Here is a 144179-nt window from a genome sequence, read left to right on the forward strand (position 1 = left end):
AGTGATGGTGCCTAGTGTCATCCTTAGATCAGACTCCCTGGGTTTGTAGTCCAACTCTGCCACCCACTGGCTGTGTGACTCTGGGCAAGTTATACAACCTCTCTGTGTCTCATTTTTCTCAACTGTAAAATGGAGATAGTACCAAGTCTGGTCTCATCAAGTTGTTGGGAGGATTAAATTGAAATAAAGTACATAAAGCACTGGCACACAGTAAGCCCACAAATAATACTGTGTCACTTCTGCTATTGTTTCCTTTTTTGTGGCACCAAAATTGGAGGTAGATGAAACTTCTTCAGCAAGACAGGTACAGGAAAACTGAGTTTTGGAGAGGAATCACTAGTACCATCTTTACCCAGTGTCTTTCCAGACACACAGAACTACAGGTCCAAGAAGAAAGAAAAAAACTCCTCACCTCCTTACTGCTGTGCATGCAAAATAAATAAATATCTAGGGTACCTAGGTGTATCTCCTAAATTAGACATACTATTTCACCACACAGTTCTGACCTCATTGCCAAAAATGTCTCTTCGGTCATGGATGAGGATCCAGCCCAACCTCCAGCCCGGAACCAGCCAGCGCTTGGCCAGCCCTCCACAGGACAGGATGGGGACGTTGCTACTCAGGGTGGCAAGAGGCTCAAATTTGGAATTCGAAAACACCTAAGGAGAGGGGGTGCTTGTTAGTGTTGTCTTCTGGCTTACTTTCCTCCAAATCCTATGCCTCCCCAAATCTTCCTTAGATCACTAGGGACAGGGCCTCAGCTTTTCAGGCTCATCCCTACCCTGAAACACGATTGGGACCCCCAAGAGGCTTCCAAGGTGACTATCCAGAAACATTTAAGCTGATGTCCAGTCTGGATTAAAGGAAGCCTAAAATGAGGACACTGACCCCAGCCCAGTAATAGGTACAACACCAGGAAGCCAGCTCTAGGAAATGGATGATGGGTGGAGTTACAGATTTCACAGTAGAATATGAGTCCATAACCCCTTATATGAAATTCCTGGGCTCAAGTATGTTGCAAAATGTAGAATGGTGTGGATTTTAGAAAGGCCATGTAGCACTTATGCTATATATTATGCAACAGCCCCGCAGAAATCTGGGACAGCACTCCGTGTTGAGCATAGTAACTGCTCCACCCTTTCCCTCCAGCCTTCTATAGATCTATTAGTGAGATAAATGAAGCCCCACAAATATCTTTATATGAGGCCAAGTCAGATTTTGCCACCAAGTGAATTCCAAAAATCTTCAGATTTTCATAGTTTTTCGGAGAAAAATTGGCTAAGGGATGGTAGATCTATGGATTTAAGAGTGCAGGGATACTGATTCCTGCTGTACTGAAATGATTAGGAGTTGCTTCTGATTACTCTGGATGCCACCTCTAAAGGTCTCATGAGATAATTTGGAGTTGAAAATACGGAAGTGATGCATCCTGCCCAAGACTCACCATGTCTCCATAGATCTCATCTGCTAAGATGGGGACACACTGCCTTGCGGCCACTGAAAATAAGAGAAACACGCTGAAATCATTTTCAATGTGAATTACCTTAGCACTTAGTATTCACCTGGGCTTACTGCACTTCACGCTTCACATTTCTGTGTTTCATCTTTCTCTTTAAGAACTATAGACCTTTCTTAAACTCTTCCAGGGTACAGAGCCTGAATTTCCTATTTAATTAACTAGATATCTCAAACCCTCTCTTCCACATGATGGGAGTGGTGAAGAGGCAAGTATTTCCTCTTTTTCTCCTTTTTCAGGCAAGTCCTACCTTTCCAGTAGCACACCATTCACTGGGGTCCCCAGTGGAGCCCTCTCACATCCATCCTAGGCTTGGAACTTAGTGAAGGACTTCATTTCTCATCCCAGGAAACACCTAAAGGATTCCATCCCCATCTTCTTCCCTGTCAAGTGAAGTCTGCTGGACTTACCTGCCAAAATTTTCCGAAGATGACTTCTACTGAACACTGACCCACAAGGATTTGATGGATTATTGACAACAAGACAAGCTGTCTTTTCATCAATCAGAGATTCCAGTTGTTTCAGGTCAATTTCCCAAGACTTCTCTGGCTGGGGAGGAAAAAAGGGTGAGACTAATATGATTCTGAAAACTTTAGGAGGAATCTTCACTCAAAAGTGTAATGTAAATAACAAAACGTGTCTGTGGCCTCGACCACCCACTTCCAGATCTTTCTCTCCTAAGATAATGGTCATATATTTTTATAACATAGTAATTGAGCACTTGGGTCTAAAATTTAAAAGTTATTTACCAATAAATTGTAGAGTTTGACCTCGATTCCCATAGATTCAGCCAGGGTCCTATAGAGAGAGAAACCAGGTCTCGGAACTAAGATGTTTTGCCCTGGGTTGGCCAACACAGCTAAACAAAGTTCAATAGCCTGACTGCAGCCACTTGTCAGAATGACATCCTATGAAGAAAATAAAAGTTTCATTTTGTTAGAGGTTCCACCAGTAACAGGAGAAAAGAAATTATCAGAAATGAGTGGAGGGCAAAAATAAACCTTTACAAATTCTACGTAAAGTAGTGGGGACTGTACTAAGTCAAAATGGAAAGAAATGAATATGTTTATATATATATATATATATTCATATCTAAAGGTTGTTGAAAATGTTGGGCACTTGAAAGAAATAAATCACTTAAAAAAGGACAGGTTGGCTGTGACTCAGCAGACCTTCATGAGAGATCATTATGACCTTGGACTTTTTCACCTGGTTATTTATTTACTTTTGACCAGAGATCTGAAGTCTGACTCTTTTCTGAAATACAGATGAAGGGCACCTCTTATGTTAAGAAATGTAGACAATAGAGCAGAGGGTGGCATTTAAACTTGGCACTGCCATCAATCCAATACACCAAGGTGCCTCTATTCTCCCATCTGAGCAACCTTAGGGTGAGTGAAGGAAGCTACAGATTAAGAAAAGATCCTGTTGGTAAAATTTAAAAATTCAATTATTTGGTGTTTATGGATTATTGTTTTTCAATTATATTTTACAGAGAATCAAATATAGGGTAACCTCTAAGTCCCCTGAGCCTCCTTGAAGCAGACATCACATAAGTTGTATACAATGTTATTATCATACTGTAATGACATTAAATATAATCTTTGATTAGTGGCTTAACTGTATAAAAAGTCTTTGAACTGCCAACGGGAAATTATCCTTAGTTTTTGTTCCCTTTGAAACTCTTATTCCTCATGGAACTGAAATAAGGAAAAGGGTCGAGTTTCCCAGTATTGCTTCAGAGCTGGTACCTTGTCTGAGGCTCACCTTAGCTTCCAGGGGTGCCTTGGGGCAGTGATAATAAGAAGCAACCTCCTCCCGACTGGATAGGTAGCCTAGGAGAGAAGAGCAGAAGGAGGAAGCTGGAAGTTTTCATTCCACAACTGACAGCTATGCCCTTAAGTCAACAGGTCTTCAAGCTACCTTCTGTCCCAGCTCAGAGCACATACCATTCAGTTTAGCTCTCAGTCTCTGTAGGTAAAGGAGATTATCTTTATATCTTACAATTTTATAATGAGCACAAATGTATAAATAACCAGAAAGAGCCCCCTGGGGGGGAGGTATAGCTCGAGTGGTAAAGCACATACTTAGCATGCATGAGGTTCTGGGTTCAAGCCCCAGTACCTCCTCTAAAAATAAATAAACTTAATTACCTTCTCCACCCCCTGCCAAAATAAGATAATTAAATAATACAGTAATAAATAAATTTTTAAAATTTTTAAAAGAGTAACCCAAACTATGAAACACTGCAGCATCTTGGTTACTGTGATTATGTTTTATTTTATTTTAGATTTTTTAATCTAAAATACAGGATTTAGATTTTTCCTAAATCCCTTCTAGGGACTATATTTTTTGAAAACTTGTAATTAATGAGTTCATTACATTGGGTCCATTTTAACTTTTTCACATTATACTGTATACCTCTTAGTGTTTTTGTACAATTTTTTCCCTTTTAAATTATATTTTCATACAATATTCCCAAATGTTGGCTTACAAGCTTGAAGTATAGGCAGTTTCTACAAATTATTATGTTTTACAAAATTGACCTTCAAAAAGATGTCTTCAGTTATCAAGGCAAGAGGTAATATTTTGTAATGTTTGTTAAATTAATAGTAGAGATGGGTCTCTTGAAGTTATGTAAATTAGCACTTCCCTGATCATTAATAAAGAAGAACATTCTCTAGATATATAATCTGTGTTACATTTGGCATGAAATGTTCTATATCCTTTGAATATTTGTCAAATGGAGACTTGGTTCTGGTTTTTCAGCTTAAATTCGTTTCCTAATACTTTGGATATAAAATTCATTATAAACTTTTTTATAACCTAACTTTCGTTCTTATTTTATTTTGATTTTTCTTTATGAAATTTTATAACATGTAAATAACCAACCTAAAAACCATGTCCCTGATATCTCTTTAAAGTGTTTTAAAAATTCTATTTTAACATGAAACTGGCTTTTTATTCTGTATTAAGAATATGTTTCTATGTGCACATATACACAAGGGATGAGATGTGCAATACTGGAACAAAGTCAAGGAATCACTTATTTTACCAAAATGTTTAGGGTAGAAATGTTTAATAGATGGAGAAAGTTAAACCTAAATAAGAATAATTTCTTTCTCATAAACAGTCTTCTGCCTTCCAACTGGACAGCCCATTCTTTGCTGCTCTTGAGGGCTTTGCGGTTTTTTGTTTTTTGTTCTTTGTTTTGGCTTTGAAACAAACACAGTTACACTGGGAGTGTGATCAGGACTGTAGTTAAAATAAATCCTGAATACATAGAAAAGGAGGAATAAAGCCAAGAAGTTATTTACATGGGGCAATAAGTAAGTTAATTTAGGACCTAGAGGACTCTGTAAAGAAGCAGCTGCAGCAAGATTCAAAACCTTAGTTTAGAATGAACAATGATAGGCTAGGAGCACCAATGAGAAATAAGTTTGTAATGGGAGCCTCGAGAGGGGAGGTGCCATTATGCCAAAGGAAGTCAGGAAAGAAGCTGGACCCTCATGGCTTGAGGTTTAGCATTTTGAGACTTCTTATCTTAGCCTCTCCTTAGGAACTCTGCATCAGAAAAGCAAAGAAAACTTCTAGAAATGTATTACTACTAGAAAAGCACTAATGATTAGGAATCTCAGGAGGAACTTACCAACGGAAGGGGCATAGCCATTATACTTTCCGGAGTCGAGGGCATCTTTCATTGCTTGAGTAACTTCCGGGTCCGTTGGCAGGTTTCCGAACACAGTAGGATCCCCTTTTCATGGGAGAGAAAAAAAGAACCACTAAGAGGTCATTCTTCCAGGCCCAGTGCCCAGACACACCCTCCCCTTCATCCTCTCCAACCAGACTGTGAGGATGGGGCTAAGAGGAACAATGACTGACTCTTGGTCATGTCCCCAGCTCACCAATTGACAGAGCAATCGTGGTCTTGTTTGGGTTTGGCTGCACTTTCATGCTGTCCACAATGGCCCGAATAGGATTGAAAGTTTTGTTGGACATTTCCGAGGGTCTCACGGACCATCTGGCCTTCTTGCCTTTCATTTTTCCCAGCATGGAGCTTTTCCCAGCGACGTTGACATGCACATCCAGAACTGAGGGGAGGTTGCCCTTGCTGTGCATCTGAATCACGTATGGGTCCATCACTAGCAGAGACTATGGGGAAAAGAAAGAGGTCCCTGTGACACTAAAAACAGACACCATCCTAAGGGTGAGGGGTGGAGCTGCATTTGGACCTAAACATTGGGGTGATTTCACCAGACATCTCTTTCCAAATTCTTTTCTCATATAAAGTAGCTCTGTTATGAATGAAGGGAGTTTTAAGACTTTTCACTGAGATGGAAAATAAGCAAAAACTCATTCTACAATATTAGCAGAGAATGTTCCATTGAATACTTATCTACTATGAGATTTGCTATGTGCAACTGTAATCCCTGTGAAAACTTAACCATGTTCTCAGTGAAACCATAGTAAAATGACATGAAAATTGTTAAACAGTGAAAGCATATGTGTTCCCTCATTTCTATGCAAAGAAGAGTCTCCTTAATACTTCAACAGATTGTGTCTTGTCCCGTGCCAAGAAGAACCAGGAAGAATCACTCCATGTTGTTAGAAATTTAGTTAATATTATCATTAGTAAACATAAGCCCTATCCCATAAGCATCTTACTACCTTGTGGGAAAAGAAATCAATACACCACAAAGAGAAAAGCATGCACCCAAGTCACCACCATAAAATTAGATGGTGCTTGAGATTTTACCTTCCAAGTAAAAGAGAAGCAGCCTCCAAGCCACCAAACCAGGAAGTTGTCTCAGTTCTTTGACAAGTTACAGTGGATTCAGATGCAATTCCTGACTCCTGAAATAGTCCCACAAATGGGCGTTGGGCCTGAAAATTTCACGCTATTGGTTCGAGTGACAACTGAGCAGCCAGCCTTCCTTGTTCCTCCTCTCCCTACTTTTTTCTGCTTTTTCCCTCTAACCCTACCTCCACCCCCACCAACAAATCAGGAATTTGTCCTCACTTCAGACATCTGGAGTTCTCTGTGTTAACTCTTTCCAGGCAGTTTGTGAGATGTTTGAGAGGACTGTCAGAGGGGTAGTTGGGATTACAGCTGGGAATTTTTATGAAATCTTTGCTGTTACAAAACAACCTACTAACATTTTAACAGCACAGAAATGTGTAAAGTAAGAAGTGAGAATCCTTCCTTGCAACTTGTTGTCCGAACATTCCATTCTCATTCCCAGGGGCGGGGAGTGGTAATGATTTGGCCGTTTCTATCCATTTACTGAGAGAGACAGATGACAATAGATCAGTAGATCTAAGAATGATGGATAGACAGATGACAGATAGATAGTAGATAGATTCGATGGTAGGTAGGTAGATACACTGGTACAGAATTTTATACATTTTTCAAAACATTCATGGGCTCATGCTCCACAGCTTGCTGGGCAGCATGCTTATTTTCTTCCTACATCTTGAACGTCTTTCCTTGTCAGTCCACAAAGTTCTGCTCCAGCTGGAACAAACTGGGCAGTTAGAGTAAATTAAAGCCCCCTCAATAAATATCTTAAAAGCAGAGTCTCTAAGGCAACCCCAACCTGTGCAAGTTTATCCTTATACTGGGAACTCCCCTTCATTTACCTGCTACAGTGTTACCATGAAAAACAAGATGTCAGGTGAGATCTAAACAAAACCACTTGGCTAAGCAAACACAGCAGAAATCTCGGCCTCCCTGTGAGCCTATGGAAAGTACTACCCACTCAAGGGTTAAGAAAAGCGTCAGTGACCCCATGGTTCAGATCCTACCTGTTTATTTATTGGAAGACAGACGGTTGTTACATAAGCTCTCTCTTCTCCAACTACTTATCAGTGACTTAAGTCTCCAGTGGAGTTAAATAACCTTTTATTTTTCTGGTCCTTCCATATTTTAGAGCTTTGAAGAAAGAACTTACCTAATGCATTCTCTTTCCCACTCCAGTGAAGCAAGCATTTACCACTCCATCTCACCTGTGAAGAAGCAGAAGCACCGGGCAAGGGCAGGAAGCCAGCCAGATAAAAGAGAATTTAGGTTCTGAAGCTGGAAGCCCTGAGCCCTGGGATAGATAGCCCGGACTGCTCTGTTTCAAAAAGTTATGTCTAAATATGGAGATTCCTCAAAAAACTAAAAATAGACTTACCATATGATCCAGAAATCCCACTCCTGGGCATATATATGGAGTAAAACATAATTTGAAAAGACACATGTACCCCATGTACACAGCAGCACTATTCATGATAGCCAAGATATGGAAGCAACCCAAATGTCCATTGACAGATGACTGGATAAAGAAGATGTTATATATATATATATATATATATATATATATATATATATATATATATATATATATATATACACACACACACATATATATATACACATATATCACACACACACACACACACACACACACACAATGGAATACTATTCAGCCATAAAAAGAATAAAATAATGCCACTTGGAGCAATATGGATGGACCTGGAGATTATCATCCTAAGCGAAGTAAGTCAGAAAGAGAAAGAAAAATACCATATGATAATTGATTACATGTGGAATCTTAAAAAAAGGACAAAAAAAAAAAAAAAGCTATGCCGACAATGTCTAAAAAGACAGAAAAGGAATGGCTTGAATCAGCTCAGCTATTTGGCACCCTATAGCAGAAGGCAAATTTCTTGTTTGTGTTACTAAATGCAGTTAAACCTTGTATAGATAGGAGTATACTTCACAGGCTGGATGGACTGCCCTTGGTGAAGCTGCCAACAAGTGAGAACACGGTATTGTTTCCATAGATTTTGTTAAGAGGGAAGATAATTCTTTTCTAAACGCTTTAATTTCACCACCACTCCCTTTTAAAATATAACATATGTGTAATGGAGCAATATCAGAAAAAACTAAAAGCATTTATAATCTGCCACCACTTTTAATACATGAGTCTTATTTTTCCCCCACAAAGTTGGGATTCTGTTCTATATACAGATTTCCTAAATTGAGATAAAATTCACGTTACATAAAATTCACCATTTTGACCATTTCAAAGTGTAAGCTTCAGTGATTTTTTTAGTTCACTCACAATATCGTGCAACCATCACCACCATCTAATTCCAAAACATTTTCATTGCTCCAGAGAGAAACCCCACACCCATTAACTAGCCACTTCCATTTCCCTCCTCCTAGCTCCTGGCAACTAATCAACTTCCTCTCTCTATGGATTTGCCTATTCCTGACATTTCATGCAAATGGAATTACACAATACATGGTCTTTTGTGTCTGCTGTTTTTCACTTAGCAAATGTTTTTCAAGGTTCATCCATGTTGTAGCATGTATCAGGATTTCATTCCTTTTTAGGGCTGAATTGTATGGGAATCCATTGTATGGATATACATCATTTGTTCATCCATTCACCAGCTGTTGGATATTTGGCTTGTTTCTACTTTTTGGCTATTAGAAATAATGCTGCTATTAACTTTTGTATACAAGTTTTGTGTGAACATATGTTTTTAATTCTCTTGGGTATATAGCTTAGAGTAGAGCTGCTGGGTCATATTATGGATAGTTTTTGCATTGTGAATTTTTAAATTATATCATGAAATTTTCCCATGTTATGAAAAACATTCCATCATAGTGAAGTATCAGAATTTATTGAATAATTTTCTTATTGTTGGACATGATGTGGAGTCTAGTTTTTATCATTGAAAGTAATGCTGTCAAGGGCATCTTTGTACATAAAATATTTTATTATATCCTTAAGATAAATTTTACTATATACTGACTTACTGCATTGAAGAGAATAAACATTTTTCTTTCTCGTTTACTTTTTTTAGGAATTAAAGTATTATGTATCATCATATAATAAATTCAAATTTAATGTTTATGAACTAAACCCTGAACACCTTCTTTCCCCATAATTCCATTCCATAGAGATAGCCAGTTTAGCCACTTCTGGGTTTATCTTTCCAAGTGTTTTCTATGTCTACACAATATTTGTATAGCTAGTTTTGGAGTTGTTCAAAATGTGTATACTATGTGTTTTATTCTTCACTGTCTTTTATTGTAGCCACTAGACGTAAGAAGCTACTAAGCATTTGAAGTGTGCTTTGTCTGAATTGAGATGTGTTGTTGGTGTAAAATATATATATCAGGTTTTGAAGACACACAAAAATAATGTAAAATACCTTATCAATAATTTTATATTGATTATATGCTTAATAATATTTTAATATATTGGATGAGATAAAATATATTATTAAAATTAATTTCATGCATTTCTTTTTACACTTAAAATATTTCTATTAAAATTTTTGAAATTACTGTGCGTTTCTACTGAACAATGTTGTTCTATTGCTTTCTTTTTTTAAGAAATCTTAATGTGTTATGTGGGCATTCTTTCCACTTTCATACACAGAGATCAACTTAATTCTGTTTAATGGCTGTAGTGGTTTTTTTCATTTTTAATGGAGGTACCGGAGATTGAATCCAGGACCTCGTGTATGTTAGGCATGTGCTCTACCACTGAACTATCACCCCCTCCTACCCTTACAGTGTTCATTTAATCATTCTACTCTTGTTGGATATGGGGCTGCTTCCAATTTTTCTTTCTGTTACAAATAAATCATATTGAATACACTTATAATTTACGAATGGGAATTTTTAGGAGTGTCCTATAATTTGTGGGATAATTTCCTAGAGGTGGAATCACATTTCAGCTACTGATAGACCTGCCAAATTGATCAGCTGATGGACTACAGGGAGAAGAGACAACACAAATATGTCTTATTTTGACAACCTCTCAGAATTCAGACCATCTGTCGGCACAACATAGCCTGCTTAAGGGGTGACATAGGGAATCAACTGAGTGTTACAGCAGGGGTTCTCCAGGTGGACAGATCTTGGAGGTTAAAGCTCTTCCTCTTGATATTGACCTTTGTAAGAATTAAGTCAAACAAGGATGGGATTGTCCCAAAATTAGAAGCTATTGTGACTGATTTCTGCCACTCAAGGTTTAACCTCTCAAGGATCCCAGCTACACAGGAGACGCAGGTTCAACTCCCCCCACCACACAACACACAATACACAGCCTGTGGGCTTGGTGCCCTGTCCCCACCTGGTCATTAAACCAGGAGCCTTAGGTTATTCAGATTGATAATCCCCCCTGGGGCGGCAGCAGGATCAGCTCACCTACATCTCTGGTTTTCAGTCCTTTTCATTGGTTGGCCTCCAGGGTATTCCATTTTTATCTCTGCAGCTCACTTAGGCATTTTGTTATATTTTGCCCAACACGTCTAGATTTTTTTTTTCATAACTGGAGATCTTCCAGTTCTTCCTGACCTCAATATGGCCAGAAATGGAAGTCTCTCCTCGTTAATGTGAAATGCACCTTTACGTTATGCTAAATTCCTATATCTTCCTAACCTTTTATGGAATATTATATTCTAGAATGAAAAGTTTTACAGTTCTTGATACACATTGCCAGCTTCCTTTCAGAATGGCCAATTACCTTCCTATCAGTAATTGTTTGCCAACCCTGGGAGTTATTTTCTCGAAAAATTTTTGCCAAATTGGTTGACAGGAAAAAAAAAGGTATTAAAATGTTACTGTTATTTTTGTTCCTTTTCATTTTAATGAGGATAGTCATTTTCCATATATTTATTAGCTCTTTGCATTTTATGAATTACCTATTCACGTCCCTCACCTGTCTTGCAGGGGGACTCATCTTTTTCTTAGGCAAGACCTGGGCCTAGGAAGCCACTGCAAGGCAACAAAACAGCAGCTCTGGGATCCCTGGCCCAGCCTCTCCTGTCTCAACCCGACTTGGCTTGGACACAGGTTTACAGATCAAAGAACAGCCAGCAGCACGGGGCTTTGGCATGTGGTCCTGCAAATAGTGCAGCTGACGCAGAACCTGCAGAGCGGAGGGGGTGTGAAGGGGCCAGGGGCTGCTGTATCAGAGGTCATCCCCGTGGCACGCCCTCTTTCAGCAGGTGGCAAGTGAACCTAGATCAGAAAGAAAAATAGACAAAGCAAACAAGTTTTGGTAATACTTCCTCCTCTGTAGCTCATGTTTTCTCTGGATAGAAAGCTGAGGTGGGGAACCAAAGAGAAGACCCAACTCTACTTAGGAAACCTAATTGCCACCAAATGACCTTCACTGGGCAGTCAGCACCCAATAAACCTAGAAACACCTGCAAAAAGCTACACCAGCCAGCCAACAGTTAAGGCTTCCAGTTAAAAATCAAACAACTTCCACTGATTTTGTTCTCAAGTCTGAAACTACTGTGTTGGCATAGAAATTTTTTGCGCATGTGCAGTTAAAAAAACCACGTCACATTAAATTTGCGATCATCATCGGTTTGAAGTATACAGTTCAGCAGTGTTAACTACATTTGCATTGTTGCACAACAGATCTCCGAACTTTTTCATCTTGCAAATCTGAAATTCTATACCCATTAAACATAAATTCCCCCTCATCTCCTCCCCAGCCCTTGACAACCACCTCTCTACTTTCTATTTTCTGATAGAACAGTATTTTTAAATAGTTCCACCACCCGGAGATAACCATTGTTAATCATTTCATCCACAATTAACATTTTGAAATACATTTTTTTCTTAGGGCTACATCCGTAGGCTTTATATATCAGGATTTTGTATTCCATACAAATACATATTTTGTGATTTTCCTAAGACCATAAAAATTTTTGTGAATTTGCTTTTTAGGGATCACCTAAAATTGTGGACCCCCCCCCCCCCATTTTTATATATGTTTCCACACCCTTCTTTTCTCGATCAAGGCATAAGAGCTCACACTTACTGGGCATATGTCCCATACCAAGCACCGTATGATGCACTCTACCCAAATCAACTCATAATCCTCTAGGCCATCCTAGAAGGATGGAGCCTGTTACATCCCCACTTCACAGATGAAGACAAGTCCCACAGTAGTGAGTAATGAGTTGGAGTCCCAGTCTCACCATCTGGCTCCAGATCCTGCTACGCAGGTCCACCTCACTTTAGAGGACTAAGTGAATTGAGAAATACAGTCCTTTCTACCCTAAGTAGAAAAAAAATAAAAAGAAGAAAACACATGAAGAGAGAGTCAACTGGGGATACCTTTAAGAAAATAATGAATCCACTAGAAGAACTAAGCATGGAGTATTCACCTGCCTTATGTTGCTTATTATTCGTTATTTTGTATCTTTCCATCCTGAACCATCACTCATCTGCTGGGTACAAGGAATGCATGTTTTAACTCCCCTAGTGGTTTGCAAACTCCCTAAGGAAGTACAAGGTGGGGTGCATTCCCCATACTTCTCCACATCTTCCTTCAGGTCTGGCGTGGTAACTTATATTAGCCATATTCAGTACTTGCTCACCAGTTGTCAATGAAATGAACAGTACACAAACCAGAGGGAAAGGAATAGCAGAAGGAGTGGTCGATGAGGGGAAATCCAAGCCTTTGCATAGTTACAGAAGATGAGGTGAGGATTTGGGAGGAATTAGGAAGCTATGTTGGGCTTTGATAATTTATGGTCCATCTGACATTTAGAGACGGAGCTAATGGTTTGTTCCCATGTTCAATATCTCATGTAAAAAAAAAAAACCCATAAGCAAACTATAAAACTGTAGGCTAGACAAGGAAAAGGCTGTCAGAACAGAGAGGTCAACATTGTTGACCTTCTAAAATTTAAACTAAACTTTTTTTTAAGAATAGATTTAGATTTCTCAAAAAGTTGCAAAAATAGTTCCCACATACTCCTCATCCAGATTCTCCTTATTTTTAGCATCTTATATTACTGTGGCATATTCTTAGTCACAACTAAGAAATAAACACTGGTCTGTTCATATTCACCAAACTCTACATTTTATTTGGATTCCACCAGGTTTTCCCACTAACACCATTTTTCTGTTCCAGGATCCCACCCAGAGACCATATGGCATTTAATGGTCATGTCCTGTGAGTCTAATCTGATCCAAGACAGTTTCCTCTCATCTGGGACAGTTTCTCAGACTTTCTTGATTTTCATGACCTTGGCAGTTTTGATGTAGAATGTTCCTCAATTTGGGTTTGTCTGATGTCTTTCCCATGGTGAGAAGGGAAGACTAGTTGACCTTTCAATGCTAAGGCCGGTTACTTCACATCACGGCCTTAAAGGTTAAACAGGAAATAAAGCCTGTATCTGTTTGCTGATTGAACCACCTGCTGGCTACTTAGCTCATGGAGTTTAGCAAGTAATACCATCCTGTTTGTTTTGCACTTTGCATAGTCATTTCAACCATTCTCCCATTAACTCATCATTCCTCTTTAGTAAGAACTTGGTGTTCTTTCATTTGAGGATGGCTAGAACCTCAATGCCCCTCCAATTCTTAGCATTTATTAAGAAAGAGTGTAATTTGGATTTACAGAGGGAGTCACCAAGCAAATAAACTAAGATTCTTGGGGAAACATCCTGTGTTCTTGCCTTTCTGATGTATAGAATAATCTAGAGTCTAAAGTATGCTCCAATTCATCAGCCTGTCTCTAGACCACAATTTCTCATTATTTGTGTCATAATAAAAATATTATTTTTGGTTGTGTTTTTAAATTTTGAGATATAATTCATATTCCATAAAATTTATCATTTCCAAGTTTATAATTCACTGGTTTTTAGTATATACACGAGATTGTACAATCATAACTATCATCTAACTCCAGAACATTGTCATTACTCCAAAAAGAAATCCTGTACCTATTAGCAGTCACTTCCTACTTCCTCAATCCTACCTTGCCCCTGGTAGGTAATCTACTTTCTGTCTCTATGGACATTTTCTATAAATAGAATTGTGCAACACATAGTCTTTTTCACCTTACTTCTCTACTTAGCATAATGTCCTCAAGTTTCATCCATGTTGTAGAGTGTATCAGCACTTCATTCCTTGTATGGCTGAATATTTCATTGGATGGCTATAGTACATTTTGTTTATCCATTCATCAGCTGATGGGTATTGAGGTTGTTCCTTAATTGACTGTGTGTTGAAAGCTGCTCAATATTTACCAATTGACTCAGCTCCTGGCATCAGATCTTATTTTCCTATTCTTAATTCCCACTCAAGTCTTACTTCCAGCCCCCATGAAAATATAGCCAACCATGGCTATTGTTGAAAACAAACAAATAAAAACACCAAAATGTAGCATTATCTTCTTGCCAAAGGAAAAGGCTTAAGCTGTTGTTGTTGTTGTTGTTGTTGTTGTTGTTGTTGTTGTTGTTGTTGTTTCAACACATCAGGGCATTTAGAAATCCTTCAAGCTGCTCATAACTAGGCAGTTTTTCTTCCAGTCCTATAAAGAGCAATTCTGGTCCTGCATCTTGTTCTTGTCCATGGGTCACATATCCTAGACATTTTGTTACCCATTGGAATGCTGGATATCTTCCCTTTGCCTCTTCAGATCCACTCTTTGCCCTTCCCCCTACTCTGTGCCCCAGGAAGCTGACTTTCATGGACCCCATCAGTGGGACCCCTTGGCCACTGTGGGCCACTGGCAAGAGGTTCAAAGTGGGGTTGGGGGTGTACAAGGTTGGCTCCTTTCTGGTTGGGTTGCATCTTCTGAAGACCATAGCTACCATCAGGGGGCCATCTCCACATAGCTACCCTCTCCGGGTTCTTGTCACCACTTTTTCCCCTTGCCCATTCAGGTCTCAGTGGGGACAACTCCCCTGTTGGTTTCTCTAAACTCTATTTATACCTTTTATGGCAGATGTTGTCCCTCCAAATAGATGCAACAATACTCTTATTCTACACACTCTTCAGCCATGTGGCTTTGCCATTTCTCCATTGAGAGGTGGAATATATTTCTACACCCTCTTGACTCTGGACAAACCCTGTAACAGCTTTGACCAGGGGAAGTTGAAGGAAGTGCACTGTGCCAGTTCTGGGTATAGTCCTTAACTGGTTTACTAACTTCTGCTTCTTGATTTTGACAAGACCCTGAGCCTCCAAGTAAGAAATCCTGTTTACTTTGCTGGAGAGAGAGGACATATGGAGGTGCCAGGCAGGTAAGTGAGGAAGCCATTTGGATGTCCAGCCTATCTGAACCTTCAGATTACACCAGACCAAGATAATTACAACTGCATGAGAAATCCCAAAAGAGATTCACCCAACTATTCCAGTCAACCCTCAGAACCACAAGACATCCAAAATAAATTATTTTATGCCAGAACACCTTTGGATGTGGTTCCTTTATTAAACTCTGTCCAAATTGCCTAGATTGTGTGCACCATCTGTTTCCTGCTGGGAGACCACAGATGACAACCAAAAGTGTCTGAACAAAAATCCCACTGCAACTCTAACCTGGATCACATAACCCTATGAGTGATAGGTACTGGAATAATCATAGGCAGCCATCAGTTTGAAGTCATCCTGCATCTATGGGTCTCTATCGATTTTATTTTAAACACAAGACCACAGTCACCTGTTTCAGGATTTTCAGAAGCCACTTTCAATAACAAATGTAGCAGGACAAGTTATTCTGCTGCACATTGAATTATTTATACTCTCAAGAAAGTGTCAAAGTTTTCTTTTCCAGGTCAAACAAATTGGGTTTTCGTAGATTCTTCAAAGGCCCTATGGTTGGTTAACTCTTGCATTTTATTTCTTTTCCTTCCAGAAAGATGTCATGAGTGGCGGTATGCAAAATGGAGCTCAGCTCCTCTTGTAAATATCTACCTAGTTCTGTAAGTAAGATGAGGCTATATAGATATGTATATATAAAAGAGAAAGAAAGAAAGGGATTCTCTTTCCATGAAGCCTGAGCTCTGAGCAGACAACTAAAAGGGTAGTTTACAAATGACATAAAATACAAAACTTTCCTCTCTCTTGCTGACCTTTAATGGGATCCCTGAAGACTACAAGACCCATCCTTTAGCCTACATTACCTCCTGCTGTGTGAGATCTGAGCCACAAGACAGGACTTTCCATGAGGAAGACATCTCCTCGGAGCCCCGCACACACTTAAGCATCCTTTGCCCTGTGCCTTAGTGGGTAACGTAGGATCTTCTTCCCAGATAAGGCAGGTGCTGAGCCTGGCTTCTGCACTGCAGAAAGTCCTGAGTAGATTTCCATGGGTCTGCAGTTCTGAAAAAGTCTTTCAGCCAAGAAGCACAGAATATTCCAAAGGTTAAAGGGTTTGCTGCTGCCATCCCCCACTGAGGCGTCAAGGACACTCCTTCACACTTCTGCCTGGAAACAAGTGCCAGAGGTGATGCAACTCAGCAAACTTTATCCAGTTTCACTGCTAGGATCCAGGGAAGGGAGAAGACCATCGATGGGGGCCAAACCACAGTGAACACAGTCTGGGAACATCAAGTTCCCACAGACCCTGACGAAACAAAGAGACACAATGGGATCTCCAGTGTTTGAGAAGAGAGCCACTGGGTACGTAGCTCTCTCAGCAAAGGGACTGGGAGAGAAAAAATTCTAAAAGAAGGAAACTGAATAATAGGATTCAGGTTTGAACCAAGTCAGTATGGAGACTGGTGGGGCATTGTGCCTACTTGTCCCTTAAAGCTCTTCCACAGCCAGAGTTCATTAATAAACTCAGTCAACAAGTATTTATGAGCCAAGCACTTTTCTAAGCGCTGGGATACAGCAGTGAAGGAAACAAACCAAGCCCCTACATTCTTGGCACTGACATCCCTGTCTGGGCAGAGAAGCAATGAACAAAGAAACATATGTCAGGAGGCATCAATATCATAAAGAAAAATAAGGTAGGGGCTGGGATTCAAAGGAGTGGTATTTAGTGTATGATCATTAGAATAGCCCCCCACACCCTCCCTGAGGCAGTGACATTTAATGGGAATGAAGAGAAAGAATGAGTCCAGTGGACTATGGGGAGAACAAGTGTTCCAGGCAGAGGGAACAGCAAGACTGAAGCCTTGAGGAGGGACAGCACCTGATGTGTTCAGGGCATAGCCAGGTTGGTGGGCTGAGTGGCGGGGTGGCAGCAGATGGAGTAAGAGAGAAAGTGCCTTAGTCTTCCTCTCAAGAGGACTAACCAGGGCTTTCGGTTTAACACAGGAACATTTGTTTCACGGCCCCAACTGGCCATCTATAATGCCTTCGAACACAAGGGGATGGGAGTGTGTGCATCAGGGCCGACTCCACTCAAACCAAAACAAAACCTACAAAAGACATGTGCTGCTTCCATTAAAAAGCACAATACCCTTTGCAGCGACATGGATGGACCTGGAGATTGTCACTCTAAGTGAAGTGAGCCAGAAAGAGAAAAAAAATACCATATGATAATGCTTATATGTGGAAAAAAAAAAAAGGACACAAATGAACTTATCTATAAAACAGAAACAGACTCACAAATATAGAGAACAAACTATGGTTACCTGGGAGTAAAGGGGGTGGGAAGGGATAAATCAGGAGTTCGAAATTTGCACCTGCTGGGGAGTGATGGAAATGTTATTTAGCTATCTTGATTATGGTGATGGTTTCAGAAGTTTCTATCAAAATTCATCAAATTGTACATCTGAAATATGTGTAGTTTATTGTATAGGAATTATACCACAATAAAGGTGTTTTTTAAAAAAAAAAAATACATGCTGCTAGCAGTGGGTCAGTTGGGTCACTTCTGCCTGTAGCTGTTGGGCACAGACCAGAGGGAACCAGCAGATGAAAATTAAGGGGCTGTCCTTCTGATTGAGTCTGTACAGAACTGGGGCTCTGCTGGGGAAGTCCCTGCAGCTACTCCCAGGAAGCAATTCCACCCCACACGCTCGGTTCCGTGTCACCCAAGGGCGTTCAAGTCCAGCATTCCCTGGGCCCTCATCTGAGATCCCTGCACAGCAATGGTTTGAGGGAACAGTGATTCCATTGGTCAAGGCTGTAGGACTCTGACAAGTTTTATAAGAGGAATTGGAAAGCTATTAATGTATTAATTTATTTTTAAATATCTCACTCTCGTTCTAGAAATTATTAGGCAGTCATAGACTGTCACAGCGTGGAAGGACATCATCTGGGCCGCCTGGACTGCACCCTGCCACGTGCTGGGGCTGGGCTCCTCCCACCCAAGCTAAGGCAGACTTCCTCTTGCCTCCCATCTCCCTGCTCCATGTACTGGGCCCACCTTTTGCATCCAGGGCGTAGCGAGTGCTTCCAGCTATTGGAGGTCTGGTCCTCCAAGTTCAGTCTCCAGGTGGGAAGTCTTCTGCAGGGGGGTTAGGGAAAGACCACAGAGCTCTCTGTCCGGCTCCTGGCGCCCCTGCTCACGTCCCACTCTTCCCCACTCCTCAGGGCAAGGACGTTTGCTTTTTCCCTCTGGCCTCTCTTTCCAGCCCATTGCAAATAGATAAACTCTGCCCCTTCAATTGATTTGCCAGAAGCCTTTTCCATTCTCTCATAAAACAAAGACAACCAAAGGCTGTGGCTTTCACAGTTATTGTCTATAAAATGGACTTTGAGAGTCCTTCCTGGAAGCGGAGCATAGACTTCCTCTGTGTGAACAGTCCTGTTCCTTCCTGTGAAATGGGGATCTCTGAGTGAAAAACAGAGGGAGGCCACAGATTAAGGGAAAATAAAAGCACCTCGATGCCCCTTCAAGAGGATATTTAATGATCTATTAACACAAATTTTTTTATTACTGTGATACCAGTGGCCACTTCTTGAGAGCACCATGAAGATAACAGCTTTCTCCGGTGTTCTTTTTAACACGAGTCCTCTGGACTGAAAAACAATTTTCTCATAAAGTCACACACACTTAACCATACAACCCTAAGAAAAAACATCCCACTCTCAGGAAAAGAAAAAAAACTTAACATTCACACAAAAACCTGTACATGAATGTTTTTATGGCTCTATTTATAATTGTCAAAAAAAGGCAGACAGCCTAAATGTCCTTCAGCTAGTGAATGAATAAACAAATTGTAGTACATTCATATAATAGAATACTACTCAGCATATAAAGGAATGAAGTGTCAATACATACATCACCATGAATGACTCTCAAATGCATCAGGATAAATTAAAGAAGCCAGACTAAAAAGTCTACGTATAGCATGATTTCATTTACAGGATATTGTGGAAAAGGCAGAATTACAGAGATAGAAAACAGCTCAGCGGTTTCCTAGGGGCTAGGAGTTGGGGAAGGGATGGCTACATGAGGGAGTCTGGGGAGATGAGGGAACTGTTCTGATTGTGGTGCTCATGATATGACTGCAGGCATTTGACAAAGATGGCAGAACTGTATACCCAAGAGGGAATTTCACTGTTTGTAAATTCTACTTTAATTTTTTAAAAGGAAGAGCAACAGGTTACCTGCAAATAAGCAAACACATACCAAACTAAACCAAACCAAACCACTTGTGCTGAAAAGGGTGCCACTGAATCTCAGTTCTGGATCTCATCCACCAAAGTAATTTTGCAGAAACAGATGCGATGACTTCACGGGAAGAGTGGTTTGTTGATCCTCTCAGGAAGTATAAGTGTCCTTTGTAGACAAAGCATATCCAGTATCAGGATGACACAGGCTCAGAGTGGTTTTGACATTGAGTCTCGTACTTGGCATATGTTTGCAAGCAGCATGGAACAGAACCAAATCAGAGGACGTAAAATTCCTGTCCTCATGGCCATTGACTGTAACTAGCAAACATCAGCTGACTGCTTGCTTCTGGGGCCTATTCTCCTTGTCTTGCAGCCAGAAAGATCTCAAACTTCAAGCTTCTCCTCCAAACCTTCAGATGGTTTCCCGTCATACACACACAAAAAAACCCAGACTTTTCATAAGGCCCCCATGTGAACTGACCCCGTCAGCCCCTTACACATCATGTCCTACCATATGCCCCCCACTCTCAAGTTCGGCCACACTTACCTTCTGGCTTTCTTTTTTTCCCCTTAATGGAAGTATTGGGGATTGAACCCAGGACCTCGTACATGCCAAGAATGCACTCTACCACTGAGCTATACCCTCCCCCAACACACACTGGCCTTTTGGATCCTTGAACATGCCAAGCTCATCCTCACCTGAAGACCATCGCCCCAGCCGGGTTTGAATCACAGTTCCACCATTTCCAAAATGCCTCAGTTGGGCAACTTACTTAATCCTTATGCCTCATTGGTAAAAATGGGAACAGTAATAGTACCAACATCAAAAGGGCTCTGGTGAGATTTGGTAAATTAACACGTGTAAAGGCCTTAATGCTGGGACATAGTAAATGTTTGATAAATGTTAGCTCTTATTATTTCTAGTTCCCAAAGCTCTTGTCTTTTGCAACTTTTAAGTCTTGCAATCCAGAACTGTTTGCATGCATGAGTGTGCATACTGGGTAAAATATCTTACAGAGAAACTGTGTTCAAACAAATCAGTTATTTTTTGGTATACAGAGCAGATTCAAGTACACTAATAATATTTGTTAAATTTTTTATTTGGGAATAATAATAAATATACATAAAAGTTGCAAAGAAAGTATATTTTCTGCATACTCTCCACCCAGCTTTGGCTCATGCTAATATTTTACATAACCATAGTACAGTTATTAAAGCTAAGAAATGAACATTGGTTCAGCACTTAACTATACTTCAGATTTCATTCGGATTTCCTCCCTTTTCCCACTAATGTCCTACTTCTGTTCCAGGATCCTATTCAGGATACCACATTGCATTTAGCACTAATAATGTTTTAAAATTATTATTTTATTTAATAGTTGTTACCTTTGATTTCTAAAATATGTGAACATAAAAAGACACTGGAGTATATACCATATTCAAGTTGCAGACATCCCCAGTTCCCTACCCTTCTCCTTGCCTTATTATATCTCACATACTCTCACATCACATCAAATCTAAGACACCACTGCTTGAAACATCTATTACCACTTCTGCCTCAAAGCAACTAAAACATCTTGTTCTGTACTGATGGTACTTAAGTGATTTAAGAAATCACCAAAACAATAAAAATCATGAATCAGTTTGTGACCAAAGTGAACCCCTACCCTCTGTTTAATTAGACCTTTCAGGTTTCTGGCCAATGACTGTCAAGTGGCAAAAGGGAGACAGAGCCAACCTTCCCTGGTTGGTTTTTGTTCTATTGACATTTGTTGAGTGCCCTTGATGTCACAAGCCTGTCGTAGGTGATGGCGACAGATAAGACACAGGTTGGTGAACCAATGATCACCCCATGGAGGTCTGTAGGAGGTTCAGGATGAGCCCAGAGGAAGGGCAAGGATTTTGGACTCTTGAACTGAAACTTGAAGGATAAGTCAGTTAGCCAAGTAGAAGAGCCAAGAAAGGCTGGACCCACTGCTGTGCAAATCTCCTGACCTCCCGCCCAGAGGCTGGTGGACTCATTCCCTTCTCTTTACAAAATGGTTTTCACTGCCCTGGAACAAGAGATCTGGCTGCCTACCTCTGCCAGGGCAAATATTGAGAAATGGCAGACTCAGTGACTACAGTGTTGCATCTTATTGCATGTTCCACAGGACAGATCAGTCCTCCTGCTCTCCCAGCCCCAAAATGAGAATCTGGTAGTCAAGGCAGAGCTAAGTCCTAATAAATGACAGTGGGGTATATCTGGGGGGTGCCGAGGGACATAGGAAGTGAGGAAAGACCCAAAAGAGTGATTGAAGATTGATCCTGCAAATTTTCCCACCCAAAAGGGCCCTGGGCTTGTGGAATTGGTGATGGAATATTGCCTGACATCAGAGCAATAATGCCTAACTACAAGGCAAGGGAATGCTAGTTGTCCTGGGTTCTTCCAGGAACCCCTGTCTCCTTTCTTTAAAATAAACTTAAAAAATAAGACAATAGTTTTAAGTACACACACATATATATGCAGCAGTGTTTCTCAAGAGATTTTACATATGATTAATCTATCAAAGTGACCAAATAAAATTGCCTACAAAAGTTCCTGATTTTTACTGCTCTATTGATTTTTTAACCACCACAAAGTTCCCACTTAGATGTCAGTGAGCCCTAACATGAAAATTATTAACTGTAATGCTTTTGTGTCTTGTAAATATTTGATCAGTGTGTTCCTGGCTTGTGCTTTTGGTAAAGTGTGGGCTCTGGGAAAGGGTATGTATCTCTGTTTCTTTTCATGTTTGTGCACTTCTGAGGGTAGGGGCCATATCTATTTAACTTGTTTTATACTGTGTTAGTTCCACGCACAAGGGAGTACTTTAACAATCCAATTTAATCGAGAGTTAAATGTTTACTTCCAAGAGGAAGTAAGATATGAGCACATTCACACATCCTGATTTTTTTAAACTCATAAAACAAATATGATTTACCAGTGCCAAATAAATCAGACCAAAATATACATAATAACGAATAAAAATCCACTGGCCATGCTTCTCACTCTGCCATTCCAAAAGTCCTACTCCCCTTACTCACAAATGTAGTCAACCACTCAATCCTAGCAAGTCTACTTGCTCTGTATCTCTGGAATCCTTTCTTTTCTCTTTATCTCCACCACCTCCTCCTAGCCCCAGCTACCATCACCTCTTGACTGAACTATTTGGCATCATCTCTTTGGAAATCTACCCTCATTCTTATGTGTTCTCCTTATTGTCGAAAGGTATTTTCTGATCGTGTCACACTCTCCTTCTTTACCTTTGCTTACAATCTTGCACTGATTCCCCATTACTCTTAAGATAAAGAGAAAAAAAATTCCTTTCCGAGGGCCTGAGTTGTCTGACTCTCCACTGTAGAGCTTCATTTTCTAGACCCCCTGGTCTTCCCACCATTCTGGGATTGTCCCATTCTCCTTTCTACCTTCGGGCCTTTCCACATTCAATAAGGGCTGACTTGTGCGACCAATAGAATTCTGTGGAATTGATAACATATGACTTCCAAGGCAAACGTCAAAAAAGGCATTGCAGCTTGCACCTCTGTCTCTTGGATCTCTTGCTCTGGGAAAAGCCAGCTACCATGTCACAATGACACCTGAACAACCCTGTGGAGAGCCTCCCTTAAAGAGGAACTGAGGCCTCCTTACAGCGACAGAATCAACTTGCCCACTATGTATGTGAACAAACTTTGGAGCAGATGGATTAGAGGCTAACTGACTACAGCCCCAGCCAAACTCTTGGCTACAACCTCATGGAAGACCCATGAGCCATTCAGCGCCCCCACTCCCGAATTTCTGACCCACCGTGTGATAAACAGAATGATGGCCCTCCCCAAAAATGTCCACATCCTACTCCTATGTCATCTCATATGGCAAAAGTGACTTTGCAGATATGATTAGTAGTCTCAAAGTAAGGAAATGATGCTGGATTATATGTGTGGGCCCAGGTTTTGGGGCCTGAACTCTTTTTTAACCTGCCTGGGCTTAAAGCCCTTGCAACCTTTGGAAATGGTGGATACAGTAGGAGGAATAATTCTGAATTATGCAAGTGAACGGTTTACATCAAGAGGAGTCCTCCAGGCTCTGAGGACTGGGCTTGCCCTTGACAACTTTTTTTTCCCTCGAGAGAAATGGGTGCTTGTGGATGAAGTATAGAAACTGTTTCTTGTTTTATTTTTGTAGAGTGTTAAGAAAAAGTATTCACTACTTGGAAATAAGGCAAAACATAACTATACGTCTTCAATGCCCCATGGACCACTGTTTATTCTCTTCGGTAACTGTTGATTCTCCAGGGTAGTGTGCCTTTGTTTGACTTATGACTTACTCTTGATTCAGGCTCAGACTCTGCAGAGTTAGATGCCCTTTTATTTTATATATTTACCTTTGGATGCTCTTTTAGATTGGTCAATGACAAATGCTTTCTGGAAAGTAAAGATGCAAATGATTTCTTATATCTCACCTCTAAATTCTAACTTCTAACTTCAAAGTGTATAGCTTATTACCATGGAAGTGGGGGGCGACCAACTGTTGCCATGTGCCCAGGATTCCTGGGTTTCCTTGGATGTGTGTCTTCTACTGCCAGGCAAACTGTGGCAGCTGGTCACCCTACGTGCAAGATGTTAGCCAGTTTGGGGACTGATCTGGGCATCTTCTTTCAACATTCTGTCTTTCATTAACCAGAAATACTTTGGTCTCTCCCATATGCCTCTGAATCAGCTTTCTTGTACTGCTGTTCTGTCATTAATGAGCTAGATGAATCTTTGACAAATATAAAGACTCACTTCATATTTGTATAAGAGATAGGCTTTTCAATGGTTTTAAATGGGTTCTTTGGCAAGAGATGGGGTTTCTCTGGTGAAGGAGGAAGTGGGGAGGTGCTGCTGGGAGAAGAAGCCCCAAGGAATTTTACCAGAGACACCATTTCTATTTTTCATCCCTCTATTGATCCCCTCTCTCCTGAGCTTATAGAGATGAGTAAGTCTCTTCCTTCTAGAAAAATTACCTCCCTTCCTCCTGGCAATGGCCCTGTCTCCTACTCTTTTCATCCAAGACTACAGTCTGGTTCCTTCCTAGCAACCCTCTCAGGATCTAGCCAAACTCACCACACCATCCAAATATGCCGGACATGTTACAATCTTGAATTCACTTAGCTTTGCTGTAATAAAAAAATGTTTGTAGCTACGATGTTTATAGCTATGAACATCTGACATTCATCAAGCATCTAACGTTCTTTGAGTATTTCTCTTTCATTGAGCATTTAATGCTCAGTGATCACACTCTCGGCCTTTGCACTACTTAGCAATCACTTCTCCCCCTTTTTTACAGAATGATATGCTTCCTTAATTTTGCCTAATTCCCACTTCTTCTCCATCCTCCATGCCAAGGCATTGGCTCAGACATGCTCTCCCTCCCAAACATCCTGGAAGATTATTTCTATAAAAAAATTTGATTGAGGTACTTTCTGGATAAAGAGCCAACCCTGGGGGCTCCACACAGCCCATAGTCACAAACCTAGCTTGCGTGCCAATATACAAATATTTATTCGTAAATTATATCCATGTACCACTGGACTAAAATATTTCTTACATCATAAATCAGATACAGAAAAAGAAATTCACAAAGAGATGATATTTGCAGATAAAACAGTAATTATACCCTCTTCCTCTACCTTGCAGTGGAGGTTGGAGGCAGTTGCTCAGAAACCACACACACACAGCGGTTAAGGGCAAGTACACCCGGCTGACTTTCTAGGTTTCTCATGATCTGGCGCCTGCCTATCTCCCTGTCTCTTTTCCCTTTGCTTCCTCTCCTTATCCAAATGCTTTGGTCTGAATGGAAGGATTTGAACTTAAAGCTTCCCAAAACTGGCAGCTTTCTATTCACTGCCTTTTTTGTTTGAAATACTGTCCCCCAAGCCCCAAACCCCTCCACGTATTAATTCCTTTTTAGGAATTATGATTATTCCTCATGCACTCCTTCCACTGGGAAGCTGTTTTTTGGTTACTTCTGCCTTGTACCCCACCCACACCCCATGCACTTCTCTCCCTTTGCAGTTATACACAATGTTTATCTCTGTGCCTCTCAGTAAGCAGTGAGCTCTCTAACGAAATTTCTTGTTCATTCAGTATCTGATAAACAGTAACTGCTAATAGTTTCATGGTGTTAATATATGTCAGCTATGCGTCAAGTGTTTTACACACATTTGCTTTATTTAATCCTATGGGATGGGTACAATTATCCCTATTTGTGCACCTGAGGACACAGGCTCAGAGAGGGCAAGTAACTTCTAGAGGTAGTATGCAAAGTTCAGGAAGTACTAGGTAACCTGAACTGTGTCCTTTCTATTCACCTGTGATGAGAGCAGTAGGGTCACCCAGGCCCAGGTGGGGTGGGGGGGAATACTCAGGCTGAAGAAAGGGGGTGCCTAGTGTGGGCCGCCCCAGCCTTAGTCTCTGCTGCCCCCTGCTGGCTAGCTCTGCCCTCGTTGCTGTCTTAACAGGCTCAGAAGTACCTGCCCTGCCACCTGAGCTTGAGTCTGGGGTCTGACAAGCACAGCAGATTCCAAAGGGGAGAGGGAGCTGGAAGATCATGTGGAGAAAACACAGGGATTTCCCCTGATCCACACACCTGAAGGACCGTCTCCCTGGTAGGGATGCTGAATGAAACCTCTTAGAGTTAGAACAGAATTAAGAAAGTAAACTCTCTGCCACCGAATGCCATAGAATTTACCCCAAACCAATATAAATTTTTTAAAGAAAAAAGTAGGTAACTGTTTGGGTTATTCTTACAGTAGGTTCTGCCTTAGGACGGAAAATTGAACACTAACTTATATTAATAGATTGGTTCTCAAATGAGTTGCCTCACAGAACTGTTCAGAAATAAAAATGCCCAGGCTCCATTTCAACCCTGTTAATACAATTTCTCCTCATGCTACATTTTCCCAACTCCCTAAATCTCTAAGGCCATTTAACACCCTACTTGGCCAGTTTTAAGCAAAGGCAATGCCTTGCCATATGTGCTTCAGTAGAAAACTATGCTATTTTACAACTCTGTAAATTATAGGTCATTGAGAGTGATGAAAAAAAATTCTTGTATGGAGACATGCCACATCTATCCTGTCTGACAGAGGTTCAATTGATTTTTCTTTCCCGCTTTGGAAGAAATCAGTTTTGCCTCCTTTGTACATTCATTTCCTTGTTCCTGATCTCTGATGGGTCTGTTCTTCAGATTCTGTTTTGAACCTGTCATAACATCTGCCTGGTTTTCTCAATGGTTATTGAGTTAAATAAAATCTTTAGGATGTGTTCATTTTATATCCGAATGAGAGTTGTGATTTTATCTTTTTTTGGAAAATTATCTTTAATACATCAATTGTGACTACTTTCCTTTCTCTACTCTTCAGCCAGCTGCTACTTGTGCTCTTTGCTTTAGTTGAAAACTCAGGGGGTTTCCTCAGAAAAGGGCTCCTGCCCTTAAGACCTTCCACCATATGCATAATGTCTATCCAAGTGTTCCTGGAAGGATAGTGAAATGACCAAAAGATGTTATATTTTTTAAGGCAAAAAAAGAGGTCAGGGCATTGGTTCCTAACCTTCCACAAAAACTAAAAGGACATACACTTAAAATTAAATAAACACATCAGATTTTTATTGCACTCTAAGTCTCAAATACCTTAGTTTACTTGCTCCTTTCTCATTTGTGTCGTTGGTGGATTTATTAAAAATTATAATTTACAATAGCCAAGACATGGAAACAACCTAAATGTCCATCAGCAGATGACTGGATAAAGAAGTTGTGGGGTGTGTGTGTGTGTGTGTGTGTGTGTGTGTGTTTGTGTGTGATGGAATACTACTCAGGCATAAAAAAGAATAAAATAATGCCATTTGCAGCAACATGTATGGACCTAGAGATTGTCATACCAAGTGAAGTAAACCCAAAGAGAAATAAAAATTCCATATGATATCACTTATATGTGGAATCTTTTAAAAATGACACAAATAAACTTATTTATAAATCAGAGACAGATTCACAGACATAGAAGCCAAACTTATGGTTATCAGGGTGAGGGGGGAAGGTGTGGTGGAAGGATAAATTGGGAGTTCGGGATTTGTAGATACTAACTACTATATATAAACTAGATAAACAAGGTCCTATTGTATAGCACAAGGAACTATATTCAATATCTTATAATGGCCTATAATTAAAAAGAATATGAAAACAAATATATGTATGTATATGTATGACTGAAACACTATGCTATATACCAGAAATTGATACAACGTTGTAAACTGACTATACTTCAATAAAAAAATTACCTACATTAGGATTGTTTTACTTTTAATGCACTTCATGTCATTTTGCACTTTATTCAAGATGCTATGGAAAATATAAGGTCCATATCATCTTTCTGAGTACACAGATTTACCTATAAGAACTAATGTTATTTACACAACAATTACTTATTGAGCATCTACTATGTGCTATGCATAATGGCAAAGACATTGCCCCAGGGGGCTGCCAGGCTAGAAAGAGGAACAGACAGCACAAATAAATGTATAATTTCAAATTTTGAGGCCAATAGTTGAAATGCATGTTTTCCATTCTCCCCCTCACTCTCATAGCATAAAACCCCCAAATTTTTAGTTGGGTACATGGCTACACTTCCCAGCTTCCTTTGCAGTTACCTATGGTCATGTGACTATTTTCTGGCCAGAAAGAGGTGAGCAGAAGTGATGTCTGCAACTTGTGGGTCTCACTCTTAAAGAAATGAGGAGAACCCTTCCTGGTCCCCAATTTTCCTCCCTTCCTGTGGGCTGGAATGTCAACACAGTGTTGACATCTTGGACCTTGCAGGTGAGGGCAACCTCTGAAGGGTGACAGAACAATCACCTGGAAGGAGCCTGAACTTCCAAGAATTTCACAAAGCAGAGTCACCAAATGGGCCCAGACTCTTCCAAGAGAGAAATAACTTTCTATCTCATTTAAGATACTGTACTTGGGGTCTCTGCCCCAACCAGCCCATCTTATAACCTAACTCTGACAAGCTTCAAAGGCACAGGGGATACCCCGAATATGGAAGTTAACAGGAGGTTCCAATGTGTGGCACGGGAGCGAGCATTCTGCAAATGAGGGAGCAGCAAGGAAAGTGAGATCTTCGGGGATGAGGCAGGTCAGGCCAGGAAGCACAAGATGAAACCACAAATAGGTCAACATATCAGGCTCTTTCTTTTGATGTCAAAAGCACACCAGAGGCAGCTTGAAGGGACTCCCATCAGCCAAATTTGGACAATTTTAAGTGTTAGGTAGTTAGATAAGTGGAGGCACCTGACAGATAGGTGGAGGTGAGGGAGGATGGTCTGGAAGATGGTATTATGCCCGCTTCCAGCATAAAGGGGCTTTACTTCTAAATGAGTGCCTGCAAGAAACTGGTTAAAACCCAACAGCCACAACTGTGTGGTAGCAGAAAGGACTTAACCAGACACAACACAGTGCTCATTGTGTTATAATTAACATCGTGGTTTAGCCCACCCCCCCTCCACCTCCCATGGGTTTTTCTGTGTACACCATGGGTAAGGACATGTGCAAAGGGACTAAACATGATTAAGCATTCTAGGGACAAGAGCCATCAATCAATCAAGAGACCACCTCTAAGCGAGGGTACAAGAGAAAGGGGAGACAAAAACTGCCACTTTTCCTCCCGTGGATCAGCCTGCCTCCCATTCTTGGAGGTGTACTTTTCCTTTTTTTTTTAATTAATCTTTTAAAATCTTTCCCTACACAACGCATGTTCTCCTGACTGTAAACTTGTCTTTTGGGTATGACAAGAACCAGGGTCTTTACCTTTTGGGGTAACATAAGTATACAAAAAATTAATAGATTATAACACATCATTAGGGAAAAAATGATGAGTCAATCAAGTTAATATATATAGAGTCTGATTCCATTTTTGACATCTGACTGCTGATGTTTTTCAAGCCCCACGACTCCCCTCCCCTTCTTCCCCACATCTGTGCAGGCTAATGAGAAAGCCCAGGTACCCGCCTCTGACACCGACAGGAAGTTGGTACCAAGCAGGTCCCAGTTCACATATAAGAATCTTCACAGTAGTCTTAGTCCCTAATCACAATAAAACCCCAAGCCAGTAACCCTTTCTTGCTTTCTCAAGCCATTTTCAAACCTACTTAGGAATCTGTTCTGCCCTCCCCAGAAAGCATCACTATATGGGTAACAAACATACCCTGTTGGTGCATTTTTGGCATCATCAGTCTTGACATCAGAAGCAAATTTGGGGTAGGGGGGTCCAAACTGCTTCTGCAGGGTGATCACAATAGATGTAAGGGGAAGTTCTCATTATAAGAGAAGCCAGTAAGTCAATAAATATAGAAGGGTTGATAGAATCAGAAACCACAACTTTGCAACCACCATTGTAATAATTAATTCAAGTAAGGAAGGTTAAGGAGCTACATATAATCTCAAACTTATTAAATACAAATTGGTGTTTATGTTGGGAGGGGGCTTCCTTTAAAATGGAGAATCTAGTGGACACCACCTTATCCAATCGATCAAATGTAACATCACCAATGGTGGGAAAAACTGACCTCTTGTGCCTTCTAATAGGATGTATCTGGAAGGATCTAACATCATCTATTTTACTATTCATGCCAAAAAAGTTTAATTAGAATTTAATCATAAGGAAATGATCAAACATAAGTTGAGTTTAAGGATTTAGTGGGGAGCGGCAGGTGTCTGAAACTTACACTCAAATGTTGTTTTTTTAGTGGAAGTACTGGGAATTGAACCCAGGACCTAATGTGAAGGAAAAGCCGGGCTGGTCTAACAAGATAACTCACAAGTCTAGGAATGTGAAGGAGAGGCTGGGCTGGGCTAACAAGATAACTCACAAATCTAAGTATTGGAATACTGATCTGAGTTCTGCTAGACTAACTTGTAAATCTAAGTTAATTAGTGTTGGTTTGCTTTTCATGTTTTTTGCTAGCCAGCTGGGTTTTCAAAGATACATATCTGGCTTTGGAATGTTGGTTTGCTGCCTCCCTGCCTCCACTTTTGTGATGATAATGCTGCTAAAGCTGTTCCATGCCTATTGGCTGAATACCCCAAGCTTGTACTTTACCCTATAAAACCTCATGCGCACATCTTGAAGGTGCTCAGAGCTTCGGAGCAGAAGCCCCTCTGAGCCTGCCGGTGTAATACATCTTAGTACTCCAACCCTCCTAGTGGTGCTTGTTTCTTGACTGGCCTGTCGTTTCCGTAACACTAATGCATGCTAAGCCTGTGCTCTACCACTGAGCAATACCCTCCCCTACACTCAAATGTTTTATCAAAAAAAGCTTATATATATAGAGAGAGAGAGAGAGAAAACAAACATGGCAAAATGGTAGCAATTGATCAAGGTAAAGATACAAAACCAAACCAAAACAAATGAAACAAAAAGGTAAGCTGGTACAGGGGTTTGTTTATTCAAAAAATAAGTTTCCAGAGGCCCAGAGGAAGGTCTGAGAGAGAAAGGACTTTGCCACTTCACAAACCATCCTGTGTCTGCTTGTTCAGCGGCTTCCTCTATACCCACACTTGTCCCAGGCCAGGAACAGGGCTTTGTTCAAAGAATTATTTGCAGAAAATCCTAGGATTTGGCCCCATCCTCTCCACTCTGGGAAGAAAGGCTGGTGGAGCTCACAGTAGTGCTTCTGTGGGATGGGGGCTGAAGTCTGGGCAGATAGGCCTGGTGACCCCACCCTCCTGGGTTTCCTCCTACATCACTCCTCACTTCTTAACCCTCTTGCTTTTTAGCTCTAAATGTGAGATTTCCGTGGGGCTCTGTCCAAGGCCTTCTCTATTCTAACTCCCTCCCTCCATCGGAGAGTTCTTTTACTCCAATGAAATATCATGAAGTGTTCCCAGAGCCATCCCCGTCCCCAACCTCAAATTCATTCATATATCCAATTGCAACTGCACAGCCACACTTGGATGAATCATACCCATCTCAAGTTTAATATGTCCAAAATGGAATGCTCCAATTTTCCCCAAAACTGGTTCTATCCACTCTGCCCATCTCAGTAAACTGTACCTCCATCTACCCATCCTATAAGTTCTTCAAACTACAACCTAGATCTGTCCACTTCGCACCATCAACTCAGCCATCATCACCCCGCACCTGGATTGCTTCAGTAGCTTTCTAACTCATCTTTCACTTCTACTCTTGGGCCCCTGTAGTCCATCTTCCTCACGGAAGGCCGAGCAATCTTTATTTTATTTTTTATTTTGGGGGGAGAAGGAAGGATTTATTACTTACAGCAAGGAGAACACCAGGGATCTTTCTCAAAGCAGTGTCTCTGTGTAATCTTTATTTTAAAAACATAAATCAGAGCAAGTCACTCTCCTGGCTCAAATCACGTCAATGTTTTCCCATTGCTCTTAGAATGAAAATGCAGATGCTTCCCCGTGGAGACCCTATGCCATCTCCTGTTCCACCTCTCGGCCTCATCTCAGCCCCACTCACCTGCCTTACCGATCAAAATTTAGATGTCAGATTGTCTTCTTTCTTTGTTTATTGGCAGTTCTCCCCTTTCCACACACACTAGCATGGAAGCACCATACAAGTCGAGTTCGCCACTGGATCTCCCACACTTGCTATTGGTGCTCACACATATTTGTTGAAAGAATTTATTAATAGGCAGAGATTTTTTTCTGTTTTTAAATATCCTTACTTGGCAAAAAAAGAAAGAAAGAAAGAAAGAAAAAGTCTGTCAATTCTGTGTGGTTTGTCATGTTACATAAACGTTTATAAGTTGAGGACTATTGTAATAGATGAACTGGCCTCAATGGTCCCTACAACACAGTTAATTAAATGATAGCAGGAGAGGGAGGAAGAGAAGGACAGTGGCTGTGTGGCTGGATGGGCGGCTGGATGTGTGGATGGATGGGCAAATGGATGGGTGGATGGATGGGTGGATGGATAGGTGGATGGGTGGCTGGCTGCCTGCGTCGATTTTTGGATGAAGGAGTAGGTGGTTACAATCTGGGAAAGCAAACCCAAGGTGCTGAGACCTCGGTTCCGTAAGATGCCCATCTTGCGGGGTCATAGAGGGGTTACTTCAGGACCGATGGGGCACAGTGGGCAGGCGGTAGTCAGCTGCCCTGTCTGTAAAGCAGCACGACCCTCTAGGCCCCCACCCAACACACGCACACGCGCTCCAGGACTCGGGGTCGCGCTCAGCGGCGCCCCCTGCTGGGGTGCGGGCAGAAGGATTAGTGCGCATGCGCGCAGGTGAGCGTCCCGCCCTGCCCCCGGGCTTGGCCACCTGCCGGGGAAACTTGTGGATTGTTGCCCTCGGGTCGCTTCTGGGCGGGGACGCGGAACTGGGCTATGGAACGTCCGTCGGGGACTCGCGAGCCCCGGGCCCAGCCGAGAGAGCGGGACCCAGACAGGCACCTCCGCTCGGACCGAGACCGCCACCCCGAGCGAGAGCGGGACAGAGCCGGAGACCGGCGCAGGGAGAGAAACGGAGGCGGGCGGAGGGACGGGGACCGGGACAGGGAGAGGGACCGAGAACCCCGCCAGGACAGACACAGAGCCGGGGACCATCGCACTGGTGAACAAAGAGTTCGGGAAAAATCCCGCCAGAGGCAGACGCGGAACGGACCCCAGCGGCCGACCTGGGACGCTGCCCCGCCCCCCTGGCCCGCGCCCTGGGAAACCCCGGAGCCGCCGCCCCTGCGGAAGGAGGGCCTCGGACGCCGCGGAGCAGAAAGGTGAGGTGGGGTTGCGGGGGGCCCTCGACCTCCGCCCGGAGGAAGCCTGTGTCTGAGGCCCCTCTCCTCGGCTTTGCGCCCCCGGCTACTGGTCCTAGGAAGCGGGTTTAAAAGAGCCATTCCTCCCTTTTGAGCTCTTAGAGGAGATCTTGGAGGGAGGGAAAACCTTACAGTACCTGTCCCCCCGCCACTTCTTGACCTGAACCCGATTAACAAAGCAGAGACAACCCCCCACCCCCATACACACACCGTTAGCAGTGGCAGGGCCGGGGCCCAAGTGGAGGAAGAGAGGATTTCAGGACAAGAAAGGGAAGGAGTGGGAAGGAAACTGGGTAGGTGGGGTTAATCTGAGGCTCCTCCCTGACCCCCCCCCACGTGGTAACAGGGCTGCCCTTTGGCGCTTGAGACCCTTGTCAAACTAGCCCTCCCCAAGTCCCTTCTCCTGGAAGCCCGGGCCTAGTAAAGTCAGAGCAATGGAGAGTTAATAGTTTAATGTGTAAGCCCTTCCAGGGGCATATGCATTTTAAAAACAGACAGCTGAGAGAAGCTACAGTTTTAGCCAAAGAGCTCAAAGTACCTAAAACTTCACAGAAGGACAGAGATATTTCCCCCTTTGTCTGTGAGGTCTTTCTGGGCAGCCTCATTCAAATCCATGGTTATTTCAGACCCCATCCTCCTGAATGAACAAATTTTGCCATCCCTACTTCGTAGAACACAGTTCTCATAAGGCCTGTGAGGTGAAAGCGATGTGATGTTCCAGAAGACTTTGTGAGCTGGGAGAGGGTGAAGATGGAAGGGAGGCGAGGAGCAGGGCCTAGACCCCACTTCCCCTTTGGGAAGTTGGTCTTTTTTTCCATCACACATTCCATTTAACTCCACAAATATTACCAAATGCCCAGATTAGGTGCCAGGCCAAGAAGGAGACAGGCAGGTACTGGAGTGATGGCTGCCTTCTGGTTTTTGACACCTGCCCTCATCCCTCAGGGGAATCCAGGCTGTGGGTCTTGGATACCTATGTCCAGTCTCTCTCCCACTTGTGTCCACACAGCGAGAAATCTACTATCCTGATTTTATGTTACCTTATCTAGAACTAACTAGCCAAACTGTGACAAAGGGTGTGTGCAGATACAGTCACAGGCACTGGCTGTTGTTTCCCTGCTGAAAGCCACATTGCATTGCAACTGTCTGGCCTGGAAGAATCCAGAGCTTTGTTTTTAGGTTCCCTTCTAAACTGGTGTCCTGATCCCCCTGCCGCCTCAGCCCCAAAGTCAGTGAAGGGATTACTTCTGCTTCTTTTGCTCACCAACAGTTGGTGGTGTGAAACCAAGAGCAATTTATGTCTGTCTCTCTTCCAATGACAAGCATTTATATAATGGGTGGGATTTAGGGCCAGGGACTACAGGGACCTACTCATAGTGTCCACGGTTTGGTAGGAGACTGACAAAGAAATGGGCCAATTGCAGAACATGTGAAATGTGTTACTCCAAGGGAATAGATTCAGAGAGAACAAGGCTGGGCCCTGATTGAGCTCTGGAATGTTTCCTGGAGGAGATAACCTCAAAGCTGAGTTCTGGAGAAGGAGCAAGAGGGGAAACTGTACCTTCCACAGTGACGTAGAGGCATGCAAATGCAGGTCACCTTTTGGGGGGGAGGGGCAGTTCACTATGGGTGGGTCTGTGAACATGAGGTTGCAAGTAGAGAGAAGTGAGCAAGAGCCCTCCTGTGCCGTGCTCAAAGTGTGGGCTTTATCCAAGGCGATAAGTTTATGGATTTCAAAACCAAAAGATACATGATGAGATCTCTGTTTTAGAAGGATCCCTGGAGCCTAGCTAGTAGAATGCAGCCTCCACCCCTTCAGGGTGTGCTGGATAAAGCAGTAGGGAGGGGGTGGGGTGGGGGCAGGGGAGAAGAAGGAACAGAATAAATGAGCCAGGGCTGGCAGAGGAAGAGGGAGAGAGATGGAGATGTCCAAAGTTAACTGTACCACTCACAGCCTGGAGAATTATTGCTGATTCAGCTGTTTCCAAAGTAATAAGGAAGGATGAGAATGCCCGCCTGGGCATGAGAGTCTTGAGAATGCAGACTGGTCTGCGCTGAACTGAAACACTCCCCAACGTGGCTCCCAGCCACCTCCTTTGATGGCTCCTGCAGGCTGACAAAGCAGCATCAGGGGCAGGGCTCAGAGCTACAGGGATAAATGATGGGCTTAGTGGAACTGGACCAGTGTTTGGATGCCCTGGGCGGCCACTAAACCAGAAAATGCTCTAGAGGAGTATGAAATACTGTGGCAAATTTTGTTTCTGTTCTGCACACTCGAATGTCTGGGCCCAGCATGAGGTGTCCAGAGTTCTCTTATTGAACAGGCTGTTGAATTTGAAGCCCACTAACGGCTATGTATGTTTTTGTTTATAGTGAACCCACTTCAGGGAGATATCCACTCTCGAACCCCAGGCCTGAACTGGAGGAAGTGGAGTATTACCAGTCAGAGGCTGAAGGACTCCTGGAATGCCACAAGTGCAGATACCTGTGCACCGGAAGAGGTGAGCCATTATGAAGGCAGTTTGACCATTTACTCACCATTGCTGGTGGTTCTGCAAGGGGTCCAAGCTGGTGAAGCAAAAATTCAAGCAGACTTCCCTTTTGGCTTCCTAGTATCTTCGTTTCCATACCTGCACGAGGTTCATGCTATCTAAGAAAAAAAAAAAAAAAAAAAAGGAAGGAATGTCTGAAAGGGGCAGTGAGGTTTCCTGTGTTTGTGCTTGGGGTCTGGCCACCAGCAGTCATCTGGCAAGGCAGGCCAAAATAGAGAGGGAAGATCACCTGGAGATGGCAGCCAGATTGAGCTCATGCCACGGGACAGGAGATCTGATGCCCAAAAACACCATCATGGCTTTTAAGCGTTGTTAGCTGAGACCCACAGTAAGAAGTATATTGTACATTAAGAATAAGTTCGTGTGCATGTGCTTACACACACACCCCACATCATGAAATGATACCCTGTTACGTACCAAGTACACTGATCATTTCTATCCTATTCTGTTTCATTGAAACAAACAAAAGCAAAAAGCCACTTACTAGAATCCACAGTTTGAAGAACACTTAAATAATACCTGTGTCAGCTCCAAATGTGGTTTCCCAGAGTTCCCATCCTAGCACCAGACCTGGCCTTACCAGCAATGAAGAAAATCTGGTTTGTCAGGGTGAGGCCTAATGACTCACATGATTCCGTGAGAAACTTTCCTAGGCTGCCTGTGACTAATGAAGGGAAACTTCTCAGCCTAGGGTAGAGAAATCATGGGACTTAACACCTGAAAATGTCTCTTAGGATGATTACAATGATATATGTGATTATAGGATTATACAGAACTTTCACTGAAGAGCTCTAGGCAATGCAGGTACAAGAATCCTCACTCTAGTTTACATATGTTGGCACACTTCATTGCTTTTAATTCACTCCACAACCGCTGAATCTCAGAGAGGTACACACAGCTGTTAGGTGGAAGAGCTGGAATTGAAGCTTAGAGCCTGACTCTAAAGCCTGAAATGGTTTATGTGCTTGACCTTTCTTCTTTTCTTGATGATGTAAATAGTAGCAATAAGCCAGAGGCTGGTTAACAGGTTTCTCCACAGAGGTATTCTTCTGTGATTGACTTACCAAGAGGAATGAGCAGAGCTGAGGCTCTGGACCAAAACATTACTTGACTTAGCTTTGATTGCCTCAGGCTATTTGGCTTAGGGCCTAGAGGTTGGTTCTGAGTTAAGATAGTGAAAGGATGGATGGTTCAGCTGTCAGAAGCTAACAAATGAGTGCTTATAAAGATCTCTGGGTACGCAGAGACCCATATAAATACACAATGCTGTGCTCTGCTGAGAGAAACAGCCATTAAATGCTGGGAACTTGTCTCAAGCAGGAAATGCATGCCTGGGTAAAGGTCACCTGAAGATTTTCAGGCTCATCTTAGAGCAGATCTTTTGTGACTTCTTTTCCTCATTAATGAGATCATGTCCTCTTCCAGCAAACTGGCAAAAACGGGAGGCAGCGGTGGCTGTCTCTAACTTCCTGCAGAGACCCTGATGTTTGGGCTGAGTCATCCTTAGGAGTTTCAGTGGAACACTGACAAAAAGAGATAAGCCCCGAATTCACCTTTGTGGGCAAGAATCCACTCCTACTAAAATCTTTAAAGGCTGAGGTTAAAGATCAGATAAAAAGCAAGTACAAATGTCACTTGGGCATATCAGATAACCAGGAATCCCATAGGTGTATAGGTCGTGTGTGTGTGTGTGGGGGGGGGGGTGTATAGATATACTACTAAGAGGGGCGATGATGAGTTACACATTCCCTGGGAAGAAGGTCCACGTCCTGCTCCCTCCTGGCTCCCTCCAATTTGCATTCGGAGCAGCTTCTCTTTTCCCTTTTGTTCTTTTCCTCTCCCTTTAGATCCTTGGTGATCACATCATTATGGAGAAAATGATACAAGGAGAGTTAGGCCAGTGTAACAAGGAAATTGCAGGGGGGAAAAAGTTGCATTCAGCTTGTAGCGTTACTTGCAAAGCATCCTTAAAAAGTTAATTTCGTTCTCTCCCCAAGAGTTGTAATCTCTATAGTCAGTGGTGTTGTCTCTCACTCAGAGCCTGGAGGGCTGGGTTTTGGATGACTTCTTACTGCCAGTGGCATTGACCTGTGATGATGCTGAAAAGGTGCAGGGGGACAATTGTGGGGTTTTCCTCCCCAACTTCCATTCTCAGTCCCTCTTTTATGTGCTTATTTAATACTCTAACCCAGTGCTGAGCTCATGTCAAGATTTCAAATCACTGTTGACTTTAAGAGTGTTAACTCACTAACAGACAGATCTGAAGGATTCAGCCAGAGTCAGAAGAATAAATGACCTAAAATGCACTCCTTCTTAGGAGAGAGGGACGCTGACTCAGTGAGCCAGATGCCTTCAAGGGGCAGGTAAGGCCTGGAGAGGCTCTGGGCCTTTATTTTTAAAAACACATGTCACCAGACGTCTCCCCCAGCCCTGGTTCTTGTTTTCTGATTGGATCAAAGCTACAACAGAAATATGGGGCTTATGGGGGCTCTGTCCTCCCCAGACTCTATGAAGAAATACATGCTCCCAAAACATGGGGAAAAGCCTGAATGTCCTTTACATTGGGACTATTTAAATTCATTATGGCATTCTGTACATCCTTTAAAACTATGAAGTAGATTTATATTTGCTGAGGTCGAAAAAATGTTCGCACTGTATTAAGTGAGAAAAAATAGGTTATGTTCTTACCTAAAAGCAAATAAACAATAGCAAAAATTAGGCACACATGGCAGGAAAGTCCAGAAGGAAAAGTAATGGTAACAGTGGTTATTTTCATTGATTGGATTTTACATAATTTTTATATTACATGTTTTTGTTGAATCTAGATTTTCTTTTTTTTAACCATCAATGTATGCTACTTTTATAATTAAAGAAAACAATTCTGCCATTTGCATTGCGGGGGGAAATGCAGAGTATAAAGATCTTATCTGAGAGTGCCTGATTTCAGTTAGAGAATTTGCAGGCGTAAAACACCTTCATGCTTAGGCCACCTGGACGCAGACACAAAACCTAGTTCCCTAAAAGCCAGGGAGATGCAACGGCCTGATCCCACAGCCAGCTGACCCCTCAGAATTGTGCCAGCTTGGGCAGCTCCCAGCTCAGGAGCTTTATGTTATGCTGTATGTTACGCTGAGCAAAGAAGCCATAAACAGAAGAATATCTAAGTGTGTGATTGCATTTGCATGGAATTCTAGAAAGACAAACCTAATTGCTAATAATGGCAGAAAGAAGATCAGTGGTTGCCTGAGGAGGAATATGAGGGGCTGACCACAGAGGGCTACTGGGGAACTTTCTGGGGATGAAAATGGTCTGTATCTTGATTACGATTACACGGCCCATACCGTCAAAACTCATCAGGCTGTGTGCTTAATGCTGGTCACTTTGTTGTGTATACATTATCTCGCAGTAAAGCTGATTTTAAGGAAAGCGGCTAGCTTTGGTGGAAGAGCTGGAGCTCTTCCACTGTCCAAGTAAAGAAGCAAGGGTCCTGGAGGAATCCAGCCCTGGGAAAATATCACAGCCCGGATTTGCTCTTCAGGGAAACCAAAAGAAAACAAAATTAAACTTTAAAACATACTTATTGAGTTAAAGTCTAGGATCAGTAAAACCAATTATGTTTCTTAAATTCAGTTAGCCTTGTAGGTTTAATTAACTTAGTCTTTCTTATATCTAATGTATGTGAACCACAGTTTACATTTTGATGGATAACTTCCATGCTTTTTCTTAACTTCACTCTATTTTTTAAGCACTGTATTATCACTTCTTTCAAACTTGAAGTTTCTTCTTTCAAACTGAAGATAGCCACAGAACATATCTGAAGAGCAGATAACTATTTTTTAGTCTTTTTGGCAGGGAAAGGCCAAGGCGGAGAATGTTCTTGCCTTCCATATGGGATGCCTTTCTTTCTGCTAAATGACCTGATTACTCCACCACCACCAGCTGCCCTTCTGCCCCTCATTGTCCTGCAGTTCACCTGGGGCAGGTTGCTGTGCTCTTTTGAGAGTTACCCTTTTCAGTCCAAAGTCTTTCTGACATCATTTCTGGAGACCACAGTTCCCTGCTACTATCTAATGCTACTCAATGCAGCTTTGGCTGCTCAGGCCTCCCAGAGGGCAGAGTAAAGAGCTGGCTGTGGTGTGAGCCGCCAATTGGAAGATAAGCCTCAAGGTGAAAGTCTCCAAGTGCAAAGTGGCATGTCTCAAAATGGTACCACGCCCTTCTTTTGCAGCCTGCTGCCAAATGCTGGAGGTTCTCCTGAACTTGCTGATCCTGGCCTGCAGCTCTGTGTCTTACAATTCCACGGGGGGCTACACGGGCATCACCAGCCTTGGGGGCATTTACTACTACCAGTACGGAGGGGCTTACAGTGGTTTTGATGGTGCCGACGGGGAGAAAGCACAGCAGCTGGATGTCCAGTTCTACCAGCTAAAGCTGCCCACGGTCACTGCGGCCATGGCCTGCAGTGGAGCCCTCATGGCCTTCTGCTGCCTCCTCATTGCCATGGGTGTCCTGCGGGTCCCGTGGCATTGCCCCACGTGGCTGGTGGTCGAAGGCTTATTGGACGTGCTCATTGCCGGGGCGTACATCCCAGCTTTGTACTTCTACTTCCACAACCTCTCTGCGGCCTATGCCTCCCTCGTGTGTAAGGAGAGGGAGGCGCTGTACCAGAGCAAAGGGTACAGTGGCTTCAGCTGCAGTTTCCATGGGGGAGACATAGGAGCTGGAATCTTTGCTGCCCTGGGCATTGGGGTCTTTGCCCTGGGGGCCGTGCAGGCCATCAGGGATTACCAGAAGGTCAGGAAGCTGAAAGAGAAGCCCGCAGAAATGCTGGAGTTTTAGGCTTTTTAAAACATTCTGCTGAACTTGAGTGATGGAAGGTACTCTGAGCTGCTGTCTGTGATGGAATACTTGGCTGTAGAGCTTGTCAACCCTTGAAAAGTAACAGGCCATTTTGGCTTGCTGGACCCAGCTCCAGGTTCCCTGGTGCAGCACTCCGTGATGTAATATGTCCTGGTTCTGAAGTCCTGTGGTGAGAGACTAACCAAAATTACTTTAAAAAAACAAAAACAGAAACAACCAAAACTGGAGCCCAAGACCAACAAGGAAAAGGCATGTGCTGCAGGAAAATGCACTTCATGATTAAATAAAGGGAGACAACCAAGTGAATGTGAAGGCTTTTATCTTCAAAGTTCATGAAAAGCCACATAGACATGAAACAACATTTCAGCCTGAAGTTCTCCAAACATAGCTGTCTTAAGCAGATTAGCCCTGAATTTTTTCCACGCTGAACTCTCAGTCCTTCATTTCCTTAATGCTCTGGATAGGGGTGGGGGTGGGGCCCTGGGGAAACTAGTCCTGTAAGATTTAAGTTGGAGGGAGGCGTGGGCTGGGGAAAGAGGAATCAGATTAATTCACTGAGTTGTAAAGAAGCGATTCTAACAAGCCCCTTAACAATGGCCTTGAAAGCTCAGTAAGTGTTTTGTACCTCTTGTAAATGTGCCATTGTAGGAAGAATTCAACCCGACATCCAGAATTCAGGATCCATCCAAAATTAAAGAATATAAAATCTTTCCCAGCAGAAGAATGCTACTTTTGGCCAGACAACTTCCTGGGTTCCTATTGCTTGTTAAATGATGACTTATGGCACAGTCCCATATATTCTTGGTACAGGTGAATATGTTCTTTGCTTTATGTGGCTCCAATAAAACTCCAAAGAAAAATTTTAATTTGGAGGTGATGGTTCTCTTTACAATATGTTTATAATGTTATTTCCTTACTTATCACATTTAAAAAGTGAGTTCCATTTGGGTTTAGAAAAGGAAATACATATGTTTGCTTATATATGATTAGAAAACTAGAGGATAATGAGAAAGTATTACCAGTTTTTGCTCCTAGAGAGATTTAAACAATTTTTTTCATTTTATGTAGGACTTGACTGCACATGTATTAGTTTTACTTTAGAAAAATTAAAAATAAAAAATTTGATTTGCTCTCCTCAGTTCTTTTTTCACATTCACAGTGAAAAGGCAGATTGTAGATGTATAATGAAGCAGAGTATTAAATGATCAGCCACAAAAGGAGCCTCACCCAAGAAGATGCTAGTTTAAACCAAAAGTCTCCTGTCTTGTTTCAGTCTCCACTTCCCTCTACAGAACCTTCTGCTGTCTCCAGAGACTCGTCTCACCCACTATAGGAAGCTGCTCTCTTCTGATGTCTGTGAATCTTTCTGCACTAACCGCACGCTTGGAAATACTGGAGCCTTTTTGATATTTTTAGCTAGGCCAGGTCAGGCCTGGCTGGTACTCTGATAATATTCAGTGGCCACATTCCTTCATCACTGGACCCGGCAACAGACAGTTATTCCTCTTGATTGTCGCAGTTGATGGAATGAGTGACAAGATATGGATTTATTACATTTCGGCCTAGCAGACACGTGCTGCATGGTGCTGTTTGGTAGAATCTGTCCCAGAAGGAAACATTCCGGTTGTCCCCATCTTGTAGTAGCACAGAACCCTGCTTCCCTTTAGGGAGTGAGACATTAACCTGCACACAGAAGGAAAAGCGAGGCAGAGAAAGGTGTGGGGTGCCAGAGATAGCTACTCTCCGTGAGTCAGAATGATGTCTGGGTCAATTTGCTTGCTCTGCTGTCGGGAGAGAGTAGCCAGAAGCTTATGGTGCCTGGGTGGAGAGTGGGCAGTTCTGCTCTGATGTTATTTTCAGATTTACATTAGAGGAATGTAGCTTTTCAACTGTCAGAGCCCTTAACTGTTGGGCCCTTGGGGACCTCCCAGGAATTCGTGTGGGCCCAGCAGGAGATAGAATCAGCAAGCCCAGTAGCTGCTGCCTGAGTACGTTAGACACACTGATTGTGGTACCCCTTATGTCTAGGTTTTCCTGATTTCTGGGAAACCACGCTTTTCATTCTCCATTCACCTCTTGGCTTCCACTGCCTTCTGGCACGCAAGTGAACCCCCAAGTGAACAGGCCAAGTATCCAGCAGTAGGATCCTGGTTGAATAGACTGGTCCATCCACACAGTGGGGTTGGAGGCCACATAATTGAGCATGTGGACACTGTAGGAGCTGATCTGAAAACAACTCTAGGAAGAGTAAGTGGAAAAGTGCGATGCAGAGCCATGCGTGTAGCATGCTCCCTTGTGACAAAAGCCGGGAACGGGGGATGAAATTCGGATTTGAGTGCTTTTATTTGCATAAAGGAATGCTGGAAAGTTATATCAGAAAATGCTTGAAGTAGTTGGAGGTAAAGAACAGGGTGGACAGGGACATAGGTGATTTTTCTCAGTTTATATTATGTCATTTTGATTTTTAAAAAACTTTAAACTTTGAAATAATTATAGATTCACAAAACATTGCTAATATAGTACAGAGATCCTGTGTAACCTTAACCCAGTTTTCCCCAGTAGTGACCATAGTACAATATCGCAACCAGGAAGCTTGACAACCTCCAGGGCTTATTTAGATTTTACCACTTTCACATGTACTCCTGCTGTGGGAGTGTGGTTCCGTGTGGTTTTATCTCGTGTGACCATCACCACAATCAGCTACAGAATTGTTCCATCATCAGGCATCCCTAGTGCTCCCCTTTATAGTCATATCTACCCCAAACTCCTCCACCTCCCATACTCCCACTCATCCCCATCCCCCGACAGCCATGGATCTGTTCTGTAGCTATGTCATTTTGTCATTTTGAGACTTACATAAATGGAATCATACAGTATGTAACCTTTTGAGACTGGCTTCTTTTCATTCATCATAAATCCCCTGAGATCCATCTGAGTTGCTGAGAGTATCAACAGCTCATTCCTTTTCACTGCTGAGTAGTTTCCCACGGGATGGATGTACCACAATTTTCAACCATTCATTCACCCACTGAAGGGCATTTGGGTTTCCAATCCTCAGCAATTACAAATAAAGCTACAGTGACATTAGACCTAAGTTTTCATTTCTTTAGGACGAATGCTCAGGGGTACAATTGCAAGGTCACATGGGAAGTATATGTTTCATTTCTAAAGTAACTGCCCAATTTTTTTCCACAGTGGCATTTTGAGTTTTCAAACATGAGTATTGAAAATAAAAAAACAAGGATTTTTTTTGTTTTCAAACCAAGGTGTTAATGTCGAATCTGACCATGTTCCCTACAATCAGGCCACCAGTGGTATTTCTCTTCCCTGACCTGGAGAGTTTCCTGGGTGAGTGACATCAGTGTTAAATCCACCATCTCTCTCCTCCTAGGTGTGATACAGATAGTGGAGGTGATACTGAATGGGATGATTCTCATGTGTATCGTGGCCTCTTACTTTGTCCTTGCTGGATTCAGCGCCAGCTTTGCGAGCGGCGGCGGATTTGGGAACAACTATTACTCACCATTTGAGGGCACTGAGCTGGAGCAGGTTCGGCAGCTGGACCAGCAGTACACGGTCCTCCGGGCACCCCTGATATATGGCGGCGTGGCTGTTTCTCTGGGGCTGGGTGTCCTCACCTTGGGTGTTTTACTCCAAGGAGCCAAGAGTCTGAACAAACTGCCAAGGAAGTGGCTCCTCCTAGAGGCCGCCTTCAGCCTTCTCGCAGCGGTAGGCTACTGCGTAGGCATCGGTGTTTACCTCCACGCGGCCTTGCAGATCAATTCCACGGACACGTGCAGGACAAGGGAGAGGGTCTATGCCCGCAAGGGGCTCACCTGGATGAACTGCCAGCTGTCAGGCACTGACGGCGCAGCAGCCACCTTTGCTTGTCTTCTGGTGATCATGTACGGTGCCAGTGTGGTGCTGGCCCTGCGGAGCTACCGAGAACAGAAGCACTACCAAGACAGCCAAGAACAGCACAGAAGTTACAGTGATGCACCAGAATACCTGTGGTCTGGAACGCTCTGAGATCTTCTGGAACCTAAATGTCAACCCACCTCCCTTATTTCTCTCAAAAAGATGGGTCCATTGAAATTGCACATTAGACAACAGTGGTTTCACATAACTTGATTTTATAAATGCTCCCTTTGGTACCAGTGCAAAGCTAAATAATCATCCCATTTTTCTGTAAGTCTTTGTTGGCTGAAGAGCTTGAAAAAAATACCTCCACCTTTGCTACAAAGAACAACATCCCAAGTTTGGGTATACCCTTCTGGTTTGGCTCCCTTGCCAAATGGTAAGGTAATAATCACAACAGCTAAATAGCCAGAGAAATTCTGAAGATGAGAACAACACATCAGGGATAGCAGGCCCAGTGTGACAGTAGAGGTATCTTTCCTGTCCTAACTAAAGTCACTAAGAAAAACATGCCATTTCCCCCCGTATTTGGTCCCATTGGAATGATTTTAAAGCATTTGTGTGGTTAAAGTCCAAATGAGTTATTACACTGGGCTCCTGCTGGAGCATGAGGGAGCAAAAGTAAGTAACAGGTGCCCTTGCTCACTCCCCAGGGAGGGGCAGCTGGGTCCTAAGTGGGGTGAGGGCAGGCCTTCGAAGGTGGGTCATAATCTCTCATGACCCTGAATTGTTTCCATAATGTAAGATAACATTAACACTGAATCTCAAAAATAAAGTTCTTTGAATAATTTTAACCTAAAATTTTATAGCTGTTCTTACACTTCACAACTAGTCTCAGATTTTCAGTTCATGTTGGATACAACTAGAAATACATGTTCTTATTATAAAGTGTAGTTTTTTTCCCAAGTTGTCCTCTTTTTTTCATAATATTGTTTAATTTTCCTATTATAAATGAAATAAACTATTACTAAATACAAACCAAATTTTTAGTACAGTTCTAAAAACAGCAATTGAAATTTTTTTTTGTTTATTTGGGGGGGGGGAGGGCTATGTTTAAATTTTATTTAATGGAGGTACTTGGGACTGAACCCAGGACCTTGTGCATGCCAAACATGCACTCTACCATTGAGCTAAACTCTCCCCTCTAAAAACAGCAATTTTGACATAAATATCAGATTCTCTAATCTATACAGTTAGTAAGAAATCAGCACACACTACTATACACAAGGCAGATAACAAGGTTCTACTGTATAGCATAGGGAACTACATTCAATAGCTTGTAGTAAACCTATAATGAAGAATAATATGCAAAAGAATATATATGTATAACTGAATCACTATGCTGTACACCAGAAACTAACACAACATTGTAAATCAACTATACTTCAATTAAAAAAAAAAGAAGAAATCAGCAAACACAGGTCTGTTTCAATGTATACCAAAATGACTGTTAAGAAAAATTAAGTCAATATCATTTTCCTTTGATGTGTGTTGGCCATTTTTACTCCTGCATGTTTGCTGACTCTTCTCCTTGGAATGTATTACCTTTCCTCTCTCCTCTGAAATCCTTCCAAGAGCTAATTCTTATAGAACCTAGTCATGGCGAAGGATCAAAACTAAACCTCATACAGAAATAGGAAAATATCTAGATTATACTTTTACAAAAAGTAAAGCCTGGAGGAAAATAATCAACTAGAAATCTTCATTGCTAGGTTCCTGGAATACCTGCCTCTTCCAGGGCTGCAGAAGTGAATTCTCTGAGTGTGTTCTCTGCTTTGTTTGATACTATTTCCCAAACACTGGTGCCACAGAAAGGTCCTTTTGCTCCACCGCCTTAGCCCTGGGGCTGTGGCCAGAGGCCCGCAGTTTTCACTGAGTTTGGTAAGACAAGACGTTTAACAGCAACAGAAATCAAACAACTCACCTACTTTCCCACTCTAGTCCCCCCCAAAACTTCCCCAAACACTATTGTCACCTAGGATTTATCACCTGAACATGGCTGAGTAGATCTTTGCCCATACCTGGGCCCTGGGCTTGAGAAAATGAGGACTTTGGCCTCTCTGACCCCAGGGCTGTGCCCAGGCCCAGCTGCGATACTGCTCCTTAGATTGAGCTCCTCTCAATCACTCCACCATTGTAGGTTCAAAACATTGAAAACGCCTTTAGCAAAACTTGTCTTATTTACCACCACCTGTCAGGTTCTTACTTACATTTTACAGATGAGGAGACAAAGGACCAAGAAGGCGAAGTGACTCACCCAATTCTTGACGTTCCATTGACTGCTCACTGTGCCAGGTCCAGTACTGAGCTAAGGAAGCATTTGTTGGCATCATCTCATTTTAGCTCACAACTGACGAGAGAGATACTATTTCCATTTAGCAATTGAGAGAAAAAACAACTGAGCCTTGGAGAGGTGAACGTGCCTAAAGTCAAATCCCTTGAAGTAGCAGAGGCAAAACTCAGACTCTGAATCACACAGGAGAATGTGTCCTGAGGGACGAGTATGCCCTCTGGGTGTGTGATGCACCAGGGAAATAGTATCAAACAAAGCAGAGAACACACTCAGAGAATTCACTTCTGCAGCCCTGGAAGAGGCAGGTATTCCAGGAACCGAGTTATTAAAGAAGTAGATGGGGGCCTTGAGCCTAGCACATTGGAGGTGCTCAATGAATAGTTCGTGAGTTTTCATTCCGCAAAATGAGGAGGAAACCTGCAAAATGATTTCACCTAGGCCTTTATTTGGAGTGAGGTAGCTAATCTTGCTTGGAAGCCCTGAGATCATGAGAGACAACCAACGGAGGTGGACAGTTTAGAGGCTTACCTGGATTAGAACTGTTTTGTGAGCCTCAACCCACCACTGTCTTAAGTTCTACCACCAAAGCCATTAGGACAGGCATGATGGCTGGATTACCCACTTAGTTCCTGTGTCACTGTTAGCTCTACAGTTTAAGAGGAGCTGTAGATTATTTACAGGTTGAGTTCCCTCTAGTCAGCTAATAACCTGCATGTAAATAAGGACCATGTTTCCTGTCTTGGGGATGTCTTTAAACATACAAACCAAGTCAGAATATAATATTTCTTAACGTAAAAAATCTTCATTGCTATTTAAGCTTCAAAGGTGGTCAAAAATATTTATTCTTTCCTTAACTTAGAGCTTCATAGTGTCATGGAATGTGGTTTCATTTGTTGTCTTCCCCTAAAGCAAGAAAACACAGAAAAATCCTAAAGGTGCTTTTGGTTAGGAAACTAATTCTATATACAAGTTGGAGAAAATTACAGTTTCATGCTAAAATAAAGTACTTATAAAGTAACAGGTATTCCATTTGAAAACAAAGCCATGAAAAAGATACTCCATTTTATTTTATTTATTATCATTATTGTTATTTTTTACAAACAATAGATTTGCTGCAACATGCTCTGGCTCATATTATTGAATTAAAAAATTTAACACATTTCAAAAATATCAAAAATACACTATAATGAGTCTTAGGACTACAATACGACAATGATTGCACAAAACCAATAGATATGAACTCACTGTCTGGATGGCATCCACTGGCAACAGTGAGAGAAAACCCTACAGCGTCTGGGAGAAGTGCATGGAAATTTAGAATACAAAGAGCTTATGTGTGACTGAATGATCACCAAATGAGGGAAACAGAGCAGGATTTACTGTAGCTGCTTTTCTCAATCTAGTAAGTGCTTACCCAACTATGGAGCAAAAGTCACTAACTGGAGAGAAAGATTAACTTGCCTCCATGACTGGGGAGTCTGAAAGGCCCCACCCAGGGGGAAGTAAAAAGTGACACAAGACAGTTCTACAGTGATGCTGCAGACATCACCGAATGGCTTGGAGACTAATTATTTAATAATTGGTACATTTATCAATAACAGCCAAGTGCTCCCTTATGGAGGTCTCTTCATTAGTAATTATTGAGTAGATAGAGAAGGTGAGCCTGTGGCTTCCAAGTACCTGCTTTTGCTGAAAGTCTACATGAAAAGAAGGGCATCCTTTGATATTCAGTAGATCAGCCAAACCTAACTGGCTCCATCTTCTAGAAAACAGTACTCGCTACAAACAATTAAAATAGCACCCAATGATTACCAAGCTGCTCGTGCTGGCTCTTCTATACACCAGGAAAATGAATTCATCAACTTATTGCACACACACACTCTACAGTAGTATAATAAAGCCCTCACTCACATGTTTGAGGAGTGATAATTCAGTGACCCTTATGGTAGCATGGTAGCTTTATGACATACTAGCATTCAAACTTTCAAATATATTTCCAATCTACTTGGATAAAAATCAAAATACCATGGTGGCCAAGACTTGTGTATTTTTCTTTCTTCCATGGGACTTCTAGACTGCTCCCCTAAGAAGAAGTGATGTCCTTTCAGAAATTTTTTGTTTTTTGGTTTTTTTCCTTTCAGAAATTCTCTTAAGCATCTCTATTAAATGGGAGATACACACAGGGACCTGAGAATCATGCAGAGGCCGGAATCTCTGGGCTAGAGATCAATGGGCCTCTGCCCACCTGGGGAACACATCCTCTGGGTAAAGTCCTGGGAAGGAGATTACATTCACCTGGAGACAGATTACTGGCTTTCACCATCTGAGAATCTAATCAGATCAGAAGTAAATGACTTCATAGGTCAAGAGTTCTGTGTATTTTTGGTGATGGGCTATGGCCTTTTATCCTCTGTCTAAACACAGAGCAATTATAGAGGGAAATGAATTAAAGGAAGTTATAAAAAAGAATAGTCAGTTTTGGTATGGCCTATATTAAAGGGTTTCGATACAACCTAATGTTTCCTGAACATAAATCTACCATACAAAAGAACATTTGGAATTTTAGAGTTCTTCTGACTAAAAAGTAAATAAATACATTTACTTTTAGTAAAGTCATTCTGTAACTGGGTTTTGTGCTGGTTCCAATTAGTAGGGTGGGAAACAAAGAGAAGACAAGAAAAGGGTTCACAGATAAAGGACAATTTTTAAGACAATTTTAACTATGCTATTAAAGTGGTATATTCCCAAAATAATTTCCATCACTATCATCTTGAGTTTTTCCTTCATTTTCATTTTTCCTTCATCCCCCCCCATTTTTCCATATAAAAATAAGGCGGCAACACGCTATTGTTCCCATCTTTCTAACAGCACCTGAACTTTGCATAAACCACTATGTTCTCCATTTCAAATCAAGACCTGAGTTCTAAAATTTTTCAGTAGCTAACCAGTAGTTTGACACAGAAGTTCCTGACAATCTGGGGACTCAAATTCCGATTCTTGAGGGGTTGAAAATTAGACAGCCATTGGTATGGAATCCCCTAAGAGTGTACCCCACTGATACACACACGCGGGCATGGGGCCTCTGAGAAGATGAAGATACATAATCATTTGTGGACAGGTCATCTGGTTTGCTACTACTGCTTTAACAAAAACATAAAAACAAAAACAAAAAAACCCTACATGTATATGTATAGATCAACCCTATCTTTAATATTGTTTCTCGTGAAACAAAAGTGGTTCCATTCTATTTTCTTTTTAATTGTGAAAGTATTCTAAAAATTCAAAGCACATTCCCCATTGGGTAAAATCAAGCAATGTCAAAACTTCGTAGGAATAAAAAGGAATTAATTTTCCTAAGTAAATCTCCTAATGGAAAAGGCATAGAACAGAAATATAAAAGGAACTGCATTTTGCTAGGGTTACATGGAATGTGCAAAAAATACAGTAAACCAGGTCTTCTGTAAGCTTAGGATTTTCTCAATTAAGTCCTTCAGTAATTGAGCCCAGTACTCTGAAACCATGTGAGGTGGATAAGCAGTTTTTGGAAGAGGACTCTGGAGGAGGTGAACCCTCTACTCACTTTTTAGAAAACCATCCCTCTGCTTGAGAGTGAGAGAAGGAACGTGTCTAACCTGCAGGCTCCATCCATCTGCTATCGTTCAGCCTCAGTCTGTTCAGAGTCGTCTGCTATAACTCGAGGTTTCTTGGATGTGAGCAGCATCAGCCTCGGCCCTACATCCTGCGAGGCCGACTGCCAACTCCACCGCGTGTTATGGAAAGAGGCCAACCCCCAAGTGCCCCTCCTGTGATCTGCTGGGAGATTCCTAGCAGGTGTCACATATGGCAAGGAATTATTCTCTTTTGTGATCTGGAGGGAAGTAGTCCTCACTCCTTCCCATCTTCATCCCCCAAAAAGATCCTACTCCCCCAAGTTTCTCAGGAACTTTCACAGTCTGACAGCCAACAGTTGAGTCCATCTCCCAGGGCCTGTCCTAGTACCCTCAGAGCCGGTTCCAACCCCCGATGGTCATCCTGCCTGTGGACAAACATGCCGGGCTGCCTCTAAGAAGATTGGCTCGAGTGCAGATTCAAAAATAAAAAGTTCACAGTCAATGAAAAGTGCTCTCATTACATTACATACATAAATTATCTGTTTGATTGGTTCTATATTTCCAATAAACGTCGTTTCAATAGGCTGTATTCTCGTAGAGAAGAAGGAAAAGCCATGTGACTAGTCACATCACATCCCATCAGTTAGGTTGAGATAGAAGGTGATTTCTCTGTCACAGAGATCCGTCAGCAGCAATCAGTAAAGGGAATCGATCTTCAGTTATTTCCTCCACAGAAATGGTCCCTTTCCTGCCCAGGCAGGCAAATTCTCAAAATTATCCTAGGAGAGAAAGGATTAATGGCAGGTGGTAGGACTGACACAGAGCAACGTCTGCTTGCTTCCCAGCAACTCTGGGAATTCCAACACGGGTCAGATGTGAAACTTAACACTGATGGTGTTTACTAGCTTTTCCAGAGCAAGACCCTGACAGCTTTCACCATTTTTGGCTCTGAGTTCTACCCCCCTCCCCCATTTATGGTTTAGAAATGCAGAGGCAAGATGCCCCTGACAGGGTCCCCTCACCAACACCACCGCCTCCCCGGTGCCGCAGCTCCCAGGGGAGGGCTACAGCGCTGTGTCAAACTCCTCCAGGAGCTCGGTCCGATCCTCTTCACTGGGCTCAGGCTCAGGCCTGCATTCCTGGTGGTGTTTCATCTGTTCTTTTACTTCTTCTTCTAGGTCACGAGGTACAACAAACTGGTCCTCTGGCTCCAGCTGAGTTGGGGCAGCAAAATAGCCAGTTTTTTTCTTGGGTGCCTCTGTGGCCACTTCAATGAGGTTCAGGCTGTCTTCCAGGGGCACGATGGAGCCATTGGAGAGTTTCTTTCCATAGAGACAGGAGGTGGAAGGAGACTTCTGTAACTCTGTCTTGTCCTTGCTCACTGGTAGAAGTATGCCACTATTCACACTGTTCTGTCTTCGGATCCCAAAAAATAATCCTCTAGCACGCTCCTCGGGACACGGGGCAGGAGGGTTCTCCATAAGAGTGGGAGAGTTATCAAGATCCCTTCCCCTACAGCAGTGGATATCCACTTCTACTTCCACCTTGCTGCCATTTGTTATGACCCCTTCAACAGGCTGGTCATCGTCACTGTCCAGGCCGTTGTCAGACTGGTTACTCGAGAAAGTTGCACACGAAGGTTGACGCTGAAAAACCCCCGAGGTGGACATTGGGTGGAGGCTGCAGCGCCTCTCTGGCCTTGGAAGCAAGCCAGCATCCAGGCCAACTGTGTTGTGTTCATCAGAAGCAGTGGATCCCACCTCACTGCTCACCTCTGAGGTGGACATCTCGCTGCTGAACTCGGAGGCAATGCCGCTACTAGAGGAAGGAGTGGTTGGCTTGGGCGGGTCCTTGATGATGGTGGTTGGAGCAAATCCCACAGGTCCTGGGAGGGAGAGCCCATTCATTTCGCACGTGCAGCCTTCCTCACCAATGTTCAAATAAACCACCATCGCCCCCACATTGTCCTGACAACCATAGCTCTGGGCTAATGTGCATAGCTTCTTGGAAGCTGCTAATGGGTCTTGCACACGGCGTACTGCATTGACAGCTTCTGTGTACGACAAGTGTTCCCACAATGCTTTGTTTCCCAGAATCAGCAGCTCATCTTGAATGGTAAGTGGAGTGGAAGATATGTGGGGTTTGGGGAGGATCCAGGGGTAGAGGTACGTACAGCCCAGCATCCGGGTACAGCAGGTCACCCCATTCACTTTGTTGTCCTAGAGACAAGTAGAATGCCAACTCTGAGAAATGCAACAGTGACATAGTTTTATATCTTTCTAGATCACAATGTGTAGGGCTCTACAATAAAACAGAACTGACATATTAGGTAGTTTTTCCTAGGATCTGTGTAATTTTAGGTGGACTTACGCAAAATAAACGTATAGAATTCTAAAAGGACAAAATATGCAATGTTTATTATACCACAAATAGTTCTGAGGACCAAGTTAAAACCAATTAAAATTAAGTGGCTAAAAGGCACCTCTATCTCAAAAGATACCTGCTCTAACGTGAAGTACAGGCCTCCGCATGTTCTTAAGTAGAGAAACATCTGTTAGGAAAACAGTAAGGAGAACTAGCATTAATTCCCCATCACTAGTATTCTTTGAGAGGCCAAAGCTCAGATGGCTCACTAACAATGACTTCTCATTTAAAGGCACAGTTGGGACTGAAAAGATTCAGGAAGATATTAAATGGCTAAGAGAATCTTTATAGCTAAAGCACTGAATCATCTCTGAAGTTGTTTAGCCTAGAAGAGGAAAGTCTGAAATCTGTGGCATAATTCATCTACTGTTAGGGCTGTACCAAGAATGATGCAATTCTAAACTCAAAGGAAAAGGAATAACCCTGGTTGCAGGTTGGGAATGTTCATCTGACAGATGCTTTATACTGATTTCTTCTCAAGATAAAAACAAACAAAACCTCTAAAGCCCTCAATGTATTAATTTCATAGCTGCAGTCATCTTCTGGCGGAAAATCCTGGCTCTCTCATTTATCAGAATTTGTCACAAACTCTAAATTTTATTTTCCTCATCTATAAAATGAAAATAAAGGCACTTATTTCATGGGGGTTACTGTGACAATTAAACAAAATAATTAGAATATAATGCTTAGCAAATAATAAATGTCTATAGTTAAAATACATTTATAAAAATATTTCCTACTTGTCTAGGACCCCCTAAGAAAAATCTAAATATTATTTAAATTTTATAATAGACTAATCAAATAAAAATTATCTTTTATCATTTGTTTGAGAGACCTTTCTAAGACCATAGTTCTAGAACCTCCATAGTATCAACCACAATATAATGTTATTTTTTTGGTTTTGTGCTTCCTTGGATTGAATCTAGTCCTTACTTCAGAATTCTGAGAGAACAGACAGCCCAGAAGTGAACCCACACAAAGAGACTCCATGATCTTTGACAAAGGAGCCAAGGCAGTTCAGTGGAGAAAGGATACTCTATTCAACACATGTGGCTGGGAAAACTGGGACATTCACAAAAAAAGAAAAAGAATTTACACATGAACAGCTTACACCTTCACAAAAATTAATTCAAAATAAATCACAGACCTAAACACAAAATATGAAACTTCCAGAAGATAACACAAAAGAAAACCTACGTGACCTTGGGTTTGGCAGTGAGTGTTTAGTTACAATACCAAAAGCATGATTGATGAACGAAGAAAATTGGTAAGTGGGGCTTCATTAAACTAAAAACTTCTGCTCAGCAAAAGACACTGTTAAAAGAATGAAAGACAAGCCACAGACTGGAAGAAAAATTTGCAAAACATTATCTGATGAGGACTTGTATCCAAAATACACAAAGAACTCAATAATAAACAAACAATCCAATAATAATGGGCAAAAGATCTGAACAGAGTTCTGCTTTGCAGTAAACAATGTTCACATGTAATTGTTAAAGTCTCCTTGAAAGCAAAAATGATATGCTAACTTCTGAAAAAGGAGAAAAGTTACAAAATAGCAAATACTGATGCCTCCTTAGTAAAGAAAAGCAAAACAAAACACCAGAGTATACTAAGCCATATATAATATAAACAGGAAAAATACTGTGAAGTTTCGCATTTCAGAACAGGATGTCAAACTACAGAACTTTTTCTTCTGTTCGGAGTAACAAACCAGATGGAAATTACCCAAGGGGAACACTTACATTCATTTCATATGCTAGCTATACATCTAACGGATCACAAATCAGAATACTTCATTTCTAATTAATTTGCTTTTTCTTTCTGCTAGTCACTAACTCATTAGATTTTCTTCTAGTACTACTATCTGGACTGGATACAATTTACAAGTCTTGATAGGAAGAACAAACAGCCCTTCTACTGCCTCTATGCAGAACAGCATTCATTAGATTCAGGGGGTAGAAGTGACTGGTGGAGAGCAAGATTCACCTCTGTTATGATGGCTTTTTGGTCCTTCACCCTTTGAGCCTCCTGCGGGTCCTGTTCCAGGCTAAAGACTTTAGAGAGAGGCACCGGTTTCCCACTTCGGCACAGGACTGCTTGGCATGTGCCAACATTGGCCACAGTCAAGCTAAAACTACTCGTTGGATCGGCAGTGTCAGGGCGAATGTAACAAAGGAGGGCAGAGGAGCCCAGCTTCTGGCCAGCCATTCCTAATTTCCTGTTTAGAAAGAAAAGAAAATGAAAACATGGTAGCTAATTTTACAAAAAAGCAGTGGTCCTTCGTGTCTGTGGTTTTCTTGTTTTTCTGCAACATGACCGTGAACCTGCCTCACTGTCAGCCATCTGAAGGTATCTCTTGCTGTGCATGATGATGGTGAAGAGAGCCTCGCCTTCTACTCTTAGCTAAGAAATTTTACAGAAAGGGTGAGGGGAAAGGAGACAATGGAGGTGCAGCTTTCTCTGCTGCTTCTGCTCATGTCTGATCATAGCTACAATGACCTAATTCAGTGGCTTCCAACTTTTATCACCTGAATAGCTCATTAAAAACAACTCTGGGCCCATCCCCAGAGTTTCTGATTCAGGTGGTAAGGGGCTGGCCCAAAAATCTACACTTCCAACAAGTTTCCAGTAATGCTGAGGCTGCAAGTCCTAGAACCACACTCTGTGAACCACCTGCTTAGGTTATCAGTTCCCTGAAGGAAGGACCACTGTTTTCCTTGTGTTTCTCCCACACACGTGGCATCTATCCCCTAAGCACTTGGTATACAATGCTAAGCACAGAGCAGATGCTGTCGGAAAGATTGGGTTTCAGATTCCAGCTCTGCCACTCATGGAATCCTCAGCATGCTAATGCTCTGAGAAATTTTTCTGCTTAAAATACTCACCTCTTTGGCTTGCTTTGAAAAATTAAAGATATAGAATGAAAAATGCTTGGTACAGTGTCCAGCTCTTGATAGGTGCTTCATAAACTAAGTTTCCTTTCTCAAACCATTTATTTTGCCAAGGCCCTAGGCTCAGTTTTATTACTGAAAAATAGTCATTTAACTACCATGTTTGCTTTGTGTTATAATGATGGATAAAACCAGCTCGGGTTCCATGCTGTTCCGTTTCAACCCTAGTTATACAAGGTATGACCTCACAGCTGTACATCTCCTTTAAGCAGCCCACCTGTTGTGAAGATGCTCCATTAGCTGCTAAGAGATTTTTTCAGAAGTTTGGTTTATAGGGTTTTTGCTCTTAAGTGGCTTAGACTTCAGTGAGAGGATTAGTTGGTCAATCCTCAATAATAAGTATTCTAAACACAAGAACGTGATGAGAGGTTAACCTTTTGTAGGTCACTGACTCTGGAGAATCTCATAAAAGCTTATCTCTTCCTTCCCAAAGGCGCGCGCGTGCACACACACAATGTTTTGCGCATGATTTCTGGGCTTTCCAGATTCTCAGCAGTCTTTGGTTCCAGCAGAGAAAACAGATGGCTCCACAGGCTCTTTAAAGAGCCGAAGTCCCCAAATTCCATGCTGATGCAAAGAATGGTCACGCAACACGGAGCACAATCTCACCTTGCTCCGGTACCTATAATTGAGACCTTGACCTTCTGGCTTAGTGAGATTTTCTAAACGTAGAACTGAGTTAGGAATTATTCAACCCATCTGCTTACCTGTGAGATACCAAGAAGGTGTTAGCCATGAAAACTGTGTCATTGGTTGACTGCTGTACCTCTTCCAAGAGCACATCCGCCATGGTACACTGGAGTAGGCGAGGGAGTTCCTCATTTCGGTCCCCATCAAACATGCCATATACAGCTCCCACCCCCTCTGCAAAGTTATCCACAGCTAGAGCAGATACACATAGCCTATCACAGAAACAGGAGAAAGACAAACACCAAAAAGAGTTAGTGGTAAAGCGCTCTCCAGGGAGCCTTCTTTAGAAAAGTACGTATTAATTGAGGGTGGAGAAGAATAGGAGTAAATCTTAATCTACACATGAAAAAGTGTTACATAAGATAATTAAGCAGCATCTTAAAGAGTTGATGTCATAAGAGAAGGGGAAATGCAGCCACATTCAGGGGCAGTACACATTAGCTTTGCACTGTTGCAGAAGGCTAAAAAGATTACGTGTTTTTGATTAAGGACTAGTGTCATCAACACCTTTCAGCCAAAGACCCCTAGGTGCACAACACACCTATGGCTAAATAAGTTGGGTTTATTATACCTCTCAACAAGAGAAAGCACACCATGGGACTCTGGGGTATGTCAGAGGATATTGGGAAAATAACCTAGTACAGGATCTGGGCTTTGATTGTGTCATTTTGGGGAGAGTCTAACAAAGTGTGGGATCATAATAGATTGGTGCTGTAAGAAGGCAGGAATATTCTACAGTTAGGGATCTCAATAAATCTTATCTATGGGAAAGAACATTAGTGAGGGGACAATGTTATGATTGGTAAAGAAAGTAGCAGTCACTCGTCTTAGTCATGAGAGGGGGTGCTGGGTATTTTGTGGAACGTACATTCATCTTGTTTTGCCTTACTGGCTCATGGTCTCAGAGGGAGCTTATCTGATGTTGGAATCTTGTGATTTGTTTACATCCAACAGGAGAACAGCAGCTAGTTTTCAGTATTAGATCAGTTCCCAGATGTCGGGGGGAACTTTCTCAGTTTCCATGGCCACGATACTCACTTGTTTCTCTGCCCAGCCATCTCAGCCAGTCCATGGCTCCAGAAGGTTGATGTAACTGTAGAATCAGTGGTTGGCAAAGGTTTCTGATCAATTTTCAGGGTAGTGATATGGCTGTGAGAAGTGGAAGAAGGGAAGATTAAACCGTATACGCTTCTGTATTTTACAAAAACTATCCCAGCATATGTTTTTATAAGATTATCAGTTGACAGACCCAGATTCATTTCCAGAAAGACTAAATAAAGGAGTGTGCTGACCACTGGCCAAGAAAGAGGAAGGACAGAAGCAGCAGAAAAAAATAGGGGCCAATTTTATCATAATTGATTCTGTTCATTTCCATGAAAAACTAAGCACAACAAAGATTTCTAAGTTTCAACCAATTGTCTACTTATTTTAAGTATTTTGATACAGTGAAATCTTGGCATTGTCTCTTAGATGTTGTAATATAATGTGATCTGTGCCACCTAAACCACCTAGCCTGCATCAGGCCACACAAGATGGCTGTTCTCTGGCTCTCTGTACATCCCCTGCTCGACCACTGCCTGCCTCACCCACACCTGACCCACCTGACTGACCTTCCTTCTTAATCATAGAACCTAATCAGTAAATGCCTACATACTTGCTGGCCCCATCCCCACCTCACTCCCACCCCAGCTAGTGATAGTTCTAATCTTTAGATCAGAACTATTTCTACCATGAAAGTTTATCAAAGGAGCAGTGAGGCACATGCTCCTCAGCTGGTTTTCCAAGTAACTGATAAGCCAACCTGACATCAATTTCCTCTGTAACTGGCAACAGCCCCACAACTCAACCCACCACCCCTATAGCCAAGATGACTGTCATGTCCTGCCAGCTGTCTGCTGCACATGGTCGGGTCTCACTCTAGGACCTTGCTTCAGACATGTAAGATCCCCCTGTCCATTAAACCACTGATGTCTCTGTTGCTGATTCTGGGCTCTTTCTCTGGTCTTAAGTTTGGGCAAATGCAGGGCCTGCAGGCCTGTGGGGTACAGCCCAACACCTGCCCTGTAAAAGTACTGGGTGCATGGCGCCTCTCACTCTCTTGTCTTCAGAAATGGCCCGTACTCTGTCTACGGACAGTGTATCTACTTTTACCTTAACCTAAGCACCCAAACCCCACACCTCATGGCCTTTCTCTCGCCTTCTGAAACAGCCTACACTCTATGTAGTATGTGTCTCTCTAAATAAATCTACCTTTACTTAAAAAAAAAAAATACTGGGGGGATGGCTGAGCAGTAGTCATGATGCTGAGCTCTACTACACATGGGCTGACTACTAGATAGAACATCCATCAAAAACTGAATCAAAGAAGAGATCTGAGGAGCTTTATGAACAAATTCATTCTATGCCTTTAATGAACCAAGGTCTCCACAATCCTTAAGAAGAACCACACAAGGCTGGCATGACTAGGAGCACACATGGTTTCAACTTCAAAACACATCCTACCTAAATGTGTCCAGCGTCTTGTGTTCCAGAACCAGATTTGTATTTCCAGTCAGGTCCAGGTCTTGTAAAGTAGCAGGCAGAGTCTCTGGAATCAGGATTTCTGTCAAGTCATTGCAACTTAGGTCTACAAACTGAGAGGAAAATGAAGAGATTAGGTTAATTCTTAACTCTGTCTAACCCTCAGTCTCCTACTATATCCTGAAAGGAAACTTAATTTCTTCCCAGGAATCAATTAAATACACTGTGATCACAGACTGCCGCTTTCCTCTTCCTTATGAGACAAGAACCACCCCAGTCACCCTCCTGCCACTTCCCTGGGAGGACATCACTGCAGCACACGAAGTACCTGGATCTGAGGCAACTGCAGTATCTCGGGAAAGATGCTGATGTTGTTGGAGTGCGCCACCAGTGTGTGCAGCCTTCTGCAGTTTGCGATGGTCGTGGGAATGGTTTTAAGCTTGTTGCCACTTAGGTTCAGTTCCTCCAACTGCTCCAATTTATTTAGTTTGCTGAAAAAGAAACACCAAAATACCCACACTGCATCCAAACGAGCAGCTGCCAAGCAAGTTCCACAGTGGCTAGAGCAGAGGTGAACGGTCCACTGCCAGACACCTGCCCAGAAGGAAACAGTCACCAGAGCGGGTGAATGAGGCTCCTACTGAGCCTCGGCCTCATCCCCTCTAGGTGCACTTCAAGGGCTGTGGCTTCACCTGCTTCCCTTACAGATGCTGGGTCTCAGGGCGTGAACACCTTCCTGTACCTGACTTACAGGAAGTGCCTAAATCAGCCTTAGCCTAGGGTTGGTCAACTAGTTATGGCATTTGCTTTCAAAAAATTAGCTGCAAAATACTGGGTAAGCTGAAGTCAGTGGACATCAATATCCTCAGCTGTAAAATAAAGAAGTGGTACTAAATCATAACTAAGATTCCTTTTGGTTTTAATTTTCTACAGTCATGTATTCCTAACATAACCCCTCTTCATGAACAGTTGTCGAGTGCCTCCTGTACACCCAGCATGGTGCTGGGGACTGTGAGGTAGGGGATTCACACTGTCCCAAAAAGGTAACCAAAGCTTTCTGCACAGTAAGATGGCTAACACCTTTATCTAGATTATTGCAAACTGCTCTGATTTCTCTTAATCTGTTGATTTTAAAAATTATAAAAGTAATAAACTGCAGTAACATAGAAAGTTTGGAAAATAAAGAAAATCAATCAACAGTAATACCACCAATCTGAAAAAAGTTACTATTTTCATTTTGCCGAATTTCTTGCCAAATTTTTCATATGCAGATCTAGTTTACATGAAATTTATATCCTGTCCCTTTCATATAACTTCTATTGCTAGAAAATCAATAGTTTATAAAAATTAAGCTAAGTAAAATCGTTTCTTTCTTATTTCAACAGTAACACTGAAAAAAAATTGAAAAATAGAGATGAACATAAAAAAAATCTTTTAATCCTTGATAATCTCTGATGACATTTTGGTGGACATTATTCCTGTCCTTTTTAATGCATAAAACTCTATCTTTCAAATTAAAACATAATGCTTATTATACATACTGTTCTATAACTTGCTCTTTTTTTGGTTACTTAATAATATATTTTAAAAGTGGTCCCATGTCCAATCTCACACTTTTCTCAAACACTATTCCCAACTTGGACTTTTGACTTTCCAACTTGCAGACAGAAACGAAGTGTCCGTATCGCAATCAGTCTCTTACTGAGCACCCAGAACTGTGTTAGATTCTGAAAATAGTCCAAAAGAAACAGAAGACTTGGATTGTGCCTGTGCAATTATAACACTGTTCAGGAGATGACTTGACAGTAGATTTATTATTCAGTATACAATATACATTTTCTTTAATATACTGCTCCTAAATTCCATTTATTTTTATTATCTGTATTCAGATTACTCTAATGTTGTGTAATCTCCTGTTAATTCTTGTCTTTACCTCTAACTACTTAGTTTCACATTTTCTGATGTATTTTAAGTTTTACATTAGCCTGCTTTTGACCCCTCCAACAATAAGAGTGCCATCAGATTAGGCAGAATTCATTAGTTTCAGAGTATTACATCTGATATCTCCCAACAGCTTCCTAGGCTAACATAACTTGTCAGTGGTGTGTCATTTTCACTTTACATGAACGTATTTGAGGCCAAATGAATTAATCTGATAGGATTTCAAGAGATCTATCACATCCTGATATTAAGATTCCACATTCACTTTAAAAGCCACTGTTCAGATTCTTTCAAGGACAAGCTTATCCCACCTGTCTTCTATAAGCTCCAAATATTTCAATCTCTGTTTTCTGAGTTTAATACATTTATAAGAAAATTTGTAAATCAAAATTAGAATAAAATATATAAAATTAGAATAAAATATAGTTTTGTTTTCATCCAAACATATATGAAATACATACATTAATTTCATTCCAATTATATCAAATGTCATTTCCCTATCTTCTTAGTTTTTGAAAACATGATTTTTAATGACTACCTTCACAGATTTTTCTGGTGTTAAATTTTCTAAAAAAAAAAATTCTTTTAATCAAATGTATTTTGGAAGATATTTATTTTTCCACTAATACTGTTTAAAACTTGGACAACATTAAACGTCTCTCTTAAGTCTTATGAACATAGCCTGGCTAAATACTATTCATCTCTTCCCCCAGGAAGGCCAACTCTTGCAGTGCAGTTACCCTTATGTGTCTTTGACATCCTGCATTTCCTCTACTGCACTGTAACTGCTTATATACTTGTCTATTTTCCTAATTGGACGGGAAGTTCCTTGAGGACAGAGACTAACTTAATCACCACTGTTTCCCCAGAACTTACATAGTACCTCATATACAGTAGGCATTCAACATATGTAAGTTATTTCATAGGCCTGTACCTTTCTACGTTGAAAATCCTCAGACTAATATTTAGTAAATAGAACTAAGAATTAAACACATTTTAACCACAACTTCTGTGGTTACTGATACTTAACAACCGGTACAAACAGATTTTCCCATTCAATTAGTGGAATCACAGCATCAGTAAGTCAGTCAACGTAAAGTAGGAGCACCTAGTCGGATGGCTGTGACGCTGTCTGACAAAAGCAGAATTCATGTCACATGTCTGAAATAATCAAAGTTTGTGTTTGTTTACCTTGCGGGAAAAGTCTGTAGTTGGTTGTTTGCAAGATGCAAGATTCGCAGGTGCGGGTGCCCTACCAGGACCGGCACACACTGATCCGTCAGGAGGTTGTTGGTCAGGTAGAGCAGCTGCAGCGCACTAAGACTCTCCTCCCCAGCGCAAGCAGATGGCAGAGACTCCAGACTATTTGCAGATGCATTCAAGTATCTGAGACTGCCGGAACACATGCAAACCATCATTCCCTTTATGGCTATTTGTTGCCTTCTTTCATGCAGACCACATGCCATCTCAGTACGTTAACAGTGACTTTCCACGCTCCCAAACTCATGACAAAAGTAATTTCCACCAGGTAGTTTTCTCTGATTGATTCTACCAAAGTTCCTGTTACTCAACTCACGCAGGCCAAGTAGGGAGGAAAGAACATGGGCTTAGTTGTGTTTCCAGGATTCTGTAAGGGCCCAATTCTAACCCAGCTTCATGCTTTACTGGTTGTTTGTCCCCCGAAAGGAAAGGGTGTTGAGTATCATGTTCACCAATATCTGAACTCTGAAGACACCTTTTAGAAAGATTTTTGTCTGACTTTAACAGGATCATATTTATTTAGCCAACCCCTCTATAATCCCCTAATAATGGGTTTACAGGCTGTTTCCAGTGTTTGTTACTATAGACATTTTAATGAGCACCTTCGAGTCCCTACCCAATTATTTCTTTAGGCTACATTCCTAGAAGCAGAATCTGTGGGGTCAAAGGCTACACATGTCTTTACAATTTTTATATATATATATATCTCCAAACTGAGCTCCAGTAAGGCTATACCAAACTATACTTCCACAAGAAGGATATAAGAATGCATTTGTTCACACCTTTGTCAACAATGAGTATCATAAGTCATTTTAACCATCACCAGTCTCCTAGGTAAAACATGGCATGATTTTAAAAATTTGCCCAGCACGGTGTTTGGTACACGTAGGAAATATTCAATAAAAGGCAGCTAATATTATTAAATTTGTGTGTTCTTAAGTCTTTTTCAAACTGTGTGATCCACATCACTGTTTAGCTTTTAAGCTGTTGAGGATTCAGTGTGTCTGTTTGTATCTTTGTATGGCCCAAAAGTGTTCTGTGCAGGGTTAGTGTTAAATATCACTGACAATTTGCTACAACTGCTAGGTAACTTCCTTACTATAGGACTTTACAGTTGTAAACTAATTTTATTCAGACTGTCATCAGAATGAAATGGACTGTATTGTTAATTAACAATTAAGACTCTACATAAACTTTCCAAACAGAAAATTTCCCTCAAACGTTTTTTAGAATTTCCAAAGATTTTATTTTTAGGAAAATCCAACCAAGTGTATTATACATGAAGAAATGTATAAGCTGCCAAACAAAGAACAAGATAGACACTTGTGGGCGAAATGCTTTTGGTATGTCTCCTGCAGCCTTACGTTAAATTACTACTGCTTACCTCTGCTTATCTCTGCTTTCTCCATGTCTAAACTGAAGACAATACTGCCTTCTCCACACTGCCAGAGAAACTAGTTTTCATTTAATGGTGACATATATGTTAAATAAACCTGATTATGGGTATTAAAACAGGAAGACACACTATCTATTTGTTAACTTACAACTGAGAAAGCAAATACTTTTGGAACAATGTTACATTTAAATGCACAGTTTTCAAAGCAGGGAGTAAAAAAAAACCCTTCAAAAAATAATGTAACTGTGTGATAGCTTGGTAGAGCTGGAAGCAAAAACTAGATTATCTTCAGTGGTATGTCCCTTTCTCCCTAATGCAAAAGCTGAAAACCGCCCCCGGCAAAAAGCTGTATCAGAATGCTGCAATCTCTCTTTGAAGATCGTAACTGTACTCCTTTCCTGAGATGAAAGCCTGAACCTTCCCAACCTGGTAACACCTGTTTAAAACACCATAACTTCCTAAGTATTTGATGGTTATTTCAACTTTTGAGTTGAGGATTTCTGCCTCATAAGACAGTGTCATATTTTATTCCACACAAATTGCAAATAAGTCTCCATCCAAAGCTAGACTAGGAGGACACTCTGTAAAGATAGTTCCAAAGGTCACTCTAATGACAAGTCCAGGCAGTTTGCTTAGCCAAATGATTCTGTTCTCCCAACTAAAATCTATGGCACTTACTTTAAGGCCTTGGAGAAGAGGGTATCTGGCAGCCTGGTGAGCAAGTTATGCTGAATATCCAACACCTCGAGAGGGATGTGTTCCACCAGCGCTGGAAGGTTCTGCACGTGATTGTGTCCCACCATCAGCTTTCTGAGACTCAAGCTACTAAGGATTCTAACGAGGAAGAGCACACAGAAGAAACAACAACAGGATAACGGACTTAAATCTTTCCTCCTGAGACTCTCCTTGGCTATTTAGCTGAAATCAGTAAACTAATAGAAATATGTTCTCCTAGACAGTATCATCACCAACAGGTGCCTAAGCCAAGAAAGCAGCCTCGACCATCTGTTTACCCACCGCCCACCAGGAAGTTACTCAAAGCCTTCTGGGGAAAGGTGATTAATGAAAAAACACAGCTCAGAACACGTCTAAACAAAAAATGCAATTTCTGGAATAAATCAACTGAGACTTTAGGTCTAGGCAGACAGTACCCTAAATTCAGTGAATTTATTAACATCAATACAACTGAGTATAAGTTAATAACAAAAACTACTATCTATTTGGTGCTTAAAATGTGGCCAGGTCATTTAACTAAGAAGTTCAGAAGGGTTAAGTGACCTTGATTTGCCAAAGATCTCACATTGAATGTAGTAAATGGTGTAGTCGAGATTTGAATGAAGGTCTGACTGCAAGGCTGTGTTCATACCTACTAATACTACACTGCATGTGTTTACTTTTAAAGACTCCACTAAGTAATAACCTCACATTTTACATCTTTTTAATATACCAACCCCCACCCCTCAACACCTCTATCTTTCCCTCCACATACGAAATCCCACCATCTTATAAAGATCAATTCGAATATGCATTCTCCAGAAAGAATTCTCTATTCAAAGTTCTGAATTTCTAAAACATTTTATTTATATATCTTAGTGACCAAGAGTGAGCCTTTGGAGTGAGAATGACTACGCTCAGATGCCAGCTCCTATCACTTCCTAGTTAAGTGACCCTGGGCAAGTCACCTAACCACTCTAAGCTTTAGTTTCCTTACTTGTAAGATGAGGATAACAGCATCTATAAAATAAAGTTGATATGGGATTAAATAAGGTAATAAAAGTAAAGCTGTTGGAACACTGCCCAGCTCAAAATAAATCATCCAGTACAAATGAACTATTATCACTATCATGTCACCAACCTATGTCACAACTCTCTCCATGTTTTATCACAGTCATCTCTGCACAAGTCATCTCAACCATCTGCTTATAGGCCAAGACTATGCCTTGGGCGATAGTGGATTCCTTACAGCACTTGCGCTGCCCTCCACTCAGCAGGTACTCAATATTTATTGAGCAAATGAATCAAAGTGCCTTTGAAAGGCAACCCAAATCTAGGAAAATAATTAAATACACACAAAATATATATATTAACACAAGCATACCTCATTGGAACCTCTGTCAGAAGATTATAGCTCACATCTAGTATTTCTATCTTCTTTGTTTCACAGGCCCAGTCAGGGACACACTCCAGCAGGTTTCTGCAGAAAATAAATAATTAAAAGGCATCATTTAGGATGATGAGTAGAACTTATTCCATTTCCCTAGTAGGTTCTTTATCTGTCAGCTGGGCCCTGAGCTCCTGGAAGGCAGAAGCACCCCCCCACAAGGCATCCTGGTACACTACCAGGAACACAGTAGGTGCTCAATGAATGCTGCAATAGAAGGGTGGAGAGAGACAAGCACACAAACACGTCTGAGACTAGATGGACTGTGCTGCGTGCTCAGCAGTAGAAAAGCACACAAGTCGGGGGATGGGACGAGGGAGAGGGGAGGAAAAACTGAATGGAAGAAGCGGCATTTTAAACAAATCTTCAAAGATGAGTAGGATTTCCCCAAGTAATGACTGGGGGAGAATAGAAGCAAATTCTGGGGGAAATGAACCAAATGAATAAAAGTGAGGAGGTGGAGACAAAAGATAACCAGTGAGGGGAAAAGTTCCAGGTCATTTAGAATGTGAACGCAAAAATTTAGTAGAGCACTGGGCAGATACTCAGTAAAAGGACTTTTATTTCCAGATGTTACTCAGCTTCTCTAAGCCTTAAAGCAGCTATTGATCGATGAATCGATAAGATGAGGCAGAAGAAGTGCTGTAAGAGAAACGCAGATACCGCTCTGACTGCTTCATGAAGGAAGCACTCTGCCTGACATGGATGGAGGCAAGCTCCTGAAGAGATACAGCCTCTGGGGCAGAGCGTGGAGAAAGCTATAAAATGACCTGAGTGAGGAGGACGTTCCAAGGCAAGAGGTGGTGACGTGAGCTAGGGTACAGAGGCAAGAAAAGAATAATAAGCTGTTTGGTGATGCCAGAGCAGCAAATGAGGAGCGGAGAGTGGGAAGAAACAAGGCTAGAAAGACTGAACCATGTCTAGAACCATGACTTTATCCTGCAAGTGCAGGGAGATCCCTGAAGGGGCTGTGAGCAGTGAGGAGACAATGTCCGTTTTGCACTTTAAACAGCTCACGCTATGGTTACACAGAGGTCTGGTTGAGGTGGTTAATACTAGTAAACAGAAGAATAATCAGGAAGCTGTTACAGAATTCCAGACAAGAAATGATAAGGACCTCAGTGAGTGGTAATACACCTGGAAGGGAAGGCAGGCGGGCTAGAAATATTTAGGAGGCAAAAATCAAAATGACTTGGAGGTGGATTAGACATGGGAGTAGAGCATAGGGTAGATCCAAAGGAGAAATTTAGGCTTTAGCCTAGAAGACCAAGGATAAAATCAGAAAATTCTATCCAGAGAAAGGACTGCTAAGCTCCAAATGAGGCTGAGAGTCATGAATTTCAATAGTGTCCAGCTAGCTATGACTGTCTTATGATAATGCCCAAAGCTGAAGCAGAGATAAGACAAACGGGTTTAAGTGGGGTTGGAAGGGTAGATAATAAATTTAATGTTGCGTATATTTGAGGTAATTGAAAATGTGCAGGTCGAAACATCTATTATGAAATTGGACACATAGGTCTGAGGCTGCGAGAAGAGGGGCTGGACTGGTGAAATGGGTGATGGTGACACTGAAGTGTAGCTGAAATCACGGGAGTAAATGAGGTTGTGTCCAATGAGAAGTACAGGGGGCCAAGGACAGACCCTGGAGTAACTGACCTTTAAAGGGCTAAGGAAGAGGAGTGCCTACGAGAGATGGAAAGAATGGTCAAAGTGGCATGAAAAAAATCAAGACTGTATCAGCCAGCCAAGGAAACAGCATGTCTGAAGAAAAGAGAGCAAGATTAACAGTGTCAATACAGAAAAGTTCCACAAGAGAAGGTCTGAAGCCAGCTGCAGTGGGATGAACAAATGGGAACAGAAATGGAGCCAACAAATGCAAGTAACTCTTGAGAAATTGGGACAAAAGGGGGATGAGAGGGATGAGGGAACAGGCAGTAGCTAGAGGGGCTGCAAGATAAAGGGCATGTTTTTTCATCTAAGACAGAAGAGGTATGAGTGTGTGTACAGATCGAGAAAAAGAAAACCCCTGAACAGGCATGAGAGGAGAGGAGGAAGACAAACAGAGCAAGGTCCAGGGCAGCAGGAGTGGATGGGAGCAAGGCAGCCTGGAACGGAGGAAGAAGCTGAGGTTGGATGTGACTCTACATAAATGTCAGCAAGGGGGCAGGAGTGGAGGGAGACCAACTCAGATGTCCTCCACTCTCTCAGTCATGTCTAGAGCGGAAGGGATGAGGCGCGTTGTGGCTGAGAGAAGCCAAGCGATTTGGAACAGATGCCCAGAGTCCTGGGAGGAGCTGACAAGAGAAAGACTCCAGATGAGGCTGGAAACTGCAAATTTACAGTGGTGTCCACTCATGATTTTCTTCAGTAATGATCAAGCTCAGTGGAGAGGGTAAATCTTATTCTTGATTTGTGCTGGGGTTTTGCCGGGAAGACATGACAGAAAGAAATGGATAGAAGGGAATCTAGAACAAAAGCTTAATAATAATGACAACAAAGTAACAAATATCTAAAGGAACCTACCTATCACTCTTGAGAGACTATTTTATGTCAGGCATATGACACGTACTTTGCATTTATTGTCTCACTTCTGTCCACTGCCCCTGCTATTTGCTTCTAGCACTCTACACTCACAGCACTTAAGACACTACTCTGTTACTCCTTGTGTGATTGCAAACTCTCCACTAGACTGTAAAACACAGTCACTGAATAGTAATGCCTAATATAGTGTTAAAAATGAATGAAGAGAAAAAAGCAAATCTCATTTATGTTTATTCTTGACCAGCAAGAGAAGTAATAAAATCTTGAATGTAAGTAATATCTCTCTGAAAATCAGATCAGCATGGGTCACAAGAGTATCAAAAAAGTAAGATAATAAGTTTAAGTCACTAAAATCCAATAATTATCTGGAAAAAGGCAATCACTGCCAAGGAGGAGTAATAGGTCTTTGTTAGTATCTCATCCTAAATCCACAGACTTTAACAATGAGTAACTGAGAGGCACCCTTCTGTTTCCAGAGGGCCTTTCCTTTAATAGATAGCATGGATACTAAACTTACTCCTCCACTCATCCTACACCCTTCTCCAGGTTATCCAAACATTTCAATATATTTAGATTTCTTGTACCTCAAAACTGCCTGACTGCCCACATACATCTCTTAAATGTTAGGAATCAAACAAGCACCACCCTCATGAGGCACACTCACCGGGAGAGTTCTAGAGAAGTGAGTAGACTGGGTACTGGATAGACATTCACTGCTGTCAGCCCTAATCGGAAAACAAATAGGTGTTAGTGACATTCTCCAAAGAAGAATGCAACTGAGAGGACACAAGGGGGAAAAACTGATGAAAACTGATGTCATCTACTGAGATGAACTGAAGATAAAACCAGTGGGGAACTCACAATGACTTTTACTGATCAATTCCAATTTGAAAACCAAATACAACTAATTGAAGGATTTTATGTACTGCCCCGGATTTACATTCAATCAGGCACTTGTTAAATGTTAACAATAATTACTTAGCTTTTGACCTTAAAAAATTAGTAAATGGATTTTTACTAGTGACATTTTAATTTTTAATTAAAGTAAAACATAAACACAAAAAAGAACTACAATCTTAAATGTATAGATCAATGAATTTTTACAAAGAGAACATACTGGTATAACCAGTACCCAGATCAAGACACAGAACCATACTAGCTGCCCAGATACTGCTCCTCATCCTCACTCCCCCTATTCACCACCCCACATACAGATTACTTTTGCCTATTTATATAAATAAACATATTTGGCATATACAACTTTTTGTCTGGTTTCATTCACTAAACATTGTGCTTGTGAGATATTTGTCCATATTATTAAATATAGTTGTAGTTGATTCATTCTCATGGCTGCATAAAATTTTTTTCTCTAAATATACTACCATTTATTTACCCATTGTAGAGTTGATGGGCATTTAAGCCTTGTCCAGTTTGGGGATACTATGAATAGTGCCTCTGTGAACATTTAATCCATGTCTTTTGTGCATTTATGTTAAATACACGCTTAGGAGAGGAACTGCTGAGTGCAGAGGGTGCATATGTTTGATTTCAGTAGATACTACCATGTGGTTTTTCAAAGTGGTTGCATCAATTTACACACCCAACAGGTGCCACTGGTATTTTCAGTCCTTCTCATTCTAGTCATTCTGGTAGGTGTGCAGTGGTGTCACACTGGAGTTTCACTCTGCATATCACTGATGACCAGTGACTGCATTTCCCTATGTTAACTGGCTATTTGGATAACTTCTTTTGCAAAGCTGAAGGCTGAATTTTTTACTTTTGAGGCATCAAAACTTCAAGTGTTGGTGTGAATTCTTCCAGGTTGTAAATTTAAGGATTCTGAATAGAGTAGCTAACTTTAAACAAGCCCCATTTACAGATTCTGTGACAGAATCTACTAAGGACTGCAGTGCACATCAAGGGGCCCTTTTCCAAGAGGGCTAGTTATTCAGATTCTTTAGATACATTAAGAATAGAGACTAGGCCCAATATTAAGTATTTCTATGACAAAAGACCCACTGTCACCTCACAATATCTACAAACAGCACAAGTCAACAAACAGCTTTGGAAAAAAACAAACAAACAAACAAACAAACAGCTTCGACACTTTTCTGATCGAAGCAATTAATCTAAGCTGCAAATTGAAGTTTCTATGACAATATAAAAGGCAACGAAAAGGGAAATCCTTACATATCTTTTATCCTAATAATATATTTTAGAGATATAGAAAAGTACAGGGAGTAAATAATGAACATTTTTCACCCATCATCTAGCTTTTAACAAATCACATTCTGCCTTATATGCTTCAGACTCCTTTTTCTTAAGACTTAAAACACTACACATACCAAGAGACAAACATCATCTAGAATATGATTTTTATCATTCCCATGGATTCTTTCATACTGTTATGGCATACTTACAGCTAAGAAAACAACCTTTTTGTGTGTTTTAAAATCTGATGTAACTACCACAGTGTACTCTATCACTGAATCCTGAATGCCTGACATGGTGTTACAAATGAAGAAAGTAAACCTCATTTATGTCTACTCTTGACTACAACAGAAGTTAATAAAATCCTGAATACACTTAACATCTCTCCAAAAATCAGACCAATATGCACTACAAGAGTATCAAAAAAGAGAATAAAATTTTAAAAACTAAGTCATATGGGGGGAGGAGGGGCAGGTATAGCTCAGTCGTAGAGTGCGTTGCCTAGTATGCACACGGTCTAGGGTTCAATTCCCAGTACCTCCGTTAAAATAAATAGATAAATAAAAACCTAATTCAAAAATCGCACCTCTTGGGGAGTGATGGAAATGTTAGCTATCTTGATTGTGGTGATGGTTTCATGGATGTATACATCTACCAAAATTCATCAAATTGTACATCCAAAATATGTGTAGTTACTGTACAGGAACCATACCATCCATAATAAAGGTGTCAAAAAAAAACCACCTAATTACTACCTCCCACACACACACAAAAAACTAAGTCATAAAAACCAAGGATAATCTGATTCCAAATGCAAAAAGGAATTTACTGCTATAGAAGGGTAACAGGTCTTGGCATCTCATTTTAAATTCATAGGCTTTAAGAATGCGAAATTTCATAGGCACCTTTCTGTTTTAAGAGGATCCTTCCTTTAACTGCAGGAAATCAAAACATGCACTTTCTTTTTTTGCTCAAAAACTCTCTGAGATTTATTCATATGAATACACAAAGCTCTAGTACATTCATTTCCAATGCCGTGCAATGTTCTGTTGTAGAGATTTATCACTGCTTTACTTCCCCATTTTCCTACTAATAGTCATATTTTTCTTCTTCTTTTCACTAAAATAAATATTGCTGTGATAAACATTCTAGGACATATCTCTTTGTGCACATGTGAGTGTCTAGGCGATATTCCAAGCAGGGGAACTGCCAGGGTACGAGCTACATGTATCTTTGAATTCTCTAACGCCATTATACTGCTCTCCATGGTGGTTTGTGGTTCTACCTACTCCCCCTGGCAGTGGATGAGGGCTGCTGCTTTTCCACATCTTCAATAAGCATTTAGCATTATTATTTTATTTGATGACTATAAAATGGTATTACCTAAATTCACATTTCTCTGACACCTGGTAAAGTTGAACATCTTTTACTTTCCTTCTTTAAACACAAAAAAAATTATAGTCGGTCCTTGAACAACATGGGAGCTACAGGCACCAACACTCTGTGCAGATGAAAATCTTCTTGTAGGGTGGGTACAGCTCAGTAGAGCACATGCTTAGCGTGCACGAGGTCCTGGGTTCAATCTCCAGTACCGCCATTAAAAAAAAAATCGTCATATAATATAGGTGTGTGTGTGTGTATGTGTGTGTGTGTGAATACTACAGTACTAGACAATCCATGGTTGGTTGAATCTACAGATGCAGAATCACGGATACAGATGGCTAACTATAAAGTTATACTCAGATTTTTGACTGCGTGGAGGATTGGAGTTCCTAAACTCCCTGCTGTTTAAGGGTTAACTGTAAAAGTCCAAGTATAAGTGGACCTGTGCAGCTCTCATCCATGTTGTTCAAGGGTCAATTACATAACTCCTTTGGTAAAGAAGAACTCTCTATAAATAGAATTGGCCTCAACAAATATGAGGCCTCTAACACTGAAAAATATCCCTGGGGAAAACCACCATTGAAGTGAGGGGCTTCTAATTCTGGAACTGAGGCAGCACAAGATTTTAGACTAGAGATTGGCAAGCTTTTTCTGTACAGGGCTCTATGTTTAGTAAATATTTTGGCATTTGTGGGCCACAACTTCTCAATGTTGCCACTGTAGCATGAGAATGGTTAAGATGTAAACGAACGTGGGTGTGTTCCCAGCAAACTTTATTCACTGAAGTTTGAGTCTCATGTAACTTTCCCAAGTCAGCATTATTCTTTCTTTGATTTTTTTTTTAAACGCAACCATTAAAAAATGTAAAAGCTCATTCCTTGTGGGCCATACAGAAACAGATGGGAAGCCAGTTTGGCCCCTGGGCTGTAGCTGGCTAACCTGTGTTTCGGACTATTACTGATATTCTCTTCTGAATATGCTTGCCCATCTTACCAACCACCTGTCATGTTGCAAAGTGCCGATTATTATGCGCATTTAGTGAATCTCAGAGTACCCTGCAATGTCTTTTTATGCATTATCTCAACCACTGAAGTGCTGACAGCAAACTTAAAGCCAGGCCTCAATGAACCTCAAACTCCGCAGAGTGGCTGAGGACACCACTGTCCTTGGAAAACTCAGACAAGAGCTACAAGGGGCAAAGCAAGAGGCTGGGTAGAGAACTCACTGTTGGAATTGGCGTAGAGAGTTCGAAGGGAAAAGCCACAGAGCGTCAGCTCCCTCAGCTGGTTCCGCTCACAATGCAGCTGCTCCAAGTTGCACAAGGAGCTAAGATCTAAGTCAGTCAGTTGATTGTCCCGCAAATCCATGTGGGTGATGTATTTATTCCCCTCCAGATTCTCAATAACCATGGTTTTCAGATGGTTCATCCTTAATATTCAAAAATAAGGAAATTAGAAACAAATTCTACTAAATGCACTCGCCAAAAGAAAAACAGGAGAAGTATGATCCCTTTGTCTCTTTACTAAACAACTTAATAATTTTACTACTTACCTCATTTTGCAAGGTACTAAGTAAATAACCCCAGATATCTGTACCTTGAGTTCTGTGTTTGTAAACTAAGTTAGAGACAATCCAGACAGGCAAATACATGTACAAATTAAATAGAGAAAGGAAAAGGGGCCATGTCCACAAACAGTTTAAAACATACATCCAAATACCTAATAAGGTTAGGTAGGGATGAAGGTGTAGGACAAAGGGACAAGAAGATGACCACGCCCCTGTGGGCTGGTGAGAAGCAAGGCAGCCGTGGAGCACCATGTCAGGAGAAGAGAAAGCAGCCATGCTCCCTCTCGTTGCTCTGCCACTCTCTCCTAGCAGAGAATCATCATGCTAAGGTTCCAATTATGTTAATTAATGGAGAGGAAAATAATCTGTATCCATATGGAGTAGTTCAAGGGCAAATCACAGAAAATGATGACTTCTTCGTTCTCTTCTACACAAGTGTATGATTTGATGTACACAGGCCTGTTCTCATTTTCCTGTATTTTAATAAATTCTTCTGTTACTATGTCTTTACAAAGGACATCAATGCCTTAGTGTAAAAGATGGAATATCCAATATGTATCTTTTATAAGCTTCCCTTAGGAAAATATTATAAATAAATAAATAATTTAAAAAGAGAACAGAACTCATAAAAATTATTAGTAGTAAAATTGTTAACATTTTAATTATAATACAATGGATTTCAAGAAGAAACCCAATAATTCAACAGAAAAATGGTCCAGTTTATGGAAAAATGCAAACTACCAGTAAATAAGCATACAAAAAGATATTCAACCTCACTCATAAGGAAATAAATGTTGATTCAAACAAGGAAATACTATTTTCTACCTATTACACTGACAATAAGGAAAAAGACCGCTAAAGTCCAACATAGAAAGGATGTGAGGAAACCGGAATTCTCATAAAATGTTGCCGGGAGGGGAGGTCAGAACAACCTTTGTCAAAGGCAATGCAAGTCTCAACCACGTGGTCCACCTACCTCACTCGTGTCTCTCTGCCATTGAGTGGAAAATGAAACTTTACTACAGCTTTGAAAACATACACTGTTCTAAAATCCTCATGTTTTATATAGAGGCTTTATAAAGAAACCCCAAGGGTCCATCAGGGGTCAGGCCAGAGGAAGGAACAGTGAAGAACGACCTCACCTTAGATCGACATGTTTGATGTGGCTCATCCGGTTCAGCACCCCAAGGTGGAGGACCTCCACTCGATTTCCTGCCATAACCACTTTATCCAACATCGTGAGTTTCTCATAAACCTCAGGAATTTGACTAAAGTTGTTGAAGGAAATTCCCAGGGAGGAAAGCTGCTGCAGATTTCCCAGTTCTTCAGGTAAAGTAGTCAGGAGGTTGCCGTCAAGGCAGAGGGTTTGAAGACTGCAGGAAGAAAACAAAAGAAAACTACTTTATGAAAGGTTTTAACTGGAATGCAGAGAACTAGAATTATGGATTCTGGCTTATGTCAGTAATTTATTATGAATCCAATAACGATAAAATGCCCTAAGTCTATCTACAGAGACTCAATACGAAGACTGACATATAACTGACACGGATGGTCCCTCCAACACCAAAAGTAGTCAGCGCCTCTGCTATTACAACTGAAGGACTAGTCCCTGCTGTGGGCAAGTAACTGCTGCTGACAAGCGTCCTCATAAGAACATGATTTATTTCACTGCAAGAGCTCACAGAACTATCTTCATTCCAAATGCCAGACAAGCTCCTTATTCTGCAAACAAAGGAAGAGACGAATCTAGTAAACATCGGACACTTACTTAAGCAGATTGCCAATCTGACTCGGCAGGTCGTGGAGTCCGTTACAGGAGAGGTTGAGTTCAGTCAGGGTAGAAATCTCACATAACAACACAGGAAACAGCCCAAGCTTATTATGGGACAAGTTCAGGCCCTTCAGCTGAGAAAATCTACAAAGCAATGGCACATCGTACTACTGAATGAAAAAGCCGTCTATTTTAAACATACATCAAAGAATTTGTTTTGCAAATATTTACTGAGCACTTAGCATGTGCCAGACACTGTGTGGCACAGACACTAAGATGACTAACACGCGGTCCAAGTTATTAAGGAAACCAGGTCTAGTGCGACGGTGCTCTCTCTTTTCCTTAGAAAGGCAGAAAATCTTGAAAAGCTCGTACTTGAAAAACTTTGTAAAATGTATCAGATGAGGTAAAAATCATATGCTTTCTGATGATTATTCTAGAAATATCAGTTATTAATGACATATGTAAAATGTCATTTAAATGTGTATCTTATTAATCACCATGTAATTTGAACGCTTTAATTTCCAATTTCTCCCCTTCCCACAAGAAGCCCAGACAATTACTTACACCACATATTTATTCACTTCCACCCATTTTTAAAGGGAGGAAGGAGGTGACATGGGTGGAGGGTGGAAATGGGGAATACATTCTAACAAAGGAGATGGAAAAATACAAGGGTCATAGTCCCTTAGGACTGAAATGGCTCCTTTATTAGAAGAGAGAGGTTTCATAGCTGACAAAAGGCTCGAGAGGTGGAGGTAGCAGGTGCAAAGAAAAGATAAAAGTTCCAACCCTGGAGCAGAATTCTTGAAATTAGGCCTATTTCCCTTAAGTTATTTAAGTTTGAAACTTTTGATTCAAAAACTTCCTATACACGGAGTCTCTCATTCACTCTGGCTGCAGGTCATGCATCTCTGTCAATGATTACATAAAAAGACCACTCAGATCAAGGGCAGCTCAACACTGCCTCTATAACAGAAACTTTGCATCTATCTTCTCTTGTACAGAAGGGAGAAGAGGGTGGGAAAACTGTGTAAATAAAAAATCTTACTTCCTCTTCAAAATATAGGGGAAATTTTCAAATATATATATGATGGTAAGCATGCCTGATCTACAGGTATTGATTAAGATTCTGTTTTAGTAAGTTAGTCTGGAAACCTATCCCCCACATACTTGTAGAAAGTGTCAAGGCCTCCTGGTCTTTCTAATTGCATGAAGTTGTGTCGCAAGTTGAGGTAGGTGATATCTTGACTGTAGAAGAGATGCTCAGGAACCTCCTCAAGGCTTTGACACGAGAGGTCGACGGTGCTGATGCGCTGAGACACCACCTGGACAAGGGCAAAGAGAAGAGCCGTCTGAGTCAGCCCCGAACATCTCTTACCCAGCAGGCGAAGGAACGGCATTTACACAAAAAGGCACCAATTAAAAGGATGGGGGAGGAAAGTAAGGTCATGAAATCCAATTATACATTTATAAAAAACAGTTAATTTTCACTTTTTCCTAAAACCATAAGCTGCTTGAAAAACACAAATGTATATACTGTAAAGTGTCTAAAAGTAAAAGGTAAAAACATACTAATCATTAAGACAGAAAGTTAACACTTCATGCAGAAAGTCAAGTTAAGATGATTCAAAATAACTGTACTCAAAAACTTTCGGAGGGAGTGTGATATTGAAAGATATGGCCTTTTGCAGCCACACAAGCTCTGCTCCTTACTTGTGCAGCTTCTTCATCTGCCATGAGGATAAAATTAAATAAGGAAGCACACAGAACACTGCTTAGCATGCAAAAAGGTGCTCAAAATATTAATTTCTCTTTATGAGGGCAGAAGAATGGAATAGCTACTTAAAATTGAAACTAATTTTATTCGGAACAGACTTTATTATCACCACAAGTATAGAAAATTCAATAAAACCAAAACAAGGTTTATATTGCTGTAACAGTATGCTAATAAAACATGTACTGTGAAAATGGGCCTAAAACAAACAAACAATCACTGCAAAACTCATTCATATTGTGATGGCATGTCATTACACTGAAACAATTTTTTATGCAACTATTTAGCTTCCTAAAGAAAAATATGTTGAAATTCTAGAAAGATGGCTAGGAGAACAAGAGAATTTAGAAAATGTAATACAATCTTAAAGCACTTCATCTTCAAAGGCTAAGAAAGCCAATTATCTTCAGCACACAGGAATGGTTTGCGACAGGATCACAGGTCATGTCCCATCAATAAGTTCAAATCTAAAGTGGCTCATCAAAGCTGTGCTAAATATAAATACATATGGAAGCACTAGGCTATGAGTTAGGGAATGGCTCCATCTAACAGTGACTACTACGGTCGAGGGGAAGTCATTTGGATCTCACCATGACTCAATTCCTTCAAGGCCCTACCTTCCTCACACAGATGGTATAAAGGTAAATGCACCTGAAAACACTTTTGAAAGCATTCCATACTACGCAAATATAAATAATAAGTTAAGGACTCGGTGGAATTCCATTTCATTCACTATGTACTCAGAAAGGCCTGGAGTGATGTGCCTAAGAATTATAATTCAATCTCCTGGGAGTAAGTTCAGTTTCAAAATATGTTTCTTTTAGTTTCTCTGCTCTCATCACCACATCAGGACATCTGACAGCTTATCACCTTGGATGCTTGCCGTTGCCACCTGTGGTACTCAGCCAAAGTCTCAAAGCTGACATGATAGGTCTGAGCTTGGGCTCCAGCTGAGCTGAACGCAAGGGAGTACTGACGTCGCTTCACTTCTTCTACCTACAGAAGAGGTGGGAAGAAAACCAGAACCAGAAAAAAAAATTCTAATAAAAAATTAAAGGACAATAACAAGACAATTTTTTAAACAGGCAAAAGATCTTAATAGATATTTCTCCAAAGACAGAGGAATGGTCAATAAGTACATGAAATGATGTTCTACGTCATTAGTTATTAGAGAAATGCAAGTCAAAGCCACAAGATAATCACGTCACATCCACTAGGATGGCTAAAATCAGAAACACGGATAATAACAAGTGATGGTTAACAAGTATTAGCAAGGATGCAGAGAAACTGGAACGCTCCTACACTATTGGAGGGAATGCAAAATGGTAAAGCCACTTTGGAAAACATCTCTGGCAGTTGCTCAACAGGTTAAACGTAGAGTAACCATGTGACCCAGCAATTTCATTCCTAGGTATATACCCAAGAAAACACACATCTGTACAAAAATTTGTACATGAATCATAGCAGCATTATTCATAAGAGCCAAAAAGTGGAAACAACCTAAATGTTCATCAACAGGGATATGTAAAAACAAAACACAGTATATCCATACAATGGAATATTATTCAGCCATTAATGGAAATAAAATATTGATACACACAAAAACACGTACAAACCTTGAAAACAGTATGCTAAGTGAAAGAAGCCACTCATAAAGAATCATATATTGTATGATTCCATTCATATGAAATGTCCAGAATCAGCAAACTCATAGACAGAAAGTAGAGTAATGGATGCCTGGGGTTGGGGAATGAATGGGGAGATGATGGCTAAGGAGTGCAGGGTTTCTTTTCAGGGTTGTGAAAATATTCTAAAATCAACTGTGGTGGCAGTTGCACAACTCTGTGAATATAGTGAAAGCCACTGAATTGTACACTTTAAATGGGTTAATTGTATGGTATATGAATTATAGCCCAATAAAGCTGTTTAGAAAAAAAACAAAGAAATACTTATTTAACAGGTATGTTGAAAGAGTAGGACTCACAGGGCACAGTCATAAATCATAAATTGTAAATTTATTACTCACCAGATAGTCTCAACTTGGTAATTAAGTATCTGTTGAATGAATACATTTTACTGTTGTAGGTGCTGGGGACACAGCCAGGGAAAAAACAAACAACCCTCTGCCCTCAATGGAGTTTGTATTTGAGAGGGACAAGCACTCTGATACCAAAACGGTGACATAATGTAGCACAACATGATAAAATACCGAATGAGTTCTACAAAGAAAAACAAAGCAGGGCACAGGCTTGGAGGGGAACAGGGTGGGTGGTCTGAGTTATGAACAGAGCAGTTAAGGAAGGACTCACTGAGGAGGTAACATGTGAGCAAAGACCCCACAGGGGTTTGGGAGCAAGGAGTGAAAATCTCTTGGGGGAGAAGCATTCCCAGCTCAGCAACACCAAGTACAAGTCCCTGTGATGCAAGAATGCCTGCCTGTTTCAGAACAGGAGAGTCTACAGGCCCACAGGGTAAGAACCAAAGTTTCCACTTCAAAGGTAAGACTGCGCCAACTCTTGCCCTAACCACGGGCGCATGCTGGAGGTAGCTGCCTGCCTGCAAGGGGTACTCTGGCCTGCTTTTTGGACTCACCTCCTCCCTTACATATTACGTGCCGGAGCTAACAGCCATTTCTGACCTCCTCCAGGGCTGAAGTGGAGCAGGAGGAAGAACAGGGAAGACACAAGCCCAAAGGTTCTTACTAGACTAGCAAAGTCAGAACTTGACTTCACATGCTCTGGTCCTACCAGATTTTAAAGAGGATGCTTTTCCTCAATGGATCCTTTTGAGGATTCTTTGGATACCCTGTGCCCAATACAACCAATGGTGGCTTCTCATGTACAGATCCTTTGACCAGGCTAAGGCACGTGATTCCAGCAGCTGATCACTCCCTCCTCAGACCTGAAGGAATCTGCTGATCCACTGACAGCCTGTCCTCCAGGGAAGTCCGTCTGCCCCTCCAGGTGGCCCCACTGGACATGTTCTAAGAGAATCCACCCATCCATGCCATGGCTCTTGCTCTATCTCAACCCATCTGGGTCACATACTAACAAACCCAAGGAGTACATGGTGATCCCAACACGTGAGTTAGGCTCTCTGCTCTATCGCCAAAGCAGCTAATAGCCTATCCCTTGTCCTTAAGACTTACTGGTCAGAAGGCAGGACACCAGTCTACTATGTCCCCTTTACTGCAGGAGACCCATAGCAAGCTCTTGAATCCCACCGAAACCTTTCACTAAGCTTGAGGGAAGAGGAAGAAATTTCCTCCATTCCTACTTAGGGTGGTGATAAGGATTCACAGCACAACAGTAGCTCTCTTCAACGAAATTCTCCCTCAAACTCCAACAACCCAACCTACATAGCTTTGATGAGGATGAAATCTTTTTATAGTTATAGAACCACTTACATCTTTGTCTGACATCTCACTTTGGTATGTCATAGCTAATGAATCTTGATGAGTCAGCTAGAAACTTCCAAGTTATACTCATAAATCATTAGATTTCTGGTGCCAAGTAAATTTCTTTGCCAAATGGCAGAAACATAAGATGCTTTAAACAAAAAAGAACCATATAAAAAGATCCAATACAATTAAATATTATTCATAACATTCAATTGTGATACTTACATGACCATATTTTTTATTAGTAATAAATCATTGAAATTCAGTGAGTATGTCAAAACAAAGGATCTGGTTGAAATGAAGAACAGGTATTTCTAACCTCTTTAGAATAATCTTTTCTTTTAAATATTTTATTATGGAGTGTTTGACAAGGAAAAATATACAGTCATATGATGTCAAATACTGAGAATAGTTTGTAAATCTCCCACTAGTAGTTAATTTCTCAACTTCTGACTAATTGTGTTAAATCTTGCATTATGTATGTTGCAACTACACTGTTAATACATGTACAACTTCACAATTATTAAATACTCACAGTGAAGCATTCCCTTCATCACTTTGCAGTGAGCCTCTTTATCCCTATGAATGCTTTTGCACATTAAGTCTTTTGGGAGGCAAGTTTTATTGAGGTGTAATTCTATAAAAGTTGTGGGGTTTTTTTAATTCACAAATTTGAAGTGAACAATTTGATGAGTTTTTATAAATGAATACAGTTGTACAACCTCATCACCCCCAAAACTACCCTTGTGCCCTTTTGTAGTCAGTCGTCTCCTTCCATATCCTGGCAATCACTGATTTGTTTTCTATCACTAACAGTTTTTTGTCTTTTTTTTAGAAATTCACATAAATAGAATCATAACAATAGGTATTTATGCTTGGCTTCTTTCACTTAAAATAAAGCTTGTGAGATTCACCCTTGTTCTCCCCCCCCCCCGCATTTTATTGTTTTTTGCTTTTTGGGGGGGTTAATTAGGTTTATTTATTTATATACTTATTTTAACGGAGGTACTGGGGATTAAACCCAGGACCTTGTACGTGCTAAGCACACACTCTTACCATTGAGCTATACCCTTCCCCCACCCTTGTTCTTGTGTGTAACAGCAGTTCACTCCTTTTTGTGGCTCAATAGTATTCCACTGTATGGATACACCACATCTGTTCATCAATTCACCAGTCAGTGAACATACAGGTTGCTTTCAGTTTGGGCAATTATAAACAAAGCTGCTATGAACATTCACTTAAACTTTTCATAAAGATTTTGGTTCATTTCTCAGTACCTAGGAGAATAGCTGGGTCATCTGATAAGCATATCCTTAACTTTGTAAGAAACAAAAAAATCAGTTTTCCAAAGTGACTGCATTCCCACCAATGATGTGTGAGCTTTCCAGCTGCCCCCTACCTTTGCAAAACTTGACATTCATCAGTCTTTTGACTAGGTTATTTGTCTTTCTATCACCAAGCTGTAAATGTTCTTTACATATTCTGGATGCAAGTCCTTCATTGCATACAACGCTCATATAAATGTTCTGTATGATGTTAATATAACCACACCAATTTTCTTTTGGTTGCTATTTGACCAGTATAATTTTTCTATCATTTCACATTCAACGTAATAAGTTTTAGGTATGCCTCCTATAAACAGTAAGTAGTAGGATTTTAAATAACAACATGACAAAATCACAATTATTGTGATTACTGATATATTTGGATTTATTTCTACCACTATAATTTGTGATAATTTACCAAGCTAATTATTTGCTCCTTTTTCTCAACCTTTTTCCTGCCTTCTTTTAGCATCACAGAACTTTTTATATTCTCTTTTCCTTCTCTACTTCTAGTGTTTATCCTTAAATTTTTAAATTCATACTTGACAATTTTTCTAATAAAGTGTAAAGCTGTTTGGTGTTCCTTTCCTCTTATCCCAAGACTGCATCACACTTTCTTTACCAAACACACCACATCTTGAATTTTGTTCAGGATAGTTTGAGCTTTAGTAGTTTAAACTTGTATTTAAAATATTACAAATTTTAAATCTTTTAAGAATCAATATTAAATTTATCACCCTATTTTATCAGTGTCTGCACTCATCACCTATTCTTATATCTCATGTCTTCCCTTTGAATCTACTTTCCTTTGTTGTTGTTTTCTTTTTTCTTGGAGGGGTGTCATGTTTTAGACATATATCCTTTAGTTCTTTCAGTGAGGATATGCCAGCTCATTACTCTTTGTATGTCTGAAAATGTCCTACTTTGCCTTGACTCTTACAAAATAATTTGGCTGGATGTAAAACACAGGTTGACATTTATTTTCTTTCAGCAATTCTGCGAATACTCTTCTACAGATATTGTTGATGAAAAGAAGGCTGTTGTCTATCTGTTAATTAGCTGCAGGTCATCTTTTCTCTCTGAAGTATCTGTGATTTTCTTCTTCATGTTCTGCAATGTGTCCATGTGTAGTTATTTTTATTTACCCTGCTTATTATCCAGTGTCTTTCCAATCTGAACACTCATGTTTGTCTTTACTTCTAGAAAAATTTCAACCATTATTTCTTCAGACATTGCTTATCTGTTCTTCTCTACCCTCTTCTCTGTAACTGTTATTAGATGTATACTGGAGCCTCCCTTAAAGGCTATTTTGTATGTTTTATCTGTGAAATCCTTCGTATATCAGTTAATTACGTTCAGCTGTAAACGTGGCTTAAAAAGACAGAGGAAGTCCAGGAGTGGACAGCAGCTCCACACCACCACCAGGGACCCAGGCACCTTCTGCTTTCCAGAAGGCCACATTCAGCAAATGCCTGCAGTTCCCAGTCACCATATAACTCTTCCACCTCCCATGCTGAGGGACTGTGTCCCATTAAAGGAAGGAAAAGTAGGGCAAAGGGTCAAGCCATCCACATCTGTCCCATTTTAAAGGCCCTTCCCAAAAGTCCCACTTGGAAACTTATGTTTAAATCCCTTCACCACCACTAGCTACATGGGAGGTTGGGGAGACAGAGTTTTTGACTTTGGTCATATTGCCACCCTGAACAAAACTCTATTCTATTAGAGAGGGAAGACAGAGAACAGACAAGAATGACTTGAATGGAAGGTTCTTTTATTCTTTCTCTTTCTTCCTCTGCCTCCCACTTCCTGTCTACCAATCCTCCAACCCTGTCTCACTCACCTTCTCCCTTTGGAGCAATTTCACTCACTTTCTTCACTCTGTCCCTCAGCCCCTGAGACCAGAACCAGGTCTCATGCTGGCAGTGAGGGGTTCCTGCTCCATGGTTGATATGGGAATTGTACACATTCAATCTCTAGGCCAGTTAGGGCTTGTCCATTTCCCAGTCACAGGCCAGATAATCGGGTCCATCCATCTCTTTAGGACCACACCTAGAAACAAGTCTCAATTCCAGCCAGTGGTTTACAGAAGTTTTTGGGTTTGGGTTTTGGGGTGTTTTTTTCCCAGATTTTTTTCAGGAGCAAAGAACACCACTCATCTCCTGGCCTCCAGCAATAAGCTTAGGCCAGGTCCCCATCATCAGCAGAGTATGTTTAGACCCAAATACTTACAGGAGCTAAACTCATAGGCTGTCACAAACTTTAATACCCAGAGTCCAGCAGGCCCTCACCACTTACATTTCTATTCTACATTCCTAAGCCCAGCTGTCCCCTTTCATTCACTTATTTTTTATATATGTATTTTATCCATTTTGCTGTGTATCTGGATCAAACTGGATGTCTCAATGAAGGAATTCAGTTATTTTATCTAGAAGATCTCTTAAATTCAGATTGTTTTATGATGTTAAAGATTCAAAATAAAAGAAAGAAAACAATGTATAGCTTCATATTAATACTATTTGTTTCCAGTCATCTATCATTCTGTTTGACGACTTGCAGCTGCCTTTCCTATGGTGGGTATTCTCCAGCACAGATGCAAGAAACAGCAGGCCTTCCTGGCTGCTGGATAGGGACTTATGACCACTCCAGGCTCTGAATTTCAGTTTAACAAGGAAAAAGGAGAAACAGGAAAAAAATCTATTTTGATGACGGATGCTAACAACTACTTCTAGTTTCCAAAGGCAGCTTCTAGTGGTAGCATCCTCCATCTACTCTTGGTGGTACCAGGGGTGCATTCAGTGCCTAGCAGTGGAGGTAGATGTTTCTTCAACAGACGGGCTCTGCAGCAGAGTTTGGGGTATGGACAGTCTTTGGACCTCCCAGGGAGTCTGTGATGTAAATAAACTTGTTTCATGCTTATATTAGCCTCAGTGGGTTTCTTCTGTTTAAACCTATGAACGTAAAAACTTTGTGATGTAATCAATAATGTCCATATTTGGCTTCTTTGAAAAGATGTGAAAAAAGCTCTGAAAAGCACATGTAATTTTTTTTAATAAAGGTGTTCAAAGGAAGAATAATTCATCTTTGTGAGTGTTACCTTTCCCCCAACCAGAGGCAAAATGTGCATCTTTCCAGTCTGACAATCCTTCACCGAGGAAACGATGAGGCAGGTGCCACAGAGAACAACCAGGCGTTCAGCCCACTTATGCAGCTGGGTCTTTCCCTTGCGTACATTATAGATGCCAGACAGAAGGATTCGATCCAGATGATCCATCTGGCATGGTTTTTCTGAAAGAGAACAGTACTTAAGGAGCCAGCATTAAGTAGTACAAGAATACTGAAAGGGAAAAAGAAAGTATTACATGTCAACATTATAAAATAAGATCTTGGTCCTAAAACGTCATCCATTACTGAAGTTATATAATGGGAGTACTGTGAATTCTGGTCTAGAGAGCAACATGTTATTCTGGATGCCATTGTTAAAACTTCTTCCAACAGCCTTATCTCCCATGAACACAGAGAAACGCAGTATGACAGAGTAGTTAAGATCATGGACTTGAGAGTCAGACATTCAAACATGAGTTTGAATCCTGGTTCTGCCACTTATTTGTTTCTTTGAACTACATAATCTCATTGACCTTGCCTTTTCTCATTTATACAGTCTGGGGTCTTAATACTACCTACCTCCAGAGGGTTCTTATAAAAAACTCAGATAATGAATGTAAAGTACTAAGCATAGTTTTAGATACAAAAGAAGTATGGAATAAACGACAGCCGCTATTATTTTGCTTAGTCTATTCTAGAAGGAAGAAATTAATAATTAGTTCTCTACACAATCCTCCATCTTTTGGCTCTTTTGTGAGGAAAAGCTTACGGCTGATATTTTAGTCAACTATCCCAATCACAGTGGCAGAAGCTGATAGGTGCACACAAGAGCTTTTCTATCTTTTAGCACCTTACCTCCATTAAACATCTTTATATGACTGAGATACAGTGAGCAGAACAGAGCATTATGACAGAAGAGATGTTCTTGGTTTATTAAAGCACTACTGAAAACAGATAGTAACTCTACACAGAAATGAACAAAAAAAAAGAAAAGTTCAACAAATGAACAGAAGCAGCAACAGTACGAGGTGATGCAAACAGCAATAAGCTAGGAACTGGGGAAATGGGCTGTACTTGGTATTACTACATAATTGATTATGGAACCCTGGGCATCAATTTGCCCTTTTAACTATATGTTTCCCATATAAAAAATAAGGAAATGGGCTAGTTTACTTCAAAGCTTTACAGCTTTGTATGTTAATACCAGATGTAGTGGAGGGCCACTTCTCCTTCTATTCTAGGCCAATCCTTTCTAAATTCCAAAATTCTAAATTCCACCTTCCTTGGGGAAGTGGGTTCTTCTTTTTTCTCACGCTTCAACTCCACCCTCCCTATTGTTTCTATCAGAGCTACAAGGGCATTCAAGTTCTCTCCCACTTCCTCTCAGTCTCAACTGGAGAACTCCTTTAGTTCAGGAATTCTCCAATTTCTATGTGCCTAAGGATTATCTGAGAATTACTTTAAAATGCAGACGCCTCAATCTACCCACAGAGAGTCTAATTCAGATGGAACACAGGAAAAATATATTTTTTTAACAAGTATCCTAAGTGATTTAAATGCAGATGGCCCACAAACCATATTTTGAGAAACTGTATAAGTTTACCCTTTTGAGGCTCTTCTCAAAGAACTAAAACTAAAACTATAAAACTCTTAAAAGAAAACATAGAAATAAATCTTGTGACTTTAGATTAGGCAATGGTTTCTTAGATATCAACATAAAAAGTACAAGTGACAAAAAAGAAAATATAAATCAGACTTCATCAAAAATAAAGTATTGTGCGTCAACAGACACCATCAAGAAGGTAAAAAGATGACTCACAAAACAGGAGAGAATATCTGTAAATCATAAAGCTAGAAAGAAATGTGTATCCAAAATAAAGAACTATTACAATTCAGCAATAAAAAGACAACCCAATTAAAAAATGGGCAAAGGATTTGAATAGGTATTTCTCCAAAGAAGATACACAAAAGGCCAAAAGCACATGAAAAGACGCTCAACGTCATTAGTTAAGAGATATTAGAGAAATGTTAATCAAAACCACGAGATACCAGTTCACACCCACTAGGATGACTATAATCAAAAAAGATAAGCAATAACAAGTGCTGGTAGAAAAGTAGAGAAATTAGAACTCTTGTGGCTGGTAGAATTATAAAATGGTACAATCACTTTGGAAAACAATCTGACAGGTCCCTAAAATTTAAACCCAGAGTCACCATATGATCCAGCAATTTCACTCCTACATCTATATTCAAGAGAACCGAAAACATATGTACATACCAAAACTTGTACATGAATGTTCATAGTAGCATTATTTCTAATAGCCAAAATGCGGAATCAAATGTCTGCCCATCAACTGATGAGTGCATAAACAAAATGTTGCATATGAACACAACGGAATACTATTCAGCCATGAAAAGAAATGAAGTACAGCCATGAAAAGAAATGAAGTACTGATACATGTTACAAAATGGATGAACCTTGAAAACATGCTGAGTAAAGAAGCCAGCCACAGAAAGCCAGGTATGTATGATTCCATTCATTTGAACTGTTCAGAACAGGCAAATCTATAGACAGAATGTAGATTCATGGTTGCCAGGCGCTGTGGGAGTAGGGAATGGGGAATAACTGCCATGGATATGGGGTCTCATTTTACGGTGGTGACAATATTCTAAAATTAAACAGTGGTGATGGCTGTACAACTCTCCAAATACACTAAAAACCACTGAATTGTACACTTTTAAAGGGTATTTCTATGGTATGTGAATTATATCCCAATAAAGTTGTTATTTTTTAATAAATCTCATCATTCTTCCCAAATCTGCTATTCAATTTATATTCCCCATCCTGGTTAACAGCATCACCTACTAAAGTTGGCTAAATTATACAAAAATAGGACTTCATTATAGCTTATCATGCTTCCACACTGCCTAACAGTCTAAACAGTTTAAAGTTTATGTAAAAAGATCAGATCAATTGTTAAATCAATTGATGTAAAAGTCTCTGTGTCTCTTTTATCTCGTCCTTGTTTCTTTATATTTTATTACAGAGAAAACTCCTAAATCTATCCATCACCACTCCCAGAAGAAAACATTCAATTTTGAAGGAGGTAAGTTATTTATATATGAGATAACATGCTGTTTTATTATTGATTTTGAAGGTTCTTCTACATATTCAGAGTGCCTCACGTCTCTAGTCTTCTGAAAGTGGTAAAAAGCAGAATGAGGAAGTTCCAGTAAGTATTTGGAATGTCTAATAGTTCTAATTAAAAAACAGATTTACAATTTTGAAAGCCAAGATTCTAAGTGGAAAATAAGGGATAATTTTAATTTCCTTATATATTTATACTTCTAGATTTCTCTAAAGAAAATGGATTGCTTTTATAATTAAAAAGCTTCTAAAAAAAGAATCAAGGACAACCCCGCAGCAATGAGTACTTCTATTGCCCACAGTATAATCTTTAAATATCATTTTTCATTAATATGAACCAGGAATCCTTAGAAAAATAATCTATTCCAGGTCTGAGTCAGAAGATGAAAAGATCAGATGAGGACATATTGTTATGCAGGAAATTAATGTAAAATCCAGAATGCTATCAAAGACTACTGGGTTCATGTTGGAAGGACATAGAAGTCAACCTGAAAGAGCTCCCACTAGCTGACATGGGACAAATTGAACATTAGAAAGAAGAACGGCTGCAAAGAATTGAAACAAATATATACAGGCCCATGAGATCATGATGATACTCAAAACAGACAATAAAAAATGAAGTCACACATAATATAAATTATGAATAAAAACTGAAAGGCAAAGCAATACAGCTTCTAGAAAATAATAAAGGGAAAGATTTATGTTGGACTATATTAAAATGAAGTACTTCTTTTAATCAAAAGACATCATTAAGGTTCTGGTCTGAGTGAGACAGAGAAAGCACTCCACCCTGTCTCTCCCACTGAACTCCCCTATAAAACCTGGACAGCATACCTGGAGCAGCTAGACAAGGACTTCGAAAAGCAAAGAGCAGTAAGCAGATTAGGGAAGAACACAATTCAAAACACCACCTGACCAGTGGTGAGTTTACAATTTTCCCCTCCTCTGACATGCCCTAGCCAGGACTTGAGAAAGCCCAGAAGTGGGCCCTGGTGCGGACAGAGAGCTCTAGAAGGAGACCTCAAGTTCTGTCTTGAGGAGTAGAAAAGGGGTCTTTCAATGCTCAGAGAGAATGGGAGAAATTATTCATTTTTCTTCACTTTTTCAAGTCCCAGTCCCCAAGAGTGGCTACAAGGGTGGGGGACACAGGCACCTAAAACCCTAAGGGGGGTGACCTTTGCTCTCTGACTGGAAAATCTGCGGTCCCAAGAGAATGGATGAAATCCACTACACTTTCTGTCCCCTCCTGCCACTGGGCCCTGGAGTGTGGGCACTGATGTGGTGAGAGCCCAACAGAGTTGGTGAAATAATGCCCCAGGAGACTGAGAAGAGAAAGGAGCTCAGGAAAACAATCCCATAAAGTTGTCCATGAACTCCTGGGCTCACCCCTGAAGTACACAAGTGTGAATGTGATCCCAAGCAGCATGCCAGAAACTCTGAAACTGAAACTAAGGGACAGAACCACAGGGAGAGAAGAAAGAGTGCAGGGCTGAAAAATAATCTGAAGAAATAATAGGTGAAAACTTCCCAAATGAAAGAAATGAATAAACACAGACTCAAGAAGCTCGGCAAACTCCAAACAGGCTAAAACTGAAAGAAATTCAAGCCCAGATACTTCATAATCAAACTGCTGAAAATTAAAGACAAAGAAAAAGTCTTGAAAGAACTCAGAGAAGCACCATTCCTTTTTATATCCTTCATTATACTATATATATATCGGAATCACAGCTTAAGTGACTGCAGGAAGGGTGCACAGGAGCTCTCTGTACTATTTTTCCAACTGCTGTGAAAATCTAAAGCTAGTTCAAATAAAAAGTTAAATAGACAAATAAATAAATATTGGCTGACATATTCTGAAGTAAATGAAACATTCACTTACATTTAAAAAATAAAGCAGGAAACCTCAAAACAAATTTCAAACTTGCAATAGCCTCCCCCCACACACACAACACAAAAACACACTGCTATTTGAAGCATTTCAGCAGAAAATTTGTGAAGCAGTGGTGGCTAAGCAATCCTACCATCTGGTTTCATGACCCTGTACAAGTCTTCTTTTATCTTTATGCCTTAGTTTCCCAAGTTAAAGACCGAGGAGTCTGCTTGGATGATCCCTAGTCTTTACCAGTTCTCACATTATATGGATTCCTCCTACTCCTCTAAACTCTTTCTCCAACAACTAAATGGTGGAGTATCTTAGAGGTTGAGAGGATGAGATTTAGAACCAGATAGGCTTTTCGGCTCCAAGCTCTGCTATTTGACTGGGGCAAGTTAAAATCTCTCTGGAGTAGTATTACTCACCTATATGGCTGTAAGGATTAAGTGAGAAAAGGTATGTAGTGTGCTTGGCACATTAGAAGTACTCAGCACACAGTAAGGGTATAAAACAAATGCTGGTTGTTAAAATGAAAAGTCCTGCATTAAGCCCCCTTCTTTTCCTATATATAAGTATTCTTTTCAAGATAATCTTAACCACTTCCACAGCTTTAACCCTCCCATGTACCTGACTCCCAGATCTGTATTTCCAAGTCACCTTTTTCCACATTTCCACATTTCCAGTCACTTGCCAGGTATCTCCCACTGGATGTTTACCACAACTTAAAATTAAACATGCCTAAAACCAAGTCATCACCATCCTTGCAAACCGGATCCTTCTCACAACTCAAGTCCTGTCACACTCCCAAAGCCGCCAGGCTCAAAACTGCAGAGTCAGCTTTGCCTCTTAGTTCCCCTCCTCAACTCCCTTTTCCTGTCACCCATCAACATCGACTGATTATTCCTTCAAAGACTCTCATATGAACAATTCCTTCCCATTCCCTAGTTCAGATCCCTGATAATTCACACCTAAATTATTATCCAGTCCGGCACCCAATTCATCTTTCTTTGGCCCACTTGGATCCCATCACTTCCCGCTACCATCTGCCAAGTGAAGGCTAAACTCATGATGCTACGCCCAAGGCCCAGAACAATCTAGACTCAAAGTATCTGTGACTCACAGAACATGCACTGAAATGCCTAATTCCCCACCTCTGTCCTCCTTTCCCTTTCTGCTTATTGAAATTCTGTCCATTTTTAAAGAACCAACTCAAACACTACTTCTCCAGAAAGACTTCTCTGATTCCAGGGATCTCCAATTTTCCAGAGAAGAACAATGATAGGGAACTTCCCTATCAGCTATCAAAATCTATCAGATAAGTGTACTAATAAAACCAGTATTGGTATTAGTATAAGACAAATAGATCAATGTAACAGGATAGAGTTCAAAAACAGACCCCTGTCTGCATAGCAACTTAATAAAGATGATGCTTCAAATCAGCAGGAAAAGGATGAGCTATTCCTAAATGTTGTTGGGACAATTAGCTATCAATAGAGAAAGAAGAAAAGTTAAATCCTTACCTCTTACCACATTTTAAAAATATAAAAGTACTAGAAGAAAAAAAAGTACTGGAAGAAAAAAATGTACTGGAAGAAAATACAGAGGATGTTTATGACTTAGGATAGGAAGGAATGTAAATGCATTAAAGGAAAAGATTGACTAAATCTGATTAAATAAAACTTCTGCACACAAAAAAAGGAAACAAAATTAAAAAACAAGTTACAGGCTGCAAAAAAATTTTGTCACAAATACAGTATCCAAAGGATGTATATTCAGAATATATACAAAAGCCCTTTAGATAACTATGAAAAAAGATAAACAATAGAAATATCAATGGGTAATTCAAAGAAGAAGAAACCTAAAGATCCAATATAAATATGAAACAATATTCAACCACAGCAGTAATCAAGGAAACAAAATTAAAACAATAAGACCATCATTTTATCCATCAGATTAGTAAAAATTTTAAATGCTAATAATATTAAAAGGTGATATTGTCAGCAAAGGGGTGCTTTGATATACTGATCGGATATATATTTGTTTTGCAGTAGTAACTATTAATATTTTTATTAATATCTTAAATGTGAATATCCTATGACCCAATAATTTCATGTTTAGTGATCTACTCTGGTGAAATGCAGGTGCACAAAAATGCAACTTTACTACAATGCTGTTTGTAAAAGTAAAAAACTGGAAATAATGTAAATGTCCATCACCAGGAAAACTGTTATATAAACTATAACTCAATACCTCATAACTTAGAGAAATGCATATAGAAGACAGTAAAGGAAGGATCTCCAAAACACTGTTGGGAGAAAAAAGCATGAAGACCAACACCAAATGATACCACTTATATAAATGAAACTGATTTCCGCAAATACATATTAGACAGGAACAAAAGAAAATTCTGAAAAGGTATATACCAAATTGATTGTTACATCATAATTATCATATTATATATCACTGCTTAATAGATAACTACTTAGTATATACCTGTATTGACTCAAAAGTTCTATTTGTAGGACTCCTCCTCCCTCTACCCTTGGAGGTCAGCCATTCTCTTGACTTTCATAATTATCATTTCCTTGTTTTCTTTATATATTTGCTACTTTTGCATTAGTTATAGCAGCTTACTTGTAACAAAAAGAATATACTGGTTCAAACACAACAGATTTTTAATTCTCTGCTGGGGTGGGCACTGTGGGTTGCACCTGGGGTCAACTCTGTCAAGAAACTCAGGCTAACGGCTCTGCCATTTTCAACACATGACTTCAAATACTGCTGTGATGACTGCCTTTCTAGCTACAGAAGAGCACGAAGAAGCATGCACGAGGTTTTAGGATCCAAGTGTAAAAGTGGCACACAACAATTCCACTCCAAACCACTGAAGAAAACATTGTCACAGGTGCAAACCTAACCGCAGGAAAGACTGGGAAATGAGGTATATGACTGGGCAGTCACTTGTCCAACTCTAAGTCTTATTACAGAAGAAGGAAAGGACAGATTTGGATGGACAGATACTAGTAAGTCACACATCTCTGAACAACATGGCTGAGTTTTGCCTACCTGTTTTTGAACTTTAAGTGAACAGAAACATACTATGTGATTCTTCTGTATCTGGGTTCTTTTGTTTGTGTTTATGCTCCTTGGATGAAACTGCCTCAAACAACATGCACAGAGAATATAGGACAGAAAGAAATGCTCAGGCTGGGTGTTATGCTACCTAAGGTATTCAGTCCCAGAACTACACCTTCACTAGCAAATCACATTTTCTAGACTCCATTTCCTCACACATAGTAAGAAGCTGATTAATGGGCTCTCTTAATCTCTGTGATCAATCACCTTTAGTCACATGTTATTTCCACGGCTTGAGCCAGTCATTCCACTCATAGCCACCCCCACCCCCCCAAGCAAGTTGATAACTAGCATTTGCATAAGGGCCACCTGGAGTATCACGTACTTTTTCTTTCCAGCAAACACTGCAAAATTAACTGGTTTGAACTTGGGCCCTTCTGACATTATATTCTAACTAAATTAACTCACCAAAAACTCAACGCATGAAATACTGAAAGCGGATTATAAGCTATTTGCTTCAAAGAGAATACTTCAAATTCTTTAATACTCCTCTCTTCAAAAGGTGGGGCCTAATTCCCCTCCCTATAGTGTGGGCTATATTTGATGACTCAGTTCTAATAAACAGAAAGTGGTAAAGATGATGGAGACTTATGAGGCTAGGTCATAAAAAACACTGAGGCCTCCGTGTGTGCGTGTGCTTGTGCATGTGTCTCATCACTGGGAGCAGCTAGCTACCACACCACAAAGATACATGGGCAGCCTTATAGAGAGGTCCACATAGCAAGAAACTGAGGTCTCCTGCTAAAAGCTGATGAGGAACCAAGGCCTTCTACCAACAGAACTATGAGTGAGGCATGTTATTAGGAGTGAGTATTCCAGCTTCACTCAAGTCTTCAGATGACTACAGCTTCAGCCATCATAGAGACTACTATCTCATGAGACCCAAGTCAGAACCATCCAGCTAAATTACTCCTGGATGTCCAACCCACAGAAACTGTATGAGATAATAAATATTTATTATCATTTTAAGTCACTAAGTTTTGAGGCAATTTGTTACACAGCCAAAAGATAATATCCTTATCTACATATTTTTTTTCCTTTTTACCTTTTACTTCTGGTGTCATATACATATATTGCCTATTTTCAAAAATAACTAGCTTTAAAAACCTCTTTCTCAATCATAATTTTCTCACTCAAATTATATTAGATTCGCTAAATTAGAGCTCACTTTTGGAAATGTTCTCTGTAATAGACTTCCCCCCCAAAATACAGTAAATTCTACAAACTGGTACTCTTTTAGACTCTACTGAAAGTATCCTCTTAAGGGAATATTAAGATCCTGGGCATGCTATTATTTATCTGGTGGGTGGGGTTATACAAATTAATGGAATCATGCCAACCATTGTGCAGTGTAACTGACTACATATGCAATCTCACTGGTTAAAAAGGAGCTCGCCGGCACACCAAGGCTCAACTTCCACCCCAGAATGAAAACATGTAATGAAGAACGCCTGTTCAATTACAATCAGATAAGGAGCGTGTTACTCTCCCAGATTTATTTTTTTAACCAAGCTTTATAGTAACAGATGGGTTGTGTTCCTCAAATTAGTCTTAAAAGATTTTCCTCAGATTTAACGTCAACCTAGCAACTATTCTCCTTCCATGAACTAGCAAAGGAGAGAAATTAAAGGAAATAAAATAAAATGAAACCAACTTTCAAGAAACAACATGTCAGAAAATATTATTGTGATGAAAAATTATACATAAAATCTTATGTGAAGTACAGTTAATAAAACTGGCTTGTGACACTGTGTCACAGGAGTTGTATCAAGCATACAGAGATTAAATCAATAATTTGAAGAATGAGAGCAGGGACTCTTAGTAAATAGTTATGCCTACCTACACTAATTATTTAGTTATCAGTTCAATTATTTGATAAGTGGGTCATATTAACTCAAAACTGTAAGGTGTTAAATGACTGTCACTTATTAGCTGTCTGATCTTGATCAAGTTATTTAATTCCTCTGTCTCAGTTTGCTAATCTATAAAATGAGGTAACAATTTCTAGAGCATAAGGTGACTATAAATGAGTAAACTGGGTAATTCATAAGCATAAAAGTATATAGTAAGCACTCAAAAAATGGTACTTAGTAGTTGTATTAGGAGACTATGTATATTTGGAAAGTAACATTCAGAAAGTATCTGATTTCATTAAATATAAATTTATTACTAAAGTGATGAGGTGAAAAATAGTCAATAGGAGAAAAATGCACCAAAAGAGAAGAGAAAGTAAAAAATCCTAGATTCAACAATATACACATTTAGCAGATGTGTTCATTAAATATTAAGTCATATATGACAATAACCACCTACTTCTCAATATTCTTCAAATATCCAAAAGTTCATGGACTTTATAAGGAACCTTAAAATATAACTGATACTAAAGCATGATTTGATCAAGATGCTGGCAAAAGTATACAATAATCCCGTAAGTTAGCAAAACACTAGAATAAAAAGAGCAAAAATAAAAAGGGAAAATTGTTTTTGCTGTTGTTTTTTAATTAATTCGTTGATTGGCTTAAAAACAGCTTTTGACAAAAAAAAAAACCTTTAAAAGGTTGAAGACAGAGGTACAAATGATCAATTAAAAGCAGTTAACACATTCACAAAGCCATTGATAAATTCTTACCACCATAAAAACGAAGCATGCAGCCGAGGTCAGGATTGGCAGCCTCCTCCTGTATGCGCACAGGGTCGTCAAACCCCAGCCTGGATAAGTAATCGTAAACAATCTGAAGAGGTCGTTCTGTAGGTTCCAGTCTCCTGCTTACACAAGTGAAAAGAAAAATATTTGGTAATTAATAAAAATGCTTCATTTAATTTTTTAAATCTTTTAACATGCTCTACATTTTTACTTCTACATCAAGATTTTCTTTAATATCATATGATACAACTAACCCAAACAATTGGTGCTCAAAGTTTTTGGTCTTGGCAACTCTCGATAGTCTGTGAGGCACCCAAAAAGCTTTTGTTTACATGGGGTGTATCTATTGATATTTACTGAGTTAGAAGGTAAAATTAAGAATTTCTAAACATTTACTCATTTTTTAATAACAATAAACCCATTATATGTTAACAAGTATTTTTTGAAAACTGTATTTTCAAAATAAAACAAATTTAATGAGAAGATTGACACTGTTTTACATTTTTGTAAATCTCTTTAATAGCTGGTTTAATGGAAGACACCTAGATTCTCAGATTTGCTTCTACATTCAATCTATTGTAATATTATGTTATGTAGCCTCTAGAAAACTCCACTGTATACTCATGAGACTGAGAGTTAGAAGAAAATTAATATCTCATTATTATAATGAAATAGTTTTGACTTCATGCACCTCTTCAAAAAGTCCCAGGGATCCCCCAAAAGGTCCTTTGAGACTTTCTCATCCAAACTTTAAGGCATCGAAATTATGAGATATAAAAGATTATACCTGGCCATAAATTATTTCATATAAGCTACACACACAATTACAGACGGAGACTTTGGGTTGCCTACTACATTCTATATATTTCCTCTGGCTTCATAGATGATTTTTCCATAAAAATCAGGAATGAATTGCCCAATAATTCCCCAGAAATCACTCTACTACATGGTCCTGACTGAAAACTAGGTAAAACCATAATGTCAGTAAATCTTTTGTGGCCTCTGGTGACACCACATAATTTAAATCACACAGACTTAAGATAGCTCTTTTACAATTATTTTATCAGAAAGCAAACAGTCGTAAATATAGCAGCTAAGAGTATGAACTCCAAAAGTCAGACTGTCTGGGTTTGAGTGTCACTTCTGCCACTTACTAGCTGCATACCCCTGGACAAGTTATTTAACCTGGTTGCCTTAAATTCCTCATTAGTATAATGAGAATAACAGAAGTGCCTAACTCACAGAGTTGTTATTAAAAGTATTTATTTGTTTAAAATAAGATATCATATAGTATATATGCTTATTTAACAAAGTATTTCCCACGTAGTAGTGTTCAATAACACATTGATAATTATTCAAAAAAACTCTTAGGACTGGAATAAAATTTTAATTAGAATAAAAATACAGTATCTCCCCCATCTGAAACAACTATCAAAAAACAAGTACAGGAGAGGGAGAGGGTATAGCTCAGAGGTAGAGTGCATGCTTAGCTTGTACAAGGTCTTGGGTTCAATCCCCAGTACCTCCATTAAATAAATAAATACACCTAATTCCCCCGTCCTCAAAAAAAAACAATAAATTAAGAAGTATAGGAAAACCTATGTGTTCAAAAGGTCTTGAAGAACGTTACTCTTTATGTCTTAAAAGAATTGTTTAGAAAATTTAAGACTTGTATTAACTAAAAGAAACACGATACACTTCCCATCATGGCAAAAAGATATGAAGGACCTCTGTGTTCTCTGGTTAAAGAATCTGAAAATACTGTTGGCCACAAAATTTAAGTAAAAAATAACATGAAATGGGAACACTACAAAGACGAATATAAACAACTGTATCAATATGGTAATTTAGGAATGGAAACCATATTGATGAGCATGAAGAAACAAAAATTAAGCCATCACCCGGCCCCTCCTGACTGCTCAGTTCTGACTTTTAGCTTCCATAAACTCAGAACTACTACATAGGGAACGACGAAAGAACTAAAACCCTACAAAGACCAATAAATATTGAATTTAATAGAAACAGAAAATAAACTTCAGAATAAAAATACCAGTTACAATTAATCTCTAGTCAAATAAAATAAAAATTCTCAAAGGGCTGTGACAATATTAGGCAGCTTCCCAGTACACGGTAGAATTCTTCTAAAAAGGACGCATTTTAAGAGAATTGTAATAAAATATATCCTGGAGGGGTCAATTAGCCATGTAATCTGAAGACTGCCTAAAGGATTAACTTGAAGACAAGGTGACCAAGGGCATAAAGAGCTGTCTCTATCTTCCAATGTTGGAAAGGATTAGAGTTACTCTAGACTGCCCCAAAGAATCGGACCGGAACCAACAAGAAAAAGTTGCACAGGTAAATTTGGATTAAAAATGAGGAAGAACCTTAATAATTAGAGATGCCCAATAATGAAACAGACTGCCTCTTAGAATAACTCACAGAGAGCTAGAGAGCCATCTGTCACAGAAATTTTAGAAGAGTTTCCTCTTCTAAAGAAGAATCAAGTTTGGCCAGATGATCTTTAGGGACTTTTAGAATTCAAGGGTCTGTGAGGTATCCAAGACACCAACCTAACACAATTCAAATTTTACCTGAACAGTGCTATTATTTCTGGATACAGAATTCAATGTAAATATAATTCCATAAATGATCACATATTCAAAACCAAGAAATAGTTTTTTCAGGCCAAATCCTACTAGCTCAATTTTTCTCTTCCTCCCTAGAAAACCAAGAGAAGTGGAAACATCCTAATTCTGACATATTTTACATAATCAAATTTCCTGGTCTAAAAAGGCTCTCTCGATTTTGGAAACCATTTTTATATATTTCTACCTAGACAGTATTTTCCCTGGTGGGAGGAAAAAAAAAAATCAAGAGATTCTTAACATCTGCTCTTATTAATTTAGCATAAATGAGCAAACAAGAAATATTTCAAGAACTGCAAAAACAAGTAAAACAAGAGACTAATTCCATTTACTCATTAAACTCATCTGCTTAAGAGAGTAGAGAGTACTGGGGGAGGGAAAAGCTGTAATATGCTTACAGATCAATTTTGTGTTTCAAAGTTCCAAAAGTTTAACAGGTGGCTAATTAGCTATTTGTTAAATCTCTCACAAATCAAAAGAAATGTATATAGTGCCAAACAGGTGTAGGAGAGAGTAATGCTGGCAATGAAAGGTTTCATTCAGCATTTGAAATACTTCTACTAGCTTTACGGAGAAACAGTAAGTCTATTGTTAATAGTTTTGGCTTGCTTCTAAGGCTTCCAGCAGCTACTATAGTCCTTGTAAATCTGAAGATATGTGCATTTGATTTTCTCTCCAGAACAGCCAACCAACATAACACTGTTATCAACAGTGATTTATAGCTCTTAGCCAACAGTTATTCTAGACAGTGACCACAGTTAAGATATTGGTAACAGAAAATTTCATTCCAAGTATTATTTCACAAGAATTCCAGTTAATAGTGGGAGGCAAATTATACATTATTAAAACCCAATGTATTGTATCCAAGGTCCTAACAAAGCACAGCAGCAATCTCTACCTCAAAGTCAGGTCTTTCCTGGCTCAATCTCTGACCACCTATAAAAACCTGCAAATGTTAAGACCAACAAAATAGAGTATAATACAAACAGTAACAAGGATACTTCAATGTATGTAAGTGTTTCACATTTTACAAAACTAGGCCTATTTCTGCAAATAAGTAAAATGAGGTTCAGAGTCACACAATTAGTACATAAGGGCATCAGGGTCTGAACCTGTGTTGGTTTCCTGACAAAGCTTAGCCTCCTTTAGGAAAATCACATTATTTTAAAGATGTAGTTAAAATAATTTATGCAGAAGAGAGTTCAAAGTATGTTAACTTACACCAAGAACCCTAAAAAAATTATGTTTTAAAATTATTGTACTTCATTAGTCTAATACATTATCATTTGAAAGATATACTATTTTTATGCATCATTGTTGCATAAGAATCTTACTAGCCTTCCCTGTCCCTAGGACGGAGGTTCTAAATCCTAGGAATTTCCTGGGTAATGGGAGTGTCTTAGTTATTCGTGAGCCCCCAGGATAGCCCGAGTTTAAGCTAAGAGATGAGCTGACTCAGGATGGGGGCTGGTCACCAGGAAGAGTAGCTACCAGAAGAGAGGGCTGGGGCATGGAGTCAGCCCAACCTTGGGGAGGAGAGGGCTGGAGATCCGAGTTCAAGCACGTAGTCACTGATTCAATCAATCCAGCCTGCTCAATACTACCTCAATGAAGACTCTGTACCAAAGTTCTGTAGAGCTTCCTGGTGAGTGCACAACTAACATGCCAGGAGGGTGACAGATCCTCCCAGACCTCATCCTCTGTGTGTCTGCATCTGGCTGGTCCAGATACATATCCTTTATATTAACGTATCGCTTTCTTGAGTTCTGTGAGACATTCTAGTGAATTAGTGAACCCTGAAGGGGTCATGGGAACCCCCAGATTTTTATCCAGTTGGTCAGAAGTGCAGCCAGGTTCTGAAGTCAAGGCAGTCAAGGTCTTCTTGAAGACAATGTCCTTTAACTTTTCAAGTTTGTGTGAACTCCAGGTAGTTAGTATCAGAACTGTACTGCAGGAAACCAGACAGCCTTGCAAAAAACACTGCCCATTAGACTATGACCTACCTACAAGTGTAAGATATAAACTGATTTCAGAAGTAGTAAAATGTAAAAACAAAACAAAAAGTTTTAATAAAAACAAATTTTTAATGTATAACACATTCTTTTAAAGTAGTACATAAGTATGAAGCATAAAACAAAAATAATCTTTTTCTTTCCTCAGTGGTAATCAGCTCAGGATGCATCAGAAACTGAACTTTCCATTCCACTTTTATAATATCAAGAAATGGTAAGTAAAAATTCAGTGACTTGTTAAGAGGTTACCCAGCTAGTCAGTGACAGGAAAGGAATTAGAACTCAGGATTCCAAATCCCAAGGGCATTATTGTCTGTTATACACATCTATTGCTTCTTAGCTTATCTTAAAAGATAGTTTATCAAAGATAGTTACACAGAAATCTTAGTCATTTTGATGACTAAAAATAAAAGTAAATATATGACCATGAGCCAAAGGGCACTCCATTTTGTTACAAGTGATCTTGTTACAACTTTTCAGATAGAAGGCAATGATTACACTAAGCTTCACTAGTGAGTCATTTATGACTCAAACAGTTTAATAAAACAGACAGGCTAAATATTATCACGTAAAGAGAACTGGACTGGGAGACAGGACATTTGTGTTCCAACTACAGCTCTAGCACCAGGCAGCTTTGGACCTGACCTCTCCAAGCCTCTGTTTAACATCTATAAGATGAAGGAAAAATGGATTCAGCGATTCCCATGGGGAAGTTACTGGCCTTGTGGGCAGAGCAATTCTTTGCTGTACAAGACTGTCCCACACTTTGAGGACATTAAGGCTCTCTGGCCTTTGTTCTGTAAATGCTGTTAACTCTCCCCCGTTGATGTGATAACCAAAAAGCCATGCCCAACACATGTTTCCAGATGGAAAGGGCAGGGGGTGGTGGGGCTGTTAGGTTGGGTTCTTATCCCTGGTAGATATCTCTCTCAAGTTCCCTCAAGTACTAGAATTCTATAAGTTAGTTAGCCCTCGGTTATACTCAAGAGATAAGTCCATGGTTAAAAAAGAGTAAGGAAAGAAGGAAGTCATGGATGATTTAGGAATAACATGGGGTAATTTTAGTCCCCGTAATCCCATTTTTAGGACCTAATCCAGGGAAATCAACAATGTATAGATTTATGGGCAAAGCTTTAGCCAACACACATCGTCCAAACCTTGAATGACCTGCAACAACTCAAATAGGTAGCACTTCCTGAGCACTTGCTAGGTCCAGGCATCATTTTAAGTACTTTATGTCCTTGCTACTCAAAGTAGCAAGCACGTTACTTAGGAGCTTAATAGAAATACAGAACCACAGGCCCCATCCCAGACCTACTGAAACAGATTCTGTATTTTAACAAGATCACCAGGTAGGCATTAGAGTTTAAGAAGCTCTACTTTACAAGCATTAATTCATTTAAGCTTCATAACATGTATAATTAATTTAGTCATCATGACAACCTTATAATGTAAGTATTATTATCCTCCATTTTACAGATTAGTAAACTGAGGACAAAACATTAGGTAAGTTGCATAGTAATGGTCAGAGCCAGAAGCTGAACCCACACACTCTCAATCCAGAACCCAAGCTCTAAACCATTACTGCACATTATTTCTCAAGTTTCTGAAATAAAGTATATGTACAAAATGGAAGATTCTGTAGCTATTAAAACTGGTATCTAAGGAATTTTTAATGACACAAGGAAATTAATTGAAATAGGCAATAAATAAAACTGAATATATGGTGTGGGTCCAAATATGCAATTTTTTAAAATTACATACAAACACTCATTTCAAAAAAGATCTGGAAAAAAATGTTACTATGGCAGGGATGGGGGAACATAGTATATGGAATCTGGTGTCAATGCCAGAGTTCAAATTCCAGCTCTACACTTACTAGCTGAGTGATCCTAGGTGATATGATTAACCTTTTTAAGCCTCATTTTCCTCATCTATAAAATGGGGAAAATATTTACCTCATAAGACTGTTACCAGGATTAAATGAGATGATCTCCAAAAAGCATAAATATTGAAAATAATTATTTCTCTTTATACTTCTTCATTTTTCCAAAATTTCTATAATGAACACATATTGCACTTCACTAAGCAGCAAAAAAAATTACTAATAAAGATAATGCCTTGTGGGGAGGGAATAGCTCAGTGGTAGAGTTCATGCCTAGCAAGCACAAGGTCCTGGATTCAATCCCCAGTACTTCCATTAAAAAAAAAATCTAATTACCTCCTCCTCACCCCCCAACAAGTATATAGTGCTGTATGTCAATTATATCTCAATAAAACTGGAAGAAGAAACATAATTATTTAAAAAAATTTTTAATTAAAAAAAAAGAAAGAAAAAGATAATGCCTTAGACTGTCAACTATCTTATGAAGGGCTCTTACAAAGTACCTATTCCTCTGATTAGATAAATGTAAGATTTAACTCAAACAATTAACAGTTGAGTAAGAGATTTTAAAAGACCTTTAAATAAGTACGATTAAATAGTGAAACCGAGTAAGGAGCGCTGTGCCAATTTCCCTCCAGAGGGCCTTTACTCAGAAGGAAGTCCACCATCTACCACGAATGATTTCAGCATTCCAACTTCTTGGCAGTAAGTGCCTAGCCTTGAACAGGTTACCAGACCTCTCACAAAGCCTCAGTTTTCCTCATCTGAAAGCAATGAATGATCCTACCTCTCGTAGAGTTACTGTAAGGATTCAATAAGAAAGTGTGCATTAAGCAGTAAGCCCCCGAACTAGCAAAGAAAGCACTTAATGTTAGCTAAAATTTGCCATCATCATCACCATCATTCTTTGGCTGGCTGAGACTTCTTGAGCAATTCCAGCAATGAAAATAGATTCATACCTTCAAATTACAGTTCAATAGTGTTTTCCTTATTTTGCAATCAATTATTTTCAAAGAGCTACTTCATTACAAAATGATCAACGCCACGAGGCTAAAAAGAGACAAACTCTCCATTTTAAGTACAGTTTAGATTCACAAAAGTAAATTATATCACATTTGGATTCTTAACTAACTATACAACTAGTAGCAGCAAGGCAATTCAAGTGGGATTTTCTCCACTATTCTAATAGATTTGGATACAAATACACATTAGTATACAAATGAGTAAGTCAGGTTTAAATACTTGAACTCCATCAATCACTACCAGCTGTAATGTAGGTCAAGGCTTTCCACCTGATAAAATTAGATCCGAATCAGTGTTAAGATTTAGAAAAGCCTAAGGATCACCCAGTCTGATCCTTTCATTTTACAAATGGATTTAGGAAATGTAGTTAACTGGTGAACAAGGAAAACATTCAAGTGCTAATCTACTTTTTCAGGAATTAGTCCAAATCTTAAAAGGAACACATAATAAATCTCAGGTTAGACTTTTTAAATGGTATCAATTTTTAGCTCGGCTAAAGGTGTTACTATTATTATCACATTTTTAGGTGTAAGTGGGAGCTCCCCTTCTCACTTTCAACAGTATTGAGTCCACAGTTTTAAATTTTGTTTCAAGACATTTATTTTTAACAGGGAAGGGGGAGGAAAGAAAGTCAATGGTCAGGTACTTAAGGAGCTCTTATTTGATGTCTAACTCAAAGAACAGATAGTAACGTTTTTAAAAAAGCTGAATCAGAGTTCATATGCACAGTACAAGACGACTATGAGAGTACTTTTCCTCTTCACGTTTATATAAAAAATTTTAAAGAAAACACAAATGACTTAAACCTATGAAAGTAAGCTAAACCTCACTAAGATAAATGAAAATTAAAACAAAATAACAAAACTATCAGATCTGCAAAAATCTATGTCATCAGTTTTGAAAAAAGATTTGTGTTTGGAATGCTAAATATATGATTCTTTAAAAACTGTTGACAATCATTTCTATTCACAGTCAAGTATGCACTCATACATGAGTATGTGTGTATACACGTAAGATTTAACACTAACGTGTTCTGGAGAAAGTAAGGGGGGAAACAGGTATACTTTGATATTACTCATCAAAGTATAACTTCTATGAAGAGGCATTTGATAATATCTATCAAAATTATAAATGCACATATCCTTTGAGCCAGCAGTTCCACTTCTAGTTTACCCTACAGATGACTTCCACATAGGAGAAATATCACAGGTACAAGGATATTCATCACAGCAGTGCTTGTAGTAAAAAAAACTGGTAACAATCTGCATGTCCATTAATAGGAGACTGGCTAAAATTATGGTACACTCACAAAACTGAATACCACGTGGCCATCAAATAAATGAAAACTATATAAATATTAATATGGAAAGATCTCTCAGAGACATTAAGTCGACAATGTGTTGCACACAGCACCATTAGTTTTAAAATTTATATGTAAATAAAGGTATGTAATCATGCAAAAGCATATGTACTTCTCATTCTATTTCCTTTTACACATTTCTATTTCATCCTATTTACACGTATTATCTTTCAAAAGAAAAAAAACTTTGAAAATATTTAAACTTAGACATCCAACTTATGGTGTAACCCAAAAGAAGTAACTATCAAATTTCCCTGATAGTTTTTAAACTCAAGAATCCTAACATCTGCATTCCAAGGACAAATTTTTTTTCCAAGCCTAGTGACTCAGTAGTCATCATCAGTTGCAGTATGAACAACATCCCGAAGTCTACTTCCAACAGAAACACATGTGACATACACTGCAGTAGAACTAGAGTGGCAAAACTCAGATCTCACCTGACCAGATCTCCATGAAGCTGTAAATAGAGACTTTCCCTTCCCTCTCCAGCACATATTTCTGATGCTGGTGTCTCCACTGTGCAAAGGACAAGATGTAAGTCGGAGGTGGTGGAGGAGGTGGTGGTTGTAGTGGCAGTGGTCGTGTCCGCTCCATAGAGGTAAACACAGCCTCTCTTCACATCTTCTCTCAGCCAGTCTCGCTCTCGAGAACCAAACCTACTTCTCCTATTCAAACAGTTTCTGCTCCCATTGCGTTTCATATTTCTCTAAAGGATGCCAAGAGAAAGAAATTGTTAGCTTAAAAGTCTAACTGAACTGGACATGTTCAGTCCTCGCCTTACCTTTCTCCTCTGTATCCAACAATACTCCGACCCAACTGCCTCCTCCCACAGCGCCCTCCACATCTGCCACACCCATTCTTCAACCAGAAAACAATTTTCTTTATCGCTAGCTGCTCATGTTTCTGTCCATCAACTTCTGACCATTTTTTCCTTATATTTTCAGAAAAGTGTCAAGAATAACAACCATGTACCTACTGCCCAACTTTCACAAATTTTAATAATCTCCCATCTTTAGTTCAGATCATTGTTCTAAAGAACATCTATATATATTCTTACATATATAGCTAAAGCCACTTGGAATCTAAAACAATCCCATTTCCTTCCCCTTCTCCCCAGAAATACACATTGTACTATATTCAGTATTTATCATTCCATGTTTTTTGGCTTGTCATGTATGTATATATCTATAAACTATATAGTATTGTTTTATATGATTTAAAACTTTATCTAAAACCTAATATACGTCACTGTAATTTTCAAATTTGATTCAGCACAGGTTTAGAGATATATCTATGATAATACACCCAGCTCATTCTTTTCGGGGGGGTGGGAATTAGGTTGGTTGGTTGGTTAGTTGATTGATAATAGAGGTACTGGGGATTGAACCTAGGACCTTGTGGCAGCTCATTCTTTTGTATAACATTCTATTATATGAATACACCAAAACTTATCCATTCTCCTGCTGATGGCATTTAGTTTGTCTCTAATTTTTCACTGTTGGAAATAATGCTGCAATAAACTTTTCTGTATGTCTCCATATTCAAACTAAAAGTTTCTCTAGGGTGCTGACCCTCTGCTTCATATCCCAAGTAAGCAAGTGCAGAATCAACACAATACTGCATAAATATTCTTTCCAGTCTCATGTTTCAAAAAAATTACTGTTGCATTTGATTAACTTAGGTACGCCAGACATATTGTGAAGTTACCTTACCTTAACTCAAAAACAACTGCTACAGCAATATAACAAGTTTCTAAAGATCAGCATTTATCTGCTCAATTTTTTTTAACCTCTATTTTTATAGCAGGCCATTTCTCTTCCCTTTAATAAAAAATGAACTTCCACAAACAGTTACACTGACACACCTCTCCAGAGCCACTCCCCACTGCATTTCACAGTTTCAGTCATATCCAACTCCACAAACACACCAGTTATTCCACAGGTCTGTGACTTGTTTGATATGCTCATCTCCATCTTGTCCATCTGAACAGTTATTCTTCAGAACTCTCCTCAGACGCTCCCCTCTCTATGGAGCCTTCCATGTCTCCTATCCTCCCTTTCTCCTCCTGTCTAGAACGATTTAATAACTCTACTCTCCTCAGCAGAACTTCTTCATTTTGAAGTGAAGATACTTCCATCACTGTGTACAACACAATGAGTTTTTGATTATTTATTTGATATTTCTTCTTCTCTTCCATAGCAATAACCTAGTATAGTACCTTAACACCTGGGTGGCACAGAGATGCATGCAGAACTCAGCTGAAGTCACAGAAATGTATTCCCAGTTTGTACTGTAGCCTAAGTAGCTCCGGCAAGATGTTGGAACAAACTTGGGGGAAAAAAATGTCCATTTTTATAGGCAACTGTACAATCTTTTCTTTGTATCAGCTGCAAAGTAAATAAAATACTTTTGCTACTGTTCTCATAGGAAACAGAAATATCTAAAGCAAATATTGTATTTGTAATTATTGAGATTAAATATTTGAGGATAACTGTAGCACCTAAAATTCAGTCTCTAAAGATAGTAAAGAGAGGGGATAGAAAAGTTAGAAGGCATTCCCATGTGGAGAGAAAGAAAAAGAAGAAACAAGAATGGCTTCATTGTTTAAGTTTAGGATTAACAAAGCTAAATCGATCATTTTACAGATCTCAGGGATTTAAGTATAGCTATTCAAAACCATGAGGATTATTACTGATTCTAACTTTAGATAAGTAGGATCAACTCCTGCTACAAGTGGGAACTAGGTCTCTCCCTTCTCATCAAGAGCATTTTCTCAAAGCTGAATATCTCAGAATTAACAAAGGACTTTCCAGCACTTACTCTATAAAGACAGGGACCATCATATTTGCACCACTAAATAACCTTAACTACTGCATAGTTAACCACTGATTTTAAATATTCTTTATTTTTTAATCTGTGGGAAAAATTAATGGATCCATCTGAAAATAGTATTCTATATGCTACAGTAACATTTCTACAAAGAAGCTCTGCCTTCTGCACCCAGTGGACAGCAACTGTGCTTGCTCACTGCTAATAGAAAAGGGCCAAGCAGACACTAGTCCACAAAACCACCAGAAAGTTTCTTTAAAAAAACTTTTTAATTAAGGTCAAAGAATATTCCACTAATCTTTTCAATCTTAGGAACATTAAGACAGACCCCAGGAAGTATTATGTTAGTTCAACCATGACTTTTCCTCTGTGAGGATTTTTAACAGTCATTTTTTAAAGTATATATCTAGTTCCCTTAAGACTATAAAATCCTTAAGAACTTTACATTGTTGAAACGTATGTGCTGTTGGTCACAGAATGTCTTGCAGCTTTTAGAATCATTACTCCACTGGAATTGCTAGATTGAGAACACTTTTTATTTCCTCCCTTATTCTTATATAAAAACAGTTGACAAACTTACCTGAAACAGAACACAACTATAATCACCCTCACATCAAACAAGTGTATAAAGAGCACATTTAAGATTTAAAGATATTTCTCGAAAGCAGAATAAGCCATGAATTAAGTACTCACTTCAGTGTTACACTTTTAATTCTCTAAAAAATGAAGATAATATTGAGGGCTCTGATCAGTTCAAAGGTGATAAACTATTAAATGCCCACATACAATTAACTCTAAGATATGCCTGGTAGAACAGGGTCTGGTAGAAGTAACTCCCCACACTCAGTGAGTTCTACTAGACCGTGAAATATGAAGTAAGGTACACGTTCCTGCATTCAAAACTTTAAAACATGGGCTCATCTCTAGCAATATACATGTTAAGAAATATTTTGGAAGGAGTGGATAAGTTAAGGACAGGAAGACCATTTCAATTCATTAAAATCTTTGAGGTATCAATTGATTTTTAAAAACCATATACACATTATTTTGATAAAAAATCAGAACCTATCATTGAACAAATGGATCTCATGGCATTCACTGACTAGATTAGTTTTAACATCAATTCTTCTGCAGACTGAGTAAAAAAAATAATCTCCAAATTGTAGCAACCATCTGGAAAATTTCTGCTTCAAAGATACTCCCAGTAATCTTAAAAGTATTAAAAGTCTCATACTTACACTACAACTAAAATTATAAAGGGGTACACTCTAAATAGTAATTTGCTAAATAAACCTGGGGGCAAATTTTGAATCAAATTTTCCAATACTTCATACGGATGGACCTAGGCCTAATCTAAGTTGCACTGGCTTAGTTATATTACCCTCTTTATGAAAATCTATATTCTTTGACAATAAGGTTCATGATTTGGTATTAAGTATAAAAGAGATACTAAAAATGATAAACCTTTTTCAAAGGGTTTTCAGAGAAGAACATGTAGGAGATTATGACTTTCTTCCCAATTCAGAAAGTCTTCTACTTAGATATTCCTTTCCAGTTTCACCTGACACAAAATTCAACCACTTAGTTATTGAAGGGAATTTGTGTACGTAGAACACACTACACTTATTCTTCATAGCCGATCCCATTTATTTACAAGTATGCAAGGGCCCTAGACACTGTCACCCTCCCCATACCACCAGCTCAGTACTAGACTCAAGATAATGGTCTCCAGATTAGAACCCCAGGGATCTAGTGGTAGACTGGACCACTTCCTGGAAGTGTAGTAAGGCCAGACCCTTCAATAAAGATCCACATTTCCCAATTCCTTCCCTCCTACAATTTAACTCGCTCCCCCCCTACACACAAAAAAAGTTGTAAAAATAGCCAAGGTTGTTTACCTTCTAGGCCAGAGGGCACTACCTATCTCTCAGACCAGCCCTTTCCTGATAAGCCAGACCAGTAGAACTTTTTTAAGTTCACTCACAATTTACATTTTTGTGATCTTATATAAGTAAGTATCTAAAAGCCTTTGAATAATTATACTTAAAATTTGATTAAGTATTTTACAATAAATATGTACAAGGTTTACGCAGAAGTGGAGGTAAACTATGAAAAGTTATTTAAGTCGCTGCATTGAAATTGGGAGGTAGCAGAAAAAATGTTTTATATCGTACAGAGTTCTATTTTACGTTGCTTCGTGGATTCACCAGGTGCTTCAAATCTATTGTTTTTCTCCGTGCTACCATCTTTGTGATGTCCTACGAATAACCTTAATAACAAGTATACAATGCCACACTCAATCCCAAAGAATGACTATTACTTAATGTACTTTTTAACATCACGTATTTTCATTGTTTTGCCAAGTATTTTTGAAACTTGTCAAATATAAATTTTCTTTGCTCTCTTCCTTTTCTCTGGCAAGTTTTAAATCCTGCTGATTCCTATTCTAGCACTCTAGAAGGAATTCCACCTCCAGAAGGACACCTAGTTTACTTATTTGACCTACAGAAAAATTTCTCTCCAACTATTTCAAAGGCTAGAAGAAAACTCCATCCAGTGAGTCTCCCCCAATCCCTCCTTTTAGCCACCTTCCCTGTCCCCTCCCCACCCTACTTACATTCCTTGTGCATTTTAACTTCTTGTCATCACCTTCAAGACTCCACTCCCCGCCCTGCCTGCATCTGCCTTCATTTCCTCCTACTCCCCCCAATTCCTGCCAAAAAGCCCCGCTAGCTGCCTGTTGCATAACTGCTCCCCCATTACCGTCTCCCTGGATTGTCAGCCCCGCTCCCGCCAGCAGGAATGCCCCTTTTTGTCCAACCCCTCCTCCCTTCTGCAACACGCCCCGCGATTCCCCGAGATTAAGCTCCTCCGGGGATTCTCTCTCCGGGCGGGGCAGTTCGAGCTTGCAGGCCGGCTCTTCGGGGCGGGGGACCGGGTCTTAACTTCGGTGGTAAGCCCCGAGAGCAGAGTCGGCCAGCTCCAGCCGGCGCAGCCCCGAGCACACTGCAGCGCCCGGCCAATCATCGCCGCCATCCTCCCGCAGGGGTGATGTCTTCAGGTGTCCGGGGACAGAGCCCTGCGTACTTCCAGCTCCGCTCTCAGGTCAGGAGCCGCCGGGCCCGGGGCCCCGAGCGCGGCGGGGGAAGGCCGAGGCGGGCTTCCAGGTCCCGAAGGAACCGGGTGGGAGGCGGCGACCGGGTGGACGCCGGCCCCAAGGCGTGGGCCTGTGAGGCGGGTGGCGCGCGGCCAGGGATGGGCAGCGGTGTGGACAGAGGCGGCTGCGGCCGCGGCCGCGGCCTCGGCGGGCGCCAGGCGAAGAGGCCTCCGCGGGTGCCGCGGCCCCTCCAGCCGGTTTTCGGGGCGACCGAGCCGTGAAGCTGACTGACCGACGCGAGGCAGGGGTCGCCGGCTGCCTCAGCCACCGCGCGGGGCAGGGGCGGCCTCCCCCTGCTTTCGCTCCCTCCCCATCCCGTACACCCGCCCGCCTCACCTTCAGGACCCTAATCCCGCCCGGCCGGCAGCTCGCGGGCGCTTCGGGCGGCTCCGGGGGCTCCAGCGGGCCCGCGGGCCCCGGCTCCACCTCCCCCATCGGCGGCTGGCAGAGGCTGCACAGGGACGCCCAGCCGGCGCGACGCCGAGCGGAGCCTCGGCTGCGCGCGCGAGCAACCCGCGGCCCCGCCCCCCGAGGCCCGTCGGCCCCGCCCCGGGCCCCGCCCCGCCCGCAGCCCCGCGGGCCCTGCGTAGCTGTGGGCCCGGTGCATCACCAGCGCTGCGAGCCGCCTACCGGCGGTCTGGCGTCCACGGACCCCGCGGGCGGAGCCGGCTGCGACCGCAGGGCTGGGCCTCCGCCGTCGGCCGCCCTTGGTTTGGAGGACTGAGGCGCAGGGAGGGTTATTTCCTGCTATCCCAGCCTCCGAAGTATGGGCTGGGTTAGGGGCAAGGGGGGCATCTGCACCTGTTAGTAGTGACTGGAGGACACTGTCCTCCTCAGAGGGTGGCTCTTGTAACTTACCTCTCCCAGACGTTTCCTCTCTACTTCAAAACTGGCCTGTCACCCTCACTTCCAAAGCCACTGAACGAATTGTTGAGAATACTCAGCGTAGCCAGGTCCTTTCTCTTCCTTATTAGAGATGCTCACGACCTTCTTCAGCAAATTCGACCCCACCTCGTGTACAAAAAGTCAACTCGCCTCCAAACCACATATTAATTCCCTTTCTCCTCATGTTGTAGAATTATCAGAACTCTGTTCTCTGCTTCAAGCAGTAATGTGGTTTGTGAGCTATTTTATTATCTGCAAGGCTAGTTAAGAAAATCTTTAAAGTTAATTATTTTCTTTGAGTTCCTGCAGTGATAATTTTGTGGCCGACCAATTGACCAAATTTGGAGTCAGACAGCCTGATACCAAATTTCAGCTCTACCTCTTATTAGATCTATACCGTTGTGCAAGTTACTTGATCTAAGTAAGCCTTTGGTTCTTAGCTGTGAAATAGAAATTAGTATCTAAGAGTTACTATGAAGATGTTGCGAATACATACAAAGTGCTTACTTAACACATAGTAGTGATTCATAGTAGACATTATAACTCTGAATTTCCAAATTTAAGATACGCTCAATTCTTCAGAGTCCTCTTCTTGTTAATTCTGCTCTAAATTTTCGGAGGAAACCTTCTAGACCTCTGGATTTTTAGGTCTACCCCTCTTACACAGGTGTTGAATCTTCAAGCAACTGGTAAAGAATTAAGCAGAAAAAAACCAAGAATTTCTTGCTCTTTGAATAATTGGTATAAATGGTATCACCTATTATCCATTGCTTCAGCTTGCCTAGTCCAGACAGACTATACGTTAAGACTATTTTAACTATAGGTTTAGTGTAAGTGTTTGAGATCTAACAGTGCAGTCTGTGCCTCTCTCTACTATATATATCCATTTATAGATACTTTAAATTCCAAGACAAAGTTTGACTCTTACAAAGACTCTGTGTACAAATTATTTCTTCTCTGAAAGTTTGGTCACTGCTTTCTCCCTTCACATGACTTACTTTGTATATACCAAAATTCCAATCTCTAGTAATCTTCATTTCTTTGCCTGATTTTAATGAATTAAAAAATGCTTTGTCTATGTGAGTGGTGTAAGGTGAAAAAAGCTTTTAGGTTGTCTACCTCCTGGACTTTCCTTATATCCTGAAATTACTTTCAAGAAATCTACTCAAAGTACTTGGATTCCCATTTCATTGCTTCCTGGGTAACTTCTTCCAGCAAGAACACTGGTATGTAAGGGATAGGCACCGATATGGAGACAGACGTGGACTAGACCAAGGGCAGACAGGCAGTGGAAAGAATGAAAATACAGTTCAGAATTAAGTGTTCCTAAAAGCCTGTTCCTTGAGGTTTTACATATTACCTGTTCCAGATCTCATGAGCAAAAGCTCTTTATTAATTTATCCCCTGAAGGGGAAGAATCTTGTCCCAGGACCATTATTTGAGTTCATGCTGGGGATTAGCAGAGGTAGTGGATGGGTTTGTTTTTTTGTTTTTTAGTTAATGGTAAAGTGACCTAAAGTATCAATTCAGAATATAAGCATATGCTAAAACTTATATATTTACTACTTGTTCAACAAGAGGACTTGTCCTCTTTTAAAAGGAGAAAAGCTACAAGCCCATGTGTTACAGTGGGTAATTTATGATGCAGCCTCTCTCTTTAGGTCTCCATGGTTTAAGATCCAATTCAGTAAGTGGTGACAACCAGTTGATTCTCAGTTTTCAAATCATGTACTGCCATTAACATTTTATACTGTTTCAAAGGTCACATATTCATGTTTTCCCCCAGTTCAAGGCAGTGTGCATTATGGATGCCAAGGGTTATGTAACCACAATTTCTGGAAATGGTAAACAGCTGAGACTAACCCTAAAAATAAATTCCTCTGGGATTTTTTGTGCAAAAATCCATCTGCCCTCACCGCAGGTTCATCATTACAAAAATCACTGTTTGGATCAAGACAAGAGACAGAGAAGTCATTTGACTCACTACTCTCTGTATTCTTCTTACAAAGCAGCTGTATATACCTCTCCTTCTCCACCTGGAAGGGGTGGGGGAGGGACACACACACACACACACACTTTATCCCAGGGGCTTTTCCTAATCCTCACTACAAAATAGAAGGAAGGTCTGGAGAAGCAGAGTTCCTGTCTATCAGCTTTTGGTAGAGGAGCCATAAGAGTTTACTATGTTGACTTATTTACAGCTAGTTCCCAGTCCTTCAATGATCACCAAGTCACCTTTAGGCCTAAATCCTTTATTGCTACCATAGACTGAGCAGATTGATATTCCTTTTTTTAGTTCCAAATAAACAGGCTGTATTTACCTGGCTTCCAGGTTTGAAGGAATTTTTTTCCTTGAACACTTTTATAGTTTTTGAATGAGGAAAATTGAACTAGGGAAGGAAATAGGATGGAAAACACTTAAAAGTGGTAAAAATTAATTTGGTCCTTCTGGATAGAAGTTCAAATTTGATCACTATTCATTGTATTGTTAAGCAAATGTCTGGAGTCTATTACTGGCTAACCTTTTCTATGGTAGCCTTTATATTTTCATCTCATTACATGTAGATGAAGGTGTCAACTAAATTTAATATTAGAAACAAAGATGAATTTTAACTAAGCTGCATATAAGGAAAGATTATAGAAATGTTACTTATCAGATAGCAACAAAAGGGCACTTCTGCATAAACCAGATTAATTGCCAAGGCCTACACCCCTCTCCTTCTCAATTAGGGGACTATCACACTCCCGCTTCTCAATCAAGGGATTGTCAGGGATCATATGAGTAAAAGAACACATAAAGCTTCCAACTTCCAACCACGCTCACTTCTATGGAAGAGTTCATATAAAATAGATCGTAAAATAGAATTTATTTTGGCTGGTCAAGCCTCCCTCTTCCCAGTCACAAATGAACTTCAACAATTCACAAGTAGAAGCTTGTAATAAAGGCCCATGACCACCCCTAATATAAACTTCATCTTGACATGATTTCTTTGCCTTGTTTGAAAATTCACCCACGTGGAGAAGATCAGCATGGAAGCAATCACTAGGTAAAATTTCCAATTGCACTTTTCATTGTCTGTAACTGCAAGTTTTTAAAAAATGTGTTCAAATTCCTCTCCTAGTGAGATTTCTGTGTAAAAGGATTATTAACAGGTCAGGAAGTTTAGCTCAAAGCTCTGGAATAAGAATTCATCCAAGGCTTCTCTAATCCACTTGTAGGAAGTGAAGAAGCAAAATTTAAATCATTAAGTATTGACTTTTTATTATTAGTCACTTCATAATTTGTTTCAACCAAAAGACAATACACACAGCAGAATTCTAATGCATCCCATGTAAATGTTTACATCCATTTTATTCTTCACTCGCCTCTAAGACTTATCATTTAATTTTAAATTTTTTTTACATCTCAAAAATATGTCTGCAATAATTAGAACTTCATTAGCTGTCCCACTTGGAAACAGCCTTTTAATATTTTTACAGTAAAGATGTGATGGGGCTTAATGAAAATGTAACTTACAACATCATGAAAGAAAAGGGACTGTACAGGGACATGGGGAGTTCACAAAGGAAAGAGTTCAGAAGCTCTTTCCCATGAGGCCCCCAAATAGAAAACAAAAACTAAACACACAAAGCACAACAGCAGGTTCCAAAAACAAAAACAAAAAAACAAAAACAAAAACAAAAAAAACCCTCCAACGCTCCATGTTGAAGCCAGAATCAGCCTTGTGGAAGTTCATGAAGCAACTGTGCAAAAGCTCCTTCAGCCTTTTCTTCTAAGTGTTCCAGGTCCTGAAAACCTGTAGATGGGACCCACTCACTGCTATTGCTTGAAAAAGTTAATTCACTTCCAGTTCTACAAGCAGCCCCACCCTCCTGAGCCACAGCTGGTCAACAAGTGTTCTAAACTTAAGGACTTTCTGAGCAATTCTCTCTTCAGTGATCCTTCCCATTCCCAAACACTTGAGTACACAGACATGTACCACCTCTGTCTACCAAGCACTAAAGTTCATAAATATCCACTTTTTGCCCTATAGCTCTCTGTTTAGGACAATGTGGATAAAGTACATTCACTAGGAAAAAATATACACATTCAAACTTTCCTTCCCCTAGTTCCCAAGGCCCAAATATTTCCCAATGCAGAAGATAATGAAGTTGAACTTCAACAACAGTCATCCCCTAACTTCCAACTTCTTCTAGAACATGAAAATGGAAAGCATGTTATATAGTAGATGGAAATACTCAAACCTGTTAGTGCTGGACAGTTTTCTTATATGAATGTGACAAACAAGGGGTGCGGACCACAGCTTCAACTCAATGAGAGGGAAGAATCCCCTCCCAAATGTTATACTGAGGAATGTTTCTTTAAGTGAAAAAGACCTTAAAATAAACAGATGATCACTATACACAGCATGAAACATTCCACGACTGCCCAAATCACCTCAAGGTAACAGCACCAGAGCATTGTGGGGGAAGCTTCTTGGGAAGAGCACACTTCCTACAATTTTTTGAGATTACTTAGATGAATTGCCCTTAGGATTACTGTGGGGGTGGGGAGGGAGTATAGGATACAAACTACTGGAAGGGGGGAAAAAATGAGGTAAAAGTGCACGTGAAATTGTCCAAGTAAGTGTGCGTAGGCTCACTGCTTATCACCCTGGAGTTATTAAAACAGCCATGGAAATCATCCTTTCCTCACAATGGCTCTTAAGTTGTAAATCTATCCAAATTTGCTCTCCCCTGAATGGTTATAACTAGGGAAAGAAATTAGTGAAATGTGCAAGTATTCATAGAAATTAAGAGAATTCTCCTTTGGCAGCAAGGCCAAGTGAGAGAGAACGAATTGTGATCCTAGAAACTAAGGCACGCTGAAGCTTTCAAAGAGCCAATCACTGGAAACAGTCTTCACAACCATCAGTAAGTATCGTAGGCAGTTATCTGGCCGCTAGTCCTTGAACATGGTGCTCAGGTTCTCTCTCTGGAATCATTTCATATTCTACACAGCACCCTTTGTGTTAAGGCCATGATTTTTACTCTGTCTAGACAAAGCTGTGGATGATCACATAACTACCTCAAAACACCTTCACCCAAGGAGACGCTTTGTTCCTAGAGTAGACCCTTGCCAGCCCCATTAGCTAGCACTGTCTTATAGCATGGTCTTCAGAATTCTGACATTCAACTCAGTTCAACAAGAAACTTGAGCTGGTTAACTATAAATGTAAGGGAGAAAATAAGCCTCAGCCACAAAGAGGAATGTTAGACAAATTCTATTCAAGAAATCCACCAATATTATGTTAACTCTATCATGTTTCACAGCATTAAGTATCCATCCAATGAAATCAGTCTGCAAAGAAATCTTAAAGGCTATTTTTCATTGCACAGGCGGAGCAGTTGTCTGAAACATACACTAGTCCACACTGTCTTTACTGAACACTATGCACAAGATAATATCCTGTTCCTGATTTAGTCAACCATTTACCTGGTAGAGTAAGTTTTAGCAAATCTTGTTCTTACACACCAAAATAAGACCAGAGAGATTCCCCTTTGGAGCCTTTACTTCAACTCCAGGTTGTAAAACATTAGGAATAGTCTAGCATCTGATACAGAGCTAGATTTGACAAGACACTGAAGATTTTAAGTCAAGGCTTGGTGAAATAGAGGGGGGAAAAATAGATATCTGAACCCGGGTTTAAGACCAAAGCCAAAGTAGTCCTTATACTGTACTCAATACAGTAATGATTACAAATATTTTAAGCAAGGTGGGCCTGACTTTTCCTTTCTTTAATGTATCAGACAGGCACCTGTGCACCTGAAAGTACACAGTACATTCAACATGTGCCACAGGAGAGTCACCTTACCATCCTTCCAGCAACTTAGCGTTAAGGTTTGATAATGGTGGGGTCCTTTCTAAAAGTACTGGGCTCTCACTAGTTTAAGAAGCTCCAGACCTCAAATCTTTATGCAGATATTCATGAGACTGGCTTCTTTCAAGACACCAATTTCTCAGACTCAAGAAAGGATATTCCTACCTTATGGTGTCCATAAGACTTCCTCTGACATGGGGGCAAGGAAGCTACAAGGCTTCATTCCAACACCATAAAGTACAATATAGGAAAGATTTCTTTAACCGTGTGGTCTTTATTTCAGTGCCAGTGTTACAGATACAACACAAATGATCCAGTTAGAAGAAGGAATTCAAACGGAATGCCAAGGTCCAAGCCAGGCTCAGGAAATAAAAAGGGAGGTTTGAAGTAATGGAGAAGATGACTCCAATATGCTCTAGAGTGAGTCTGATACTCTTCCTATAGGCAAAGATGCTTTCGTCAAGGAGTCTGTACTCTTAAAAGTGGCAAACTCCTCTTTCCACCCATTTATCACAGTTCATCAGGCAAGTTATGGGTTTACGAGAAACTTTAAAATCTGTTGTGGGAATAGGGGCATTAATAACTATTAATATATCTTTTAGAAGTTGTCCACTTTGCACTTTAAGGGGAATCAATTTTGAAAATCACAGAGTATTCATGACTACAGCTAAAGAATGGAGAGAAAGGGGAGCTGGAAGAGCCTTGGAAGTTTCTATTACAAATAGAGCACCATATCCTTCATGCCAAATCTCAACAAAAGCTCTTTTTAACTGCATCTGTCCAGTGTTTACAAATAACCTCTCAAGGTCTGACCAGTTCTTGGTAACAAACATACATACACGTGTGTGTCTGTGTGTATACAGCAATGCACAGAAAAGGCTACCAGGAGCCTTATGCCTCTTTCAAACATTGGGGGAACCAGTAGAAAAAGGCAGGGCTCCCTCATGTCCACCGTTACATTTCCATTCTGAAGCCAGATGTAAAAAGCGCCTGAAGATGGTAACCCAGCTAGTGAGGAATAAATACCCCACCTTGCCCAGTCCACAGAGAAACACAGTAGAAAGAAGGGGCAACTCTTTGCTGCAGAGACAGAGTGAGTGTTTTCTTGTCATGGATTCCAGTCCTCTCCTCCAGACCAGCTGCTTATTTCTTCAGGGGCCCAGGGAATGTCGATTCTGGATGTAAATGTGGGAGGGGTGGAGAAGTGCGAAAAAAGGAGACGAGGAGGAAGAGTGCAAAGTAGCCTCCAGAAGCAGCCGGCCTCAACAGCGGAGGAGAGGAGATTAGTCTTTAACAATGCTTCAAGGTCGGCAATAACTTTAGGAAAATCCTCCTCAACAGTTCTCTTCAGCTCTTCATGCCCACGGTACAGTTGGGGGGGACTTGCCAGCGATCACAACCTCCTTCCCAGAGTTCCTTTGATTGAGTGGGATAAGAATGAGAATGGTGCTGGACCCTCACTGCCAGGACTGAGGGGGAAAGTTGTTCACCTCTGCTAGATCTTGCATTGCTGAGCCCTTGTGATTATATGTAAGCTTGATCCGCATTCGCAGCTGTTGCTGTGAAGAGAATAAAAAATTCCACACTGAAATAAAACCTCTAGAATCTGTACAGTTCACAAGACTTTTAATCTTAGAGAAAACAAACCATTTTAAAGCAAAACTGTCTCTTAAAAATGACACACAGGCAAACAACAACAACAAAAACCACCTAGTACTCAAGCTATCAGCCAGCATCATGCAGTCAAGTAGAGAAAATGCATCTTCAGAACACACTGTTGGCTTCAATCCTCCCACCCCATTAATAGGACATAACCACCCCAGAGCATTTTCATAGTAATATTTGCTGAGTGCTTTTCACAAAGATTCAACCCTTGTATCCAATTTCCTAGAAAAATGAGGTAAATATACTCATCTTACACTCTATATTCAGAGATACTGGTTGCTTTGTCTGTAAAACCTATAGTAAATGTGAGCATTAACTTGTTTGGTTCCCAAGGCATTAAAAAAAAGTTAACCTATGATAACATCAGTAGTTTTAAGAGAACTTGATTTTAAGTACTTTTTACTTTATGTGGCAGATTTCAAATATTAACGCACTAAAAAAAATTTTTACTCTATGTATCAGGCTGTCAAAGGAATTTGTACCTGTGCTATAGGTAGATATCCAAAATACAGTGACTAGCAGAGGAGAAGCAAAGTGTTCTAAGAGGAGGAAATCATACTGGTATTTATGAGACACTACTAAAAATCTTTCAAGGTGAAGAAATTCTCTGAACCATTTTCAAAAACTGCTGAAAACTAGTCAATTGATTACTATCAAGTGGACTCAATTTACTTCTTTGAGAAGATATAATAAAAATATAGCTTAATTTCAGTCGCTAAAAGCTATTATGTCTCCACTTTTGGTATGGACTTCATTAAAAATGTCTCCACTTTAGCTACGGACTTAATAATTCAGGGGTAAATGTGGATATTTGGTTCAACAAATGCTCTTAATCCCAGACTTTAACTTGTGTTAAAGATTAAAATATATACGCTTTCTCCCTCCCACTCCAGAAAAAACTAGACCTTTAGCCCTCTAAATAGAGAAGTCTTTAAAGCTATATTTTAATAAGATGGCACTAAACCATTTAGTGTGTCTGGGCTCCATTTATTATCTACAAAAGAACAAGGAGTTAGACCAGACATTTTAATAGATTTCTGCTACAAGTCAGGAAAACCTACAGAAACAAAACAAATTTTATTTCAGGAAATATGCTTATACCTTTCTCAGATAATGTCTTTAAATGTGCTACTCACCTTCTGTGGGTTCAGAACTTTAATGACTTGTGTGATGGTCCCCGTATTAAATGCTGGGACAATGCTGCTGCTTGGAGACAGAAGCTGCAGCTGGAATGTCTAGTGGGAACAAAGGGTATTCTTCAGAAAAAGTAATACACTTAATGCTATGTCAGAGATGTCAATAAAAAAGTCAGATACCCAGAGGATTAACAATTAACAGAGTTACCTACTACTAAATTCTATTTGCTTTCCAGATATCAGCAATTCATGGCAAGTGGGCTATCACTTCACGGTATTTATAAAACCCCACTGTTTCTAGCAATGCACTACTCTCCTTTCTGGCAGAAGGAACTTTAGCCTACCACTTTCCTTGTTCTGGCAACTACACTTAATAGTAATTGATCAACTATGCAGGTTTAAAAAAATGGGGGGGGGGGTGCCTATGGTTAAAAACAACTAGAAAGAAATGAAAAGCTTTTTAAAAATAGTAAACCAGCATACCAGTCACCAACTACAGGCCTTTATGCTTTTGTGTATTTGGATGGCTGGGATCAAAGGCTTGAACCTTTGTTCTCTAAAGCCTATATAATCTGCAGTATGTCAGGGGTTACTTCTACATGACAGAGGTGAAGGAAAAGCTGGAAAGAACCAGCTTGTTAATATATATGTGGAACATATCAGGATATCTACTTTGGGGATACAAAGCCCTCACAGAAAAATTATCTGCAGAATTAGCCTGTACAGTAAAAGACCTGGAAAAGCCAAACACCGTAATTTGCTGAATGCTGGTGGATTTGTTTACAGGAAAGAGAGATAAAAGTGCTGTGAGCAAGATAGGTAAGTCACAGTTAGCAAAATATAGTATGAATACAGCTACTCTACATACTAGAATTAAAAAAAGAGTATCTCCTGAAAGTTTAGTCTTCTAAAATATTACAGACAGAAAAAGAGAAAGAAGGGGATGGAGAGAGAGAAAAGAGAAAAGGGCAAGGGGGACCGAGGTGGGCGGGGTGAGGAAAGGAGGGAGGGAGGTCTGTTGGTCTACCTAGTTTTCTCTAAGGCCAAAAATCACAAGAGTAGAGATTTAATCTCAATGGACAGCCTTATTACATTGGGACTTATACATAATTCTATTGTCAAAATAAATTATGTAAGCTAAAATATCACTCATTTATTTACATTTATTTCATTAAATGTAAGATGCCATCAATTGTAAATCACACCATTATTTTATACACCACTGAGAAAGAAACAGGCTGCCAATTAAATATGACAAGGGTATCAGTTTTAAAATGCACCTCAATTTCAGAGATAATAAAAAGTAAAAACAGTAGTAGTAGAATCTATGAAATATGGTATCTTGAAGTTCAAGACACATCATGGTACACAAACAGGCACTGTATAGGACAGCACCAAGAACAAGGCCATGCTTTAAAGCAGGGACAGTATGTTGCTGTAACAGCAGCCTAAAGTAGTAAGTATAAAATCCTAAGTGGTAGCAGCTAACATTTACTAAGCACTGAACACACAGAAAGTGCTTAAAACAGTACCTGGCACATAAAACTCATTTACTCCTCAAAGGAGCCCTATGAAGTCAATATCATGATGACACCCTTCCTTTGCAAATGAAGAAACTGAGGCATAGAGATTAAGTAACTTGCTTAATGTCATATAACTGGTATTGAAACCATTACGTTCTATTGCTTATAAAGCATCTACATTATTTTGGCTCCTAAAATATGCAAGTAAAGAAGACTGCAAAGTCAGCAGCAACCACAAATAAAAGGTCTTTAATTTACGAAACTGTGTTGTCTGAATGTTGTATTTCACATGTCACTTCAAAGATTACCTTAACCTATCCCAGGGGTTGACGAAATATGGCCCATGGGCCAAGAATGACTCGACAACTGTTTTTTTGCAAGTGTTCTACTGGAACAGAGCCACACCCTTATCTATACATCGCCTGTTGCAGTTTTGGCACTATGACAGGATATAGCCTAAAATACTTACTATCTCATCTTTTACAGAAAAATTCTTTCCACTTCTCATTCTAAATTTTTCTTTTTCAAAACCTTTCATCATTCAAAGATAGACATAAACACTTCTTAAACTAAGATTTAATATAAACAAAACACCAGTTTATAAAAACAAGCTGTCATTATATCAATAGTAAACTAGATGTTAGTGAAGGAGGAATGTTTCTCTCACTTATATTACCAAGAGACAAAAAGTTTTCATTCTGATCCAATGACTAGAAGAGAATACCAAACACATAAAGTCCTTTATCTAGATTTAACTTTAAGTCCGTGTTAGAATTTGTGTTTTTTTGGTCTTTACTGAACCCCAACCTATCCTCAATGCCCTGAGCATTAATTAACAAACCACCCTGTAGAAGTCTGCTCTCTCATTAACTACTATTAGAATGTCCTCCTTTTATCCTACAATACTAACTGTAAGAATATTATCAACAAGTAAAAAGTATTCACTAAAAATGATTTGCTTCAATGAACCATGAAAACTGTTACATTATTTGCTCTTTGAGTTAAATCTGCAAATTTAGTTTAATCTCTAAACATTAAAATTTATCTTTTACTAAACGCATAAAAAATAATCAGCCAATTTTTAATCAAAGGATAAATGCCAAGAAGACAATTACAGTACCTTTGGTACTGCAGCCTGGAAAACAAAGTCTGTCATGTCCAGCTCTGTGCTGTTGGAGGCCTGTATCGTTATCACTGTGACACTGGGGTTGGTATTTGATCGTTCAAAGGTGAATTCTATCTTCAAGCCATTCTTACTGTATGCTGTGATGGAGGGGATGCCTGGGAAAGCACAGGAAGATCAGTCTAATTGTAGTCAGCCTAATGCTTGCAAAATGATCACTTCCTTTCTTCAAAACTACCTCACGCTGCTCTAATGATAACACCAGTAAACGTACCTGTAGCGATGTCATTGAAGAGAGGCTGTGATGAAAGCCCATCCAACAAGAAGGGGGGTTGGGATACTTGTGGGACTGAGGCAGGGGCAGGAGCAGCAGATGGAGCACCTAAATGAAACATCCCAAAGTTAAGTCAACCCTAGCCAGCATGACAAAGCTCACTAAGAAAATACAGGAGAAAATTACCACTATCTCAAATTAGGGGATGGATGCCTTAAACAAGATACAAAAAGCATAAACCGTAAAAGGAAAGAACTAAAAACTCAAGTACTTTAAAATGAGTAACTTTTTTTATTTTCTTCTAACTTTTTTTAAAGGCGGGGGAGGTAATTAGGTTTGTTTTTTTATTTAATGGAGGTACTGGGAATTGAACCCAGGACCTCATGCATCCTAGGCATACACTCTACCACTGAGCTATACCCTTCACCCTTAAAATGAGCAACTTCTGTTCATTAAAAAAATACAATAAAAAATAGACTAAAGTCAGGAGAAAATGTTTGCTACAAAATAACAAATGGATGAGTATCTAGAACTGTATCTCCTACGAATCAATAAAGAAAAATGATAACCCAATTTAAAAGTGGTAAGAGAGATGAACAAGCAATTCATAGAAGGAACCTGAATGAAAAAGTAATCTTACGAAGAGATGCTCACTCTTACAAGTAATGACTGGAATTTAAAACCACAGTGAATGGGGGAGGGTATAGCTCAGTGGTAGAGTGCATGCCTAGCAAGCACGAAGTCCTGGGTTCAATCCCCAGTACCTCCTCATCAAAAGAAAAAAAGTAAATAAATTAAAACCTAAAAAAAAATACTAAAAACCACAGTGAGATATCACTTCATATCCCCCACAATGATAAACATTTCAGTGTCTGGTAATACCAGCTACTGGTAAGAATATAGAGCAATGAGGACTTCTAATCTCTGCCCCAGGGATGTAAACTGGTACAACCAAACTAGAGAACAATCTGGCAGTAATAGAGTTGAGCCACCATAGGATATTTAGCAGCACCACTGGCATCTTCTCCAAATATTTCCCCAAAAATATCTCCAGACACTGCCAAACTTTGGTGGGCAAAATCTCCCCTACTTGAGAATCACTGCCTTTCTTAGGAATGCTTTTGATTAATTCTTTCATATGTACACAGGGAGATAAGTACAAAAAGTATGCATAGCAAGATAATTTCTAACAAATGAAATTCTAGAAGCAATCAAAATGTCCATCATTAAGATAACAAGTAAGTAAACTGTGGAATACTGACAAAATGAAATACTATACATATGCAACAGTAAAAATGTGAATGCACCAGAAATACATTTTACATAAATTATTCACAAATACAAGATTTAGCAAAAAAGCAAGGTGCAAAAGTACATTATTTTGTCACATACCAGTTCTGAGAAGGTTAAAAAATGGCAAAATATTACTACACTCTGTGACATTCTAGAAATGCACAAGAGTAGTAAACACCAAAGCTAACATTGCTTTAGGACAGACAGTAGTTACTTCTGGGATCAAGAGGGAGGAGATGGGGGGGAAGTATACAGGCAATGTCAACTTTCTTAACAGTATTTGTTTTATGAGCTAAGTAGATCAAGGCATTTATTGAATTCTATTTTATTTGAAAATAAATTTTCAAATTTTATTGAATTTGTTGAATATTTTAATATATTTTTACAAACACACACACCCTGGGAGAGGTAGTATGAAATGGGGGAAAGAAATCACCAGATTACCATTTTTATTTGATCTTTCCAAATAAGAAAAGTTAAGGGGGGCAAGTGATGAAGTATCGTGAACTGAGAGAAACCAAAATTCTAAGAAGCAGCATAAGAAAATTCAGGAGGAAGATGGAAATGCATTTTATGTTTAAATAGATTTCAAACTACTTATGAAATTAGCTGAAATTATACCATTTAAAAAAGCATTAACAAAGTGAAATAAAGGCTGGATTAGCTTTAAAAAAAATACTCAAGTACACTAGAAAAAACTGACATACTAAAAATTAGCAAGGTAGAAATATATATGGCTAAGCAAAGCATAAGGAGTGAAAACAAATGCAAGCACCACAGAATGTGCAGTCAAGCAAATTACCAATGAAGAATACAAATAAATACTCATAGTTATCTTAGTTTTATAAATCTAATCTAGTCATTTTCCCACAATTTCTGTTTTCAAAAAAACCTTAGAAATGTGTTTCCATGGAAAGTCACAGACTAACTGAGACATATGGGCAACATACGGATCCCTAAGCCCCTCAAATTTTAGCTTTTTCCTCCTAAAGGTACAATAGGTAGTTTGGGGAGACAAAAGAAACTCACTGCTCCAGTTCCTCTAAAAGCACACACTAAATTTATTTCCTAATTTGTACTGATGTAAATGAGTGTACATTAAGATATGACTCTAATGATGGCTTAAGGAGTCTAGAATTCAATTTTTTTTTTTTACTTAAAAATGTAAGAAAATGGGAAAGCGTGTTTAAAACACATTATAAGGAAAGGCAAATCTAGGCTTTTTAACATTTTATCATGTCACTTTTTCATGTAACACTAGAAAAACAAGAAAGTCAAGAGCAAAAACAAAACATTAAGTCCTCATGATAAATAAGTTAAAGGATACGAAAGGAATATGCAAAAAGGAAATCCATGTGTAATGCAAATATGCATAAACATAAAACATTCCCATTCCCTGTGATTGAAAAAATAGGAATTAACAAAATAATAGAACCTATCTTTCTTCACCTGTTAGGGCTTTTTAACAATGATAATATATACTATTTATGACTATACAGTGAAACTCATGGCCACATACATTGAGGAAAAGATAAGTAACACCAAGTGTTTACTATGTGTCATGCATGCACTGAAAAGTCACCATCCCTCAAAAATACCCTATGATAAGTATTTATCATCCTTTTAAAAACAGATTCAAAAAGATTAAGCCTAACTTAACTTAGCCTAAGATGTAAACCCAAAATAAATCTGGACAAATTTATGTAATAATGATATTCGTTAAGGCATTAGTTATAATGAGAAAAATATGGAAACAAACAAAAAAGCCTAATAGTAAATAAGGAACTGAGTAAATAATGGTGCAAACTTCTTAATGAAATATTAGGCAATTGTGAAGATTATGTACTAACATGGAAATGCTAATATGTTAGTAAGTAGTGCATAGCCTCTTCACACTATGTTTTAACTATGGGGTTGTTTTTGCTTTTCCAAATATCCAGGATAGCTCTGGCATCTCAGGATTTGAAATTGACTCTTTGTGAATGACTCTAAGTACATGACAAATAACGTTTTGAAATTTTGTTAAGACACAAACACAAACCGTAAGTTTTGGGAGGCTGCTATGTTAGGAAAAAATCATTTAGCCTGTGATAGCCAGTCCACAGGACCATCAAACATCCTTAACCTACGGCTATCTTCTACTTAAGGTCGTGCATGCTGTCACTCTCTGTTATACTTTAAAAGAAGACACTTAAGATACAATGATACTTCTGGACTCTTCTTCAACTCTTATGTTCACAATATTTCTGAACACATTAATTACAAATGTCTACTACATATAAGTATAGATAAGAAAAGATATTCACAGATGAAAAATTATGTTTGAATACTGGAATCATGGAGTATGATTTTCTCCTTCCACTGCTCTAATAAAAGGAAGAGAGAGGGAGAGGGAAGAAGGAAAACAGGTGAACATCTCTCCACTCTCCACAAAAGGCCATAGCTTTTGAAAACTAACCATAAGCAGAAAGAAAACTAGAAAAAGTGATGTCTTAGGACACTAACTAAAAGCAGAAGTGACTTGGGATCTATTTATTTTCTAGCCTGAGACAGTCCTTTCTATCTTATAATGCTATGAGTAATTTATTCTCCCCAAATTAAAAACTGGACTTGAAGGAATCCCTATGAATTATATCTAGAGCATTAGTATGGCAGCTTATGTGAGATTCTTATTTTTCACTTAGCCTCTCCCATCTTCAACTGTTCCATATGCTAGAAAGTCTATGTTCAGTGTAATTTTTCCGTAAGGCCTTATCCCTAGTCAAGCACTAAATAACTCTAGTCTGTCCTCACCTGTAAGGTTGATGTCTCCCAGCAAATCAAGAAGTTCTCCACCAGCAGAAGCTGGTTTGCTTGTAGGTGCAGTTGGAATAACAGGTGTTATGTCATTTCCTCCCAACAAATCCAATAAATCATTGGCCTAAACAAGGAAATAGTATCTCAGTCATTAGTCTAATCTATATCTAATGCAAAGCCCTTAGAACACTTAAAAACAAGAAAGAGACAAACAAAAATACAAAGAAGAGAGCCACCAATCAATCCAGCAACACTGAAGAAAATAAGCTAAGAGATAGGTTCTAAGGAACTATACGGTTTTGAGGATCCCCAGTAAGTGAGTAACAAGCTACCTGGCTGGTGGGCTGTGGCCCAGAGGGTGGTGGTTTGGTCTCTAAAGGAGCTGGTTCTGTCTCTCCATTTGTCTGCACAATCTCAGTAGGGCCATTTGTGGTCACTTTTTCCATGACAGGCATTCTCTCAAGCAGGGCAGACCTGGAAGAATCTGAAGTGGTTAAATTCTAGGCAGTTAACCTAGATTCCCTACCCAAAACAATTTCTGTAACTATACTGAAGCCAAAAATGGAGACATCTCTCCCCTCCCCATTTCCCAACACATACACTAAAATAGAAGCTGGATTACAAGAATATATGACCTAAATTCTTGGCGGGATTAAGGGCAGGCAAGAAACCTTGAATGGACAAACTGTCCACCTAAATTCGGAGAGACTGGGACTTTTCAGTGACACAGAAGTTGGAATGAAAGAAAGGTAAATAAGTAGGTATTAGCAGTCCCCAATTAAGAAGATACTACGTAACAGAAGGTAAAAAAAAGATGACACACCAAAATGTTAATAGTGATTATAGTTGAACGAGTTTCTCTTGAGGAAAAACAACTCCCACTTCTTCACCAAATAAAATGGAAAATGAAGAAAACTTTCCATACCAAAATAAAGAGAAGGAGAAATGAAAGAACACAGTTCACTTATTTCTTTAGAGGCTAGGCAGAATAGAAGATGGACAGAACATGAAGGAGCCAAACAATTAGAACTAAACAGGGTTGTGAAGTCCAGTTAATAAAGCATGAGGAATGACTCTCCTTATGGGTTATTATGACAATTTGGGATGTTAAAAGGCACAGGCATTGCTTAGTTTCTTTTACTTACCTCATATGGTCATATTTCTTAAAAAGTGCATTATATTCTACTGCCCTCTGCTGGAGCTCCACATCAATGCTGCTTCCATAGATGGAAACCACTTTCTTAATTCGGCTTTGGGATAAAATGACAAACAAACTCAAATACCTAAAAGAAAGTTCTCTCTCAAGCAGAGAAAATAATGCTTAAAACAGAGCCTCCTCATTAAAATTTTGAAATGCTCATCTTTTCTTAATGTACATAAATTTTCAAAAACAAAACACCGTTCCTTTATCTTCGGTCATCAGACATACAGCTCAAGGCCATCAATTACCATTATACTTACTCTAATTGTAATGCTAGATTTTGTCTGTTAAATATCCCATATATTAAAATTTGCTAGGTAAAAGTACTAATAATTAATCTGCTATAAAAGAATAAATTTACAGTGCTCTTTCTCTTAATAATTTTAGTATCATTTTTCATGAGGCCTTACATTAAAGACTAAAGTAGAAAGTCTAAGAGAACTAAGTTTGTCTTAAATGTGCTCGGCTAGGAAACTGCTCCAAGAATTAATTGACTTCCATTCAAAATAGTATTTAAAAAAAAGCAAAATTTAAAGATTTAAACACCAAAACCTTTCTTCCTATTCAGACATTTCAAAATACCATAATAAACCAGAATGCTTATATGAGAAAGTAACTACTTTAAAAAAAAAAAAAATCATCAAAAATCTAATTCTAAAAACACTACCTTTTACCTTCAAAAGTCAATGGTGGGGTAGGAGAATGAGAGGGCACAAAGTATAGGCAAAATAAGGATTAACCATGAATTGATGATTGTTTCTGTGGAGTAATAGGTATATGGAATTCATTTTAGTATTCTCTCTACTTTTGCCTTTGCTTGAAATTTCCCATAATAAGTTTTTAAAATTACAAAACAACATGTTCACCCTGCTTTTTCTCCATACTCACTTTACAGTACAGGTGAATCGAGTAGAAAGCTTCATAATGGCAGTGAGGGCATAACCTCGTGTCACAGAGGTGGACATATTAGAGATTAAGACACTTTCTAAAATATCCAACACTTCATCCTCTGTTACCTGGGGAGAAAAAAAAAAAAAAGGCAATGTAAGATGAATTTTAACAGTAGATACCTAAATCCAGTATCAAGTCACAGGATGCCACCAGAAAGACAATCCTACCACCATTATCAAAGCTTCTAACACAATCTGTGCTTTGTCAGGGTAACTGTCTAAGTTAACCCATCAACCACAAGCAGGTAGGAGGGAGGTAAAAAAGAGTGGAAAATATCTATTAGGGGCTAAGAGGAATTTTATAACTTCAAGTGGCAGAAGTAGAGGAAGAAAGGAAAATGATACACAAAGTTCAACTGTTATTGCCACAACTTCTCTGAAATCTAGTCCTTTAATGAGCAAATGGAAACATGGATACACCTCTCATTACTTCTTGTCAGCAGAGGGTAAGAGAAACAATGTAAATCAGTCTGAAGCAATGGGGAGTGGTTATTACAGATGGTTCTAGAGGGGAGGGTATAGCTCAGTGGTAGAGTGCATGCCTAACATGCACGGGGTCCTGGGTTCAATCCCCAGTACCTCCATTAAAAGAATAAATAAGTAAAACTAATTATGACCCCCTACAGAAAGGAAGGAAGAAAGAAAGAGAGAAAAAGGAGGTTCTAAAATCTCACAACAGCCCAAAAAGTTTCAACTCAAAAACTGACAGGTTACTCTATGTAATTCTGGGATTATTCTTTAAAAGGTTTTTCAAGGAATCAACTTCAACTCATTAAACACCAAAAACACTATTTCCTCCCTTCCTTAACCCAGAGTGACAAAGGGTACCTGAATAGGCTCTTCCTCTTCACACTGACCAGATACAAGAAGATCTCCATATTCACCTATACACCAGGCAGCTACTTGTACCAAAGGTTGCTGTCAAAAGAAAACCACTGTTTGTCAAAGATTTCAATCCCTGAAAGGATAAATGCAACTCACAGGTCATCTAGTCATAAAGGTCAAAACTGGCACATCTAGAGTGACAATAATAAGAGCTTATCAGGAAAATAAAGGACAACTTCCCCACTACAGTAAAAGTACTTACTTGAGAATAATCACCAAGAATTGCTTTGTACAAGCGCTGGACAGTATAGGCATGCATCTCCACACTATTGGTTATTAACTGGATCAAGTTGGGAACTGCATCATCACGAACATAGCTTCCTGCCTAAAAGGAAACGTAGACAGTTACCCCTAGAAACATACAGTAATGATAAGAAACATTAGCTAGTAACATAGTTGTTCAAAGGAGACTACTACAAAACACCCTCAAAGATAAGGCTGTTTCCAATTCTTATGTTCCTAAGCAGCTCAAACTTCAAAGTCTTACTTATTTAAGTGAATATTTGAAGTTCTTAAATTTAATAAAAAATAAAAAAATACTCTTTCTCCAAAGTAAGAATAAAAAAATAAAGGTTTAAAATTTCAAGAAAGGCCTTTTCTACTCAAGACAGGGAAGATCTACCACTGCAAAAATTTAAGAAGTAAATTCACTGGGAACTTAATTACAACAACCTCTCCCTTCTCACAACTCCCCAACATAGGTGTAAATGGTATGTTAGCTCTAGTAGACACAATATTCTGGGATGGAGAAAGGAGTGTATGTGAACAGTTCAAACAGCTTGTCAAATAAGGTAAGACGGAAATAAATAGCAACTTTTTAAAAACCTGAGTTTAAAATATCACACTGTCCTTTAAAAACTAGAGTTTAAAAATATTATAGAACCAACAATTAGTCCCAGGAATGGGAAGTATTTCATATTTTAATTATCCACATTTTTTAGAAACTTGATCACTTTAATGTCCTTGTGACTAGTGGAATCTGAGATTTATAACCACAGAAACAAAGTAAAGCTATTTAACCTATGAGGAAATTAAATTTTGACCTTGTCAGAGCATTATGATAACCAGGCTGCACAGGACATACAAACAGTGGAACCTGTGCCTCCTATCAACCCACCTTAGTCAATCTCCCATTACTGGACAGAAGAGTTGATCTGATTTACAAGACTGAGACCAAGCCTAACCATGTGTACTTTGCAAAGAGCAAAAAAAGGAAAAAAAATCCCATGTGACTGGGATACCCACTCCTGTTAAGAAACACAAAGACAGAGGGAAAAGCTTAGGGAAATAGTCAAAAAGGAAAGGTGAGAAACTAAAAAGCAGGAAAGCAGGTAATTAGTGGTATGACTTGTATATTTACATTCTTACCTAATGGGAAAAAGCATAGTGCTTTAAACAAGATAAAGTATCAACATGATCTAACTGACATTTGTAGACCACTTCATTCAACAACACAACAGACATTCTTTTCAAGCTCACATAGAATACTGCTAGTGTTTGGACACTCCTAGTTGTTTACAGTTTTCCCATGTTGTAAATAAGATTAAGACAAGCACCTTTGTATACACACTTTTGTACAACTGTCCTTTTATTTTTTCCAAGAGAAAGTCCTAAAAACAGAACTATAAATTAAAAGGTATAAACTAAGACCTTTGTTTAGTCTGTGAACTATATTCTGGAAAAATAGCTCCATTTAAACCCACATAAAGTGAAAAGTACTGCCTGTTTCTCTATTTTGTAATTAGCACTAGGAATTAGATTTAAAAATATGACAAGTGAAAAGTGACACCTCATTTTCACTTTATTTACTATCTTTTTAATAGTAAGGGTATTCTTCAATGTTAACTAGCCATTTCTTCTTCTTTTGTGAAATGCCTGTTCAAATTTTTCCATTAGAGTGTTTGATTTTCCCTATTAATTGTAAATTATTTATATGTTAAAAGTACTTACATGCTGTCATATGTTGCAATGTTTTTCCCCTAATTGTCATTTGCCATTTAACTCTGTAGATTTTTTTCCTTCTGCTATACAAGTTTTAAACTTAATGTGGTCAAATTTATCAATGTTTTTTGCTTCTGGTGACATAATTAGACATAAATAATTATGTTTTATTTATATGCCACTCTATCTTCATTTTTATTCTTAAATCTCTAATCCCTGTCTATTAATTGAATGATAAGTGAAGAAGCTCCAAAACTCTGGAAGGCTACCAAAGAAAGAATATAAAAACAGAATTTAAAAACCAGAATAAATTTAGTCATTCAAAACTTCCCAATGATTTCCTGATCTCTAATTAGAAGAACAATGTTACTTGAAAGTAAAAAACAAAAACAAAAACAAATAAACCTCAAAAATGGAATGTCTAAATTTCAATTTTTGGCCTGTCACCCACAGTGCTATGAATGCATGTAATTATCTTGACGCTTCTGAGCCTCATTCCTCAAAACTTATAGTTTGGAGGGGAAGAGAGTGGGAAGGGATAAATTGGCAGTTCAAGATATACAAATACAAACCACTATATATAAAATACTATATATAAAACAACAAGTTTATACTGTATAGCACAGGAACCCATATTCAATATCTCGCAGTAACCTAAAATGAAAAAGAATATGAAAAAGGATATATGTATGTGAAGAGATATATTTATGTATGTACGTATATATGCTTGAAACGTTATGTTGCACACCAAAAATTGACACAACATTGTAAACTGACCATACTTCAACAAAAGAAAAGAAAAGAAAACTTTCCAATGATACCATATTCAAAATAAAACCCAAACTCCTGTGAGGCCTTATATAACCTAGTCCCTGCATCAAGCCTACCATTTTCCACCTCTCCCTACTGGCTTCGCTGGCCTTCTTGTTGCTCTCCACGCAGGTCAAGCTTGTTGCTACCTTAGGACTTTGCAACACTTGCTGTTCCCCCTGATTTGAATACTCTTCCCCCATATCTTTGCATGGCTCCTCATTTCACTAAGTTCTCTACTCAAATGTTACCTCCTCTGAGTGACCTGCCCTGACTACTCTAGGATACCTGGCCCATTGCCCCATCTCCTTTCCTCCTTTGCCATCATTATAGTCCCTTATGCTGCTTTAGTATTGTTCATAGCATTTTCTCCTGCCTTACAGGATAGTACATATTTCCCCATGACTTTCCTATCATCCCCACTGGAACAGAAGCTTCATGAGAACGAGGGCTTTGTCTGCATCATTAACAGACACATCCAGCAGTTAATACATGGTGACTTAAAAAAACTACTTACCGTTGTCAGAACACGCATAATTGTGTCTATATGCCACCGTTTGGAAGGTGCATACCTGAGAAAATAATGGCAGCAGGTGAAAAAACTGGAACCCGTAAACTAAGCTCTGCTCAGAGTCTTTCAAAAATCCTGTCCTACAGTCTTTTTCAGGTTTACTGGTTAAGTACTTATATATGGATATATTTCACTTTCAAAACTAGCAGCATCTCATTTCAAAGGGTAATGAAATGGTACTTAGTCAAATTCAGATGTTTCACATAATAAATACGAGTTGCTGAGTTGAGAACTGCAAACTCAGAAAAATAACCCATAAAGTCAGGATAGGAGAGGAGAGAGAAGATAGGGAAATAAAGGGACTGTTCCCAGACCCAGGCAACACCAGGACTAGAAACTTATTCCCTTAAATTCACAGTAGAAGAAATAATCATACAACCAAAACCTTCAGGTATTTCTCCCTAAAAGTTTTACAGACCCACAATTCAGATGCTTTAACTTTCTATTGTCTTCATTAAAAAAGTGTCATAGAAGAGAGGTTAAAAAATAGATCAAGAAGGAGATCTTATAAAAGGGAGATTTTTTTTGGTTTTAGCATAATGCTTAACATAAAGACTGACTAGAATGGCCTTCTCAAAGCTCATTTCTAATGGGAAGTCTGAAACAAACATTACATGTTTAAACATATTTATAACATTTTCCCCATGTTTTAAAGATGCTCTCAAAAAAGTTCCAAGCTTTTTAATCAATAAATGTAAAATTTAATCTTACTTTTCGGCAGCAAGGAAGATTCCAGATGCACAGTCTGCTTTAAATTCTGGCTCACATGAATCCAGAAAATAAAGTAATTCCTTCATCATTCCTCGTATATTATTCCCATTTACCAGGGCAAAACTTAATTCCATTGCACGCCTTACAGGATGGGGGAGGGAAAAAAAAGTTATGATATATAGAGTGGGAATGAAGCAAATACCCAGATACGTTGTCTCTGAACACCAAGCACTAGTGGATGTATTGATGTCCTTGCATGATCTTCTGATCCCAATCTTTGCACACAAGATAACCAAAGTTATCAGTTATTTGAATCTTCATTCAATACTTTTCTTCAAAAACTGTCAAGAGATACACTACTAACAACCAAAAATGCAGTTTGGGGTCAACAGTCTATTCTATGAAGCTGCAATTTAGAATACTTAAAAGGCTCAAAAAGAGAGGCAAGAAACTTATTATCCAATGATAATACCTCTCTGCATCATTCCTTAAAAATGTGATATAAAGTCACCATACTCTTCTACATCCACTTCAGTCCAAAGATCATGTAACATAGTTCACATCAAAAGGTATATAGGAAATCAGAATAAAAACATTCAGAGCTAAGTGAAATAAATCAGACAGAGAAAGACAAATACAGTATGGTATTATTCATATGTGGAAGTTAAAAAAGCTAAATGCACAGAAACAGAGACTAGAATGGTGGTAACCAGAGTCTTGGGGTGGGAGAAATGGGAAGATGTGAGTCAAAGAGCACAAACTTCCACCTATAAGATGAATAAGTTCTGGAGATCTAATATACAAGCATGATGACTACAGTTGTATTATATACTTTAAGTTGCTAAGAGAGTTGATCTTAAATACTCTCACTACAAAAAAGAAATAGTAATTATGTGGTATGATGCAGGTGTTAACTAATGCTATGGTAACAATCATTTTGCACTATAGATAAGCGTACATCTTAAACTTACACAATTATATTTCAATAAAGCTGGAAAAAAAACTGAAAGGGAATTAAGGGCCATGAAAAGGAAAAAAGGGTATGTGCTATGAGAAAACAGGAGTTTCTATAGCTGCCTATCAAATTTGGCAAATTTGACACATTTAACATATAAAACTTGTAAGGTTACTATATACATCTTTTTATATTTGGTCAATAACGTCAAACGTGCATACAAACTGACTTTCAAAAATACCAACTCAATGAGTAAAAGATACTTTCATCTTAGTTAATCTATAAGGAACAAAAATTCAATCCTTATAGAAATGCAGTAATAGCTAATTCTTATTAGTGCTTAAGTACTTTACATTTCCAGTTAATCCTGCATAACCTTTGAAGTGGGTGCTCTTATAACTACATTTTACACATGGGACAATTTACGCATAGAAAGGCTAAGTAACCAGACCAAGTTTATTAAGGGCAGGATTTGAAATGAGGCCTTCTGGCTCCAGAGTCTAAGTTTCTACTATGATATAACCTGTCAAATAGACCCAGGTTTTACTTTTGAAATGCAAAGCCCAGCAATGAGCCATGAGAAACAATACAACAGAAGTCAGGAAAAGTCTGATTTCTATTCCCAGGTCTGCCATGTACAAGGGTTAAGGTTTAGCGTAAGTCATTTGATTCCTTTGGGACTGTACTGTAACTAATCTGTTAATTGATAATAGAAGTAACTGCCTTGTCTCTTACTGGCTTGCTCTGAGAACCAACCGAGAGGGTACTTATAAATCCTTTGCAAAGCACTATGTGAAAGTTGTTACTGAGTCTAGGTCTTATCTGTAGCTTGCCAAAGCACTTAGCACCTGTTCTCTGTAAATAAAAGGAACTCAATTATCGATAAATGTTTGTTAAGTGAATGGTTTCAGAGATCATTTCAAATTTAACTTTTTCTGGATTTGAACATATAACCAAAAGTTCACTGAGGCCAACTATAACTTTTACAAACACCTACAGTTATTCTAAAAAGAGAAATGGTAGAGTTACTCTATCTGCTCTTTGAAGGTGCTATGTGCTGCCTAAGAGTCATTACTAGATGCACTGTTCTAAGAAACATGGCCGCCTCCAGTATCCTGGGGCATAAGTACTGTGAGAAAACGTGTGCTGTCAGCAATTTGAGTTTCAGCATTGTGATAAAACACTCAGCCGATGGATCACTCTGTATCTTCATCCTCCAACACACAGAACACAGTACCTCTGTTAAATAAACATTTGCCCAGCTTATCTGTGCCTGTTTTATTTATCAAAGAACCAAGGACAGCTTCGGTGTGCACTTAAGCATTCCTTATTGGCCTCCTTCAATGACCTAAACTTCTCCCTGTCCTTCCTTAAACAGGATTCATTCTGCAGTGTTCATCTGTGAAAATAATGACTAAATACATAAATGTCAAGATTCTCCCTCTCAAAACTATATAAACTTATCAGGCAGAGTGCAGGGGGCATTGCAGAACTTTCAATAATCTTTTACCGTTTTATTGAGACATCCAAATCTTTTAGACAGTCCACAATTGTGCTTCTGTGCCTCTGTACTGCATTATGATCTGTCTGCACAGTCTTCAACAAAGATGTCAAAGCTACATATCTGGATGAAACAAAGTTGCAGAAGAACAGAATTAAAATATAAAATTCAGGATAGTTCTCAGCTTAATGACAAAGAAGATGTCCAATAACTAAGGAAAAGCATATATTTTTAAATATTTAAAAGACAAGACAGAGATAGTGAGTAAAATCAAAACATTTTAAAGGCATAAAAAACATTATAATCTACAGCAGTGGTGACCAGAAGCCTTGGATTTAGATTTGCATTCATGGTCAAGTCCATTTAAATTTCTAAAAGTGATAAACTCAATTCTTTCAAACCCTTTCAAATAGTACAACAAAATAAGCATACTTCTTTATGTCTTTTCAGGCTGCCTGAGCCCCAAAATGTAAGAGGAAATGATTTCAATTTTACCATTTGTATTTTCTCTGCTTTTGTTTGATACCAGTACCAAAACTGCCCCTAAAAAATACAAGTTTAAGATCCAAGTATTTTCTTCTGGAGAAGATAATTCAGTGTAACATAATGATTATTTCCACATTTTTTCAAGTTTAACACAATAAGATTAAAAGATAATACTATTAAGTTCATCTACTTAAAAAAAAAACCTAGCTGGAGTTCACACACATGTTCCAGGTTTGCAACTGAAATGCTACCTTTTTCTTTTTAATTTAGAGCAGGTGTCAGCAAACTACAGCCTACCTACAAAACCCAGCTCTCTGCTGTCTGGTTATGTAAACTAATCTTTATTGGAATACAGCCACACTCATCATTTACATAGTCTATGGTTGCTTTTACACCAAGAGGCAGAGTTGAGTAGTTGCCAGAAACTCTAAGACCCATGAAGTCTAAAATACTGACCATATGGTCCTTCATAGAAAAAGTTTGCTGACTACTAATGCTAACAATATAAATAGGACTAAAAATTAAGTCATGAGGTAAATCCTCACATTCTTATCAAAACAGTTTTAAGATTAGACTAAAAATAAAAATCCTGAGCTGAAGTTCTAGATATGTCACTCAATACATGTGTGATCTTGAGCAAAATCACTCTTAGAAACAGTGAGTTTATAATACCAAGATACAAGATATTTTTCAGTTGACTTACCTAATGTTCTTGTCATTGTTCAATAAGAAACGACCCAGGATATTTATGGCTAGGACCTATAGAGAAATAACATGTTAAAAATTTAGGAAAATTAAATATCTATATTGTTTAAGGATCATTTCCTGGCCTCTGATGGGTGAAAACTATATAGAAGTGGTAGTTGGTACCTCTATAGATTGCTAGTAAAAAAAAAATTTTTTTCTGAAGGCAAACTCATAACCATATGCTATTTCAACAGTAATTGCTGAAAGGTTGTTTTAAAGTGATTATATATTGTTAGTAGAAAAATAATACTGGTACAGCCTCATTGGAGGAAAATCTGGCAATAATTATAAACACTTAAAATGAAAATATGTCCTCTACTTAAACAATTTCACTTCTAGGAATTTAGTTGACAAATATACTTGTACATATGTACAAAAATCTGCTGCAACATTATCTGTAATCACAAATGATAGGAGACATCTAAGTGTCCATTAATAACAGCAAACTTGCTAATTTTACTGAACATATATGATGTCTTGTCTTGTTTGAAGTGATGAGCCCAACTCAAATCATGGTTCTAATAAAAGCTTATTCAGAAATATATCCTTCACTCAACATTATTTATATATCTAACTATACCTAAGATCTTCCAAATTTCATTATAATCAATATGAAGCCTTCAGTGGAGGAAGAAATACTTCAGATACCGAAAATACAGCATATATGTATACATTCTGCATCATTCTTTCCTAAAGTTAATTTCCAAATGGAATTCATTTGCAAAATCCAAGTCAATTATTTTAAATAAAATGTTTAGAGAGAAGAAAAGATTAAAATGACTTACTCGCAGTCCACTCTCTGACTTAATATCCATGATAGTCAAAACCGTTTCATAAAGAATAGCATTTCCTACATTTTTACTAGTCTCCGTATTAGTGGCAACCTGAAAAGACACAAAGGGTGTTACATAAATGATAAAACAATGTTCCCCCCAAAATATCTGGAGGTAACAAGAGACATTTTATGATTGATTACAACCACCAATGAGAAAACAAATAAAAACTGCTCCATATAACCACAATCATTCTACTCTCTGCTGTACTAAAATGAACACTTACTATAATGCAAGCTTTGGTCTACTCACCTGTGCTAATATATCATTCATAGCTTCACTTGAGTCATCATCATTTCGTCCTAAAATTCTTAATAACCGCAAAATTCGTACCTAATGTACAAAATATGACAAATGTCAACAAATTCTGTCTGGCACATAGGAACTTTGCTTGGTATGAAATTCAAATAACTTAAATGAAGTCTTAGATCCCATTAGAAATGGTCAAAATTCAAACAGAAGAATTTTAAACATTATCTTTAGAGAAGTTATATATGGTTCTATGTCTCAATGAAGTTACTAGACAACCCACACTTCAATATCCCACAGCCAAAGGATAGCAACACCTCCAGAGCTGTATTATACTGCTAAAACAAGTTTCTATGCAGTATATGATTCTGACTATTACAACTACAATTTTATCCTATTAATCAAATATAGAATTGCATCACTATACATTTATTAATGCAATTAGTTTAATCAATTAATTACCACAAGTCTACCCAACACAAACATAAGAGGAAGGAAACCATTTATTTCAAAATATATCATACATGCAAACTTTTCTTTCATCCTCACCTGCAAAAAGGGGTCACTGATACCAGAAACATCATGTTCTGGTGAATATCCGGACATGATGAGGTTCTTTAGAATACGAACTAACTGGGGCACGAGCTGCAGGGAAGAAAGATGCATCAAAAAACAGTGAACATCAAAGAATTTCTCATGAATAGGCAGGTAATTTGGCTTAGAAAAGGGGTGCAAGGGTCTGAGTCCAAGCAAATTCTACTGACACAATATACTAGTACATTGTTGATGTTTGCTAAATATAACTTAGGAGTATTTTGGCCAAGAACTCAAGAAGGAATATGTATGTTATTTGAATTAAAAGCAAACCAGACATTTTTACTACAGAGTTATATATGCAAAGATACCACAAATAACAGTAGGTAAGAAAGCCTATGAGAACCAAGTAAAACAGATGCCTATGGGGCATTCCTACTTCCACAGAACTTGACATTCTAAGGTGGCAAAACATGTTCAGTTTTTATCCATGTTTTATCTAAAACATGTAGATACAAAATGTTATCACACCCAAAATACTGGTTATTTTATTAAAATTATAGTTTTAAAACAAACTATCTCAAATAGAGAAAAAAATTCTCTCCTCTTAAGACATAACTAGTCATATCATTCTCTAACAAACAACAAAGAATACAAAAACCTCCAACACTGATCAATGGAAAAGACATATGAAAAATTGTATCTTTCACGGTAGGAAGATTGCCAGGGCATTAATAATCTCTTTTCCCTACACTTAATGCATATGACACAATTTTTGGTAAAATTTAATTTCAGCACCTAATTATACAGTTGTTGCTTGTCTTATTTTAACTGAGGAAATTATACATTCCTTATGGTCAGAATTCCCTTCTCCTTCCTTTACTCTCCCGATTAGAGTCACAACACATAGTCGAGGCAATTTTATTAACAAGCAGAACTTAAAGACACTTTAAATATTGTCATTCATTTCATTCTGCTGATTAATCATTTAATTTTTAAAACTTATTTCAAAATGTTTGCCACAATAGGAACTTCTCCAGTCTCCAACTACAAACTCACTTTAGCTTTATAAACAACTCTAATCACCTAAAATTAAAAAAAAGAAGCGTCCAAAGCAAACTGAAACACATCTCCTTTGGAGGCAATCAGAACAGTCCCAACTTTGTTGCAACCCAATTACTTTTTTCTCATCGTATTGGGACTCTGTCCCCTCCCCACTCTCCAGTTCTAAAAGGGGATCAAGACTGAAATAAAAGCCAAGCTGTGCCCAAGGTATGCACTCAAAACATTCACAACATTAAGTCTACTGCCAAATACAAAACAATAGAATCTGTGTGAATTTAAATAAGTTTGGCCACAACACTTCAGAACTAAGGGATTCCTAAATCACTTAAACAAAAATCTGATTTGGACAACTCCAAGATTAAAACAAATCTAAGTTATAAAGACCTGTAAATTCTAAACAGAATCCTCATTAAATCCGTCAACTGTGGGCAGATTCATATTAGAGGTCAGAGTAATATAACGGTATAAACTGCATTAAAATGTAATAAAACCTGGATAATCTAGTTACCAAGCTCTACACAAAAAGTAGCTTGCCTTGTATACTTCCCAATGGTCTACTTTTTTGTACTACATGTATGTATCTTTAATAATTTTTAAAAATCTGGTTTCTTTCTTGGAGAAGTCTTTCTTTCTTCAGCTACTAAATTCAGAAATTGTTTTATACACTGCCAAAAAGACCAGCACACCACATAAGATCACCCTGCGACAAAAAGTACAAATGTCTAAGTGTTCAGCATACAAACTCTTGGAATCCAGTTTTATCTTTCAGACAAAAATGCAAGTTACTACAACTGGTGACAAGACAAACAAAATAAGATGACAAAGGGAAAGGCTGCAGCCATGAAAATCAGTTGATGCCCACCCACTCTACCTCAAAAAACTTTTAATATTCCAAAACTTCAAGGCAAGACTGAGTGCAAGTTAGGGGCAAATAAAAGCTCTAAGTCTGAACGGAAAGCTCAGAAGTACACATAGGGTTCTTTAAAGGAGGTTAAGCACATGTGGCTCTAAAACATCTACTTCAAAAAGAAGCAGTGTTTGGTGTCAAGGCTCCAAGCTGATCTGGAATTGCCATCACCAGTGTCACTGGGAAACTGCTCTAAGTTTCTCAAGGAAAGGCAGAGAAGGAGGCTTACAAATCAGGAAAGGCTGCAACTGAAATCCAAGGCTGACTTTGGAGTCAGGAGTTTAAGTGACAAGACAAAAACTGGACTAGGGAGTTAGCCAAAAATGCTAGGACAAATAACTCATAGTATTAAGCACAGCTTCAGCATTAGTATATTTTTTAAAAGCCACATTTGTGGATGGATACACAAAAGCTACTAAAGACCTAATGCCAGCATGCACCATCTAAAAGAGGGTTAATTCTTACCTTTTCATTCTAACATACAGCAGGATTCCAAACAGACAACAGGAACAAAACATACAAAGCAAGCATTAGGGACAGATACGGGCCTCATACTATTTTATAATAATTTAATCAAGACACGAACATCTAAGGGTGGGGGAGAGCCCCAAAATAGAGCTGCTATTAGAGCTTCATCAGGTCTAAAGTACAAAGTAAGCCCATTTATGGAGCAATCAGCACCCTATAAAAGGAATTAAATGCATGTAATTACCCAAAGAATAGTCTTTCTCTGAGTTCTCCTTACTAGTGCCTTCTAAAAGTAAGTGGAGAAAATTTTTGTTTTAGAATGCTTTAGAATGCTATAAGAAAGGGAGGGAGGGACTTAATAAAGCTAGAGACTTCCATCACCAGAGTCACCACAGCCTAAAATGAATAATGGTGGACCCTGGTTTGGGTAAAAGTAATGTCAAATTTCAGTTTGCAGGTTTCACCTTTGAAAAAAGTGAAATTACCTGCCTTAAACACACACACACACAATTCCTGTTTGTAATCTGACCTCAGGTTACATTTCTTAAGTTCACTGTGAAAACAGCAGACAAAGCACATGAGAGATTGGTATGTCTGCCAGCAATGAGAGAGGACTTCTATTATGAAAGGGAAAACACTGTACTATTGCCCGTCTTATATGACTAACTCTGGCTTCCAGCCCTACCACACAGCAGGGCTGGTTAAGTCCTTTATTCAGCTACATAGCCTCCTTTCAAGAGAAAATTCATAAGTGAATTTTTCAGGAAAATCATTTTCAATCAAAAAAGGCTCAGATGTACAGAATGGCACCTACCTTTCTGAAATGCGCAAGCATGTCTGGGCTTCGCTCACACATTTCTGTGAGGAGGACTACAGATGTGTGAAGGACACCTGAAAGAAAAGAGCCAATGAAAACTAAAAATGAGGCTATATTACTCAACCTCATAGAACAGGGCTTTGAGTTCTGAAGGTCAATTCCAAAAGGGTAACTGCTACTTTTATTTTTTAATCTCCCAAAGAATCTAAGCATTGAGGTGAATACAAAGAAGGTATTAATAGACGCCTACTGATTTAACACTGGTAGAGTCAGTCAAATCCAAATATTCTAAACAGTTATGTGACCAAAATAAGTGTTAAAAAATGATAACTAATATACGCCTCTGAGAACATCCACAAAGACATGCTCAGAGTCAATATAAACTGGGCATTATCTGCTTTATACTTAATAAGCTCTTAGATGAGTTTTGACAGATATTTCAAGAGGCAAAAATCTTATTAATATTTTAAATTTCCAGATACAATATATCAAAATATATCAAAAGGTAATTGTGAATGACAAAGTGAATTTGCTTGTTCAAGAGTGAGTGAAGAGGACACTACTGAATTCATCTACAAAACAGAAACAGACTTGCAGATATAGTAAACAATCTTATGGTTAATGGGGGAAAAGGGGTGGGAAGGGATAAATTTGGGAGTTCGAGATTTGCAAATGTTAGCCACTATATATAAAAAGGGATTAAAATTTCTTCTGTATAGCACAGGGTACTATATATTCAATATTTTGCAATACCCTTTAATGAAAAAGAATATGAAAACAAACATATGTATGTATATGCATGATTGGGACATTGTGTTGTACACCAGAAATTGACACATTATAACTGACTATATAATTCAATTTTTTTTAAAAAAGTGAGTGAGAAGAATCTCACAGTAGTTTTCACTAAATAATAAATAAGTACTCTAAACATTCACTTGTTC

General features: G+C 39.4%; 4 protein-coding genes and 2 non-coding genes across 10 annotated transcripts in view; 2 read left to right on the plus strand and 4 right to left on the minus strand.

Moving 5' to 3' along the window:
• TAT (tyrosine aminotransferase) overlaps positions 1–6320 on the minus strand; it is a 9614-nt gene extending 3294 nt beyond the window's left edge. The window contains exons 1-8 of the mRNA XM_010979190.3: positions 6273–6320; positions 5422–5668; positions 5166–5270; positions 3284–3351; positions 2266–2424; positions 1927–2065; positions 1445–1497; positions 507–659 (exon numbers count right to left, since the gene is read on the minus strand). Coding sequence (XP_010977492.1) covers positions 507–659; positions 1445–1497; positions 1927–2065; positions 2266–2424; positions 3284–3351; positions 5166–5270; positions 5422–5656 — 912 coding nt within the window. The 5' untranslated portion in view covers positions 5657–5668; positions 6273–6320. The remainder of the gene's footprint in view (positions 1–506; positions 660–1444; positions 1498–1926; positions 2066–2265; positions 2425–3283; positions 3352–5165; positions 5271–5421; positions 5669–6272) is intronic.
• A 26866-nt stretch (positions 6321–33186) lies between these two features.
• Positions 33187–45805, plus strand: MARVELD3 (MARVEL domain containing 3). Of its 2 annotated transcripts, none has more exons than XM_031458148.2 (3): positions 33187–33642; positions 36055–36182; positions 44485–45805. In XM_031458148.2, exons 1-3 carry the CDS (start codon positions 33257–33259, stop codon positions 45120–45122), a joined length of 1152 nt encoding a protein of 383 aa, XP_031314008.1. In that variant the 5' UTR covers positions 33187–33256; the 3' UTR covers positions 45123–45805. The 2 variants fall into 2 exon arrangements, with proteins under 2 accessions (XP_031314008.1, XP_031314009.1); XM_031458149.2 differs by lacking the exon at positions 44485–45805 and adding an exon at positions 40462–42223.
• A 2556-nt stretch (positions 45806–48361) lies between these two features.
• PHLPP2 (PH domain and leucine rich repeat protein phosphatase 2) lies at positions 48362–111527 on the minus strand. Its single transcript, XM_031458147.2, has 19 exons — positions 111385–111527; positions 105500–105768; positions 96123–96256; positions 85330–85520; positions 78381–78506; positions 76907–77061; positions 75731–75877; positions 75105–75335; positions 73622–73824; positions 69467–69527; positions 66199–66294; positions 64779–64934; positions 62636–62836; positions 59832–59994; positions 59486–59616; positions 58022–58132; positions 57001–57195; positions 55329–55560; positions 48362–53134 (listed from the first exon to the last, which is right to left on the minus strand). Exons 1-19 carry the CDS (start codon positions 111481–111483, stop codon positions 51980–51982), a joined length of 4056 nt encoding a protein of 1351 aa, XP_031314007.2. The 5' UTR covers positions 111484–111527; the 3' UTR covers positions 48362–51979.
• Positions 111528–115169: 3642 nt separating this feature from the next.
• The window catches only part of AP1G1 (adaptor related protein complex 1 subunit gamma 1), an 81332-nt gene continuing 52322 nt past the window's right edge, over positions 115170–144179 (minus strand). For all 4 annotated transcript variants that reach the window (XM_064488998.1, XM_064488997.1, XM_064488996.1 and 1 more), the window contains 18 exons: positions 143233–143309; positions 139994–140089; positions 139448–139528; positions 139148–139246; positions 138319–138374; positions 137139–137252; positions 134674–134814; positions 133909–133963; positions 130843–130965; positions 130584–130673; positions 129694–129821; positions 128750–128854; positions 127937–128078; positions 127602–127728; positions 123516–123623; positions 123239–123399; positions 120596–120694; positions 115170–119353 (listed from right to left, as the gene is read on the minus strand). In XM_064488998.1, the coding sequence (XP_064345068.1) occupies positions 119252–119353; positions 120596–120694; positions 123239–123399; positions 123516–123623; positions 127602–127728; positions 127937–128078; positions 128750–128854; positions 129694–129821; positions 130584–130673; positions 130843–130965; positions 133909–133963; positions 134674–134814; positions 137139–137252; positions 138319–138374; positions 139148–139246; positions 139448–139528; positions 139994–140089; positions 143233–143309 (1904 nt within the window). In that variant the 3' untranslated portion in view covers positions 115170–119251. The remainder of the gene's footprint in view (positions 119354–120595; positions 120695–123238; positions 123400–123515; positions 123624–127601; positions 127729–127936; positions 128079–128749; positions 128855–129693; positions 129822–130583; positions 130674–130842; positions 130966–133908; positions 133964–134673; positions 134815–137138; positions 137253–138318; positions 138375–139147; positions 139247–139447; positions 139529–139993; positions 140090–143232; positions 143310–144179) is intronic.
• TRNAV-AAC (transfer RNA valine (anticodon AAC)) lies at positions 130267–130339 on the plus strand. The gene has a single exon. It is a non-coding gene; the product is annotated as a tRNA-Val (tRNA).
• LOC116155015 (small nucleolar RNA SNORD71) lies at positions 136769–136854 on the minus strand. The gene has a single exon (XR_004139049.1). It is a non-coding gene; the product is annotated as a small nucleolar RNA SNORD71 (small nucleolar RNA).

This window comes from Camelus dromedarius, chromosome 9, assembly GCF_036321535.1.
Source record: "Camelus dromedarius isolate mCamDro1 chromosome 9, mCamDro1.pat, whole genome shotgun sequence".
Taxonomy (NCBI): Eukaryota; Metazoa; Chordata; class Mammalia; order Artiodactyla; family Camelidae; genus Camelus; species Camelus dromedarius.

What these genes read in the sequence shown, in the direction of transcription:
- MARVELD3 (XM_031458148.2), top strand. Translation starts at nt 33,257, where the DNA reads ATGGAACGTCCGTCGGGGACTCGCGAGCCCCGGGCCCAGCCGAGAGAG. An exon ending in GGACGCCGCGGAGCAGAAAG is followed by an intron (nt 33,643 to 36,054) that starts GTGAGGTGGGGT and finishes TTTTGTTTATAG; the next exon opens with TGAACCCACTTCAGGGAGAT. An exon ending in ATACCTGTGCACCGGAAGAG is followed by an intron (nt 36,183 to 44,484) that starts GTGAGCCATTAT and finishes CTCTCCTCCTAG; the next exon opens with GTGTGATACAGATAGTGGAG.
- PHLPP2 (XM_031458147.2), bottom strand. Translation starts at nt 111,483, where the DNA reads ATGGGGGAGGTGGAGCCGGGGCCCGCGGGCCCGCTGGAGCCCCCGGAG. An exon ending in GCGGGATTAGGGTCCTGAAG is followed by an intron (nt 105,769 to 111,384) that starts GTGAGGCGGGCG and finishes GGCATCCTTTAG; the next exon opens with AGAAATATGAAACGCAATGG. An exon ending in AAGACGCTGGACACATTTAG is followed by an intron (nt 58,133 to 59,485) that starts GTAGGATGTGTT and finishes CACTTCTCACAG; the next exon opens with CCATATCACTACCCTGAAAA.